General features: G+C 49.7%; 3 protein-coding genes across 4 annotated transcripts; 2 read left to right on the forward strand and 1 right to left on the reverse strand.

Annotated features, from left to right (window-relative positions):
* Positions 1 to 4,208: 4,208 nt before the first annotated feature.
* On the forward strand, positions 4,209 to 99,372 carry LOC144112935 (uncharacterized). The gene is made up of 6 exons (XM_077645772.1): positions 4,209 to 4,849; positions 40,010 to 40,456; positions 55,238 to 55,473; positions 84,893 to 85,214; positions 91,688 to 91,861; positions 96,739 to 99,372. The coding sequence occupies exons 1-6, from the start codon at positions 4,349 to 4,351 to the stop codon at positions 97,015 to 97,017; spliced, it is 1,959 nt and encodes a 652-aa protein (XP_077501898.1). The 5' UTR covers positions 4,209 to 4,348; the 3' UTR covers positions 97,018 to 99,372.
* A 1,720-nt stretch (positions 99,373 to 101,092) lies between these two features.
* On the forward strand, positions 101,093 to 117,332 carry LOC144112936 (TNF receptor-associated factor 5-like). Its single transcript, XM_077645773.1, has 7 exons — positions 101,093 to 101,322; positions 109,066 to 109,158; positions 110,431 to 110,502; positions 110,571 to 110,768; positions 111,821 to 112,054; positions 113,621 to 113,671; positions 116,592 to 117,332. Exons 1-7 carry the CDS (start codon positions 101,296 to 101,298, stop codon positions 116,817 to 116,819), a joined length of 903 nt encoding a protein of 300 aa, XP_077501899.1. The 5' UTR covers positions 101,093 to 101,295; the 3' UTR covers positions 116,820 to 117,332.
* Positions 117,333 to 121,222: 3,890 nt separating this feature from the next.
* On the reverse strand, positions 121,223 to 135,765 carry LOC144112938 (putative caffeoyl-CoA O-methyltransferase 2). Of its 2 annotated transcripts, none has more exons than XM_077645774.1 (7): positions 135,533 to 135,765; positions 132,732 to 132,878; positions 131,092 to 131,197; positions 129,323 to 129,441; positions 126,778 to 126,832; positions 125,090 to 125,223; positions 121,223 to 121,557 (listed from the first exon to the last, which is right to left on the reverse strand). In XM_077645774.1, the coding sequence occupies exons 2-7, from the start codon at positions 132,846 to 132,848 to the stop codon at positions 121,405 to 121,407; spliced, it is 684 nt and encodes a 227-aa protein (XP_077501900.1). In that variant the 5' UTR covers positions 132,849 to 132,878; positions 135,533 to 135,765; the 3' UTR covers positions 121,223 to 121,404. The 2 variants fall into 2 exon arrangements, with proteins under 2 accessions (XP_077501900.1, XP_077501901.1); XM_077645775.1 differs by lacking the exon at positions 135,533 to 135,765 and adding an exon at positions 134,989 to 135,053.
* Between the last annotated feature and the right edge of the window lie 7,591 nt (positions 135,766 to 143,356).

Consider the following 143,356-nt stretch of genomic DNA (forward strand, 5'->3'; position numbering starts at 1 on the left):
CCTGTTTGCTTGCGCGATCGCCAACTAGCCCACCTCTCTGTGTTAACTTAGCGATTGGCCTGAGCCTCGGCTATCGTAACGCTGGATATTGCGATTAATCTCGTCGGACAGTAGCGAACCGCTTTCACGCGTGAACAGCTTTGTATTAGTCTTCCCCTGGTGAAGTGACGTCATTTGCCGCAACCTCAAAATTTCCGTGACGCAACAGCGGCGTGGGATTGGGACATCAGCCACTGTGCTGGCACACCTGATGACATCCAGCATAATAAATAGCGATGTTTTGGACACTTCATTCGCAGGCACAAAGCAGTGTGGGATCGCCATCGTTGTCGCAATCACAGACTGTTGGCGTTTCGTGAGCTTCGTAGTATGTTTCATTATCGATACTGCACCTATAGGAAGTAAGAAACGAAGAACTAAAGGAACACCCTCCGCGTTGGCTTAGTGACTGTGCGTTCAGATGCTGGGCGAAGTTCGAGGGATAGAATCCTGGCCGCGGCGACTGCATTTCGATGGAGACGAAATGCAAAGACGCCCCTGTGCAGTGCTATGTTATTGCACAGGTATAGAATCACAGGTGGTCGAAATTAATCCGCAGTTCTCCCCTGCGGCACCTCTCATAGAGCATCTACAGCTTTGGCACATTAAACCACACATGTCATAAACATAAAGAAACAACTACCTACCAGGTGTCCCAGCTAAAGGTAACCAAGCTTTCGTAAAAATAGTCGTGTGACCTAGTCTGCAGTATATTTAGTTCTCTAAAGTTAATTAATTCGCAAATATTTATTATCTAGCTTTTTAATTACTTCAGAGGCAGACAGTCAGTTCACAATTCTAGATCCTCTTGAAAAAGCGCTGGATGAAATGTTTGCACCAAAGAACCATTTACGCAAAGTAACATTTTTTTTGCCGTCCTTAAAAGATAGCTCACAAAGTACATAAGCTTCTACGTGACAGACCCGCCGCGGTGGCTCAGTGGTTAGGGCGCTCGGCTACTGATCCGGAGTTCCCGGGTTCGAACCCGACCGCGGTGGCTGCGTTTTTATGGAGGCAAAACGCTAAGGCGCCCGTGTGCTGTACGATGTCAGTGCACGTTAAATATCACCAGATGGTCGAAATTATTCCGGAGCCCTCCACTACGCCACCTCTTTCTTTATTTCCTTCTTTCTTTCTTTCTTTCTTTCTTTCTTTCTTTCTTTCTTTCTTTCTTTCTTTCTCTTCTTCCTTCCTTCTCTCAGTCCGTCATTTATCCATTCCCTTACGGCGTGGTTCAGCTGTCCAACGATATATGAGACAGATACTGCGCCATTTCCTTTCCCCAAAAACCAATTATTATTCTACGTGACAGTGGTGCTGCTTCGCGCCACAAGACAAGTCTCAGAGAACAAAATCTGCTTTTGGAAGCACAAGAAACATACACTCGCCAAAGAAAAATATTTAACACATGACGTTTCGAGACCCGTACGGGTCTCTTGTTCACAATGAGGATGGGCGGAATGGGCCGCTACTTATAAGCGGACTTGACTGCACAGTGAGTGGGCGTAGATATCGGGGAGATTCCCTCTCGTCCTGTTGATAGCATTCTTGGTCGTCTGTATGTAAAATGATTCGAGAAGTAATCGTGAAGGTAAAGGTTTCTTCGTGTCCAAGCTTGTGGCGTTTGCTACGACAGTTCTGAAATTTGCAAAGCTTGAGTTGTGTGTAACTGAGCCCCTCGTCTGAGCAAGTTGGCTTTTCAATATTCAAACGCAAATGTCGCCTCTATGGAAACACCTCCAGCCGGAAAATATCTAGTCAACGAGAGCAAACCATTGGTCCCTGCCTTTGCTTCACTAAGGATTCGGGTTAACGCCGTTGGACTCCGCGCTTCTCTTCTTGTAAGCTCACCACATAAGGACTTGACACCTCTGATCACATGATGACTCGAGGAACAGTTCTTTCCCCCGAGGACATTAGCTCCCGCTATCTCAACGGCTCACAACCACGCCGCGGAATGAGACGTGACCAAACTGCGGAAGGTGGTGGACGCGTCTCATTTCACTAGCACCGCTCGCTGCAGCAGTCAAGGGGCGGGAAGTGCGAGAGAATCCGCCACCCGGCCGCTCCAGTGGGCGCCCTGGGGCGGTGTCCGGCCCATTCCTAACACCGCACGATGCCGCTAATTTCGGCGAGCTGCTTCACGTTAGCCTGGACGTCTGGGAGGATATCTTTCCGCCTGTATACCGTTGGACTCGGGCGACAGGTCCCACTGCCCCGGTCCGTTCCCGAGTTCAAGAGCGAAACGCTCCGGTGTAGGGGCAGCAAGCTCGCGCTGTGCACGGCTGTATACTTGTCACGTTTGTCGCCTTATGGAGAAACCATCATCGCGGTTTGCAGCCGGTTTCGGACGCCGGCTTCTCTGCGTATAGCGCAGAGCACGAATAGCGAATGCTTGGCGGGAAATGTTAGCGCACTTTACATTTTCCTGCCTTAGGTTCGTGCATAAGCGTCGGGTTTCAATCTTCGTTGTGTCGTGAGCTGAGGATATAAAGATCGTCGCGCGCGTCAAGGAAAACCTGCCACAGAAGAAATTATTCATGAACCTTGCACTGCAGTGCGCCTTTGCCGTACGCTGCGCTGACTCTTTAGCGGAACGTCGCTGGCGCTGTTTTTGTTTTTGTTGTCTATTTGTGCATGTCTGTTTCTTTGGTCTCGTCCAGAGCGGACATGTATACTGTCCGCTTGTCAAGCAGCCCTCGATGTACAGTTTAACTGCGCTGGCAACACGGCCGCAAAAACCGCGCTGGAGCGGCATCAAAGCAGATGCTCAACGGAAAAGACAGAAAGCCATCAAGAAAAGAGGCTGTCTGATGAAGCCAGACTTTCCGGGTCGGCCACATGCGAGCTTCCCAGGAGAAAGAGCAGCAGGCGGCGTTTGCTTTAGGCACTTGTCCTCGTTACAGGTATCGGCGACGGACGGGGCATGGCGTTTCGGCACAGTCCACCAATATGCCGAGGGCGTTCACAGAGCCTGCTGACTAAGTGCAACTTTATCAACGCCTGTGACAGACAACCTCCGTGAACGGAAGTCTGGCCTTTCCGCTGGGGTTCAGAAATAGTATCTAAGAAAGCACAGCAAGAAAAGGTGCAGGGAGTCAAACTCCGTTTTGCCTGTTCTAGTCAGCGTTGTCCTCTACAGTACACTGACTAGAACGGGCAAAACGGGTTCGAACCCGACCACTGCGTTTTTATGGAGGAAAAACGCTAAGGCGCCCGTGTGCTGTGCGATGTCAGTGCACGTTAAAGATCCCCAGGTGGTAGAAATTATTCCGGAGCCTTCCACTACGGCACCTCTTCCATTCTTCTTTCACTCCCTCTTCTATCCCTTCCCTTGCGGCGTGGTTCAGCTGTCCGCCGATATGAGACAGATACTGCGCCATTTCCTTTCCCCTAAAAAAACAGTTATTTTTCTAGTCAGCTTGCAGGGCTCTATATAAAGCGACAGAAAGATCCTCGCAATCCCCATTCCCCCTCTAACCCCAGTACCAAAGAAAAGATAAATAGTCCCTGACAGGCTGGGTATGCATGCAACTATGGATATAAAGAGGGAGTTGTGTTTTTGGGTTTCATTTTCCTTTATATTCGGAAGTGGGGGGGGGGGGTGATTAAATGGAGTGCTACTTTTCTTGCACTTCACAATCCGGTAGAAATGTGGCTACTCAAAAAGAAATTAAGATGCCATGATTGAGGTTTTTTGGGTTATTTTTCCCAGAAAAAAAATGCCTACTAGCCCGCCTTTTTTTTTTTTTTATCGAACACCATAAAATGCTGTCTATTTCACTCATTGGTTTGTAAATAGCCTCGAAAAGTCAGGTTGCGCGAAGTATCTATTTGCGAGAGAGACCTCAGACTTCATGGAATGCGACACTGCCTCTGCGCAAAGCTATTTGCCAAATAGGATGCTTCTAGAGCATGCATCTGATTGATTGATTGATTGATTGATTGATTGATTGATTGATTGATTGATTGATTGATTGATTGATTTAACACTCCGGCTTGTCTATAAACCTAACATGGTCGACCTGAAGCCGAGTTCGATAAACAAGCACCGTTTTTCCTTTTTATTTTTCAGCCTCAGCAAGCCTCGCCTATCGATTTGGCGTAGGAAATAGGGAGTCGCGAAGTCTCTCCCCTCCCGCGGTCCCAGCCGCCCCGGTCGAGGACTGCCGGGGCGCGGCTACCACTTTCGGCGGCCGCGCCGGCGGCGGGCGGGCCGAACCCCGTTTTCTGGCTCAGTGTGTCAGTAGGCGAGAGAGCGGCGGCTGCTGCCTGACCCTCGTCGGCCAGTGGCGGCTCGGCGGCCACGATGAGCAGCGGCAGGCGCATCCGTCCCGAGCGGCCCGCGGGCGCCCAGCGGCGAAACGTGCAGAAGCTCACCTGGCGGGACTCGCACTGGCTGCAGGGCTTCGCCGGCGACGTGGACGAGCCGCGCGGTGGCCCCTCGGCCAGCCTGAGCGACATGAGCGGCGGCGCGGCCCTGCGTCGCGTGCTGCTCCTCTGCGAGCGGCAGCAGCACCGCGAGGCAGCCGCGCTGCTTTCGCGCCTCGCGCCGGCCGCCTTCCGCGCGCTGCTGGCCGAGCTGCCGGTCGAGCTGCTGCTGGACCAGCTGCCCGGATCGCTGCCGCCGCTCGAGGCCCTGTACGCGCGGGCCGCTTTCCTCGAGGAGCCGGCGCTGCAGGCGCTCAAGCCCGACGCCCTGCTGCTGCAGCTGGTGCGCCTCTTCGCGCTGCAGCACGACGCCGACCGCGAGGGCGCCCCGTGGCTCGGCCCGCCCCCCATGGTGGCCTCGTGCAAGAAGCTGCTCAAGGTGCGTCCCGCTCACGGCCGAGGGGGCTCAGCGCCACGGGCTCTCTGGCGCTGGGCCCCCCGCGACGTCGACGGCTGTAAATGTGTACCGATGCGGGATGCGTCTCGGAAACTAAGCTCCAGCTCGCGCCTGGAGACTAAGGGTCGAGCTCAGAGGTTGCTGTTGTGAACGTCTTCACTGGCACAGAACCGTCCACCTCTAAAAGCATCTCATGCGTCAGAGCGGTTTGCGAACGGCTGGCGTGCGTCTCTTCGGCAACTGTGATATTTTTTGGCACGTGACAGCTAAAATGCCATCCAACCATGCACCGCTCTAAGGCGTCAATAACAGCTTCGAGAATTCGACCCCTGGTTACTAGCGTGAACTGGAGCTTAGTGCCAACAAGTCCATGGGATGGAGTGTTGGCAAAGTAGTGCACTGCCCATGACAGAAAATGCAGAAAATGCAGAAGATGCAGAAAATGACATATTAGTGTCCTTCACCTGGCGCGCTAGTATATGACACGGATTAGTACCCTGTGACTTGAATGTCTCCTGAGTAGCCTTTCTGAGGAATGTCTGCTTATATACTGCAGTGTTCTTTATTGATAAATATTTCTGCCGCCGCATCAGACTTGCTCCTTGCTCTACAAAACTTCACCGTACCCGACAGTATACAGTGTAGCTGGCCTGAACAAGTTTGTTGTTCTTCACTACCTCAGGCTCATCTCACCGAAGGGCGAGTCAGCGTGCAAATTTTGTCCAGTTTACCGAGGATGCCCTGTTATTATACTTGTAAACTAAGTCGTCTTTCCCTAACACTAGTTCTGGCTTTGCGGTTCGCCGGAGTCTTCGATGTCAGAGCTAAGCTTGACAAAAAAGGAATGTGAAAGCTCGGCCGAGTCAGCCGTTCGCGCCTTAATTCGCGTACACACTGACACTACGGCTTATACTAAGCAACGGACCACGTTGTAGACTGCACGAGGTGAGCGCACGCCGATGCTGGTACGAGTCGGGGCTTAAAGAAGGATGGGAGTGTCCATCGAGTAGGGCTTACTTTCCCGCGCGTCGCGCTGCTTCGGCAGTCATTGCGTCGCCGCAGCTCAGTGCACTGGCAGGCTGCTGCGCTTACCGTGACCCGCCTGCCACATACTGAAAAAGAGTTTCCACTCTGTCCGGTTGCGCATGCTCATTCCTGGTCCGAACGCTTCATTGCTCCCTGCGTGCACTGTCCTCCTGGTTCAGTGGTTCCGTAAGGATAAGGGTGCTGTTCCGCCACTTGGAAATTTATATATATATATATATATATATATATATATATATATATATATATATATATATATATATATATATATATATATATATATATATATATATATATATAAATTCGAGCCGCATAACACTGTCCGGAGGCTGTGCTTTTCAATGCGAGTTGCAGTATAGAGACCCGAGGGAAGTCTGTTTCTGAAATCCCAGAGGAAGACAGCAGCCATGGAGGGCCGCGTATATCTCAGAACATTCTGCTGTCTGTCGTGAAAGCTTCTTGTGGCCTGCTCACACATACTGCCTATGCCATTGTTTCTTGCTTACCATGACATTATCCCCATCTTCGCGCAGCTTTATCCTGCACGAGGCGCACTTAGCGCTCTTTCTTGTGGGCGACTCGGACAGTATTCATGATTGTCTCCTCGCGACCACTGCATCAACCTATGCTCGTTATTCCCTGTCGCTCGTCGACGACATCAGGCAATATTTCGCCGCAATAGTATTTTCAGTGTCCCAAGAGCTTTAGTCTTTCGCTTGACGGCCCCACTCCGCAACACAAAACCACGGAAATTTCCACCATGGTTGTGTTAGTAAATTTCTAAACTTCAGCCTATAATTCATAACCGTCCTCCGTGTCGCAGTGAAACGCTTTGCGTTAGGATTAAAAATAAAAATTAGCATCAGTGGAACTTTTGCAATGTCTGAAAGCTTCAACGGAATTAATTGCAACATTAAACCTATATGGTGCTTCAGATTTTGCCTTTTTTATAGCTCATTCACAGGCACTTCACGCATTTAAGCATTTGTATGAAGTTTCGCGTGCACATATGTATGGCCCATTATGTGTTTTGCAGTGGGCTAGACGGTGGTAAAAACGAAACAATAGAATTCGCAACAAAGGATGACTAAGCGCTACAGTTTCGGTGCTGCTCTCGTGAAAATCAATCCGTTTATCGCGCGGACGCTACCGCTGATCCTTATCTCAAGAAAAATAAGCCTCTCCTAAAATGACGTCTCCGCATAGTACTAAAAGCGCGACGCCGCAAAAATGGGTTGGGTTATGGGTTTTGGGGGTTTAACGTTCCAAAGCGACTCAGGCTATGAGGGACGCCGTAGTGGAGGGCTCCGGAAATTTCGACCACCTGGGGTTCTTTAACGTGCACTGAAATCGCACAGTACACGGGCCTCTAGAATTTCGTCTCCATCGAAATTCAGCCGCCACGGCCGGGATCGAGCCCGCGTATTTCGGGTAAGCAGCCGAGCGCCATAACCACTGAGCCACCGCGGCGGGGTGCCGAAAAAATGAAAGCACAAAATTACTGTAATTTATTTTTCGTTACCGTTAATTTCTCCTTGCATTCCCATTGAACTTAACACAAGCCGCCGCAAAAAGCTGAGCTGACGGTCCACGCACGTAACGAACACGACATACGATGGTCAGCGAACAGGAAACGATCATCTCTATTGCTGAGAGTTGATGGGAACAGAAGCGCCGCGCTGCACCTTCTTCATCGTACTGGCTCAAAAGCGAGTATTTTCACGCAGCTGCAACGCGGCCTCAACGTGCCCACTGACGAGCGACGCGAACTAATCCTGAACCTGACGCGCTTCCCCCCCTCCCCTCCCGCAGAGTTTCGTATCGCGGCTTCCAGTGACCAATGTCCTCCGGGCTACCCCCGACGCATCAGCGCTACAGGCGTTAAAGCGCGCAGAGACAAAAGGGAGAGGAGGAGAAGGCGGAGGGAAGGCGCTGGCCGTGGTGCAGCGGCGGCTCCACGCCTCACCGGAGCCGCTTTCGCCGAACGCGCGGCACGTCACACGGGGCGAGCAACGCACGCGCTCGGGTCATTGCGGATGCGCTCCGGTGGTGACCGGAGGTTATTTCTGGCGTCCCGCTGCGCGCCAACGTCGAAGTCGTCATGTGACACCGCCAGCGGACGCGCTTTCGGAAAGGCCGCCTGTGACCTATCAGCTCGGAGCTCGCGTTCCGTTTGTCAAGCCAGGCGAAACTAGCTGTCGGCGCTGTCAACGTTTCTGTTGTGTAAGAGTAGCGGATTGTTTTCAGCCGTTTTGTTGCCAGGGGAGTGCGGCCGAGGCATATTTATTTATTTATTTATTTATTTATTTATTTATTTATTTATTTATTTATTTATTTATTTATTACCTCAAAGACCCCGGATACGGGGCATACCGAGTACACGAACTGCTTTATGCAGTAAAAGGACAATGCGGAAAGAACCATCTTCTGTAATTATCCCGCAGCAGACCTCTGTCGTGGTCACAAATATTTTCGGGGCTATAATGTCATCCGCTGCGGACTAATGTCATGAGCGGTGACAAGCAAGACTGGAATAATGACGGGAGAACCTCAGTGCTGAAGGGATTTGCTTTAAATATCATTCAAGAACTGGGCTCTGCGGGGAAGCCTGTTGCCGAAATCGAAGGAAGAAACATTACATGAGGCTTGCATTACCTTCAAGTAGAAGCGGGTTGATTTTTTTCCTCTGAAATATGCGTAAGACGCAAAAAATTTGCGAGTCACATTCATACGACATCCAATCAGCACCGCTGCCCACCCATGAACCGCTCATTTTCGACTGAGTGGCCCCAAATTCGTGCGGGCATGCGCCGTCTAAACCATGCATTAATGCACAATCGCCCACTGACAGCCCCTCAACAAAGCGTTTGCACTCAAGGATGCTTTCTCAGCAGCTACCGCTTTGACGTTCAGGGCTAAAGAAATAAACTATATGCGAGCTCGTGTCGCAGAAAATCTGGCGTCGACGTCGGCGTCGTTGACTGTGGGCGAAAAATTCACGAAAATTCCCCGGAGAGGCAACCTGGGAGGCAGGTGGGCCACCTAGGACACGTAACCTTGTGGCGTCATCTCAACCTGCACACCGGAGAGTGACCAAACTGTCCACAGTGGCAGGTGGCAGTTAAATTGCTGATTGATCACCAGTGCATGGTTGCCTTGGGAGAGCAACCTGGGTCGCACAAGACCTCATTGCGGAACTCGCGGTTAAGTGGAACGCAAATGGCTCGCTGTGAGCGCTCGTCGGAGTCGTGCGGCACAGATGCCCTCCTCCCTCATCTAGTTCTTCAGGCCCTGACAGAAGACGAGGCCTCGTTGCGCGGGAATCGAACCCGCGGCTGCACAACGCTCGCGGCGCTGACGCGTGCCACTGGCGCGTTCTTTCATCCTCCAGCGGTCGTTAGTGCTCGTGAATACACGGCCGCGTTTGTTTGGCGGTGCTCTGCTCCGGTCGACTCCCGCTCGCGCGCGTGAGCCCGCGGTGGTGCGTTCTCTCGCGCATTAGCGTGCACCGTGACTTCCGGTTGGCCCGCGGCGGGGTACGCAACGACGAGGCAGAGGGGCTTCGGCAGAGACTGGCGCGCGTGGCGACCTCTGGTGGCGGGGTCGAAGCGCGGTCCTTCCCTTGGGCACCCGTTGGTGCAACCTTGCTACCTGCGACTGTTTGCCATGCGTCGCTTGTCGCCGGTAAGGCCGAGGGTCGCGGGTGGAATGCCTGCGCGCCGACCACCCCTGACCCCGCAGGACTTCTGGCTGCGGAGATGTACGCATGCAGCACGTGACGACAGTACGGCGGGCGGTGCCGCGCGATTTGTGGCCTTGTCCACGCTGTAAGTCGCCGTTTTTGTTGTCGTGGTCCTTTTCTTCTTCTCTGATCCTTTTCTCTTTTTCCAATCTTCCTCCAAGCCGCTAGACAGAGAGGACAAAAACAAGAACAAAAAAAGAGGTCCTGTGAGGAGAGGAATGTCCCGCAATGGATGTGCGGAGGAAAAACGAATTTCTTTTTCCCGTAGCGAAGCATGCAGAAACATCTCTTCCCAAGTTGTTAATCCAGCTTCCCCGCATTGCGAAAAAGAGGAGAAATGCGCGCAGTTGACGTGTTTCATTATCCAGCAGACTCAACACGATTCCCCCGATGGCACCAGATGTACCGGGCAAAAGCGCCAGCACGCGTAGTCGTTATTCCTTCCTTGTCTGACTAATTGACAGCGACGTCATTAATTGCGCAAAGCACATCGCGAGAGAACCGATTTATAAATTAGGAAATTGGTTGGTTCCCATCACTTTGAGAAAGTGTGTCACCCCTTTCCACTCAGTACCGCCTTCCAAAGATGCTGCGTCTTCTGATGCATGAACAATGGAGTCCACAAGCGGAAAAATAAATGGGACGAGGTTCTGAACCTAAGTGCACCCAGGCGTGACTTTGCAGAAGCTTAATGTCGTCCTGTGCTTGTGCGGGACTAAAAGCTACAGATGAAAATTGGCGGGCAAAGCTTCCCGTTATTTCGCCACGAAGCGCGTCAGGGCGGTTATTTCACGGCAATGAAATTTGTTTACTTTCTGCTGCATCTGCCGCGCATGCATATACTGCTTAATTAACATAACCACACACAGCAAAACGCTATCACGATTTTTGCGCGCGTGATACTGCAGTCGACCGTTCCGACGTCCGGATTACACCGCGCTCTATGAACAAAGTTGAAATGGTATGCTCGCAAAAAGCAGAGAGGTTTTCCCACACGCATATAAGCGGTGAGTCTGAGGCCGCCGGCCACAAGAGTCGCCAACCACGTGGTTAGAAATAAAACTGTGAGCTTTAAATCAGTGCAGAAGCGGCTGGTGACTTCTGGAGGAAGGAGATGGATACGTTCCCGTAGTGAAAAGCGGCTTTTTTTGGAGTCTATATAGTGCTCAAGACTTCTTTCTTCCTTCTAAAGTCTCTTTCTCAGTTCTCGTCCTTAACTCAATTTTGATATTATTTGCATAAGTCGCTTCCTTTCCGGCGTACTGTGGCCACAGCAGAGATGAAAGGTGACCGCGAGCACAACAGCGATGGCCGCACTCATCTGTCGACCGAGAGCCCTCCGACAAAATATATGCCTGTGTAAGGAAGGCCGCGAAGCCGCAACCCGGCATACTTCCATGCCGCGCTGCGCAGGCAAACAAATGTGCCCCCATTTGGGACCCGGTGATTTCAACATCAGCACAAGCAAGAATGATGCGCTTCCCTGCCCTGTTTTCGCAGGGCGGCCGCAAATATGGCCCCGAAGCGATGCCACGAAAGAAACATTACAGCGCATTCATCAACTAGCGGGTACGCCAAGCAGAACCGGTGTCAAACGCCAAGGCGCGCCCGTAGCAGACGGTGCGGAGACACGCCGGCGCAGTCTTATCGAGTCATGCTTTTTCTCCGTCGTCCGCGTTCGCCACATTCAGAAATGGCTCAAGACCAAGGGCGAGGTAATGCTCCCTGCTAAGAGTTGGCTTTAGCGCGTGCAGCCGTTTATAGAGCCGCTTATATACATACGCCGGTCACTCAGCGGCGGCGGCCCTCGTAATTGGAGCAGCAACTGGCGCGGTGACTGATCGCCGCTGCGCGGGGGGGCTGCGTTGCTTCGTTTCTCGGCCGATGATTAATCGGCGCGCTCAGATCGACCCCATTCGAACGCGCGCTGACACCGGCGCTCTCTGCGAGGCATCACGCGCTTCGGGGCACGCTGCGAGCGGCGCGTCGCATGAGCATTCTCTGTGCGACGGCGTCTATGTATAATACGGGCGCGCCATAGCTCGCACGCGCGGCTCGGGTTCGATGCAGGAAAGTACGCGGACGCGGCAGCGCCAGATATCGATACCGTGCTGTTGCCGCGGCGGGAAAGGCGCGCGAAACAAAGCGGCCCCGAAGCCGCCGCCGCGCCCGCAGTCTCGCGCGCTTCCTCGATTCCGGTGCGGGGCGCCGCGACGGATTTCCTCGTTCCTCTTTGTTTCGCGCCCAGAAGCGGGTCCAAATTTAGTCGCGAGCATTCCGGCGCGCGCATATGGCGCGCTACCGCGCGCAGGTGCGTGCGCGTGATGCCGCGCCGTTACGGCAACTACCATCGCTGCGGCGGCGGGCCCCCCCCCCCCCCCCCCCCCCCCACTACACGCGTTGTCGTCGCGTAATTAAGATCCGATTTGAATGCGAGAAGGGCGCGGCCTGCAGGCTTCTGCAGGGTTGCCGAACGGGGCCGATCGCCTCGCGGCCTACCTCGCCGATAGTTCGCGGTTCAGCTCACTGCGTGGCTGCTTAAGCCGAAACTATAGATCGGTAGTGCAAGCACGAAATAGCCGAGCCTATATATATATGCGACGACTGTATGGTGCTTTCCTTTATGTATATCACTGTAGCACTTTGCATCGCTCCATACGCGTGGCAAATGAACTTCGTGCTTGCAGTGAAGCCTACGCACCGTGTGTTTGGGAATTCTCTCATCCATTGCCAGCGCGGGCAACTCACAGCTGGTGTTAATGTGAAGCATGCGCGCAGTGGGGAGGAATGTGCTGGCCTAAAAAAGAAAACGAAAAAAAAGAACTCGGGTACATTCTATATACAATTTATTGTATGCAGTGTATTTTGTGCGCAGTTTTGTACGCAGCATACCTTGTACACAGTTAATTTTGAACAAACGCAACTTGATCCAGGCGGCGCCTGACTCCGATCAAGTGAGCTTTTTTTTTTTATTCGAGAAGTGTGCCATGAGGCATAAGTTGAAAAAGGAAAGGGGGGAAGGAATGCACGGGATTGAAAGTTAAAAGAAGGAGTGAAAAACCGTTGCGCTGAGGTAGTCGCAGAGGTTGGTAATGAAACGGTTGTCCATTGTCCACTTCACGAAGTCACTTTCGCGGTTCCACCGCAGGCCCACCTCCCTGAGGAGCCGTTTTCTGATAGCAGCCGTCGCTGGGCACTTCCACAACAAGTGCCGCACATCACATATGTCCGGTGCAGCGCCACAGTGAGGGCACCTGTCAGGTAGTGGCAGATCTTTGGCACGCCACCGATGACGGACAGATGGTGTCAGAGCCGCCCCTGCCCGAATCCGGCGCACGGATACCTCCTCCTGCCGAGTAAGACTACGGGGGAGAGGGTGCGAACACGGAGGAATTAGAGCGCGTGTTCGCTGGCGCAGAACTTCGGAATCGGAAACGTGGGACAGGAACGGATCTGGGGGAAGAGGGGAAGGTGGCGGATCGTCTAATGTATGAAGATGAGTCATAGCATCCGCTTGAATGTTATGTGGATCCTGGGCATGGCCGCGAATCCAGTGTATGCGCACAGGACATGGATACTTTGCGCAGAGCACATGAATAGATTGTGAAATCTGGAACGTTCGTCGAACAGCCTTCAGCTGTTTAAGGGCGGCGCGGGAGTCGGTGTAAATGTGAACTGTATTGAATGTTGGAACGAGCGGAAGGGAAGCAATGGCATTGTAAATGGCTTGAAGTTCCAATGCCAGGGGAGTGCACGTATCCGCAGTATACGTCGCGCGAGAGTTGAGATGCGGATGAGATAGACTATACACAGCAGTAACTCCCCTCTCTGCAGAATGAGATGCATCCGTGTATAATATGCACCCTTCAGGCAGATACGCTGCTGATACCGACGGGGAAACAGTGGGGCGATTGTCAGTGAGCTGGCAATAGGACCACGGTGGAAGTGTCTTTAAACGATGAAGTTTGAGAGACTGTTTTCGAGCTCTATTTGCCACCCGTTGGTCGATGATCTCACTGAGTGTATTAAGTTGGGCGAACTCCTGTAGCACAGGTATGGGTGTTAAACGAGGCAGATATGTTATGACGCGCATAGCCTCACGATTGATAGCTTCAAGGGAGTCCCACTGTCTGCGGGTGAGACGTTGAAATTGAGCCTGATATACTATCCGTGGCTGAAGGATAGAGCGCACAAGCTGGCGGGCCGTATGAGCACGTGCGCCACCAGAGCGCATAGCTATGCGACGAATCGATCAAGTGAGCTGCCCGTAGCCACTACCGCCGCCTCGGTAAGCTGCCAGTAAGACAGCGTATACTTTTTCCGCCGAAGGGAACAGCTGTTACTGCTACGGCGTCACATTCAGCTGCCCTGGGACGTCACTCGTCAGTGCTGCTACTTGATGGCTCGCATGTTGCGGGACATGCTGGTCAGGATTACGGTGCTCGTAACTCATAAGCTATGCGTCCTTGTTGCGTGTAGCTCTCATTCTTCTCTTTGTGCATCACAACTCCTCCATATGTATGGGTGCCGTCAGAAGAAAACAGAACGCAGTTCTCTTACCCATGTCCACTGACGCGAGTCGTACTGCGGCTACTTGTATCCGTTTCACGGTCACATTTTTGTGACAGCGTACTGTGGCTTCGAATCTTAAATACGTCTGCCGTCTTTTCATTTCATGGTACGTGGTACATTGATGATCGTGCATACATATATACAAAGTATAGGATGACAAAACATTTGTCTTTTTTTCAGGGGAGGGGAGGGGGGTCAATTGGAGGAGCTTTGTACTCTTTCGTCGCTTACTACTTTGTTTCCCAGTCCTTTCATAGATAGCTTTTTTTTGCAGGTCTATCGTTGCTAGATAGGTGCCAGTGGATTAAAAATTGTGGATTAAACTTCTTTCGCTGTAGGGAACCTAATGAATTATTATTACCAAGAGAAAAACAATGGTAGAGAGGAAAGCAAATTAAAAATTGGAGCACGCTTAAGCTTTGCCTTTAAGAGTGGAACGCGACAGCGTGTTGCAGCACTGCCAGGGAGTCCACGGAACGCCATCGCCCGTCCGGCGCGACGTTAGACAAATCGCTCTGCTACGTACGGTGAAACGGGCGCGCGGAGCGGCAAACCACGTAGAAGCGCTGCCAGGCGCCCTGCCGAAACGCGCGGGACTCAAGTTGCAGTCGTAGTTCGTCGGCACATCGCTCTCGACAAACCCGATGCCACGAACGCCAGCATGGCTTACGCGCCGAACGAACGGGCAGCAAGCCGCAAGCTTCGTGATAAACGCGCTTTAGGATGTGCGCTGCGTTGTTCGCCGCTCACCGCGTGATTCCTGCGTGCCCGCACGGCCCCACTGCGCCCGAACGAGAGATATGTCAGACGTGTCACTTCATTTCCTTAAAACCAATTTTCATTTCATTTTCCTTCCTCTGCAGCGCGGTCCGGGTTGTCCACCGAAATATGTGACAGGCGACCCTTCCTTTCCTTGAGCTGCCCTCGCGCGCTATCTGTTGGGGCAGTGTCGTACATTGCGAGGAGGGGGAGGAGAGAGAGGAGGAGGAGGAGGGATTTTTCGCTCACGGCCAAAGACGCCGACGACACCGGCTTTTCTACGACACGAGCTCCTTGACGCTGTCGCGTTAACATACAGGGATCTGTTCATCTTTCAGCCTTCCGCATTGAACAAGTTCGACGCACGCAGCCCTGCCCATTGAAAGCGGTGTCCCGCAGTCACGCGTCCTCACTTCCGTCAGTGAGTAAAAGCGACCCTCTGAGATAAGGCCGGCCGTAATGAGACAACCCGCCACACGGAGATTACGAACGCTCAAACAAACGACGGGGATAAGCGCAGCGCGTACTCCGCAATGATTCACGCTCACATTCATGCCTTCACAAATGCTGAATAGGGGAGCCCGCGTCGCTCTCAGCTGGAATGCGTAGCCCATCGTGTGGCAGGCCTTATCGCCGAGCCGCGTGCGAGCAATCACCTCCCGTCAGTAGATAACTGATTGCTCTGAAACGATGCCCACGAGTGTGGCGAAAAATAAAAATAAAGCTCACGCGCGCGACAATGCCGCGTGCTCGTCAGTTATAATCTGGTTGTAAGTACTACGTGGCAAGTGGAAATCCCAGCGACACCTCATCGGGACGCCGCTGCATTGGTGGCGAGTCTCCTCACAAAGGGGCACTTTCCACTAACCGTAGTTGGCCTTTGTCGATAGATTCCCGCGTTTTAATGAAAGAGAGGCTAAGTTTCAGCGAACACCGAGCTTCCGTAAGTTAGGAGAGATTAAAAAAATGCAATGCAGGTATCGCCGCCACTGGCCGATTTCACAAGCAAACTGCGATGACGTCGATACATTATTTCGTTGCGAATCTCTGAGGCTGAGCCACATCGCCATTTACTTCTGTCTGTCTGTCTGTCTGTCTGTCTGTCTGTCTGTCTGTCTGTCTGTCTGTCTGTCTGTCTGTCTGTCTGTCTGTCTGTCTGTCTGTCTGTCTGTCTGTCTGTCTGTCTGTCTGTCTGTCTGTCTGTCTGTCGTTGCCAGGAAGAAAGAAAAGGAAAGTGCACAGGCCTGCCCACTGGCTCAAGCCGAGCCACAATCGCTACCACGTGTAGATAGTAGGAGAGTCGAAAGAGGGGATAGAAAGACAGGATAGTAAAGACGCGCTAAAGACAAGGCCGATCCCGGAGGTAGTGCCATACCGGGCCAACCGGTGGCGGGAGTGAAGCATCCTTCGAACTCTCCGCCACATTTCCAAAAATAAGTCCAATTGGACCGGTAACAGCTACTCTACGGGGTCCGGACATTCGCTCCAAACGGTGATCGCAGAGTTCTTTTCTAAGAGGATTCTGGTGTGGGCTAGTTGGTGCATACTTTCTACGACACAGATTGACACAGCGCAACGGAACGAGGACGAGAAGAAACACGAAACACAGGACGGGCGCTGCGGGCGAGACTTCTTTTCATTATTGACGTCACGAGTTTGAAACGAGCGGCAGAAAAAAAAAAAGCCTGCACTTTTAAATCCAATTATTTGAGCAGTAAATACGCCTTTTTCTGCCGAACAAACATCAGCAGAGTCAGAAAGAGCCATGCGGTCGATTTTCACTAAACACAGAAATTGTCTTCACTGTCTCTTGTACAGCACTGTTGTGCAACCCTATACGTTTCTATACGGTCGGTTTTAGCCGGTCAGTATATTGCTGCAGCCAATCTCGGTGTAAAAAGGTTACGCGGCTAAGTGCCAGCAACTGAGAGAAAGTTAGCGATTGCTGCCCATTATACAGACCACAATATCCCTACAGTGCCAATATATATTTCTAGTATGAACAGGTTTCCCCTTGTCACTTGGATTCTTCGAGGCTAGCGCCGCATGGCAACGGCGCTGTCGCATAGTTCCTTTCAACTGACTTCAGTATCGACTGTCGTAAAAGGTACAGAGCTCCTCGACCATTACAATGCGCGTCAACATTGGCGGGGTTGCCTAAATGGTTTGCGTCTCTTCTGACAGCCAAATCTCGCGAAGAGGGTTAAATAGCGAGGGTTTGTTGCCTTTAAAAGATTTATTGCATTCACTGGAAATAAGTACCGGGCAAGCGAGAAAGAGAATGGAAGAGAAAGAAGCCATGGCTGGGAGGCTAATCAGAGTAACTTCCGGTTTATGCCGGGATAAGAAAGAAGCGAATGGAAGCAAGGTGAATTAATTTATAGATAAGCATCACATAGATATTCTGGCGCACTGTATGAAGAAGCCATGCTTGGATAAATATTACTTTTCGTAGCGTCTCTAACGCACGTGTTCTTTCGTGGGCTTAGACTGGTGTTTAACACATTACGTTTACATGGAGCCCGCCCGACGCACGTTGAACGTTTTTCCTTCTCACGACCGTTGCACACAGCCTCCGTGATTAGCACAACAACGGGCTCAGAAAACAGTGACGGACACGGCAATCGCTGCCCCGGAAAGAGACCTGCCCTGCTCGCCGGCCGGCGCACACCTGTTAATCGTCGCTGGAGCGAGCCCTCGCGTGCGCCGCACGGGGTCTGCGGGCTGCCTCCTCCTCGTTCAGTTTGCATTCGCCGTCACGTTCGCTCCCATTGTTATGTTAACTCGGCGAGTCCGCCGCATCCGCCGCCACCGTGCGAAGACAGCCCGCGCATCCCTTGTCGGAGCCGGCGGGTGATTCACTTGAGCGAGCAGTAATCGCAGCGGATTCCTGCGCCCCGTTCATTTAGCCCGTGACAAATGAAGACGGCCGATAAGATCGACCGGTATACTTGTTTCGAAGCGTGAACGAGACCGGCCGGCCGGGACAAAGGCGTCGCCGATCGGCTCGCGTGACTCCAGAACAAGGAGCCCTCTACGCGGCCTGCAGTGGACGAAAACGGCTCCGGGGCATGCTACGTCTGGCCGCACTTCGGTGCGTCCTTGCACGGCTCTCGCCAAGCAGTCGCAGCTCGGCCGTTATCTGCTCTTTGTTTCCAGTCCGTGGAAGGTCTGGACGAAAGATGGGCAGCGAGCGAGTTTCCGTGAACATGGACGGAATCTCCAACCGGTTCAAAAGGGGCCTCGCGCGGAACCATGCACTCTGCGAAGCAGCATTCGAATACGGAGGATTCCCCTCGCCACAGCTCACCACCGCCTTACAGTTAAAACAGGCAGCGGTTCCGTACAGAGGGTATACGACCCGGGGCCAGGATACCATCGCGATTCTATTACATTTCTATTCTTCTTCACCCTTTGTCATTGGTTGAAGCGCCGCCACGCCCACTTTATCGCCACGATCAGCCAGTGGCGCGGTGGACGACAACAATTGAATCGAGTCGAAAAAAAGAATTGTTGCAGTGTTTCGTCCCGGCGTGCCCGTCGTCTCGTCTTCGTCGAAATGTTCGCATTTACTCAGTAATCAAGGCCAGACCTCAGAGCCGGTGATTCGCAGTCCAAAGCCATTGTTCACTGAGCGCACCGATCGCTGCAATTGGAACAGGAAGCAGTCTCTCTCTGGCTTCGCCAGTGTTCCTTTCGCGGGAAGTGACTCAAACGGTTCGTATATATACACGCAACGGAGAACGCCCAGCAGTCGAACAAACGCCCTTACGAATGTGCGATTTTCCTTTCCTTGGCCGATAAGCGACGCAGTTTCGTCATAGAAATAGTGGCCGGGAGTCGTTCTCGCTATTTTTGCGTCCCGTGCACGCGCTCTAAACAGCTGACGACTGCCAGTGAGTCTCAATCCGGAACTCCCGACAAGCGGAGCCCTGTAAACGGACTTTTGTTTACGACCGAACAAGCCACCACACCTCTGCCGCGAATGCGAAGATCGCCTTTGTCTGAACAGGCTCCGCCGCCGTGCAGCCGCCTCTCAATTACTTTTTCACCGCGGTGCATCGAACTATCGCTACACGGTACACGCCCCGAAAGGGCCCCCGGCTGCAGAAGCACGGGACACACTCGCGTGATGCTTATCGTGAGAGCGGCCGTTCTCGCGCCGGTAGCCGACCCCGTTTCTTAACTTTTTTTTTTTTATTTGCCCGTCCCGAGGAAACCCTACGCGCCCGCGGGCGTGCCGATGGTCGTGCAACTCATTAGGCGCTCGCTCGGGGCCGGCCACCAATCGGGCGTGTTTCGGTGGCCCTTTGTCCGAGTGCGGGCCTTATTACAGCAATTTGGTGAGCCGCGGGTGCAAGGTCTCGCTTCGGAAGAGCGGGCCAGGCGTGAAGCCACGGATCGCTGCCCAGCAATTGATTCGCACTTGTCGGGGAGCAGGGCTTACGCACCGGGGGATTACGAGTTCTCAAAGAATCAGTTCGCTCATGTAGTGGCGACGTTAGCGGGTTGCGATCCGTAAAAGCGCTCAGGAGGTGCACAAACGACACGATGTTCGGCGCACGCGGGATACGAGTGGTGTAGATCGCATACTGAATAACGGCCCGTCCTGGATTCTGCGGGTAATCGAGGCGCGCAGCGTGTTCAGTAGCACTCAGACTCGAAATCAGCTATAATGATGAGGTAAAACACGTAAATGCACGCACGCAAAATAAACGAATAATAAATGGCGCTTATCGGAGCCAAAACAGCTAATTACTAAGTTTAGTCGCCCCGCCGCGGTGGCTCAGTGGTTAGGGCGCTCGACTACTGATCCGGAGTTCCCGGGTTCGAACCCGACCGCGGCGGCTGCGTTTTTATGGAGGAAAAACGCCAAGGCGCCCGTGTGCTGTGCGATGTCAGTGCACGTTAAAGATCCCCAGGTGGTCGAAATTATTCCGGAGCCCTCCACTACGCCACCTCTCTCTTCCTTTCTTCTTTCACTCCCTCCTTTACCCTTCCCTTACGGCGCGGTTCAGGTGTCCAACGATATATGAGACAGATACTGCGCCATTTCCTTTCCCCCCCAAAACCAATTATATATATAAGTTTAGTTCCAGTGGATCCGAAACTTACTTCCTGAGACCCGGCGCTTACTTGGCAAGAATATTACATGCGAGTTTTTCTTTTTCTCTGATGTGTACGTGCATTTAAGGTGTACATCCTCTTTTCAGCTTTTTGCTGCTACTGTGTTCGTCTCCTGCATGAAATATTCATTGTTATAATAATTGGTTTTGGGGGAAAAGAAATGACGCGGTATCTGTCTCATATATCGTTGGACACCTGAACCGCGCCGTAAGGGAAGGGATAGAGGAGGGAGTGAAAGAAGAAAAGAAGAAAGAGGTGCCGTAGTGGAGGGCTCCGGAATAATTTCGACCACCTGGGGATCTTTAACGTGCACTGACATCGCACAGCACACGGGTGCCTTAGCGTTTTGCCTCCATAAAAACGCAGCCGCCGCGGTCGGGTTCAAACCCGGGTACTCCGGATCAGTGGCCGAGCGCCCTAACCACTGAGCCACCGCGGCGGGTAAATATTCATTGTTCCGTTTGTATTTTCAACGTATACTTGAGGCTCGTGTCACACTGAGGGCCTGCTCAATTCTGCTTTCCATTTTCGATGCGATGCACAAAGAAATGGAGTAGCCAATATATTCCGCACCTGAAGGCCTCCATATCAAGCCCAGGACGAACTGGTGGGCTAGTTGGTTACACACACCAAATGATGAAGAGAACAAAACTAACATGCGTTCCTTCGCGGATATTTCAATTTAAAGAAAAGGTATATCAAATACCTGGCACACAACTGCATTGGAACGGCATTCTGTAACAGATCTGAACATAAATTTGACCTATATATGGAACCCCAAAATCTCCGAGTAGACCGCATTAGCAGTGTTAGTTCATAAGGCAATTGATCAAAATGGCCTTCGTCCGCAGATGGCCTTCGCCCCCGCGTACTTATTACAAAATCAGAATTGCGAGCTTATCGGTGAAATCTACTAAGACGCGAACGCGCCCCACCCCTGAACAGTAGGAACAGAGGCCTCGCCGCTGTCTCGGCATAGCAGGAGGCGGCGCCGGGCTGTTGCATATTTGTTGTCCTCCCCCCCCCCCCCCCCCTCCACCTTGACAACACAAGAAATGCCACCTCCAATTCCCCAAATAACCAAAAAGTCTCTAAACTTCTACAAGACGATGCGTCCTCATGCATCCATCATTCTGTCTGCGTCCATTCCATTGGCTTTTTCTTGTAACTAGGAGCCGACTCGTCCAGCTAGCTCTCTACTCTACCGTGTCTTTAAATTTGTACCCACTCTTAAGCGGAAACTTTCCGCATATCACATATCGCATAATTAATCAAAGCTAGAGGCATTTTTTTGCCATATTTTACAACTGTGTACCCATTCTGCAAGAAGTTATTATTAGAAATACACGCAGCAACGGCGCTGCGCAGTGGTGGTGGTGGTGGTAGTGGTTTTATTAAAAATAATAGTAAAAAGGAAGGAAAAGATTTTTGCTAGCCCCGGCATCTGCCATCGATACTGAAGCACCTGAGCTGGGGCAGCGGAAATAAAGGATAGCAGGCAGAATGGAGAAATGAAATGAAAGAGGTGAGGAGACAGGAAGAGAGGATAGGGGGAGAAGTAATATGTACAAACTATTTACACAATAAGAAATGTGTCCAGGTTATGCGCGCGATTAGTTCATTTTAGAAGAATTAAAACACACACGCGCACAGCACTGTGTTGGCTACAACTGGAGTGGGGCGTTCAGTTATTAATCGCAGTCACGTTCCCACGTTTCCGAGATTCTGCAAAAAAAAAAAAAACACTGCTTGAACAGGGGTGGTGCCTTATTCTCAATGGCCGCTGAAAAAAAAAAGACGAACAAGCAAATAGCACCAGCCTAATCGCATCGGCTTCTGCGTTTGCCTCTTGCCTTGGTGGACCGATGCCGTGCTCCTGTTTTTCTAATGCCTGAGGAGTCTTCTTCGTAGATTACATTTCCCGGGTGAAAAGATACACATTCGCTACAAGGCTATCAAGACACTTCCAAGGAGCATGACGAACCAACGGATGGCGGGTAAAAATACTTGATCCTTCGCGCATTGAAGTTTGCGTACAAAAATTATCTATAGACAGTCTATGGACTTCGTATAGACTGCCTTGCTATAGATATTTCTTTTTCTCTATTCATAGTAGACTGCCTATAGACAAGTCTACTAAAAGCGCATGACCATAAATGTATAGATTGCCTGTAGACAGTCTATAGGATTTGTATTGCCTATAGACTGTTCTCTAGGGTCTGTCTATAGAGAGCGTATAGACTTTAAACAAAAGTCTATGGACAGTCTATAGACTGTCTAAGGTAATTTTTGCCCCATCTCGGATTTCGTTTTTCTAGCCACTCAGTCCTGGCTGCTTCTAAAATTTCATGTTAGTGCTCTTGACAAAGGAGAGGTGTTAATTAGAAAGAGCGAAGAACGACCTTTCAAACGAGGGCCCACACGCCACGCTATAGCTGCATTCCGAACCCCGCAAGCGCACTTTGGAAACAATGTTCGCAGCTTGTTTTCCAGAGCTTGAATCAGCATGCACACTGGTCACGGACTGTAGATTTATCATTATTTCTCGATTTCTGGAGCACGTATAGAAGCAAGTTTCGATTTAGGTTATTTTTAAGCGCGGGAATTGAAAAAAATTCAATAAGAAACCCCACTTCTTTGGCGAGCAGCGCCGCTTTTGCACGCGTCTCTCTCTCTCTCTCTTTCCTCGCGCAAACGGGGTGCGCCAGCTGTCAGGGCAGCGGCAGACAGCCCTAGCGCTGAAGTGGTGCCGCCTCTCTCCACCAGGGGCATAATCCAGCGCTAGCGTTGCGGACCAAACTCCAGCTTGGGTTACTGACGGCGTCGGAACGTCACCGACCGCTATATACATGCACGCATTGTCGGCCTATCTTCAAAGCTCAACCAGCAATAGAAGGCAAACAAGTGACTCACCGACTGCTGATGAGTTCCTACTGTCGGCCAGAAAAACTAATGCGGAAATCGCTCTCGGGCACCAAAGCTCTCTCTGAGATTAGAATTTCTTCGTAATCTCTGTTCTGAGTCCACTTGGCCTATAGATTCCAGAAACTCCCGCGTGCTTTTCGGGATGTACGGGTCCTTTACCGCAGTTTCTCGTGACGCCGATAAGCGCTCACGCGCTTTTTCATTGACGCCCTCGTTGGTTATCGTGTGCATGTGAGCGCATTCCATACCAAATAATGGACGCTGTTGGAACAAGAGTACGGATAAAGGGCACGTGATGAAAGTAGTCAAAAGTCTATTCTGGCCATCATGAAAGAAGTAAAGCGACAGAGTGCGCTTTGAGTATTCTTGTATATGTAGCCAACAGGCGGCTCTGTCGAACGGCATCGCATAAACACACTCGTCCGTAACGCCGGCTGGTTTCTTTCGGTGCCTTTCAGTACACATAACACTTCACTGAGAGCAACGCGTGCAGTCAGTTTCTCGCGTAGTCTGTGTCAAGGCCCATTTCGCGCTGCTTTCAGTTTTCCTTGAATGTATAGTTGGCTGTAGCGGATTCATAATACAAACCATGTTAAACCGACAGTGGATATATATATATATATATATATATATATATATATATATATATATATATACACTCTCAAGGTTCACTTACTCACTCTCAAGGTTCGCTTACACCCAGTAAACATAAATACCCACGAAAGCAGCAGATTGGACAGCCGTCGCCGTAGCTCAGTTGGTAGGAGCACCGGACGCGATATTCGGAGGTCGTGCGTTCGGATCCCACCGACGGCATGGCTGTTTTTTCTGCTGCTTTATAAGTAATTTTCTTTAAACCGATAAATTGGCACTACAAATTTAAAAAAAAATTACACATTCCCCTATGCACCTTGGTTTCGGTGACTGTTGGCTTCCTTAACATGTGTGTCAAACATGTGTGTCAAACGAGCCCCTCATATATATATATATATATATATATATATATATATATATATATATATATATATATATATATATATATATATATATATATATATATATATATATATATTGTAGGGGTGTGTTTATTCGGTGAACCCAGATGATTCCAGCCGCTCAGGGGAGACTCGCAGCGAAGCGTCAGGCGTGGCGAAAGAGCAAGGCAGCGAACAACTTCTTCGTCCTTGAGAGCGGCAGCACGCGACGCATGTCAGTGGTTATATCGATGAAGATTACCACACTACAGTTTCCCCCCGGGCAGAGAAGGAGCCATCCTGGCGACTCATGGTGCCGAAAGGACAGACGGATCGTAGTAGGGCTTGATTCGGTCCACATGAACTATTTCGCGTCCACGGCGACGCAAGTCCGCAGATGGCGTAACGGGCTCAACTACGTAGTTCACAGGAGATGTTTTTTGAAGCACTCGGTATGGACCGTGATACCGAGCAAGAAGCTTCTTTGACAGGCCGGCGGTTGTGGCAGGAACCCAGAGCCACACCAGGGAGTGGGGCGCATATGAAGGCGCCTCACCAGTGTCACGATGGTGTTTTTGTTGCCATTGATTTTCCTTTGTGAGCGAACGAGCGAGCTGACGGCATTCTTCTGCATACTGGGCGGCGTCCGAGAGTGGCGTCGATTCAGAAACATCAGGGCGGTAGGGAAAAAGCGCGTCCATTGTGCAGGTTGGCTCGCGCCCGTAAAGAAGAAAAAAAGGAGAGAATCCAGTGGTGGTCTGTATCGCAGTGTTGTACGCGTAGGTTACGAAGGGAAGAACGTGGTCCCAGTTGGAATGAGCGTCGTTGACGTACATGGCCAGCATGTCACTCAGAGTACGGTTGAAGCGTTCTGTCAGGCCATTCGTCTGAGGGTGGTAAGAAGTAGCGGTGCGATGAATGATGCGACATTCTTTCAGTAGGGCCTCGAGAGCGTCGCACAAGAAAACGCGTCCGCGGTCACTGAGCAGTTCCTTCGGAGTCCCGTGGCGAAGAATCAAGTTGTTGAGAATGAACAAAGCAACGTCTCTTGCAGAGGCAGAGGGTAACGGTGATGTTTCAGTGTAGCGAGTCAGATGGTCTACTGCCACAATAATCCACCGGTTTCCAGCAGGAGTAGTCGGAAGAGGGCCATAGAGATCTATGCCAACGCGGTCAAACGGACGAGCAGGGCAGGGTAACGGCTGCAACGAAACAGAGGACTTCTGAGGAGTTTTTCGGCGTTGACAAGATTCGCAAGCGCGCACGAAATGTCTTACGAAGCGGTACATTCCACGCCAGTAAAATCGCAGACGTAGGCGTGTGTAGGTTTTCAATACGCCACCGTGAGCACATTGTGGGTCACCATGGTACGCAGCACAAATGTCGGCGCGGAGATGACGCGGGATGACTAGAAGCCACTTCCGTCCATCAAGCAAATAATTGCGGCGATAGAGAAGACCGTCACGAATGGAGAAGTGGTGTGCTTGGCGGACGAGCGCTTTGGAGGAATGACCGGGAGTAGGACTTGAGAGAAAATTCAAAAGTGCATTGATCCAGGGGTCATTCCGCTGCTCGGTAGCCATGTCGATAGTTGTAAGAGTCGACATATCGTAGGCACAGACGTGGTCAGACGAATTATCTCTAGGCAATGGCGAGCGGGAAAGAGCATCCGCGTCCGTATGCTTCAGCCCTGATCGATAAATGACATGAATGTCAAACTCCTGGAGACGAAGAGCCCAGCGAGCAAGGCGACCGGATGGGTCTTTCAGAGAGGCAAGCCAGCACAAAGCGTGGTGATCGGTCACAACGTAAAACGGTCGACCATACACATAAGGACGAAATTTTCCGATAGCCCAAATAATGGCCAAACATTCCCTTTCTGTGACTGAATAATTAGATTCTGCCTTTGTCAATGTTCGGCTGGCGTATGCCACAACATACTCGCTGTAACCAGGCTTACGTTGGGTAAGGACGGCACCAAGCCCAATACCGCTGGCATCAGTGTGGATCTCCGTAGGCGCAGCCGGATCAAAGTGGCGTAGAATGGGCGGCGAAACCAAAAGGCGGCGTAAAGTGTCAAAGGCTTTATCGCAGGCTGGAGTCCAGGCGGAAAGGTCGGAGCTGCCGGCAAGGAGCTGGGTCAGAGGAGCGATGATAGAGGCGAAGTTCAAGATGAAACGTCGAAAGTAGGAGCAGAGGCCGATAAAGCTCCGAAGCTGCTTCAGGGAGGTTGGCTTCGGGAACTCTGCAACTGCGCGAAGTTTGGTGGGGTCGGGAAGAATGCCGTCCTTAGAAACTACGTGGCCTAAAATTGTGAGTTTTCGAGCGGCAAAGTGGCACTTCTTCAAATTCAACTGAAGCCCAGCGCCGGCGAGACACGTGAGGACATCCTTTAGGCGGAGAAGGTGAGAAGAAAAGTCGGCAGAAAAAACTACGATGTCGTCCAGATAACAAAGACAGGTCTGCCACTTGAGTCCACGAAGAACAGTGTCCATCAGGCGCTCGAAAGTAGCCGGGGCATTGCAGAGGCCAAAGGGCATAACGTTGAACTCGTATAATCCATCCGGTGTTATAAAGGCAGTTTTCGAGCGGTCATTATCAGCCATCGGTACCTGCCAGTAGCCGGAGCGCAAATCCAAAGAGGAGAAATACTCGGCTCCCTGTAAACAGTCCAAGGCGTCGTCGATTCGCGGCAAAGGATAGACATCTTTGCGCGTGATTTTGTTAAGCCTACGGTAATCGACGCAAAACCGGATGGAACCATCTTTCTTGGTGACCAAAACAACCGGAGAAGCCCATGGACTGTTAGATGGCTGTATGACGCCCCGGCGAAGCATGTCGTCCACGTTGTCAGCAATGACTTGGCGCTCAGAGGCCGACACGCGATAAGGACGCTGTCGTAAAGGTGCGTTTGTACCAGTGTCGATTGCGTGCGTAACGACAGACGTGCGACCCAGAGCAGTGTGAGGAAGGTCGAAGGCAGAAGTGAAGTTCTGTAGAAGAGCAGCGAGTTGATCGCGTTGTGCGGGTGGGAGATCTGCGTCAATAGCTTGTTGAAGAACATCGGGTGGCGTCGAAGCGGTCGCTGTATCGCAAGAGCTGAGCACATTAACGTCTAATGAAGTAGGCGTTGCAGGAAGAGTATTTACAAGCGCGGGATCAAGTTCTTCAATACGACCGAGACACTCGCCGCGTAGCAGGACGGACGGGCACGAAAATGGATTTGAGACGTACATTGCACTAAGGCCATCTTCGATCTTGAGGACCGCAAATGGAAGCAGGAGGCAGGGATGGCGTGAAGCGGCGTCGGAAGGTGTGAAGAAGACAGTCGAACTAATAACGCTTTCACAGGAGAGTGGAACGAGGGCAGCAGAAAATGGAGGAATGTCTGTGTCACTGGCGACGAGGAGTTTTGCAGGCCGGGTAGGGACGTCACACAAGACGGTATCACAAAGAGGTAAAAAGGAAACTTCCGCGCGGGCGCAGTCAATAACGGCATGATGAGTGGAAAGGAAATCGTAGCCCAGGATGATGTCGTGTGAGCAGCGAGACAGTACAATAAACTCGATGGTGTATAAGACGTCTTCGATGAGAACACGGGCCGTGCACGCCGCTGAGGGATGAATGCGCTGTGATGAGGCGGTGCGAAGCGAAAAGTCGGAAAGTGCGGTGGTCACCTTACGAAGACGACGGCAAAGAGCTTCACTGATGACTGATACGGCAGCGCCCGTGTCGACTAGAGCGAGTACTGCGACGCCGTCGACAAACACTTGAATTACGTTAGTGGGAGAACACCGAGGACTTGAAGAGTTCGAACCAAGCGCAGTTCTTGCCCCGGGAACTGCGACTGTTAGTTTCCCTCAACGGTGCCGGTAGAACGTCGGAGTGGGGACGGGGAACGGCGACGAGGGGAAGGTGATCGGCGAGCTGTGTACGTTTGATTGTCACGAGATACAAATTCGGAACTGGGCGGATTTCTCGGCGAGGGCTGGTCTGTATTGTAGGAGTAATTCCATAGTTCAGGTCGAGAAGGTGGAAGGCGTTGGCGGCAAAGGCGTGCGACATGGCCCGGCAGCCCGCAAGAGTAGCAGATTGGTCGGTTGTCCGCGGTACGCCAAGGGTTCGTAGGGCGTTGGCGTACCCTTGGAATAGGGACATGGAATGCAGACCCAGGCAAAGGCGAAGGAAGGTTGGAAGGAGCGGCCTGGTAGGAAAGAGATGCTGATGGCATGAGCGGCCTGGCCGCAACTTGGGCGTAAGTCAGTGGTGCCGTTACTTGCGCTGGCACGGGGCTGGGCGGCAGCACAGGGCTGGGCGGGAGCATGGAGCTGGGAGGAAGAACGTCAGCGATGTGATCTTGAACGGCACGCCGTATGGTAGGGGCCAAAGACGGAGCCATGTCAGGAACAAGGCGGCCACTATCCTGTAACTGAGGGACCAGCGATAGCTGGCGGGCGACCTCTTCTCGAACGAAGGCTTTGATTTGCTGAAGTAAAGGGCTGTCCTCTGATGGGGTAGAACCGCCCAGCGCAAGTGTAGAGATGGCGTCGTCTCTAACACCGGACCGCCGGGTAGAAGCGCGCTTCTTACGAAGCACGTCGTAGCTCTGGCAAAGCTTGATCACGTCACTCACCGTGGCAGGATTTTTTACCCAGAGCATTTGGCACGCGTCGTCAGAGATGCCTTTCATGATGTTCTCGATCTTATCCGCTTCAGTCATTAGCGGATCGACACGCTTGCATAGGTCCACGATGTCCTCTATATAACTAGTGAACGACTCATCGACTTGCTGAGTGCGCTCACGCAAGCGTTGTTCTGCCCGGAGCTTGCGAACTGCAGGGCGGCCGAACACTTCTGCAAAATTCTTTTTAAATGCAGACCAAGATGGCAGGTCTGCCTCATGGTTGCGAAACCAGAGGTTCGCCACGTCAGTCAGATAAAAGATTACATTGCTTAGCTTGATAGCGTCGTCCCATCTGTTGTAGCTACTGACGCGCTCATATGCCGCCAACCAATCGTCGACGTCCTGGTCGGCTGTGCCACTGAAGAAGCACGGATCACGCTGCCGTAGAGCTCCAGAACACAGCACGGTGGTTGGGAGGGACGACGATGTCGTGGCAGTGTCATCCGGCATGCTGGAAGCAGAGGGTAACGTGCGGCTTCTTAGTTCCAGGGTGGACGGGAACGTACCCAGCAGCACCTGCACCAATTGTAGGGGTGTGTTTATTCGGTGAACCCAGATGATTCCAGCCGCTCAGGGGAGACTCGCAGCGAAGCGTCAGGCGTGGCGAAAGAGCAAGGCAGCGAACAACTTCTTCGTCCTTGAGAGCGGCAGCACGCGACGCATGTCAGTGGTTATATCGATGAAGATTACCACACTACAATATATATATATATATATATATATATATATATATATATATATATATATATACGTGTGTGTGTGTGTGTGTGTGTGTGTGTGTGTGTGTGTGTGTGTGTGTGTGTGTGTGTGTGTGTGTGTGTGTGTGTGTGTGTGTGTGTGTGTGTGTGTGTGTGTGTGTGTGTGTGTGTGTGTGTGTGTGTGTGTGTGTGTGTGTGTGTGTGTGTGTGTGTTGTTTTTGTTTTCATCGAGATGATGGAGGCGGCTGTGGGTAAAAGCGGCTCGGAAATGGCAGCTTCAGGGCCCACAATCCCCTCAGTAGGGCGACAATTAACAGCAAACAACCATATAATCTCTTCGAATTTAGCTAAGCCAAACGTAACAAAATCTGTTTATAAATGTAATGAAATAGCAACAAAGAAAGCAGAACAATCACTACAATAAATACAGTGGGCACAAAGCAGTACAATAAATACAGGGTACAGGTGGCGTTTTTAATAATGTAGCCTATAGAGAAACTGCCGTATTTCTTGTTTCGATATTTTAATCAGGTCAGCCCCGGATTTATGATAGCTGTTTAATAATGTTGGAAGGCTAAAGGATAATATTTCCATTGCATAGTTTGTTCTAGGGTTTGGTACAATCCATTCCTCTAAATTATGACGGGTGGGGTGATCACACGATCATTCCTGCAGAAGGAGAGGAACGAGTGTATTGGTTCCCGTTGTGCTGATAAACAGTTCCGAAGTGGACAGGAATGATGCCTATGCCTCATTTCGTTGGAAGCGTGGGCTGCAGCACCGGAGTTACGTGTCAGTAATGTCGCGATTGCTTACTCGTGCGTAGGCAGCTTGCGTGCTCACCGGGAACTCGCGTAATATCTGAACAGAGCAGAAATATTTGGCGGTCAGTGTTCAAAGCAGGGGCCAGGCCCACCAATGAAGTCCACAGCAGAGCAAAGGTCCGGGGGAGTATGCGGAGAGTGCAGCGGAACTATACTGTCCCTCCGGTCCTGAAGCGTGTTCTGTCCAACTGCACTTTTGACCGGATGCGGGTCTCACAGGTGTTGTTTATGAGCCGAGCGAAATCACGTTACGCACGGGCGTTATCCAATCGTGAAGCGCTCTCAAAGGAATGTGTATGGTTACAACACGCGATCACGCACGCACACACGCAGTCATGAAGAAATGTATGCAGCTCCTTTGTGGGTATATGCAGGCGTGTAATTTTTTTGTACGGCTCACGTGTGCGTATGTGTTGAAGTTGTGCGCTTTTACCGGCCGCGGCCTACGCGTCACGGGTCCGTCGTCGGCGTTTTCCAGCCCACGCGTTACAGTGAGTGCCAGCGAATTCTCTACACACCCCTTAATTTCTTTTTTTACACACGATAGGGAATTTTGTTCAATAGCGCCGGTAAGAGGGCGTCTACTAAATAGAACACATTGTGGTGAAAGAAACCACAATTTCCACACGAAAGAAAATACGGAGAATACGACGACAGGGTGCAGGCTTTATTTAAGCAGAACTGCAGCCCTCGTCCTGTTGCACCAACTGCACAGGTCACTTACGATGATGATGATGATGATGATGATGATGGATTCTTATGGCGCAAAGGCATCTGTGGCCAAAGATCGCCATGGCACAAGGTTTTTTCTTATACTCAAGGTGTCCAAAGACCCGTTTCCCAAGCATTTCACCTTAAGAAGCCGAGCACCAGGCAAGGGGAAGCTTGTACCCATTGTATCACCGGTGGGTACCCGGCGGCACTGGGGATCGAACCCCGCACCTCCCGCATGTGAGGCGGATGCTCAAACCACTAGGGCAGGCACCGCTGCGGTGCCACACAGGTCACTTACTCCAGCTTTCCCCAGTGCGGGCTGCAGAGTCATCGAAGGAATTCAAAAAGACTATTAATCTTGTCTCGTCACACTATTCTTTCTTCAGTAAAAGTCCGGAACGCCTGAGTGTTCTCGAGAAAACCGAAGATGCTGTCGAGTTGAAGCTGAAACTGGTCGAGCCAAACAAACCTCAGTGACTCTCTCATCAGCCATCGTTGGCTGCGCTCTTGAAAGTACTGCAGCCACTGGTACCAGCTTTGGAAAGCATTTACCAAGATTGTGCTGACATTAGCAGTGAAGCTGGTGGACCATTGTTACAGCCAGGTTTAGAAAAAAAAAACAATTGCTGTTATTACACCTGCGGATTGTTTCGTGGGGCTGTTGGCCTCTCTAAACAATGCCAGCCAACTACAACGACAGCGGTGGATGCTTCTCCTGCGATCGAATAAACCACGGAAGCAACTGCAGAGCTTTCTATGGAAGCAGCGCTCAAAGAACTGCGACCGTCACTTAGAAGCTTTTAAGCTTCTTAGAAGCTCCTTGAAAAAAATGGCGCTTTCATTGAGGCATGCAACCTTACACGTCGGTCAAGCAAGTACGAAGACCTGTTTTTCGACAACCTTCGTCAGCCACTTGTCGGCCCCACCAGAACTCGGCGATCTTTCAACGCGTGCCTGTCGCAAAAACAAGAGACGGTAAACTGGAGGGAAGTCCGTTCAGCAGTCGGCTTGTCGTGCGTCGAAGAAAGTGGGAGGAATTTAGATGCGGGTGGAACATTTCGCGACGACCGAAGGAGGGTTTGAGATCCACAGCATTGTTATCTTTGCTTCTCGTTGTTCAGCACTTCGTAGCGCATTTCCCTGGGCGCAAGATGTTAGCGGTCATATTTTATTGCTACCGATCCGCGCAGCCACCGCCGAGCACTCCTTTCCAGCCCTCAGCCGCGTTTTGTCGTCAGAAAGCAACCGCCTTCTCCGTAACAACGTGAATGAGCTGCTGAGCATTACCACTTAAGGCCTGGAACTGCCGAGACGCCACTGAAGTTGACCGACATGTTTTTATCGATTTTGTCGCGAAAGTAGTGGGATGCTGTAGCAAGAAACCCTGGGCGGATGCAAATGTTCGGAATGTGGTTGAGAAAGAACACTATATTTGTGGAGGTTTAGTTTCTTTATTAGTATAGCAAGTACATACAGTGCTCACGTCCTGGTTTGTATTTCTTTTACTAGTTTAGTTGTTGAGTGAATAGCTGGGGTGGGCAAAGCGCCTGAGCTTGTACATATTCGACCATTTGTTGTTTGTATAGCAGCCATAAATTAAAACCTAGATGCGTCAGTGTCGTGGAAATCGTCGTGCTGACATAAAAGCTCCGATATACACCTTCCGCCGGTGTGTACGGTGTTGAGCATGGATTCAGCTTCATGGTGTCTGTGTTTAATTATTCAGCTGATCTGGTATGCCTCGTACACTGCAAGTTCGCGTGTTTCACAGCGCTTTTCCCGCCTGCGTTACGCGAGTGGTGTTGAACAGCTAGTTTTAACGCGACAGCGTTACGAAGCTCGTGGCGCAGAAAAATCGGCGTCGGCGTCGTTGACCGTAAGCGAGAAATACACAAAAAATCTCCACAAAAGTAACTTAGATGGACCACCTAGGACGCGTGACCTTGCTTCGTCATCACAACCTGCCCACCGCGGACTGTGCGCAAACTGATCACCGTGGCAGGTGGCAGTTAAATTAATCATTGGTCGTGGAAGGTTGCTCGGGAAGAGAAGCCCGGGTCTCACAAGACCCACCGATAGCAGTAACTGTCATCGCAGGGCAGTTGCGCACCGCTTAACTGCTGCACCACTGTGCCAGCGGTGGTATCAGGAGCAATCTACGAGTGCAAAGTCGAGAAAGACCAACTGCGCATATATGGGCATTAATTAACCCATTAGTGTTATTGCGTGATACCACGATAGGGCATAAGCTCTGCCTTGCAATTTTTTTTTTATATATAAGGTTCAGTGTTAGTGGTCTCGACTGCCGCGTAGTTTCTGACACGTTTAATGTAGTTCTGGTTCTTTAGCTTTGTCGCTTCATAAATACGACTTTAGTCCTTGTGTTAAGTGAAGTAACTGACAGCAATGTTTGGCGTTGGAGTCATAAACGTTGCTAGCCTAATGCAACACCTCCACGGCAGAAATAAAAATTAAAAATGTGTACCATTTCTCGACCGCCACCTCCTAGAAATTTGGACACCCCCCTAATTTCAATTCTTGGGCAAACCCCTGGCGACTGCCCCCCCCCCCCCCCTCCCCCCACTCACGGTGCTCCGGTCTCGCGAGCTTGATTTCGAATTTCTTACTACAAGGCTCTAATAACAAACCCGGCTTTCACAAACAGAGGAGAATTGAAAGCCACAACAGCGTAAAGAGAAAAAAAAAAGAAACAGAGAAAGGGGTGGCTATATTTTCTTCTTTTTTTTTACCGGTGTTCTACGATGCCAACTGGCTAGCGCAGATTAAAGTTGTCCTCCCACCTTTATAAACAGCGCAAAGGGTTGCCACACAGTGGCGTACCAACACGCAATGCGGCGACCTCCGCATGCTGTCGACTTTGAGGGAATGTACCCGTGCACATCGTTCAAGTACTAACGCTAACCTCCAGCGAGCTCTGGCACGCGCAGCTTCGAGCCCGCATCCGAATTTCCTCGAGACGCGCATCATTACAGGCCATTCCGTTGCTCGCTCCTCGGGCTAATAATAGCTCTGGCGCATGGCTCGGAAGTCCTTATTGGCACTGCGTGCACTGCTATTCGGGCCAAGTGCTCCGCGTTACGCAAAATTGTTCGTCCTCGGTGCACGGGCAGAGTTGGCCATCCCAATTGGCCTTTATCGACGGGCTCATCGCCTGGTCTGGCGTGCGCTCTCGCGGCAGCAGTTTACGGACTGGCTCGCGTGTGTGCAGGCCTCAGTGCTCGTGACTCTTTTATTTGTTCTCGACGTCGTACACGCGTCAGAATTTTGGTCTGCTCCGCTAGACGAACGCTGTTGCTTGCCAACTCCCGCTGAGTCCTCTGCCCGCGACGTGCTGTTCCACAGTGAGCCCGAAGTCGCGCAGTCGGATCGGGCGTGTGTATTTACACACAGGCTGGCGCACACACACGCTGGACAGGTGTGCGCGATCCCGGATTAGCGGGGCGCTGGTCGCGGCGTCTTTAGCGGGTCACACTGGGCTCGTCCTCTTTTTTTCGGGGCCCGCCTTGGCCGCCGCCGGTCACACTGGCTCATTACCCCCCCCCCCCCCCCCCCTCCCCCTAACCTCGGAGAGCGCGAGCATGTGTGCGGACTATCTCCTCGGAGTGTCGTCTTGCCGCGCCGACTGGTTCACCCAGTGAAAAGGGTCGCCTCGTTTCGGTCGCGGAGCAGCACCCGCGGGGATGGCATTGCTCGGTGTGCAGAAGGGTGCGCGCAGTCTGTTGCGTATGTATATTTATACACGGACACGGCTCGCGGCAACTCCTGCGCTCTAGTACGGTGAGGACGGGGGCCGTTCGTTCGCCCTCTGATCTAAATATTTCTTTGTAACCACGGGTTATCGGCGTCCCGCGTGGAGGACTCGTTGAGTGCTAAATGAGGGCTTCGTTCCTCTATTTATTACGCAAGGCACGCTCAGAAATTGCGCTTAGCGAAGACCCAGTTTTGTAACGACCACACTCCTAAGTGCAGCCTTCGGCGTTCAGGAGCTGACGGGATCCTCTAGCGGGAATGATGTCCAGAGCCGCTTGTGCTGTCGAACGCAGCCTCACCTGACAGATTCGTCCCGGAGGTAACGACACAGGCAGTGCGTCTAAGAACGGTATCATAGATACGATGTACACAGTGCCAAAGATAAATTCACCCTCTATGATAAAAAAAAAATCGAGGGCGTGGGTTAACGCAGGGCGAGTGGATCTGTCGCCGAAGTAATGCGCAATGAGTCGGCATTTGGGTGAAAACCCGAGAAACCAGAGTGAGCACCGAAAAGGTTCATTGAGCGCTTTCGTAGGCAATCACTAAATATGAATGAACTACGCTTCGTTCCCTTCAAGCGGCAGTTGGGTGAGATCTATTCGATCACTATCCCTAGTGATTAACTTATAAGACTGGTTGAAGCGACAGTAAACGAAGGAAAAAGAGAAACCCAAGAGCGATGCACCCCACTCTCTCTTGGATTCTGAGTCCCAGAGAGAGAGAGAGTGGTGAATCGCACTGCTGTTAGGTTTTTGTTTTTATTCAAACATGCCCGCAATCTCAGCCGCCAGCCTTCTTTCTCGACTTTGTTGTCATTGAAATGGGGTCCCAGTGGCCGAGATTTCACACCGCACCGTCGCCGGGGAGCTCCAATTTGAATGCCTCCCCCTTTCTTTTTTTCTTCCTGGAGAGTTTAACAATGATCGCTATCGCACAGCGTAAGAACTGCGTGCTCTACAAGTCGGCTACTTAATCTGGTTGCTGTCACGTTTCTGTCTGTACAGACGTGGCGACGATCCAAATTACATTGTGCCAGTACAGAAGAGAAATGTGCACTCGCACACGGAGGCTCTTGCAGGAAGTGGCGGCAGGGAGTGGCTCTCTAAACGGCGTTGAACCCACGAGTTCTTTTTTTTCCCCGGATCTGTGGAAGGATCCGAGAACATACAGCTCGCCTCCCACGTATCTGGCGTCGTGCCATCGGTGCACGTTCCAGATAACGCAGGGGCTATCACCCGTGTACGAAACAAGGGTGGTCGCAAAAATGTTCCGCTCGCGGCTGAAAGTTTCGTGTGCTGCTTCTCCGCTGGACGGAAAACCTGGCCGTTCCCTGCGGATCCCAGTTTCCCTTCCAACGCGTCCGTTCGCGTCTCTCTCTCTTTCTCTCTTGTTCGCAACGCGACGAGCGTCCTGTCTTGTTCGCGAAGGGAGCCGATAAAAGCGGGCTCGCCGCGCAGACGGCGCGATAAAGTCGGCGCGCCGACAGACGGCCGCTCACCGCGAAGTCCGTTACTGCCCGTCTTCTTTGCATCCGTCCCAAACCAGTCTCTGTGAAAAGGGAACAAGACCAGTTGGCGCGCTAAAATTGATCACAGGCGCACGCACTGGCACATACTATACACGAATTGGGTTAGCTGTACCAGTTAAAGGCGGCGGGTTCTGCCAACGTACCTTGTCTCGTCGCATGTGATGGTGGTGAAGAGGGGGGGATTGAGAACTCGCCTTTATATTCGCGGCCAACGCGCTGTGCGCGCAGATTGCGCGGCTATGGGGCGACCAACGAAGCTGGCGCGAAGAGAATACGAAAAGCAGTGGCAAGGGGGGGAGGGGGCTGAGACGGTTATACCGGGGCATGTTCCCTCCCTTTGTTCGCGACTATCGCAGCCGGGTATGTATTCGTTGAAAGTGCGCGCGGTCTTTCCTTTATGATTGTTTTTTTTTTCTCGCAGAAAGTGCGAAGCGCCGGGGCGGCCGAGCCCGTTGGAGATGACCCGCGCTCCTCTTGAGACCATTGTGCCAGCGATGGCCGCGGGCAACGCGTGCGACGCGGCGTTTCGCTCCTGGCTTATCGTATTCGGCTACGTTTAAGCTTTCGCCTCGAGTGTGGCTCGCTACAGTGACCGAACTAGAAGGCGGCTAAAATTAGCGCCACAGAGGCGACACACGGGGTCTCTCGACTGCAGCGTTCAGCCCTTGTCGCTGTGACCCGGCTGCAACGAATTGAGAAACACGTTGGCTCGTTCGTTCAAGAGAAGGCTGCGTAGCGATCGTGCGTGTTTTAGTTGTGCGGCTATTTATGTCGAGATGCGAAATGATTAGCTAACAATCAGTTCCAATTCGTCTATACGAAGAAAAAAAAAAGAAGGAAAAAGTTCTACTGTACGTGGCCTCGGCAGCGAAGTAGTTAGTGCGTAGAGCCGCAGAGCCGCAGCGAATGTGAACTGCAAACTACTTTTTTCTCCCCCGTGGGATCGAAGAGCCACGGGAAGTAGGTCACTTAAGAGACGGCTTAGTTTCTGTTAACGGGGGATGTCACTGCACATGGTGACTTTTGAAGCTATGTCCAGCAGTATGCCAGGAACCGTACTTGAAGCAAGCGCAGGCACCTGTGTGGCCTCTTCGGGGCAGGCAGGCACACAGCGGCCCCGCGATCTCGAATAAGACAGAGGCGAGAACAGTGCTCTCGTTGAGCGGTTCAGGAAAGTAGCCAAAGTAATGTCAAACGTAGAAAAAATTGGCCGATACTTGTATTTTGCCGCTAAATTTGTCGGCGTTGCTAAAAAAGACATTATAAAAGCTCTGCAAATGACTTGCCTCACACTACCACTTACAATATATGGTGCCACAGCGCAAATAGGTAATGTTCACTTTCTGTACAAGATGACCGGAAACCTCAACGTTGGCGAGGCTTTGCCCTGTAGACGCAGTTTCAGTACTGCCACAACAACGATTAACTCCTGCTTCATCTCGTTCCTAGTTCGGTTTCCGTCAAGGCGGCCGTGGTTTGAGAAAATACGCTTTTACTCCGCGTTTGACGTCGGAGGTGGAAGGGTCCCGAAGGCGCCTTTCTGGTGGTGAGGAAAAGGGCACGCACCAGAAGTGTTTTGTTCTTCTTGTAGCTGTAATCATACGAGTGACTATGATATGTAGGGACACACCCTCCGTTTTTATCGAGCCGCCCTTAATCTTCTCGAGTGCTACGCGATCTTACAGCATAGCAATCCGCTATCATGCACCTATTCTCTCGAATCGATCAGCACGTGCTGCGCCGCATATTGAGCCCTATAGTCTGTGAGCAGCGGGCAGTCGGATAGGTTCATGGAATACACTTTGAAATGTCAACCAGTTTTTGAAATTTCGCGCCTGCTTCTATCGAATGCAAACGTCAAAGTAGCTCTCCTGCAGCAATCACAACAGTCGAGATGGTTGCGTTCATCTTATGTTCACCACAAAGGTCAAAATTGATGTACAACTTCCTTGTGTTTTTGTAAGTGGTAAAAAATTCAGATTCTAAATGAGCAAAAAAAATTGTCTGAAAATATAGCCAAAAAGTCGCCAAGGTGCAAACGCAGATTTTTAGCCCCCCCCAGCGCCTTCCGTCGTAAGTGGCCAATTTGGCGCAAAATCGCCACCAACTACAGCCTGATGTGGTGGTGCAGATGATTACGCACCGCCACCATGCACTTGACAGATTTCAGAGAAACTGGCTGAGTAAATCTTAGCACCTTGCTCGAGGTTACTGGCAGGGATCGGTCTCTTTTCCATTTACATCCCCTCTTCCCTAAGCTCCTTGCAGGGTAACCGACCAGAACACTTCGGGCTAACCTTCCCGTCTTTCCTTTATATTTTTACGGACTCTTGCTTGTATTGCCATCTTCTTTCGACCGTGCAAATGGTGGGCACGCGTGGTAACGTGGCGCTGATATGTGTCTATATATCTTAAATGGGAAGTGCGCATGCAGATGGAACGTGAAGGCTTTTGCACGGGCTCACCCACAGTTTGCAGAAAGTGGCTTTTTCTACCTGATTTTCGCTCGCACCCTGTTAATTCCGTATATCATGAGATATACGTATGGCCTTTTTGTAATATGCCGCCGTAAAAACGAGGAGGTGCACCGCGAAAAGCAAGAAATAGGGTGTGGGAAGGATACCTCACCCTTCGCCATATTCTTGACGGCATCTTCAACCCCTGCTGTTTAACACCGCAGAACTTCACCTTGATTCAACAGCGTAGCTTTTGGGAAGAACCAATGCTATCCAACTGCCCGAGGTCAACAGCCAGCAATACGGTATAGCCTAAGCGCCGGCGAATCGCTCCTCCAAACTCTGACTTTCGCAGTGGCGAGGAAGGCAAGCAGATCGCTTGTCTCGCATATAACGCATTGCTGCAGCCGAATAGAGCAGTGCACATATTCTGCTTTGCTTTGGACATATATATTTTATCTTCTTCCATGTTCTACTTTGTACTATCCTATCCTTCGGTCACGTCTACCTGTGGGACCGTATTTTCCAGACTTCAACAGATTTTACTCCTTAATCTTCGCGAAGTTTGGGTTCACCTCGTTACTCGTTTCACAGTACTAGCATCCAGCAGGCACAATGCTAACGCGTGGAGTTGTACGAACCACGCTTCTGGCAAAGGCAACGCCCCCTGTTAATACGCGGTATTTCTGGAATCTAAACTGGGCATTGACGCTGAAGGTGCCAGTCTCGCAAGTCGATACAGACGCAACAAGGTAATGGCGCGAGGTCGCGGAATCTGACCTTAGTCCCAAAGGTCGCATTTCGATGGAGAACCGAAGCACAGAAGCACATGATAAAAAAAGGCATATTTTCACTTAAATTCTGCTTTTATTAGTCTTACGTTACGTTTTTTGAAAATGAATGAATGAATGAATGAATGAATGAATGAATGAATGAATGAATGAATGAATGAATGATTATTTCCTCAAATACACCGGCGCAAGATTTATGCTAAGGAAAAAAAAGGAAAACCTTGTTTTATGGCTCTGAGATGTGACAGACAGACAGAAAAACTTTATTGAGCAAGTGAGTTTTAGACCCAGCTGGGTCCCTGGGCCACTGCGCGGTCCCGCACTGCATCAAGTAGGTCATGCCGGGACATGACGTCGGCAGCCCGAGTCACCGCAGCAAGCTGCGATGTCGGGTCTGCAGACATAAGCAGGACCTCCCAGTCCTCCCAGCTCGAGATGGAGAAGCAGAATTATAATTGGGAAGAGTGTGGCGCAGATAAGCCTCAGCGCAGTTACGTCATTTTCGCTGTGCCCCCCCCCCCCTTTCGCAGGCGGTGCTGAAGGCGGATCCTCGTGCGCGGCAGCAGCTGCGCAGCCGCAAGCAGGCGCTGGACCGCGCGCTGGAGGGCCTCGGCCAGCACGGCCTGGTCACCCCGGCCGGGGGCAGCGCTGCGAGCGCGGGTGAGGCGCCCCTCCTGCACCTGGGCGAGGCGCTGCGCGGCCAGCTCGAGGCGCTGCTGTCCCGCTGCAAGGCCGGCGCGTTGAGGCTCTCCTCGGGCGCCGAGGCACGCGTGTCGCTCAGCCGCGGCCCGGCACCCAGCACAGCTTCGCACCAGCGCCAGCTGAGCCTCCGCCGGGTGCAGGTCCAGGAGCGCCTCATCCGCAACAAGACGCTGCTCGACGCCCTGGAACCGGCCGAGCAGGCGGCCAGGGGCCTCGAGACGCTCCTGGCCGTGCTGCGGAGACGCATACAGTTGGACAAGGACGCCCTCTGTCAGGCACGTACCCGCCCCGCTCTAAATGACAAATGCTGGAGCGATCCTTCACGAAGATTCGTGGGGGTCTTTACGGGCAACGTCCTCCGGATAGAATATCTGCTTGCATGCGCTTGAGGAGGAGAGAAATTAATCGCACAAACAGTAGTTAACTGTCTATAGCGCCTTCAACGTGGCGTCTACTCTAATTCTCGCCTCCTGCATTTTTCCTCAACTTCTGCGTGCGCGGGAACGTCGGCCCATTCGCCAAGACTGCGGCCTTAACCGTTTCCCATGGGAACCCCCGGCTGTCACCACTACCTGAAGCAGCAGCGTAGTACCTCCCCCCACCCCTCCATCATCGCAAAGCCGTATTCAGTAGTAAGTCATTGTCACGTGACAGATGACCCGTAAGAACCGAAGACTATTTTTCGCTTCGCTTGTCAGGTGGTACGCCCTGTGTAGGAGCTTGCAGTTTGGCTTAGATGCTGACGGCGGTGCTGCCGGTTGCGTGACGTAATTGGCCGCTGGACGAATGAAACCAATTGAGTGCTTGCTGTTGAGAGTCGCCCGGCATGGTCAGTAGTATTTTTTTGCTCTTAAAACTGAATTAATTTGTAAACACAAATTAGCTAACTTTTTTAATGATTGATGTCAGAAAGAAAGCGTGAATTCGGGAGTTCTAGATCGTCTTTAAAAACAGCTGGCTGGAATGTTTGCACCAAGGTACAATTTACGTAGCTTTTTTACCGGCTCTAAAAGAAAGTAAAAAAAGTTAGCTGCGGTTCAACTACTGCTAAACCTGGTTAGATGGTGAAAGCTGTGGTGTGTCGGGCAACTGTAGACGCGGCTTGGTGTCTGTAACGTTGAGTGCGTTCCGGACACTGGATTGGCAGCGCGCCCACCCTGCCACCCTGGCAGGTGGCAGTTAATGGTTGATCGCGAGAGGTTAGTCACCCAGTGAACGCTGCGACTTCTTGCTACAGTGCCGCGCGTCTGCCCCAGCGTCGTAAGCGCTAATGAATGCAGTCCACATCTCTCTCCCCACCGCCAAGAAACCTCAAATCGCTATTGAGGCGTCCACTGCCCCGGGAGCCAGTTATGCGCCTTCCTTTCCGCCCCGCCGCGGTGTCTCAGTGGTTAGGGCGCTCGACTACTGATCCGGAGTTCCCGGGTTCGAACCCGACCGCGGCGGCTGCGTTTTTATGGAGGAAAAACGCTAAGGCGCCCGTGTGCTGTGCGATGTCAGTGCACGTTAAAGATCCCCAGGTGGTCGATATTATTCCGGAGCCCTCCACTACGGCACCTCTTTCATCCTTTCTTCTTTCACTCCCTCCTTTACCCTTCCCTTACGGCGCGGTTCAGGTGTCCAACGATATATGAGACAGATACTGCGCCATATCCTTTCCCCCCAAAACCAACCAATTATTATTATTATTATTATTATTATTATTATTATTATTATTATTATTATTATTATTATTATTATTATTACTTCCTTTCCTCAAAATCATCGGAGTCTAGAACGCTGTCAACGCCAACGGCAGTGAACGCAATGAACACCGACGGCCTATATAAACAGAGGCGAGGGCTCGGTTTCCGCAGATGGATGGATGGAAAAAACTTTATTACCGACAAATTTAAAGTTTTCTTGACTCTTACGGGTCTCTGGGCGCCGTGGTCGATCCTTGGTCCAGGATGCCGCACTTGACAGCTCCCATCGTGGTTCGGCGTACGAGAAATCGTTGCTCTTCCTCGTCCTGGCTGGCCAGCAAGTGCTCCCACTGCGTCACACTCGGGTGGTCTATTCTAGGCTCTAGTCTGCCTTAGGGCTGGTCCTTGTGACATGCTCTTGTGTAGGCTTACCCTGGCACCGCGGACATTCGTGTACATATTGTGTAGGGCAAATCTTGTGTAGTTTGTGCAGGTGCGGGTAGGTACCGGTTTGTAGTCTGCGCCCATCTACCGCTTGCTCTTTGGTTAGCCTTTTGTGTGCGGCAGGGTAGCGTTTCCGCTGACCCCTGTAATGATCGAGTATGTCTGAGTACGTGGGGGTAACAGGGTCCAAGGTGCCCGTGGTGCAAAGTGTTGAGTCTGCTCGGTTGACCTACCCTCGAGCTAACTCGTCTGCTGCCACGTTACCCCTTATCCTCTCATGTCCCGGAACCCATACTATACTATGTTTAGTGTTTGCGTCTTCTCGTCGTGTGTAGCATATGATTGGCGATGCTGTCGATCCTGCCTCTTGTGTAATTTCTGCATGCTTGTTTGGAGTCCGTCACTATAGTGAGATTTTTTCCTGTTGCGTTGCCGTGCGATATTGCCAGAGCAATGGCGGCCTCTTCAGCTGCCTCTATGCTTGGGTTGTTTATCGTTGAGCTGGTTATTTCTTTCCCTCCTTCGTCTGTTACAACGGCGATCGTTTTGCGTTGGTATCGGTACTTTGCTGCGTCCGTGTAGACTATGCGGCGGTGGCGGCGGCTGAGTGATGTCATAGCGGTCACGTGGTTCAAGGTCGGTTCAAATCGAATGTGAAAATGTGCAAACTGCCAATCGAATGTGCCCACAGTAACAGTGCGTAGGCTAAACATTGGCGTTGCAGTTGCTATGGCAACGAGCGATACACAAACGCGTGCCCGCAATAGTAAGTGTTTTTTTTATTAAAATAATAATAAAAAGGAAGGAAAATATTTTTGCTAGCCCCGGCATCTGCCATTGATACTGAAGCACCTGAGCTGAGGCAGCGAAAATAAAGGATAGCAGGCAGAATGGAGAAATGAAATGAAAGAGGTGAGGGGACAGGAAGAGATTATATGTGGAGGAGTAATATATACAAACTATTTACACAATAAGAAATTTGTCCAGGTTGTGCGCGTGATTAGTTCATTTTAGACGAATTAAAACACACGTGCACAGCACTGTGTTGGCTACAACTGGAGTGGGGCGTCCAGTTATTAATCGTTCAAGGTACAACTCGCGGAGCGTTTGGTCCCTGCGTGTAACTACCTGACGGAGAACAGACGGGAAGTCAAGCCCGTGTGTTCGAGGAATGCACAGAGGCACACCGAAGTTCACTCAGGAGTGCGCGCATTGCCCTGCGACTACAATAGCGTCTTGATGGAGTCTGGTAGTATGCCCTGCGCCCTATAGGCCGCGAGCATATCGCGACGAGCATCGGCGAACGCGGCACAGTGAAGGAGCAGGTGTTCTAGTGTTTCCACTGCACCGCATCAGTCACACACATCACTCGCCGCGATTCCGTGACGCTCCCGTCGTTCCCCGGGCCACACGCAGCCAATGCGCGCGCGGAGGATCATTACACGTTGCGACCGCGTAAGTGCGCGACAGCCGGTGATGCTGTCGATGCGCTCAAACCCTGATATGCGTGTGTCGGGGTGCTGCTTTCGGAGATGGTCGTGGATGGCCGCACGCACGTCCTCCAGCGCAAGGGGCAGATCGCTGGCAGGTAGTTGATGTGCGGCGGTCGCGAGGTCGTCAGCTTCGTTTCCGGCGATGCCGCAGTGACCGGGCACCCACTGTGCACGCACGGCACATCCTCTCTGCGCGAGGCGCTCGATGCGCTAGCGAATTTCCCGCACTAGTGGGGTACCACGGCCGTTGGATTGCAGGCGGCTGAGGGCGGCGCGAGAGTCGCACAGCAGAGCACTCCTGGGCGGCGGAGGGCCGAGGGTGAGCAGGAGGTCCAGCCTGAGCTGGATCCCAATCAACTCTGCCGTGGTGGAGGAGCCCAGGAAGGTTGCGTGTTGCTCGCTGTGCAGTCGCAGGGCGGGGATGGTAGCCGCCGCTTCAAGGCAGCAGCTGTCGCGGGCCACTGAGCCGTCGGTGTACACGAGGAGATGGTCCTAGAGCTCCTCGTGTATGACGGCTTTGGCCAGCTGCTGCACAGCACAGAGGGGTGTGCTCTGCTTTCCCGCGATGCCGACGATCTCTCGCTGTACCTCCGAGGCAGCAGGCAGGGCGCGCAGGAGCCGTAGAGGGGTGGGCCTTGAGACAATTGCTCATACTCGAGCAGCGCCGCGCCCATTCGTGAGCGCGTGTACGAGCGCATACGTTGCAGCAGCGAGCCGCCGTCCGGTATGCGGTGAAGCCGGTAGATGTGATTCAGTGCCCTGCGCGCTGCTTGGAGCTGAAGTGGCCACGCTCCTGCCTCGGCCAACGTTGCGGCGCACTGCGAGTTTTTGGGCAGGTCTAGGCACACGCGCAGGGACTTGCGGTGCTGGAGCTCGAGTTTCTTCCAGCACGGCTTGCGCACCGTGACGAGCGGCAGCGCATAGAGCACCGCCCCCAAAGCTGCGGCGTTGTATAGCGTCAGCGCGGCTTGCTGGGAGATGCCCTGGCCTCGAGCGGTGAGTTTGTGCACGGCGGCGGTGATCCTCTTCATCTGCAGACAGGCTTTGGTCGCCGCGGGGCGGAAGGAAAGGCACCAGTCGATGTCCAGGCCAAGGTACTGCACCGATTTACGCCAAGTAATCGGAGTCCCGTCCAGTGACAGTGGCGCAAAGTGCGCGCGCGAGCACGAAACGCAGGCCAGAGCCACTGATTTGTCCGCGCTCAGCGACAGACCACGGCCGCGCAAGCTGGCATCGATTGCGGTCAGAGCTCCCTGAAGGCACCCCAGCACGCGGAGCACCTCGCCCAGTGGTTCCCGGCACCACAGTGCTATGTCGTCTGCATATATGGACATGTACACATGGTGTCGGCCGCTCGTGGGGAGGGAGGCCGGCACCACCGACATGGCCACATTAAACAGAAATGGTGATAGGACAGAGCCCTGCGGCACGCCCATGTCCACCGGGCGAGGCTTGCAGAGCTTACCCCCTACTCGTACGCGCATGGTGCGCCCGCTCAGGAAGCCATGAACGTATCGCAAAAGGCGCCCGCTCACACCGGATCCCTCAAGGACCGCGAGAATTGGTGCGCGGTGAACGTTGTCAAAAGCGACCGAGACATCCAGTAGTAGCAGCAGCGCAACCTGGCCTGCCGCCCTGGCATGCTCCAGCGCTGTAACGACGTCCGATATTGAATCAGCCGTGAATCGCATCCCACGCAAACCCGTCTGCCGCTCGTCAAACAGCCCGCTCGTTCAGACGCTGCAACGCCGAATGCTCCATGAGCTTACCTGCCGCCGATGTTAATGTCACTGGCCGGTATCCGCTCAGCTCCGTAGGTGCGCGCCCTGCCTTTCGGATGAAACAAACGACCGCGGTTCGCCAATCCTCCGGTAGGTCCCCGCGTTCCCACACCAGGTTGATCTGCTGCAGGAGGATCTGTCGTTGCTGCGCATCCAGGTTTCGCAGCATCTGGTATGTCACCCCGTCCGGTCCGAGCGCCGAGCGGCGGCGGCAGCGCTGCAGCGCATTGTTCAGTTCCGCCGCGGTGAACGGCGCATCACATGGACCTTCCGAGGCGACGAGAGAGGGACTGGAGTCGCTTCTGGGGCTCTGAGGAGCAGCTATGTTAGCTGCGTTTTGTGGGTCTGGGCGGCGCGAACCGGTCGGTAAACCGCACTGCCAACTCTTCAAAGCTGAGCCCGCTGGATATTGCGAGGGCGGCCAGTGGTTGACGGTTTGCCTGTGGTTGGGTGATGCTCCGCAGGGTGTCAAACAGCCTCCGCGAGCTGACATCTTCCTCCATCCTTTGGCATAGTGAAGCACACTGCCGGCGGTATAGCTTGTTGGCGTGGCGGCGCGCTGCTGCGTCCAAGCGGTTGTAGACAGTCCAGTCGGCGGCTCTGTCAGTCCGTCGCGCCCGTCGCTCTGCGCGATCTCTCTTATCGCGCAGATTGAGCAGCTTCATGTCAGGTGTGGGCTGCCCCGCCCTTACCTCTGCTCGTTGGGTGGCTGCGCGAGCGCTTCGGACTAGACTTGAAAAGAAATCTGCGCCAGTGGCCGCCGCCTCGTCGACCGCCCGCATGAACGCACTCCAGTTGGTAATGGAGTATGCACGTTTGGGGCGCGCCTCCAATGCAGTGGGTTCGATTAGGATGGAGTAATGATCTGAGCCCCAGAGAGATGGTGATCGGCGCCATGTCGCCTCGATGCCTCTGGATGCGAAGTCAACGTCGATGCAGGAGCCGGTTGTTCCGCGTCGTCGAAAGGTGGGCTCGCCGGTGTTCAAGGTGGTGAGTCCTAGCTGCGTTGCTGCGTTGTGCAGGTCGTCTCCACGCGCGGAGTGGCGCGCACTGCCCCACGCACTATGGTGGGCGTTAAAATCACCACAGATGATTTGGCATGGGGCACAGCACGAAGACACAGCACGAAAACACAGCCCGTTCCACGCGACAGCTGGACGCACATAAACACTGGCCACCGACGTGTAAACACCACCGACGCGCACTGTCACCACCACGCACTCCTGGGCATCGGATGTCGCCGCCGCCGAGCCGACGAGGGTGTGCTGGACGTCCTGCCACACATATATCGCGCACCTTGATTTCCCGGGGCGATGAGATGTGACACCACAGGGCATTACGGCACAAGTGGGTTCCGCGCACTTGTTGGCTGAGTGATAGCCAATGTAGCCAGGTAGCCGCATCTGGGGCTCCCCGTCATGTGAACGTACGTACGTCTCCTGCAGCGCGATAACTTACGGCGAATCCTGTGCGATGCGAACTCGCATTTCGGCGTACCGCGCCGCAAGTGAGCGCACGTTCCACTGCAGGATGGATGGTATGCGGGAGGGAGTCCGGCGGCTAGCCATCATGCTGGCTTATCTGTGCGGGAGCACCCGCTGCTTCTAAGCAAGCCCGGTGTCCATCGGTGCCCTCCGGGATAAGTGCGCTGAGGGCGCGCAACGCCAGCTTTAGGCGCGCGATCTCCGCGTCCCGTGCGTCAGGGGGCTGGCCATGAGAAAGCCACGCTGCACGGGCCGCGCTGCACGGGACGCCGGGCAACCGGATCGCCGCTGCCGGCGCGGCCGTTGCTTCGGTTGCTGCTGCTGCTGGGGTGCTCCCCTGATGGCCTGCGCATAAGAAAGCGCGCGTGGCGCCTGCTGATGCTGCTGGGCTGGGGCCGCTGTTTCAGCCTGGACGACGGCTCGGACAACCCGCCTGGACATCGGTGCCATGGATGTGCAAAAAAGTGGCCACGTGATGCTCTCGCTGCCAGTGTGGGCACGCTGGGTCCATGGCCTCGTGCCGCCCCCGCAGTTAATGCAGCGGGGCTTGCTCGCGCAGGTACCAGGCTCGTACGGCCCGACGCAGCGCGTGCATCGGGCAGGAGCACGACACACCTCAGTGGCATGCCCCAGGCTGGCGCACTTGGCACACTGGAGCGGCCGGGGACGGCAGGGGCGGACCGCGAGCCTGCGCTTGAATATGGTGATGAACGCCGGGGGTGTCGGCGCCGCAAAACGGAGAGCGAGTGTGCTGCCCGACAGCGACGCCGAGACCATCGGCACCGTTTACTCCGCTGCCGCTAGCAGCTCCACCGCCGTCCTGCGCCCGTCCACACCGAAGACCAGGCCGGAGCTTTGGTTCCGAGGAGGAGGCTCCCTGGCGCAGACCGGCACGCCGCGGATGACGGCTGTGGCTAGCAGGGCCTGGAGAGCATCGCTGCTCCCCGCGTCCACTGCCACCACATTCCGCCGCATGTTTACCCGGACGGCGAAGACGCCCGGATGGGGTCCGATCTCCTCGGCCAACTCCCAGCCCTGTTCCCTGGTGAAGGCGGTGTCCCGGTTCGCCGGCTGAAGCAGCACCGTCCCGACCAGGCTGGACGGGACCTCCACGGCAGCCGCGGCTCGCTCCAGGGCAGCTCTCCAACGCCGCTGCGCCTTGGTAGTGATAATGCGCCACGGGACCAGGCTGGCCCCAGCATCAGCATCGCCGCTGTCTGCAGCGTATTGCTGCGGCGCGCCGCGGAGTTGGGCGCGCTCGCTGCCAGCAGACGAGGCCCCAGCCGCAGCCTGGTCTCGTGCGGCGGGATTTGGCGAGGTCTCATCCGGTTTTCATCCGGACGCCGTCGCCCCAGCAGCAACAACAGCAGCACCAGCAGCAGGCTGGAGGTGGGCTCCATGGGGTTCGTGCTGGGCAGGCCCTGCTCCTTCGAGTGTGGAGGGAGAGGGAACAGTGACGGTGAGGAGCTTCGAGCTTCCCGCTTGGCCACCGCGATGTCCCTGTTGGTTTCCGCGTCCCTGTCCTGCTCGGACCCCGTTGAGCTTCGCCGTTTCCGGAGAACGGACTCGTCCATTGGGGTGCACATGCTCTCCTCGGCTGCAGGCGTCTGCGGTGAGCCCGCAGCAGCAGCATCATCAGGGGGAGAGGGCATCACAGCCGGTTCCCCAGGAGTAGCTATGGCGGCGGGAGGCGCAGGGGTGGCCAGAAATGGCGGGGAGGGAGCCGCCATGGAGTCCTGCGTCTGGTGAGCGAGCGCCATGGCGTCCCTCAAGGCTAGAACGCGTGGGTCCGCCGACGACACGTCCAATGTCCCGAAGACGGACTCGAGGTTCTCCGAGGTGGTGATGAGCGCCACCGTCAGCCGCCTCACCGTGTCCCGCAGATCAGCGATCTCGGCCTGCATCCGCCGAATGGTGCTGGACGACCTTTCTCTGGATGGCACTCGTCTCCGTGATCGTGAGCGTGAGCGGCCTGCCCTGCGTTGCTCATCATCACCGCCGAACGCAGGCTGTCGCCCATTCACGGTATCCGTGGCCTCCATGGGGAGACCCCGCAGCGCCGCGAAGCCTTAGTCCCAGCGTCCGAAGGAGCGGAGAGCTAAAAAATATTAATATGGATTAGCCCAGCTAATCCAGGATATACAAAGCGAAAAGCGAAATTGAGGTCTCCAGTGAGCCACGGAGCCGGTTTTGCGCCTTTCATTTCGAGAAAATGAACGGAGTTTGCAAAGTTGTCAACGCCAATGAACTCTATGAACGCCGTCGGCTCACTTGTTTTGTTTGGTTTTTGATCCTTTTGCCGCCGTTTAGCAAGGCGTGCCTCTCCTGATTCTGGCGTTTCAGCCGCTTGTCTAGCCTTGCACTTTTCATATCTTCGCTGCTTTTGAGCCAACTCCCACGCTACCACTTCTGGGTCTTCTTCTCCTCCTTCCATGGCTAAAGGTCAGACGACGGAGGCAGCGCGCGGCGGCGACGACGGCTGCGGCAGCAGCGGCCACCTGCGCTCCGCGTGACATCACTCGGTTTCACGGTCAGACGACGGAGTCAGCGCACGGCGGCTACCTGCGATCCGCGTGACGTCATTCGGTTTCGCGCATGCGCAGCTGTGGAAAATCTGTAGTGTGGCTCACGCGAAGCCCGGTGTTGACGAGCCTAGTGAAGCTTTTCGCTTCAAAAACACGTCCGCTCGCTTCGAGCGCCCCCCGAAGAATCCGCGTGCCCGTTCAAAATTGTTTTTTTTAAGGAAAGGAAATGGCTCGGTATCTGTCTCGCATCACGGCGGACACCTGAACAGCACCGTAAGGGAAGTGATAAAGGAGGGAGTGAAAGAAGAAAGGGAGAAATAGCTGCGTTTTTATGGAGGCAAAACGCTAAGGCGCCCGTGTGCTGTGCGATGTCAGTGCACGTTAAAGATCCACAGGTGGTCGAATTTATCCCGGAGCCCTCCACTACGGCACCTCTTTCGTGCTTTCTTCTTTCACTCCCACGTTTATCTCTTCCCTTACGGCGCGGTTCAGGTGTCCAATGATATACGAGACAGATACTGCGCCATTTCCTTTCCCCAAAAACAATTATTATTATTATTATTAACACATTTATTAATTTCGCAATTATTTTGCATTTTTGTCCCTATGCTTAAACTGCAGTATGAACGCTTTCTAAGTATGCTAGGAGTACTATTCTGAACATTCTTGCAAATGCATAAAAAAAGCATTTTCTGTCCGCTTAGTATATTTATTATACATTAAAAATATACGCCCCGCCGCGGTGGCTCAGTGGTTAGGGCGCTCGACTACTGATCCGGAGTTCCCGGGTTCGAACCCGACCGCGGCGGCTGCGTTTTTATGGAGGAAAAACGCTAAGGCGCCCGTGTGCTGTGCGATGTCAGTACACGTTAAAGATCCCCAGGTGGTCGAAAATATTCCGGAGCCCTCCACTACGGCACCTCTTCTTCCTTTCTTCTTTCACTCCCTCCTTTATCCCTTCCCTTACGGCGCGGTTCAGGTGTCCAACGATATATGAGACAGATACCGCGCCATTTCCTTTCCCCAAAAACCAATTATTATTATTAAAAATATACTAAAACACACAATGAATACATTAATGATATACTAAAAGTACATATTAAATACATTAAAAATATACTGAAAATATGCTAAAATATGCATTAAATACATTTAAAGTATACTAAAATTATATATTAAATACATTCCATTAGAAATATACAGTTTATACACTACAAATACATTCACTTCGGCTCGGCTTACGAAAGGTGGGCTAGTTGGATTCACTGGAAAAACACTGATCAGTGTTGTAAACAGCATAAGTAATGACTGAACTGATTATAAGCATCAGGAGACAGACCATCCCGGATAAAGCGCGTTGTCATCAAGAAGTTTGTGCCAATGCAAGGTCACGTGACGGGACCGGAACGTGCAAGATGTCGCCACGCAGGAAATGCCGACGGAAAGTGCCGTCTGCAAACACGAACTCCTCCGACAAGCCTAATACTTGGCTTGGCTTATATATATCCCTCGTGAGGGGACACATTATCTTGCCCTGAGAGGCGCTTTTCGCGCAAAGGCGGTGAGCCCCCAAATTGTCGCACAAGCGTCGGAGTGGCCGCGTTCGAATCTTCGATCTATCTAGAACCGAACTGTTAGTCGTAACTTGCGTCAAGCATTGGTCAGGAGTCGAACTGTCAACAAAAAAAAACACGAGCGTCTATGGGAGCTGGTCAGCCCTGCCAGTCGGGGTCCTTTTAGGTGGCATGCTCGGGCCCGGAGGTGCGCATGGCGCCCTTGCCGGTACAATGCTTTCACGCTGTCAGGACGTAATTTAAATAAGTGGTGATTGCCTTTCTGCTGGAAGTTAACATAAAGGAATGGACGAAAAGGGAGAGTTTTCACTGTTCCCGGAAGCGTGATTTCGAGAACTAGGTTGCTCCAAGGCAGCTTGAAGTGTGCTGCAAATATGCTGACGCGGGCAACCCATTTGTTAAAGTTGAAGTATACTACGCACGAATTAATTTCGTATTTACGAAAGTACAGTTTAAATGCATTGCCAACATGTCATTTCTTTTTTAAAATTTTTTAATTGGTTTTTGGGGAAAGGAAATGGCGCAGTATCTGTCTCATATATCGCTGGACACCTGAACCGCGCCGTAAGGGAAGGGACAAGGGAGGGAATGAAAGAAGAAGGGAAGAAGGAGGTGCCGTAGTGGAGGGCTCCGGAATAATTTCGACCACCTGGAGATCTTTAACGTGCACTGACATCGCACAGCACACGGGCGCCTTAGCGTTTTTCCTCCATAAAAACGCAGCCGCCGCGGTCGGGTTCGAACCCGGGAACTCCGTATCAGTAGTCGAGCGCCCTAACCACGAGCCACCGCGGCGGGTCCAACAAGTCATTTCCCGAAATGCTATTTCGAGAGCTAACTGTTCAACGGCAGCTTGAAGTGTGCTGCAAATACGTTTACGCGGACAGCTCATTCGCTAGAATTGAAGTATGCTTTGGGGGAATTAATGCCGTATTTGCGAAAGTACACTTTCAATACATTGCAGACATGCAAAGGCCATTTCCCGCAACGCGATTGGGAGCACTAGATTGTTCTACGGCAGCTAAAAGTGTGCTTCAAATGTGTTTAAAAGGACTGCCCGTTTGTTAGAACTGAAGCATACTTGCGACGAATTAATTTCATATTCACGAAAGTACACTTTTAGTACATTAACAAGATGCTAAAACCGCAAACATATTTTTTCACGTGCTTGAAACGTGCTCGAAACACGCTTTAAGTGACGTGTACTTCGAGTGCATTAATTTCATATTTACGGAAATACACTTTTAATATATTGACAACATGCTAAATTATATATAATAATTGGTTTTTGGGGGGGAAGAAAATGGCGCAGTATCTGTCTCATATATCGTTGGACACCTGAACCGCGCCGTAAGGGAAGGGATAAAGGAGGGAGTGAAAGAAGAAAGGAAGAGAGAGGTGCCGTAGTGGAGGGCTCCGGAATAATTTCGACCACCTGGGGATCTTTAACAAATCGCAGTCATATTTTTTCACGTATTTGAAACGTGCTCGAAACATGCTTTAAGCGACGTGCACTTCGAATGCATTAATTTCGTATTTACGGAAATATACATTTAAAATATTGACAACATGCTACAAGGGAACGGAGGGTTTCAGGGCACCTGTAAAGAGAAAGAGATAAGTGCACCGCTGCAGTCCTCACCTTAAGAATGTCTTTCGAAACTGGCGGCGGCGTCCCCAAAACTTCCCTGACGGAAAAACGCTGCATGATTAGCCGACGCACGAGAGTTCATCAGTCCTGATAGCAAACAGCACTGTTCGCTCGGTTCACGAGCACTGCCAAATCTACCACCTACACCGTTCGATCACGTTGCTGCATGCCACTAACGGTAATACAGGACGTACTGCGTCCGCCGCTATGAACGAGGATGGCGCTGGTGAGCACTCTCAAGGTTAGGTTACACTAGACATAAATGCCCCAGAAAGCAGAATAATGGACAGCCATCATCACCGTAGCTCAGTTGGTATGAGCACCGGATGCGAAATTTGCATTTCGTGGGTTCGGATCCCCCCGGCGGCATGTGGTTGATTTTTCTTCTGTTTTCTAAGCAACTATCTCTAAAATTATTACGTAATTATTCTCCGACTAAAAACACCGCAAATTAGAAACAAAAACCATCCCCTGTGCTCCTAGGTTTCGGTGACTCTTGGCTTTCGTCATTCATGTCATAACGTGCCCCTTTTTCATTCCCTTGTCGGCTTAATGAGGACGGTAGACGAACAAAACAAAGAGAACAGCGCTGGCACATCTCGAACCACTTTTAAAGGGACACTGAAGTAGATAGAAGGTGGCCTAGTATCTCATGTAATAATCACAAAGAAACTACTCCCGCCAAAAACGGAGCTTTCATAAGCTAGTAAAGATTTAAAAAAATGTCAGTCGATTTGGGTAATTAGGTCAAAAGCGGATATGTGCCCTAGAATGATGCGTTTCAGTGCTGCACCGTTCTTTCATCCGAAAGTGGAAGGAGGACATAGCAGCACCTGTCATAGGACCTGCCTTGAGCCACTGCGCCACTGTTCACCTGCCCACCGGCAACACCTTGGCAAGGAAGCCACCCGGTAGGCAGGTGAGCAGTGGCGCAGTGGCACAAGTCAGGTGCTATGGGAGGTGTTGCCATCGGTGGAACTTCGGTTGCTTGGGTTGTGTTGCTTTTCCCGAGCAGCGTCTCATGATGAAATGAGCTTCCGCCTGACACGGTGGGCAAGTGAGCAGCCTGCCACAAAACCGGCTTCAATCGAGCAAAAAGCGTGCGTCGACACTGGAATGAAATACAAACCGTGATTCATATCCAAGCAGGACTCCTGCTGGCCTGGAAACTTTCGACTAAGACAGACGAGCAAAGCCATGACGGAAAACAGAATGGATCGCACGGTTAACAAAGTCTGTATCTGTTGAATTTCATTACGCCCACAGTCCCTTGTCGATGTACGAACAGATTAGAAGTGGAACCCTCATAGAGGTCGTATTTAGGCGGTTAAAAGTAAATTACAAAAATAGTGACTCTGTCCGCACCGCATTCATAAAACGTGCTTACAGCCAATTTTAATGGCGAATGGAAATACCTCAGAGCGGACAATTGCACATCGGAAGGTTGAACATAAAATAATCGGGAGTGAGTTATTACAGCGACCCACAGCCCGGGGAGAGGGTCAGGGGAGAGTCCGCTGATCTCCCCTGGGTCACGCGGCTGGGCGGGGTGAGGTGAAAGACAAAGAATTGTGATGATGGAAGTGGGCTATGGGAATTAGGTTGAGATTGGTTTAGCTGATTTAATTCTTCTAAAATGAAATAATCGCGCGCATAACCTGGACACATTTCTTATTGTGTAAATAGTTTGTACATATTACTTCTCCCCCTATCCTCTCTTCCTGTCCCCTCACCTCTTTCATTTCATTTCTCCATTCTGCCTGCTGTCCTTTATTTCCGCTGCCCCAGCTCAGGTGCTTCAGTATCGATGGCAGATGCCGGGGCTAGCAAAAATCTTTTCCTTCCTTTTTGCTATTATTTTTAATAAAACCACTACCACCACCAACAGCGCGGGGTTTAGGAATTGACCCAAATAGATTAAAAGCTCATTTTCAGGGCTCCGTAGAGAGCAAGCACATACGCTGCACGCACTTCGCGCAAGGTGCCCCACATTTGCATGCCTGGATTAAGAATAGGCCACGACCAATAAACACAGCTTGTGACAGTGGAAAAACAGTAACTACGGGGAATGAGTTGGGCGCAGTGGGGTAGATAACAACACCATGAGGCTTTATTTGTATACTGTACCACTGCGAAAAACGCGCACCTCAGGCAGGTTATAGGAAATGCTAAAGAAAATGGTTCCTTACCACTGACACCCTTTCGTCAACCTTGCCTGTTTTCATTTTGCGTTAGGGAAACGTAAAGAAAACAAAATCTGAGCTCCAGAGGGCTGGGAGTGAGAGCGCTCGCAGCCGGAGCCTTTCTGTTCAAGCGAAATCGAGCCGCACAGCCTGCAACCGAGGCTGTCGACATGTGGTTGGGGGCGCGTTGTGCCCCGTGGCGATCTATGCTGAACCGCTGCGGCGCGCTCTTGCAGTTCACGCAGCTGCGCAAGGAGATCGCCGAGGATTTGGACGAGGCAGCTGTGGTGGCGCCCGTGCTACTGCGCTACTCGGCCGGCTGCCAGCGCGTGCTCGAGCTCATGCGCGACGTTGCCGAGGCGGACGACGAGGACGACTCGGACCTGTCGGCGGGATACCACTCGGACTCGGACCAGTCTGGCGCTGCCATGCAGCGCGCAGGCCAGGTCTGCAAAGCCTCCTCCAACTACAGGTCAGCCACCCACAAAACGTAATGCACGGTGCTCAATTACTGCTTGCAAAAATGCCGAGCATTCTTTCACCACTGGACTGCCAGGGCTAAAATGCTACTCGGGGGCCGGAATTTATGGCTGGTTTGTTGTCATACTAGGATTGTCATTTTAGTTTAGCGAACTACTAGATGAAGAATTAGTTGTATGCCCTCAATAACCTGAGCGCTTAGTCAATGAACCCTCTTCTTATTCTGCCCCCGACAACCGTCGCCGGTACTAAACGCCGGTGACGGAACGGTGACGTATTCCAATCGGCAATCCGCACCAAGCTTTCCTGCTCCGCAAAACGGAAGACAGTCTTTCAATGAGTGATTTGGATTCAGATCCTGAGTTTTGATCGGGCGGTGACGGATATTGTGCTCCTTCGCGGATTCGGAGAGCTGCTCCGGATAGCCGTTTAGAATACGCCATAAGCAGTGGGGTTGAAATACGGGGATAAATGCTTTTAACTACGTAACCGCTACTGACCGTTCACCGCCGATTCCGCTCCGTGATCGCGAGCGCTGCCTAGCGCACGCTGAGCACGGCGGGCCGAGCTCTAAGGGAACCCATGCTGACACAAGCAAGGCATTTATTGCTACAGCAACCAAATGCGCTAAGGAGTCGAGGTCACCCAACTTGCCAGCAAGGTTACCAGCGAATGTTCGCCCACTCTAGGGCATTGGAAAAAACTACTGGGGCCGACGGGACGAGGTGGCGGTAAATGTTCCCCCAACGCCTCGCCTGGCCGGCGGAGAGCGGAGCGCTGCGCCGAAACGTCTGCATGCGACGAGTTCCTGGGTTCCCGAGGCTGTCTCCCGCGTCCTCAGTAATCACGCCGTCTGTGTCGTTAGTGTTGCTGCGACGCAGGCGCCTTCCTTTGTTAGTTAGGGTAACTAGAAAGGTGGACACCGCGGGGAAAAAGGTGACTCCCCAAAAAGCTTCTTTCTACATGGAGTCGTTCGCCACGTCCATCATATAGTGTTCGTCACATAAAATTGTAGTTTAGTGGTTTATTCAAAACGAAATAACATCGGAATGATAAGATTTTGCGAGCCGCGACATCTGCAATCGAAACAGAGCGCCTGATCTGCGGCTAAGGTTCATATTATGGTTCGCCAGGAAACCTATTTACCATGAGCTACACTGAAAGAGAAGCGGCCGGATCTCGACCAAGCAGATGGGATTCCGATTTCATGCTGGCATGTCGTGTATTTTTTTTTCCTTCTAAAGTGTCAGTCTAGTTCACACGACTATAGGGTCTGTAAGCGACATGGTTTATAGCGGAGAAGGAAGTGAGGTTATGATTAAAGGAAAGGAGCAGAAAGAAAGCGATGAATAATAATAATAATTGATTTTTGGGGAAAGGAAATGACGCAGTATCTGTCTCATATATCGTTTGGCACCTGAACCGCGCCGTAAGGGAAGGGATAAATGAGGGAGTGAAAGAAGAAACGAAGAGGTGCCGTAGTGGAGGGCTCCGGAATGATTTCGACCACCTGGGGTTCTTTAACGTGCACTGACATCGCACAGCACACGGGCGCCTTAGCGTTTTGCCTCCATAAAAACGCAGCCGCCGCGGTCGGGTTCGAACCCGGGAACTCCGGATGAGATGAAGAAAAGGAAATAAGCGTAAAGTGGGTGAGTGCAACCAACTTGTGCACAGAACCGTACTGGGGGTTGCAACTCAGCATGCTCCTGTACATTCGAATGCGCCCGTGCGCTGTGTAATGTTCCTGCACGTTAAAAAAACCGCAGGTGGCCGAGATTAACGTGGAAGCCTCCACGGCGGCACTTCTTTCTCTCTTTCCACTTTCTCTCCCACTTTCCTCTCTTCCCTTGCGGCGCTGCTGAGGTGTCCACCGAAAAGGGAGACAGTTGCTTCGCCTTTCCTTTCTTCAAAGCAAATTTTCCATGATTCTATGTTTTTTTACCCGCCGCGGTGGCTCAGTGGTTAGGGCGCTCGGCTATACTGGTCCGGAGTTCCCGGGTTCGAACCCGACCGCGGCGGCTGCGTTTTTACGGAGGCGAAACGCTAAGGCGCCCGTGTGCTGTGCGATACGTCAGTGCACGTTAAAGATCCCCGGGTGGTCGAAATTATTCCGGAGCCCTCCACTACGGAACCTCTGTCTTCCTTTCTTCTTTCACTCCCTCCTTTATACTTTCCCTTACGGCGCGGCTGAGGTGTCCAACGATATATGAGACAGATACTGCGCCATTTCCTTTCCCCCAAAACCAATTATTATTATTATCATGTTTTTAACCTGAGGGGCTTGTTGTGTTGGGCATCGTTCATTGCCACGGGGTCACAATGTGCAGCCTAAAATGTTCATTCTATTGCATTCTTTTTCTGCAAATAAAAAATCTACCGCAGTATGTGCGCAGGAAGAGTACCGCCAAGAGCCTATTTTTATTCGAGTAGACATAGACGGAAGCTTAAGGGAAAACTTTTAACAAAACTCGTACAGTTGTGCATGTCCCCTCTCGATAAGTGCTGGGAGCTCATGGGGGCTGATGAATTCTATAGCAGTCGACCTGAATGCTTGATCCCTCTAAGGTGTTTGCACATTGCTCCAGCGAAAAATCTCGCAGTTTTCGTAAATACGTTCCTTATATCAAGAGAATTGACTTCACACCATCTGAGGAAGCTCCCGAAGCTCATGCGCCGTCTGACTTGGTGGCAGTAAGAAAATGTCCTTCAGTCATTCCGACAGCTGGACTGGGCTCCGAGGCTAGGCCTAGGGCCACCGGTGACGCGCTGGCAGAGGTGGCTTCGCCGGCGTCGGTCCCTGCTCCCGGTCCATCAGCGGCAGCGCACATCCCTCCTCCAAATGCACCTCAGCCCGTGAGCGATCTGCCCTCTGGGCGGAACTCGGCAATGGCTGCCCAGCCTCCACTGCTGTATGGGGCTTCAACCGTGCAGCGTGAGGAGGAGAGCTCTCCAATGGACCTGTCTTCAGCACCTCCATCCGTGCCACCGGCTTCCCACAGTTCTCAAAAGCGCCCATCAGGGGACACTGCGCAGGATTCGTCTTCTGCCAAATGCAGCTCACGAGGCAAGCGTTCCTGCCCAGCGTATGCCAACCAGGTGGCTGTGCCGACATCGGCATCGGTATCGTATAAAGTGGCCATTAAAGCTCTGGCAGCCAAAAGCCTGACAGACATTCCGAACAGGATTCTTCAGGCAAACCTGGACAAGTGTCTTGGGACCAAAGGGTTTCGTGGCTTCACGTCTAGAACGAGATCTGATACCATCGCTGTGTGGCTCCCGACTTTGGCTGCTGTCAAGCGTCTGCAAACGCTCAAGTGCATATCGATTACGAGCGAGATCTCGGTGCCGGTCCAGGTGTACATCGTAGAAGGTTCGGACCTACAACACTGTGTTGTTTACAACGTCGACGTTGCCGAAGACTAGACGACCCTCCAGCCTGAGTTGTACTGTCCAACCCACCGTGTCATCCAAGCGTGGTATATGGGAAAGGGGCGCTCGTGCATCGTCACACTGCAAGGCCCACCAACTCTTCCAGAACGACTCTACTACTATGGCTGTATTATGCGACCTCGCCCTTACAAACCGAGTGCTGTTTATTGCTACAGCTGTTTCAGACCTGGCCACATGCGCCGATCATGCCCTTTTACAACGCAAGATGAGGCTCGGCCACAAGGCACACCGTCTTACAGGTGCGGGCTTTGCAATACTGACGACCACGAGATCCCCTCTCAATTTGCCCAACAAAACAGAAAGCAACTGAGAAAGTTCGGCGTAGGATCCGTAAGCAAGTGCCTCCGAATGAAAACAGAGCCCCGATACAGACATCCAACAGCTTTGCGGCTATCCAGTGGGATGAAGACGACTGGCCGGAGCTTTCTGAGCCCAATCCACCTGCAGCTCCTGCCCAACAGTCGTACGGCGATAAAGTGCGCAAGGATCGCCGTCGCCTTCAAGCGACACAAAAGCACAGTATACTGGAACCTTTGCGTGAGCACATGGCAGCAGTTGACGACCAAAGTGCACGACTTTTAGCCGAGGTCTCTAAGCTACGGCAACGCCGTGAACTGCTTGCTCGCCGCAGACAACCAGCGGAATCCCTCTCCACGCCAATCAACACTGCAGCGCCTTCGACTACGTCCAGCCCTCATGCGTTTTTTGCAGACTCTACCATGTCTTCTGCAGCACTACAGGAAGGGTAACCAGAGGGCCGACAGTCTAGCTCGCGAGCTCACATACCGAGCGGGACAGTCAATGGACCCGAATACCACTATGACGGTGGAACCAACGTACGCGGAAATACTAAACCATCACAGAGGCAAAATGATAATATATCCACCACCCCACCCATCTTTGACACAGCATGAGGCAGTCGGCTGGCGAAGGCTGCAGACAGGAACATTCTCAAATCTACACATCCTACATAAAATGTTTCCCAGTCAATACAGGGACACATGCCCATGGTGTGGGGCCATCCCAACACTATATCACATCACATGGGAGTGCAGAAATAACTTCTCTTTCCACAAAGAAGAAAAACCCAGTGCGGAACAGTGGGAGGGCCTGCTCACCAGCGTCGTGCTCACAGTCCAAAAAGGATTGGTGCACTTCGCTCTCAGTGGCCAGGCTCAGCGGCGCTCTGGAATAGTGGCGCCGACCACTCAAGACGACGGAGACTTCAGTAAAACATGAAGACCTTTGTTAGCCGCTGAAAGCTGTAAATAGAACAATAAAGTTTTTTCCATTCCATCCCAACTCAACAACATCCCTCCTCCGATTTATAGTAAACCAGTTGTCTAACCTGACATCAGTTCTATTACAACGCTTAATAATAATAATAATAATGATAATAATTGGTTTTGGGGGAAAGGAAATGGCGCAGTATCTGTCTCATATATCGTTGGACACCTGAACCACAACGCTTAGAGGCCTAATCGAAAATGGCGAGTACACGTTGTTGTGGTGTGCTCCAATGCAACTGCAGAGGCCTCTCCACAAAGCTGGGAGAGCTCAAATCTCGACTTCGCATGAACAAGCTCCAGGTTTGGGCCCTGCTACTGCAGGAGACCAATGCCTTGCCATCCATTCCGGGCTTTAATGTATACGTCTCCTTCAATGAACGACCATCGTGTGCACACTGCTGCCCTCCGGAAAAGGCGGTGGTGTACGTTGATGCGCGTTTTCCTCAAGTTCGCCTCTCTCTCGAAAACTGGTGCACCTCATATCAAGAGGTAGTCGCAGTGGCTGTGAAGCTTCACAAGGCAACTGTTGTGGTCGTGTCATACTATGTAAGACCCGCCGGTGGATATCCCTCCCGCATTAATCTGAGACTGTTATTAACTCTACGACGACAGCACCCAGGGTGGCCTGTTTTAGTCGGTGGTGACTTTAACGCCCCTCATCCGGACTGGTGGTACCCCACTTCGAGCCCCCGTGGTAGGCGTGTACGGGACGCATTCGCGGATCCGCTGTTTGTTTTGCTCAACCATCCAGATTCAGCAACGCGGACTGTGCGCCATGCTCGCAGTCCAACTAATGCTCCGGACCTTACGTGTTGGTCAGGACCCGGGACTCCCTCGTGGCACCTGGAGCCAGACTGCTGGGGTAGGGACCACCATCCTATCATCGTCGGTCTCCATCCATCAAGGGCCCGCCGATTACGCCGTAGGTGTTCTGTGGTCAATTGGGACACGTTTCGCACCACCGTCGAAGATCTCTCTCTGCAGTCATCTACACTACTTGTGGACTGCATACAAACTGCGCTGAATAAAGCTACTTCACCTGGACGGACGTGAATCGCCCGGCGCCGGATGTGGGTCTGCTTAACCTGTGGGCTGCTCGCCGACAAGCGGAGATGGCAGCTTCCCGAGATGCGACTTCTGCGCAAGCACGGACAAGGCTGAATTACCTTACTGCCAAGGCTCGCAGATATGAACGCGATCTCTCGCGACGGCAGTGGCATGCGTGGTGTGAGCAGTTCTCGACAAATTCATCGAATGCTGCTCTCTGGCGTACGTTTCGCGCAATAAAACATGGTTCCCGTCGTCCTGACGCAGCGACCACAGCACGCTTCGCAACTAACTTAGCTCCGGATGATTTCGCCAAGGCAGCGCGGAAGTTTTTCCCCAAGTATGATGTGTTGCCCCCAAGGGTCATAGGAGCCCCCTTGGCTGCCATTCCAGCATATGTAGATAAGCTCCCATCTACAGCCGACGCCGAGGGAATTGCAAGCCCACTTTCAATGCCCGAGTTGATTGCAGCAATAGACGAGGCCCGTCGGAAGACTGCGCCGGGTCCGGACTCCATTCCGTACGAGGTTTACAAGAACTTACGTTCCGCTGTACTGCCTCAACTCCTCGCCACCATTAACAAGGTATGGATAGAAGGCGTCGTACCAGAAACCCGGAAATCGGCTATTGTGATCCCCATACCAAAGCCGGGAAAGCCGCCGACAGACCTCGGAAATTTCCGGCCTATGTCGCTTACGCCAACATTATGCAAGCTTATCGAAAAACTTCTTGCCACACAACTGTCGTGGTGGCTTGAGAACCATGGTTTCTACCATCCGGCCCAAATTGGCTTTCGTACGTTCATAGGTACAGAAGATGGATTGGCTTTGTTGGCGTCAGCAGTTCTGGCCTCAACTCGCAGCCACAATGTACGTACTGTACTGGCCATGGACGTTGAAAAGGCGTTCGGTAATATCAGTCATGCTGCCATCCTGGAATCGCTTGGCATGCTGCATTTACCCGTTAGAGTGCGCAATTTTGTTAAATCCTTCCTGAAGGCCGACACTTTCCATACGCCTCACTGGTGAGGCCGTAGGATCATTTGTGCCTCTTAGCGGCGTTCCCCAGGGATCGGTGTTATCGCCACCATTATTTAATATTGATTCATCCCCCTTGCTTGGCGCTTGTATGATGTCTCCGAGATTAAGTTCTTACTGTATGCTGATGACATAACGGTGTGGAGCACTCACAACGACCTGATGACTCAAGCAGCAGGCCTACAATCAGCCATAGATATTACGTCGACTTTTGCTTCTTCAATTGGTCTGCAGCTTTCAGGGAGCAAAACCACGTCCGTGTCAGTCGCCAACCGCTGGCGGTGCCGTAAACTCGCTACAACGCCTATTCGTCTCCATCTATCCGGAACTCCAATTCAAGAAAGTTCGACCGTAAAAATCTTGGGCTTGACAATACACGAGCCAGCAACAGGTACTGCTTGGCTTTCTCTGGCTAAAAAGCAATTCAAGCGTTGGTTCTGATTAAACGCATTGCTCCTAAAACAGGCGGAGCCCGCTCTCATGTTGCACGACAGTTGGTGCGTCCGGTTGTGCAACCGCGCCTCGTTTACCAAGCCCAATTCCAGCATTTGACGAGGGCTCAGTGGTATCGTCTAGAAGCTGTTAATCGAGAGGCAGTGAAGGTCATCACTTCCCTTCCCCGCATTACCCCGATCGTGGCGCTCCAAGAACAAGCGCAGCTGAATACACTAGATGAGCTGGTGCCGAAACGACGCGATGCTCGCCGCCTAAACTCAAACCTTACACACACAACGTGTGCACTCAGGGCATATGCTTCATCGCACTCCATTCTACAGCCGCCCCCGCCAGTTCTTCCTCCCTGGCGTTTTATGCAGCTAAGCGACTACAAACCAACTGATCAACGTCGGCCATCATCTACCCGCGCGGCATCGTCGTCTCGCGACCGAATTACAGAGCAAGACGCCAATCTGCCTTCCTCCTTCTGTTCGGAGATGCTTGCGGTTCAAGAGGCATTTTGCTCTGTGGCTGCCGTTCCCATGTTACCTACGGCCCGCATTGTCATTCGCACCGACGCCCTTCACATCACACGCCTACTACGATGCGTCAGTCGCACCTCAGAATTCTGCCACGACATCCATCGCAGCGGTGGCCAAGTGGTTGAGCATCCGCCTCGTATGCGGGAGGTGCGGGGTTCGATCCCCAGTGCCGCCGGGTACCCACCGGTGATACAATGGGTACAAGCTTTCCCCTGGTCTGGTGCTCGCCTTATTTAGGGTGAAATGCTTGGGAAATGGGTCTCTGACCCCACCTTGAGAAAAAGAAAAAATACCTTGTGACATGGCGCTCTTTGGCCATAGCTGCCCTTGCGCCATAAAAATCCATAATCATCATCATCATCATCATCACCATCGTCTAGCGGCACGCATCCCGCAGCAAATCCATATTGAGTGGGTCCCGCCTGACCTCCTGAGCGCACAAAGCAGTGCAGATTCTGCGACCCGCCTTTCGACCCCAACCTCGTCTTTGCCTCGAGTCCTCACTCTGGATGACACCACCCTCCTTTTAACAAGAAAGGAACACCTCCGGCGCCGCACACGTGCTCTAATCCCCCCGTGTGTGGTAACCCTCCCCCGTGGTCTTACCCGTGCAGAGGAGGTTGCGCTTCGGAGGATACGGGTCGGGGTTGCCCTAACTCCACCTGTGACACGCAAGTGGCCGCACCTGGCGGCGGTGGGTCTCTCAACGGACAATACGGATTCCTATATTGCCTGGACACAGGGTCCATATCATCGTTCACTGCTTGATTTCATTAGATCAGCCCACCTTTTTTCATTTATTTAAGCATCTTACTCATCTCCCATTTCATAACCTTTATGCCCTAAGGCAATAAACATCGCTTGAAAAAAAAGAATGCCATAGCAGCCGCGTTGTTCCGGTCTGTTTGAACGAAAAGTACCTCTTTAATTGCTAGTATCTGTGTGCACCGTGAGCGGTGCCTGGTGCGTTCCACTGTGTGTTCCGGCCGCCGGCTTGCGTTTGTGGTCGGTGATCGATCTCTGGTCGTGATCTTTTTTCGAGTGTCCTTCGGCTGGCGGGCGCCTCAACATGGTGAGCTAGCCACCTACAAAGGTTTTTGCCTTTGATGTCGTTGTCCCTGAGGGGGCTAGTCGGGAAGATGTCGTCGATGCGAAAGCCTCCGTAGTTGGATTGGAAGAAGTTTACTGTGTCCAGCACGTCAGTGGACGCAATTACCAAGTAACCTGAAGAGTGAAGCCGCCATGGCTGCAATCGTTGATGCGTCCTGCCTCACCATCGGCAAGGAACGCGTCGCCATCGTTCCCCAGAGCCCACAGGTGACTCAGGTGACTCTTCTTTTTCTGCCCGTCCGCGTACCAAGTGATTCCCTTGCCAAGGCTCTTTTCCCTTATGGCAAGGTGCTGCACATAGGTAGCGGCATCATGGGGTCGCGCCCCACTGTCACCACCGAGACGCGGTACGTCCGAATTGAAATGAAGCCCGAGTCGCCCGTGCCTAACTACATCAAGGTCGCTGGCCACCGCGTGACGTGTGACTACAAAGGCATGCAGCGTGTTTGTCGGCGTTGTCTGTCGACTGCACACTTCAGAGCACAGTGCACGTCTCCGTTCTGCGCCGGCTGCGGGGTCTTTGGACAGCAAGGCCAAGGTTGTGTGCTGCCGTGTCGACGTTGTCGTGATCCACACGCTACCGTGGCATGCGCGATCAAGCCCTCGTACTCTGAGGCTGCGGCCCGACCTGCACCTCCGCCGGCCGCACAGGCAGGCGATGAAGCCATCAAGGAGCCCCGGCGTTTCCGACATGGACGCTGTTTCGGGTGGTTCCTCTGCGTCTCAGTGTCTGTGCGGAAGAACCAGTGCCTGCGGCTAAGGCGTCCAGTGATGCACCTAGCAAGCCGACAGTAAATGTGCCTGCTCTGTCACCCTCAGTCTCTGCAAGTGTACCTGCCGCTACTGAGGCCGAGCCCATTGTGCCCCTGCAAGTCTGTGATGCTGAGGGCAAGCCGCTCTCGGAGCCCGCGCGGCAGCCCGCAGCCAGCGTTGCAGCTTTGAGCAATAACGCCAACATATCTGAGACGGATGGTGACGAGGGCAGCTTGTCGTCCTCTTATTCAGTCAACCTCGTCATTGACGAGACTGTCATCGTGCCTGAGTAGGAGCGGAGGCCGCCGTCGGCATCTCCTTCGTCATCGAGGTTTCGTGTCGTCACAGATATTTCGCCTGGGCAGGAGCCAAGGCCATCTCCTGACGCGGAACCTGTGCAGTCGCCGTCCTCTTCTACATCGAGGATTAGCACCAGCTCTCCTAGTACCCTGTCTTCGAATTTGGAGATGGTCGTTTTGAGTTCGAGCTTGAAGCGTCCACATGCGTCGACTACGGACTGGGACATTACTGCTGGTCGGCCAAGGAGGCCTCGTTGCTCCTCTGGTGCGATCCTACGAAAAAAAAATGAGGTGGTTTGGCGTAGTTCGCGGCGCGCTTCGTATTGCCTAAACATCACGACTCTAAGTTTTATTTTTCATTTCCAAAATGACTACTCTTAATATCATTACTCTTAACGTGCAGGGGTTCCGCAATGTTATGAAGCAGGCCGAGGCGGTCGCTTTCGCTCGTTCATCGGGCTGCGATATCCTCTGCCTGCAAGAAACCAATTCTTTTCGCCTCAGTGACGTGTTGCAATTTAAGCGTAAGTTTGGCATCGATTCTTTCTTTTCGTACGCCAGCACGCGTTCTAGCGGCGTTGGCGTTCTTGTTTTGAACCGCATCCTTCTGCGAGACCTACCTACGATGCCCTTGGACACGTGCTGGCGTTCGACTGCACGTTTAACGCACTTCGCCTGATAATTATTTGCATCCGTGCACCAGGGCATTCTAATTTGGTAAACTAATTCTTTGAAGATCTAGATGTGTTTTTTTTTCTTGGAGGATGTAACTTTGTGATGTTGGGCGATTTCAACTGCGTGCTCGGTACGGTCGCTTATGTGCAGGGCCCCGGTAGGGTATAGGCCAGGCTGGAATGCGCTCGAGTTGCGCCGCCTAGTCAACCAGTTTATGCTCACAGACGTTATGAGCTCCTGTATGGCGGTGCTTTGTGTGGACTTGGCGACGCGGATTATCATCGAGCAGGTTAGACAGGGCGTATGTACCGACGGGCCCTTCGAGGACAGTGTGTGCTGCTTACGTAATGATGCTGCCATCCTCGCCGGTATACATGTCAGACCATCACCCCTTTCTTCTGTCACTCGGAATTCCGGCGCCTGAAGTGTCTCCTCACAGATCATGGAGCTTGGATGTGCGCATCCTTCACGACGCCAGAACGAAAGAAGGACTAACTCGGGCTTTGCGCTTTTCGGTTGTTGGGGCCGTGCCTGGTGACTGGGACCGTCTGAAGGAGCAGTGGCGTCACCATTGCGCCGATTCTGGTCGAGCCCTTAGGGTTCGCGCCTAAGCTGAGGTGCGTGTAGTGACGGCGAAGCTGCGTATAGCTCAGCGCGCCCCGTCGCCATCGTCCCTAATCTGCGTATGGAAAGAGGAGCTTTCGGAGCGTCTCCAGCATCTTTTACTATCATCCTCTTTGACAGCGGCGGCATGGCGTTGTCGACGCAGTCCAACTGCTCATCCTGAGGTGCTTCGGTTTGCGCGCCAGAAGCTGTTGTGCCCTCAAGGTGCCCCTGCTTTTACATCTTCCGCCAGGGCTGTGGCCCAGCCAGTTGGCAGCAATTTCAGTGCGTTTTTCGTCCATTTCCGGGATATTGCTCAGTCGCTCCTTCTGTTTGATCGCGATCACGTTTCCGCACACCCATTTTTTTGCAGGCTTGCTGCATGTTGCGGCTCAACTTCATGATGACCTTATGGCTCTGCCAACACCAGGTGAAATTAAGTAGGCGTTAGATTCCATGAAACGAGGCTCAGCGCCTGTGCCAGATGGTCTTCCTGTGGACTTCTCTTTACAATTCTGGCATATTGTAGACCCCATTTTCTCGCAAGTATTAAAACTCTGTTTCACTCGGCATGTCTTTCCCGATTCATTTAAAAGAGGCCGATTTGTCCTGATTCCTAAAAAGTCTCCTTTCTTGACATGTCCGACAGATTGGCGCCCTATCACCCGACTAAATTCAGATTACGAAGTATTAGCAAAGTTATTAGTTCTCCGTCTACGGTCTCTTCTACCGTCCCTTATTTCCTGCCACCAGGTCTGCTCCATCCCGGGTCGTGAGATACATTGTTTATCTTCCGTAACGCGAGATATCCTAGAGTATACTATACGGCGGCGCGCACAGGGTCTTCTTGTTTCCCTCGATCAAGAGAAGGCGTTCGACTTTTTAGAGCATAAGTATATTTACGGTACACTGGGTGTTTTTGGTTTCCCACCCTTTTCGTGTTTCTCATTAAAGAGATGTACAGGAACATTCTAAGCACTCTGTTCCTCGATGTCTGGGAAAGTACCGCATTTTATGTTGGCCGCGGCGTCCGTCAAGGTTGTCCGCTCTCCCACCTTTTGTTTGTCTTCGCATTACAGCCTTCCCTCCTGGCAGTCAATCACCACTCTCTTATTAGAGGTCTGGCGTTGCCAGGCTGTGAGACAGTACGCGTCACTGCTTATGCAGATGACATCACACTCTACTTAGCTGATGAACGCAGCCTGCACGAAGGTTTAAACTTTTTCGTGAGTACGCCTCCTTGTCGGGGGCTGCTCTTAATTATTCGAAAAGTCATTACTTTTTTGTGGGGTCTCCTCAGAGACGTATTACATGTGCGATAGTTTTGCAGTGGTGTCCGCAGATGCACATTTTAGGCGTGACCTACGACTGTACTTTAATACGGGATGGTATGTGGTATTCGGTCGCAGAGAGCATTACGGCTCGTGTGCGGAGGGCCCAGACATTTGACCTGCCTCTGCTTGAGAGGCGCTACCTGGTTCAGTCGGTCGTGCTGGGTGCCCTCTGGTACCTTTGCCACATTGTTAAACTACCCCTGCGCGTCATAAGGCGGGTGCAGGTTACAGTTTCTTCTTTTTGGGTCAGGCGGAACCTAGTTTGTGGCTTGTGCTGTTCTTGGACAACCAAGGGAGAGAGTTGGTTTTGCCTTAACGTTGTCCGTCACGTCCTCGCTGTTAGCTTTGAAGTGCATTTTGTGTATCCTGCTGGGGGACGCGTCTCTGGCGCGAACCCTAGCGCGGTACTTTTTGGGCCCTTTGCGCTTTTTGAATCCCTCTGCCCCTGTTAATCATGGACCTCAATCAGAGCAGCCTACCGCTTTCTATGCTTTATGTCAGGGGCCTTTTTCAGACATGTAAGCGCAGTAGCACCTGATGTCAACAACGTTGCAGACCGTGAGGTGGACATTATGGGCTCGCTGTTGTTGCGTGTTGTGCCGCCTGCTCGCCGCTCACCGATGCGCCGCGTTCAATGGGCGAGCATAGCGTCGACGCCTCTTCCGTACCATCTAAGCGACTTTGGAAACTTTGTTGGGCAGTGCTGGCTACTCGTGATCGGCTAGAGTTGTGGGGTGTGTTACGCTCCAGTACCTGTTGCCCGCTTCCGGAATCTAATCGCCACGCCACAGTCACCTGCGTGGTAGCGCGTGTCTTTTGACGCGCGGTTCATGCGGGATTCCGTGGGCAGGGCGTTTCGAGCTTTGTCTCCCGCCGCCGCTTCCCCAGCGGCCGTTTTGCTCGCCTGTTAATTGTTGCGAGTATTTTTAGTTTATAGCGCAAGCGATGCACCGCGGTCGCTGCTGGCTTTCGACGCCGCGCAGTGTGGCCAATACTTGGCCGTCTCCGAAGGAAGCTGATCAGTTTCTTGTCGGAGGATATCTTTTTCTTGGGAGAAGAAGAGTTCCTCCGGCAGTGGTCGTGCCCATTCATTTCTGTTAACAACGATCGTCTTGTTCTGGTCTTTAGACCAAACTGGCGCTAAGGTCTCTTTTTTTTCTGTGTCAGATTATTGCGGTTTCACTGTTCTGTGAATAGGCATGCTATCCCGTCTTAAATCACTCACAAGCAATTCCTCTTAGTTGCTCAAAGATGCTTATGGTACCTCTTTAATTGGCTCGCCTTACATGCTTAGCGTCATGTCTACTTGTGAGTGTCAATGTATCCGGTAACCTTGGCATGTGTACATATGTAAATAATTTTTTTCTTCCAATCAGCCCTTAAAGGGTTCCCTCTACACCTGGTAGGCCTCTTTCCTGTGATCTGAATTGGAGAGATTCTGAGCCCAAAAATGTATTAGGGTGAGGAGTCTGTTTTCTCTGAAAATGGTGCTTTGCAATATTCGTCGTAATGGTGCTACCATGCAACGAATGAAAACTAAGCTATAAAAAGAGCAAAGGGGCGGAAATTTTCTCCCTCTCCTTGACCAAGCTAGGAGCAAGCAGTCACAATTTCTAGGCCCTTTTTTCACATGCGTTTTCGCCGCAAAGCGTGACCGTGTTGACCTGGCGCGTAGCTATGGCAACGCTGGCTGCTGGGCCAGTTGGTCCTCCATGATTTCGATGAACCAGAGCAAAGGACACAACAGACTAGACAAAAGTAGGACGATCGCGCTGCAACTCCCGCCAGTTGACGTCACTCTGAGGCGCACGTGTCACGTGGCCGTCACTCTGCCGTCTGCTCTAGAGCAACGAGCCGCAGCGAGCACTGCAGCGCGGGCGGTACTGCGAACGTCAACAACTGGATACTGCTGCGCGCTACGCGCCTAAGACACGCGATATTTGAAACGCGCCGGTGAAGGCCAAAATTTTATGAGCCACAACATTGAAGGTAATCGCATTTGCATCATTCTAAAAAGTGATACGGCCATCACTAATGGCGAGCTACAAATCTGTAATTGCAACCAGACGCCTAAGTGTAACAGTTAGAAAGTTCAAAGTTCTAAAGTTAAGAGTTGGCCTTTAGGTACAGCATCCACCTCGCAATGAGGAGGTGCTGTGTCTTCTAAATTGTGTACAAGCTTTCCCCCGGCCAGGCGCTCGGATTTTCTTCCCCGTGAAATACTTAGGAAAAGGTTTTTGGACCAAACCGTTCCAAATTACTGGCGATTTCGAACACACAGCCAAGCCGTTTCGAAATCATGTGTAAAAATATAGGAACGTCTAGCAGTATCGCGCTCCAATTTCACCGGGCGTCCGATATATCAAACTGCGCGCCGCGTCCCTGCAAGTGGAGCTTCTCCTAACGGCACTCTTCGATCCCTTTTCGCGCGCGAAGACTGGCCCGGCCTTGGACACCTGCTGGCAACGCTTGCTCTATGAAACCGTGCGACGAGGGGAACGTGGGGTGTGCTTGTGGGTGGCCTTCGACCTCCTTGCTTATTTTTTTCTCGCCTCATCGTGTCACGCGGTGAAGGCAACCTAATTAACTAAAGCTTGCCGGTGGCCACGCCTGGAATGCCTACTCGCTTCGCTGCCGCAGGCGTTGCAGGAAACCAACTGTACCTTAATTTGACTGAACGCTTATTCTATTTATAGTGCACTGGTAACAGGATTAGGCATTTCATGATAGGTTTGGTTTATGGGGTTTTATCGTACCAAAGCGACTCAGGCCATGAGAGACGCCGTAGTGAAGGGCTCCGGAAATTTCGACCACCTGGTGTTCTTTAACGTGCACTGACATCGCACAGTACACGGGCCTCTAGAATTTCACCTCCATCGAAATTCGACCGCCGCGGCCGGGATCGAACCCGCGTCTTTTGGGCCAGCAGCCGAGCGCCGTAACCACTCAGCCACCGCGGCGGCATTTCATGATAGGTATAGTGGCTAGTTCTGAAGAACCGTCCGCTGCTGCTTGAGTGCGAAGCAGGTAAGGCCTTAGCAACGGTTAGCGAGCGGCGCGCTGCCGGCACGCGGCTGCAAGAGGTCTCTAGCGTTAGTGCAATGAATATTTGCTTCTCGGTTACAGATGAGCTTATCTGTTTCATTTTTATATATCAAACTATTGATATATCGAACTTTTTCGCGATCCCCTTGGAGTTCAATATTTACTCTAATTTCAGTATTTACTCTATTTTAACGCGCTCCTTCTCCCGCCAATATTGATCCTGTAAACAAATTTAAAACAACGCCAAGAACAGCCCCATTCGACGCGTTCAGATCTCTTCTTGACGAGCAAATCAATGATAAGCTTGCTGTGTCGACCTGACTGTGACGTCAGGCATGACGACAGCGGCGCTGAAGCCGCTACATATGTCTACCTGAACAAGCCAGTGAAAGGACGTGTGCTCTCTCGCTCTTCGGCCAGTGGTCGATTAGTGGATCACACGCATTCACGCCGAACAGTGAATGAGTGAATGCTTATTATCCCAGTGCAATACAGGAAGTGGGCCTCAGACGAAAACCTACGGGAGTAGCTTGAGAGGTGCCTGAGGCCCAGGAAAGTAAGTAGCACTTGGAGGGGACGCTTGAGTTCCGCCTGAAGGGTGTGACGCAATAGCGTTAATGAGTCAATGCCCATACATGCGGAATTAGTCGTTCTCCACTTCACATTCATAGATCTCTGGGAGTCCTCACACCACACCTGGCGCAGTGGTGCTGCGGTTAAGCGGTACGCCACTGCCTTGCGATCATACCTCGGCAAAATCATCAGTACTTAATCAGGCTCGTTCATAAAAGTTTGCTCAAACTACGGGCTCACTAAAACTCACACTCACAGAGGCTCGTCTTCACTTCAGCTCATGAACTCAGCTCAGCTCAGCTCAGCTTCAGCTCAGCTCACAATTCACTTTTGCTCAATCAGACACAAGAGTCATACGGGGCCAACAAATCATAACGACTCACTTCAATTCACGGCTCATCTGGGCTCACTCAATCATTTGGATTCACAACTGATTTGGGTTCACTCAATCATTTCGACTCACGACTCATTTGGGGTCACTCATCTCGACTCAACACTCGGGCTTACTCATTTCGACTCACGACCAATATGAGCATGGGAATTTTGTGCTGCGTAATATAGGCTCGATGCGTGTAAAAGACGCAAGACAAGGGACCCAGCCTTCCGCTCAGAGACACGGTGAAACTCGGTCAAAGCTTGCGACACATCCCCATGCGGCTCACTACCGCACCTGCGTAGACTAACGGGACAAAACGCCGTCTTCCTCGTTTCCAGGGGAATCTCTTCTTCGGTCGTTTACAGACACCGAGAAGCCGTCTATGCCGAAGGGCATAATTGCGCATTAAAAAAAAAAAGAAAGCCGTCTCGCCCTCAAGTGTTCTTGGTCGCGGCAGTAAATCTCCCCTCCCCTTTCAGCAACAAACGAGGAGGGAAAAAAAACTAAGCGCATGCCGACGTCGCGAATACACAGATGATCTGAACCTGAGCCCGGATTCACGACTCAGAACATGATCTGAATATGAGTCCGGACTCACTCACTATTCTGATCATGATCTAAAATATGAGCCTGAGTGTGCCGCAGTGAGTTGACCCATTAGTAAGTCCGCCTACCGATGCATCAAACATCACGTCAGAGCGGAGCACGTGCACTTATGACGTGCGCGCAATGGCAGGTGTGGCAATGTGCGGAGGGTCCCATCACCAGAGATGGGCAAATGCCCTCATTTTTGCTTTTCCCCCCACCCTCACTTTTCAATCGATGGCCCTCCCTTACCCTCCTCCTTATTTTGAAAATTTATGCCCCCTCCCTCACTCTCATCATCACTTCGTAAAATTTGTTTGCCATCCCTCGCCATCGCCCTTATTTTGAAAAGTTATGCCGCCCTCCTTCACTCTCATCCTCACTTCGTAAAATTTGTTGGCCCTCCCTCGCCCTTATTTTGAAAAGTTATGCCGTCCTCCTTCATTCTCATCCTCACTTCGTAAAATTTGTTGGCCCTCCCTCGCCATCGCCCTTATTTTGAAAAGTTATGCCGCCCTCCTTCACTCTCATCCTCACTTCGTAAAATTTGTTGGCCCTCCCTCGCCCTCGCCCTTATTTTGAAAAGTTATGCTGCCCTCCTTCACTCTCATCCTCACTTCGTAAAATTTGTTCGCCCTCCCTCGCCCTCGCCCTTATTTTGAAAAGTTATGCCGCCCTCCCTCACTCTCATCCTCACTTCGTAAAATTTGTTTGCCCTCCCTCGCCCTCGCCCTTATTTTGAAAAGTTATGCCGCCCTCCTTCACTCTCATCCTCACTTCGTAAAATTTGTTGGCCCTCCCTCGCCCTCGCCCTTATTTTGAAAAGTTATGCCGCCCTCCTTCACTCTCATCCTCACTTCGTAAAATTTGTTGGCCCTCCCTCGCCCTCGCCCTTATTTTGAAAAGTTATGCCGCCCTCCTTCACTCTCATCCTCACTTCGTAAAATTTGTTGGCCCTCCCTCGCCCTCGCCCTTATTTTGAAAAGTTATGCCGCCCTCCTTCACTCTCATCCTCACTTCGTAAAATTTGTTGGCCCTCCCTCGCCCTCGCCCTTATTTTGAAAAGTTATGCCGCCCTCCTTCACTCTCATCCTCACTTCGTAAAATTTGTTGGCCCTCCCTCGCCCTCGCCCTTATTTTGAAAAGTTATGCCGCCCTCCTTCACTCTCATCCTCACATCGTAAAATTTGTTGGCCCTCCCTCGCCCTCGCCCTTATTTTGAAAAGTTATGCCGCCCTCCTTCACTCTCATCCTCACTTCGTAAAATTTGTTGGCCCTCCCTCGCCCTCGCCCTTATTTTGAAAAGTTATGCCGCCCTCCTTCACTCTCATCCTCACTTCGTAAAATTTGTTGGCCCTCCCTCGCCCTCGCCCTTATTTTGAAAAGTTATGCCGCCCTCCTTCACTCTCATCCTCACTTCGTAAAATTTGTTTGCCCTCCCTCGCCCTCGCCCTTATTTTGAAAAGTTATGCCGCCCTCCTTCACTCTCATCCTCACTTCGTAAAATTTGTTGGCCCTCCCTCGCCCTCGCCCTTATTTTGAAAAGTTATGCCGCCCTCCTTCACTCTCATCCTCACTTCGTAAAATTTGTTGGCCCTCCCTCGCCCTCGCCCTTATTTTGAAAAGTTATGCCGCCCTCCTTCACTCTCATCCTCACTTCGTAAAATTTGTTGGCCCTCCCTCGCCCTCGCCCTTATTTTGAAAAGTTATGCCGCCCTCCTTCACTCTCATCCTCACTTCGTAAAATTTGTTGGCCCTCCCTCGCCCTCGCCCTTATTTTGAAAAGTTATGCCGCCCTCCTTCACTCTCATCCTCACATCGTAAAATTTGTTGGCCCTCCCTTGCCCTCGCCCTTATTTTGAAAAGTTATGCCGCCCTCCTTCACTCTCATCCTCACTTCGTAAAATTTGTTTGCCCTCCCTCGCCCTCGCCCTTATTTTGAAAAGTTATGCCGCCCTCCTTCACTCTCATCCTCACTTCGTAAAATTTGTTTGCCCTCCCTCGCCCTCGCCCTTATTTTGAAAAGTTATGCCGCCCTCCTTCACTCTCATCCTCACTTCGTAAAATTTGTTTGCCCTCCCTCGCCCTCGCCCTTATTTTGAAAAGTTATGCCGCCCTCCTTCACTCTCATCCTCACTTCGTAAAATTTGTTTGCCCTCCCTCGCCCTCGCCCTTATTTTGAAAAGTTATGCCGCCCTCCTTCACTCTCATCCTCACTTCGTAAAATTTGTTGGCCCTCCCTCACCCTCGCCCTTATTTTGAAAAGTTATGCCGCCCTCCTTCACTCTCATCCTCACTTCGTAAAATTTGTTCGCCCTCCCTCGCCCTCGCCCTTATTTTGAAAAGTTATGCCGCCCTCCTTCACTCTCATCCTCACTTCGTAAAATTTGTTGGCCCTCCCTCGCCCTCGCCCTTATTTTGAAAAGTTATGCCGCCCTCCTTCACTCTCATCCTCACTTCGTAAAATTTGTTGGCCCTCCCTCGCTCTCGCCCTTATTTTGAAAAGTTATGCCGCCCTCCTTCATTCCCATCCTCACTTCGTAATATTTGTTGGTCCTCCCTCGCCCTCGCCCTTATTTTGAAAAGTTATGCCGCCCTTCCTCACTCTCATCCTCACTTCGTAAAATTTGTTGGCCCTCCCTCGCCCTTATTTTGAAAAGTTATGCCGCCCTCCCTCACTCTCATCCTCACTTCGTAAAATTTGTTTGCCCTCCCTCGCCATCGCCCTTATTTTGAAAAGTTATGCCGCCCTCCTTCACTCTCATCCTCACTTCGTAAAATTTGTTCGCCCTCCCTCGCCCTCGCCCTTATTTTGAAAAGTTATGCTGCCCTCCTTCATTCTCATCCTCACTTCGTAAAATTTGTTGGCCCTCCCTCGCCCTCGCCCTTATTTTGAAAAGTTATGCCGCCCTCCTTCACTCTCATCCTAACTTCGTAAAATTTGTTGGCCCTCCCTCGCCCTTATTTTGAAAAGTTATGCCGCCCTCCTTCATTCTCATCCTCACTTCGTAATATTTGTTGGCCCTCCCTCGCCTCGCCCTTATTTTGAAAAGTTATGTTGCCCTCCTTCATTCTCATCCTCACTTCGTAAAATTTGTTGGCCCTCCCTCGCCCTCGCCCTTATTTTGAAAAGTTATGCCGCCCTCCTTCACTCTCATTCTCACTTCGTAAAATTTGTTGGCCCTCCCTCGCCCTTATTTTGAAAAGTTATGCCGCCCTCCTTCATTCTCATCCTCACTTCGTAAAATTTGTTGTCCCTCGCCCTCGCCCTTATTTTGAAAAGTTATGCCGCCCTCCCTCACTCTCATCCTCATTTCGTAAAATTTGTTGGCCCTCCCTCGCTCTCGCCCTTATTTTGAAAAGTTATGCCGCCCTCCTTCACTCTCCACCTCACTTCGTAAAATTTGTTGGCCCTCCCTCGCTCTCGCCCTTATTTTGAAAAGTTATGCCGCCATCCTTCACTCTCATCCTCACTTCGTAAAATTTGTTGGCCCTCCCTCGCTCTCGCCCTTATTTTGAAAAGTTATGCCGCCCTCCTTCACTCTCATCCTCACTTCGTAAAATTTGTTGGCCCTCCCTCGCTCTCGCCCTTATTTTGAAAAGTTATGCCGCCCTCCCTCACTCTCATCCTCATTTCGTAAAATTTGTTGGCCCTCCCTCGCTCTCGCCCTTATTTTGAAAAGTTATGCCGCCCTCCTTCACTCTCATCCTCACTTCGTAAAATTTGTTGGCCCTCCCTCGCTCTCGCCCTTATTTTGAAAAGTTATGCCGCCCTCCTTCATTCTCATCCTCATTTCGTAAAATTTGTTGGCCCTCCCTCGCTCTCGCCCTTATTTTGAAACGTTATGCCGCCCTCCCTCACTCTCATCCTCATTTCGTAAAATTTGTCGGCCCTCCCTCGCTCTCGCCTTTATTTTGAAAAGTTATGCCGCCCTCCTTCACTCTCATCCTCACTTCGTAAAATTTGTTGGCCCTCCCTCGCTCTCGCCCTTATTTTGAAAAGTTATGCCGCCCTCCTTCACTCTCATCCTCACTTCGTAAAATTTGTTGGCCCTCCCTCGCTCTCGCCCTTATTTTGAAAGTTATGCCGCCCTCCTTCACTCTCATCCTCACTTCGTAAAATTTGTTGGCCCTCCCTCGCTCTCGCCCTTATTTTGAAAAGTTATGCCGCCCTCCTTCACTCTCATCCTCACTTCGTAAAATTTGTTGGCCCTCCCTCGCTCTCGCCCTTATTTTGAAAGTTATGCCGCCCTCCTTCACTCTCATCCTCACTTCGTAAAATTTGTTGGCCCTCCCTCGCTCTCGCCCTTATTTTGAAAAGTTATGCCGCCCTCCCTCACTCTCATCCTCACTTCGTAATATTTGTTGGTCCTCCCTCGCCCTCGCCCTTATTTTGAAAAGTTATGCCGCCCTCCTTCATTCTCATCCTCACTTCGTAAAATTTGTTGGCCCTCCCTCGCCCTCGCCCTTATTTTGAAAAGTTATGCCGCCCTCCTTCATTCTCATCCTCACTTCGTAAAATTTGTTGGCCCTCCCTCGCCCTCGCCCTTATTTTGAAAAGTTATGCCACCCTCCTTCATTCTCATCCTCACTTCGTAAAATTTGTTGGCCCTCCCTCGCCCTCGCCCTTATTTTGAAAAGTTATGCCGCCCTGCTTCATTCTCATCCTCACTTCGTAGCATTTGTTGGCCCTCCCTCGCCCTCGCCCTTATTTTGAAAAGTTATGCCGCCCTCCTTCATTCTCATCCTCACTTCGTAAAATTTGTTGGCCCTCCCTCGCCCTCGCCCTTATTTTGAAAAGTTATGCCGCCCTCCTTCATTCTCATCCTCACTTCGTAACATTTGTTGGCCCTCCCTCGCCCTTATTTTGAAAAGTTATGCCGCCCTCCTTCATTCTCATCCCCACTTCGTAAAATTTGTTGGCCCTCCCTCGCCCTCGCCCTTATTTTGAAAAGTTATGCCGCCCTCCTTCATTCTCATCCTCACTTCGTAACATTTGTTGGCCCTCCCTCGCCCTCGCCCTTATTTTGAAAAGTTATGCCGCCCTCCTTCATTCTCATCCTCACTTCGTAAAATTTGTTGGCCCTCCCTCGCCCTCGCCCTTATTTTGAAAAGTTATGCCGCCCTCCTTCATTCTCATCCTCACTTCGTAACATTTGTTGGCCCTCCCTCGCCCTCGCCCTTATTTTGAAAAGTTATGCCGCCCTCCTTCATTCTCATCCTCACTTCGTAACATTTGTTGGCCCTCCCTCGCCCTCGCCCTTATTTTGAAAAGTTATGCCGCCCTCCTTCATTCTCATCCCCACTTCGTAAAATTTGTTGGCCCTCCCTCGCCCTCGCCCTTATTTTGAAAAGTTATGCCGCCCTCCTTCATTCTCATCCTCACTTCGTAACATTTGTTGGCCCTCCCTCGCCCTCGCCCTTATTTTGAAAAGTTATGCCGCCCTCCTTCATTCTCATCCCCACTTCGTAAAATTTGTTGGCCCTCCCTCGCCCTCGCCCTTATTTTGAAAAGTTATGCCGCCCTCTTTCATTCTCATCCTCACTTCGTAACATTTGTTGGCCCTCCCTCGCCCTCGCCCTTATTTTGAAAAGTTATGCCGCCCTCCTTCATTCTCATCCCCACTTCGTAAAATTTGTTGGCCCTCCCTCGCCCTCGCCCTTATTTTGAAAAGTTATGCCGCCCTCCTTCATTCTCATCCTCACTTCGTAACATTTGTTGGCCCTCCCTCGCCCTCGCCCTTATTTTGAAAAGTTATGCCGCCCTCCTTCATTCTCATCCCCACTTCGTAAAATTTGTTGGCCCTCCCTCGCCCTCGCCCTTATTTTGAAAAGTTATGCCGCCCTCCTTCATTCTCATCCTCACTTCGTAACATTTGTTGGCCCTCCCTCGCCCTCGCCCTTATTTTGAAAAGTTATGCCGCCCTCCTTCATTCTCATCCCCACTTCGTAAAATTTGTTGGCCCTCCCTCGCCCTCGCCCTTATTTTGAAAAGTTATGCCGCCCTCCTTCATTCTCATCCTCACTTCGTAACATTTGTTGGCCCTCCCTCGCCCTCGCCCTTATTTTGAAAAGTTATGCCGCCCTCCTTCATTCTCATCCCCACTTCGTAACATTTGTTGGCCCTCCCTCGCCCTCGCCCTTATTTTGAAAAGTTATGCCGCCCTCCTTCATTCTCATCCTCACTTCGTAACATTTGTTGGCCCTCCCTCGCCCTCGCCCTTATTTTGAAAAGTTATGCCGCCCTCCTTCATTCTCATCCCCACTTCGTAAAATTTGTTGGCCCTCCCTCGCCCTCGCCCTTATTTTGAAAAGTTATGCCGCCCTCCTTCATTCTCATCCTCACTTCGTAACATTTGTTGGCCCTCCCTCGCCCTCGCCCTTATTTTGAAAAGTTATGCCGCCCTCCTTCATTCTCATCCCCACTTCGTAAAATTTGTTGGCCCTCCCTCGCCCTCGCCCTTATTTTGAAAAGTTATGCCGCCCTCCTTCATTCTCATCCTCACTTCGTAACATTTGTTGGCCCTCCCTCGCCCTCACCCTTATTTTGAAAAGTTATGCCGCCCTCCTTCATTCTCATCCCCACTTCGTAAAATTTGTTGGCCCTCCCTCGCCCTCGCCCTTATTTTGAAAAGTTATGCCGCCCTCCTTCATTCTCATCCTCACTTCGTAACATTTGTTGGCCCTCCCTCGCCCTCGCCCTTATTTTGAAAAGTTATGCCGCCCTCCTTCATTCTCATCCCCACTTCGTAAAATTTGTTGGCCCTCCCTCGCCCTCGCCCTTATTTTGAAAAGTTATGCCGCCCTCCTTCATTCTCATCCTCACTTCGTAACATTTGCTGGCCCTCCCTCGCCCTCGCCCTTATTTTGAAAAGTTATGCCGCCCTCCTTCATTCTCATCCCCACTTCGTAAAATTTGTTGGCCCTCCCTCGCCCTCGCCCTTATTTTGAAAAGTTATGCCGCCCTCCTTCATTCTCATCCTCACTTCGTAACATTTGTTGGCCCTCCCTCGCCCTCGCCCTTATTTTGAAAAGTTATGCCGCCCTCCTTCATTCTCATCCCCACTTCGTAAAATTTGTTGGCCCTCCCTCGCCCTCGCCCTTATTTTGAAAAGTTATGCCGCCCTCCTTCATTCTCATCCTCACTTCGTAACATTTGTTGGCCCTCCCTCGCCCTCGCCCTTATTTTGAAAAGTTATGCCGCCCTCCCTCACTCTCATCCTCACTTCGTAAAATTTGTAGGCCCTCCCTCGCCCTCTCCATCACATTGTCAACCCTCCCTCACCCTGACTAACAGTCGTTTTAAAACTCGCGTTATTTTCTGTAGTCGGCACTTCTGGCGATATTACTGAGTAACAAACACAAAAGACAAGCCCTCAAGGCACTGTTCGACAGGTGCTAGATGCTTATGTTGCGTGTGTGCGTGTACGTGCTTCTGTGTTGCATGAGCTAATACGTGAGACAAAAGCGGGGAAGTTACGAGTTGAGCCCCAAAATATCACTCTGGCATGTGATGCGTGCATCCATTTGCGCTGCTGCACTTATAACATTTAATTGTTATCTTATACACTGCTAAAATGAGTCAGCGCGTTGTTGTGTCTGTGTACAAAAACTCATGTACGCCAAGAATATCCAGAAAACAATGCAGTAGCCTTTACCTTTACCATGATAATTACAATAAGTGCTGAGTGTCTGATGACGCTTCCACGCGAATGGATGGAGGATCATGAAGACCACGCTTTCAAACTACAGCGTGACAGACTCGCAGTTAACACGCGTGAACGCGGGTACGTGACGAAGACAACAGCACTGCAAGCACAGCTAGAGAGTTTGGCAGTTCATACAGGCCGGATGTTAAGATTCCTCCCAACTGATTGTTCATCTGAGGAAAGTGTATGAACCGACCGAATTTAACTCGGAGTGGCACTCCCTCTTGGTGATGTGCTCAGCCTTACTTCCCATCTAGCGCTTTTTGCTGTCGTATTTTTTTTTTCGATGTGTTTCGTGGCGTTCCCTAAAAGCTCTGTAAATAATTTAGTTCATATAAATATATTATAGTTTCAATGTAATAAATACCATGGCTAAAAAAGCTGTGGTGATTACGAAGTGGTTTGAAGCAGCGGCCAGCTGAACTGATTTTGTAGCGCCGCCATGGGTTCGGATCCTGCTCAACCGGATACGAAGTTTTTATTTCTTTAGTGTCTTCCCCCAGTTCGATGCCGGCTTGCCGCTGCAGTGAGGCTCTTATGCTGGCGCTTAAAACAGAACATTATTCAGGCCACTTGAAAATCAAACGGGTCGCTAAAATGCAGCATTTGGGCTGAATAATGATTAATCACTAACTCCCCGAGTCTGGTGCGAACGGTTCCTGGGGTTGCAATTTTAGCGCTTTAGCGCTTCCACTCTGCCGAAAAGCGATTGTCTGTCTGTCCGAAGCCTGCTTCTAGCAAGTTGGCCACCTTGATCACGTGACGTCGTGACGTCATCACAAGCCATTCACCGGATTGTGAGCAAACTACCCACCGCGGCAGTTCAATTAATGATTAGTCACGAGAGATGCCTCAAGAAATACATGGGTCTCACAAGCCACACCAATGGCACCACCTGCCATCACAGGGCAGTGGCGCGTAGCTTATGCGCTGCACCTCTGCACCAGGAGCGGAATCAGGACTCCCAGTGATCTGTGAATGTCTAGAATGGCCAATTCTACCGCATTACAAGTCTAAAATGATGCAGTATCATGCAAGCTTACACCATATGATACATCAGCAAAAGTAAGCCAGTTCATGTCAAGCTAAAGCATAGAAAGGGAAGATAAACCATGCAAAATCAGGGCTAATGGTGCTAGCGCGCAATAATTCGGGGTTAACCGCAAGCTAAACCGCCCGTGATTTTTTTGCTCGAATCTAAGATGGCAGCCATTAAAATTTGTTGTGCCCTCTCATCCCTTTACCCCCCCCCCTCCCCCCGAAAGGGAGAAAGCGAACTAGAAAATTGACAAGCAAATATCTGGACAGCAGTAAGGGGCAAATCAGCAATTATCAGTTAAGAAAAAGGTTAAAGAAGCAGAGAGAGCTCTGTGGAAAACAGGGATGCCGACGAAATCGGACTGGGAACATAGAGGATCATTAAGCAGGAAATTGCCAAAGAAAATATCTATGATAATTGTAGGGGAAGCTCTTTGTTGTTTGAGGCCAGGACGGGAGTTTTGCGTACTAAGACATATAGAGTCAGGTACCACGAGATAGACACGTTGTGCGTTGCGTGCGGAGAGGAGGAAACGGCTGAACACTTGATACTTTTCTGTAAAGGGCTTCACCCTACAGTGGAAAGCAGCGGGGCTGATTTATCCAAGGTATTGAGGTTTAAGGATAGTGAAGGGAAATTAGATTTTAAGCGGGTAGAAGTAACCAAGCGAAGGTTATCTGATTGGTGGCTAAAATGAAGACAAGAGTAAAATTTCACAAGTCATGGCTAGGTGGCTTGAACCACCGCCCGATTTAAAGGGTTCGGCCTTATCCATCCATCCATCCATCCATCCATCCATCCATCCATCCATCCATCCATCCATCCATCCATCCATCCGTCCGTCCGTCCGTCCGTCCGTCCGTCCGTCCATCCGTCCATCCATCCATCCATCCATCCATCCATCCATCCATCCATCCATCCATCCATCCATCCATCCATCCATCCATCCATCCATCCATCCGAGCATGGTGGCAATCCACCCCGTTTCAAAGGGTATTACATTCCGTTTCTCGAGACGAGCGGCGCGTTCTCCGCTTTGTTCATTTAGTAAACCAAACTGCTAACGCTCGTTACTTCAACGTCTTCCAGACGGTGGCGGCCTTTTTTAAGCACCTCGTACAATGCAAGGTGGAGCGAGCGATGATTCAAACAAAGGTGGTTATGCTGCTGCTTTATTTCCATGGTAAGACTACAGTGCTTGGCTTTGGCCACCACATTGCGGCACAGCTTTCCTATACTGCAATTCTTGCGAAAATAGAAAATATATAGAGAAGGTACGACTGTACTGAACTATTCGCAGTGTGAATGAAAAAATTCTAAACCAATGCAGCCAACAGGCTTTGATTTAACAGTGGAATTTCGTAGAAGCATATTTTTTTTGTGTGTTGCAGCCAGTTATTTGAAACCTCACAGAGCTGAAATCGGACTTCGTTCCGGGAAATAAGGCTTAGAACTTGGGAATTCATCAGCCTTACTAGGTATATTTTTTACATGTTTTACTACACTACACTCTGATGGCATCTGACAGACTCGGGGCTGATGCTGAAAATGATGACTGCAATACTGCGGTTCCCGTTGGACTGGCGGCCAACAACACGGCCCGGCCAATGTCCCCTTGTTAGCGCACTATACAGAGTGCTTCACCCAAGACTTTGCGCAATTTTTAAAGATAGGCTTTTTGAATTATAAGAGCGCTTTTTTGAGCATAGCATTGTCAGCGGTGTAGTACATCGTGGCGACGGGAAAAGCGTGCGGCTCCCCGCGTTTCGTGTTCGCCTCGTGCACCTCCAGGCTACAGAAACTACATCTTTCTCGCGAACCTTCACCTTAAGAATTAGCGCTTTAAAACGTGAATTCATAACGGGCTGCACGGACAAAATACGTTAGCCAGGAGTGCAGTTCGGGCCACCATCCTCGCCCTCACGTGCATCTTGTCCTCCATCACTGTCACCTCATCAGGTTTTCCCTCCTTCGCCCTCACCTCACCATGTCTTTCCTCCCTCACCCTCGTCCTCACGTATTTTCATCCGCCCATCCTTCCTCACCCTCACCTCACCGAGTGAAATCCTCATGAGGTGAGGGTGAGGACGCCCTCATGAGGGCTCGCCCTCGTGAGGATGCCCATCACCAAAATATTGTGCGGCTGCATAGTTTCGGTTTCTCTTTTCTGCGTTTTGCTTCAGACAGCGGCAATAGTGGCCCGGCCGAACATCGACAAGCCAGTGAATACAGTTTTTTTTGTTCCTTTTCTCATCAGAAGGTGGCTGGCCGTTCCTGCATCGACGCGTTTCTCTCGTTTCTGTCCCCGTGGTTCTTCCATTCTTTGCGTGCACCGAAACTACATCTAAATTTCGTACTCGGCACACGCTGTTCACAGCTTGTGCACGCGACGACGTCGTTTGTGGGGAGGCTCCACTCCTGCCTCGTCGCACCGTGAAGGAGACCGCGGAGGTCCTTAACATTTTGGAGCAGTTCTGTTGACGTTCTCGACAGTAGCCGTGTTCACATGAATGCGACCACTGGCGCATCACATCACATTACAAACATTTTCTAGCGTATGGCATTTATGTAACAGGGGTTAGTAATGCTCTAGGAAAGTGCGTCGCATGATAGCGCCAGGCGGGGGCGAATTGAGACGAGTAAGTCGACTTTCGCAGTGCAAGTAAAAGCGATCGGATCGTATTAGGAACTATGGGAAGGAAATTCGCTGCGGATGGCAGTAGGACGTGCAAACGCAATGTTGCATTTAAAATCGGGAGTACGACACTACTGCAGTCGACGAGCCAGGCAGCAAGGGCAGAAATGAACGGAAACCGGTTGCGCCGGAATCGCTGCTTTGCCTTCGATATTCTGCCATCGCGCCAGACGTAATGCACTGCATGTAAACGCTGGTGCATTGCATTATCCATCGTGCGCTAAGAAATGCGACGAGTTACAGTCGCATTCTGTCGATTTCATCTAAACGCGGCTAGTGTGCTCGCTGCAAATCACCTGGCGGAACTGCGAAAAATCGTCGTTGTGGCGCTGTTTTCACCTCAAAAGCAGGCGTCTACTGCCTTACCATGCCAAGCGAACGGTTTCTGGCAGCTCTATTTTCTTCTTTTTTTCGGGGGGGGGGGGGGGCATTCGTTAATCAAGACCATCAGATAATTCAGACATTTTTCCCGGTCCCTTAAAACTATGTTATCGTTGATACTAACCAGTGGTAAATTGTTTTTCTTTTGGTATGTTGTGACGCCTTGCTGACATGTTCCAAATAACTTTTTGCGTATAATATGGTATGTAGCTAATTAATCCCTCTACAATAATACCTAATGAGGGCTGTAGGTAATTCTCATAAACAATAAATCCGGGCCATTATATTCACTTTCTTTTTCGACAAGTAAGCAATCAACGTGTGACGACGTCCAGTGCAGCACCGCACAGAAGCGGTGACCAAGGGATAGCACCTGCAGTGTGCTCGTGGCGGGCAAAGAGCAATCACTGAAATGCCTTTCGTGCTCGCAGCTCCAGCTCGAGCGCTGTGGGGACCGATGTGCCATCGTCGGAGGCCGAGGAGCTTGCCACGGCTCGCCAGACCATCTCGGCGCTGCAGCAGCGTCAGCGCGAGCTCCAGGACCGGCTGGCCAGCCAGGCGCAGCGGATGGTGGGGCGCAGCTCCCGTTTCGAAAGCACGGCGCAGGGCGACCAGAGGCCCTCGGCGCTGGTGCGGCGTTACGGGAGCCTGTACGCGCAGGCGCGAGTGGACACGCTGGACGCGCTGGACGCCATCCCCCAGCTGCGGGATGCCGACGAGCTCAAGAGCAAGCTGCTCTTCTCCGTCGTCGTGGTCAGTACACGTCCGTGTGGGTGAGGGCCACCAGCGTCCTTTCGTAACGGAAGAGGGGAAAAAATCACGCGGCTCTGCGTTTTGTGGCCCCTAATTACTGCTAGGGGCTCATTCTTGTGCACGACTGTATACCTCCGCAGGATGTGAGGGTTCCAATCTGGACCAACAACGTATTTAATTAGTACCCTGGTTACCGTCAAATCCTAAGCGCATATTAAATATCTTGTACTTGCACTCAAGCCTTAATTTATAATTAGTGAGATCAAAACATTGATGGTCGTATCGTTACTACTGGTTAGTGTACTTCACGCAAATGAATGAAAGTTCACAGCGACGACTTCGGGGTATCTTACGAAGGCAGCAATTCATCATATGGGCGGGAACTCTACGGCAGCCGGCACCGAAAGTCTGAATGGTGCTTCTTCGTGAAGGCCTTTTTTTCTCAGTGCCTTTTGTGGCACAGGAAGGCTGCCGTGATTTAGTTCTCAGTGAAGGAATGAGAAAGGCTTGTGGTGTCCATGCGCCATGTTTTTTTTTTTTCTCGTGATCCAGGCGCGTACTTCTGGCTGCGTATACGCGATAGTAAAAACTGCCTGTCAACCGCAGCGGTGGTCTAGTGGTTTGAGCATCCGCCTCGCATGCGGGAGGTGCGGGGTTCGAACCCCAATGCCGCCAGGTACCCACCGGTAATACGATGGGTACAAGCTTTCCCCTGCCTGGTGCTCGGTTTCTTTGGGGTCAAATGCTTGGGAAATGGGTCTCTGACCCCACCTTGCTCAACGAAAAACTACCTTTTTCCATGGCGCTCTTTGGCCAAAGCTGGCCTTGCGCCATAAAAATTCATCATCATCATCATCATCATCAAAAACTGCCTATCTCTTTGGCATCACAATTAAATACTGAGTATATATGGAGTTCCCGTAAGCGAAACTGTGCAATTGGCATTAGCGAGAAAAGTACAAGCTTTCTAAGCATATAAAACGACGAATATGTGTATCGAAAATGGAGCTCCCGTACCAACCCATGTATTGCTGTTGTTCCCAGTTGGGGAGTGCCGCGTACCCACTGTGAGACATTGACCAAGAATTGGGCTGTGTCGTCCTAATGCTGAAACAGGTCTTATATGAGAACATTTTTAACAGTGTAAGGTCTCATTAAAGTAAACTGTGAATGTTTTCTATCGAAGCTGTGTTCTTCGTCCACGTAATCTTCTCCCAAGCTGCCTGGATATCACTGCATTCTAGGTTCTTCATCACTCTTAATGCCCACCTGAAAACATTGTATTCTGCCGAGGATACACGTACCGGACATCAGGAACGTGCTAAAGGATGCTCATATAAATGCTTCGCACTTAAAAACCAAAGTATCTAGGTGAACGCTTTACGTCTTCTAATTTCAGGCAGGCTTGCAAGATGCGGACAGGGAAACTGGGTATACCTCGTACGGCTGCTGTTAAGAGATTCCGAATATGGTAGAGCGGAGAGAGTTGTCGACAGTAGTGTACGGAGTGATCGAATGCTCAACGGCAATGACAGCAGTTGCAGCTGTCATTGTGGCAGGTCAAACACGTTCGGGGAATCCGTAACACTCTAACAACACGTGGGGGTTTGCCCTGCGAATGTTCCCTTGTACAGGCTGTCCGTACTGCGCATAGAACAAGAATATGAAGCATCGACCACACGGAAGCCTCCCACGGGTTTCCCCAGAGAAAGCAAGAAATAACAGAACTTGGAGGATGACATGCGCAGTCAGCCTGTTTTCAACGCGCGAGGAGTGAGGTCTCCAAGCTCTGCAAGTCTCCGTCGCTGAATACTGGGAGGGAAAGCGGTGCGTTCTCTCACAACGAATCACTTGAGGGTTTATATATATATATATATACGCATGACATTTGATGTTATTATTTTGCATGAAAACGCAACTAGCGAAAGCTTCGCAAATGGAAATCACTGGGCCATGTTTGCGAAGGTGAGGTAACATAGCAACAGGCACCATTAGAGTTCTTACAATAACGTGCGGGCGTGAACCAAGCAATGGCCAAATGCAAATGTCAATCGCGTTTATTGTACTGTGACATGGAGTTCACAAGCCATTAATAATCTTGATGCAGACTGCAGGTCACTGGCCAAAGTCAAAAGATGAAAAGACGAAGATAGTGAACAAGGGAGCCGTAGTGCTCCCGAAACGTCTTTTCATCTTTTGACTTTGGCCAGTGACCAGCAATCTGCATCACCATGATTCCTGACCAGACTGTATGCCGTCAAACCCTCGACTAAATTAATAATCTACATGGTTGTGAAGCTATTCTGCGTGTAAGCCGTGGAAGAAATTTTCTGCAGGTGAATCGTTTCTATGCACTGTCACATCTTTTTTTTTTTAAAAAACACACACAGTTTCTGAAATTTCTGGCGTGCCGCGCGCCGGCGAGTTCGGGAGTTCACCTTGAATGGAGGAGGGAGGGTGCCTACGCGATAAAAAACGCTTGCCACTACATTTTCCCCACATCCTGTTCACTAGCGTCATCTGTCGAGAGCTATCCCAATCTAAGTACCGGCAGGCACTTGCGTGGCGAGGCGGGAACGACGAATGACTCTGCTGCGCGCCAGTTTTAATGGCCACTTTAAAGAGCCCATGGGGAACACTGAAATTTATTTTGGCAAGTAAGCGCTCGCAGTGAACACCTTTGCTAAATCGGGAACTTGGAAAGAAAGCCTAAATGACATGCAAATCAAGATTAGTTCTTTTTTTTTTCCGCGAGCTGGAAAATATGAATGTCAGCAAATACACGACATGAGCTAGCGGTCATGAGTCGTGTGCGATTGAAGCGCATGCGGTTACATTTATATTCTGTCCCCGAACAGGGAGCATGGCCAGGGAGCCCAAGTGACACGCAAATCAATATGTGCTGTCTCTCTGGCTAGCTGGAAAATACGGAGATAGCCACTAAATGCCCGGCACGCCAATATGAGGCGCCTTTATTTCTTTGTTTTGTTGAGGTGGCGGGGTTGTAATGAGGGAATTAAAGTTGCAGTAACTGTCTCACTCACGGTGGGCACCGGAATTACGCCGTGAGCGAATAGGTGAAGGAAGGGGTGGAAAAAGGCAGAGAGAAAGAGTAGAGGTAATGATGGGTTCCAGATTAATTGCGACCGCCTGGGTTAATTTAACATGCCCTCACATCACACTCACTGAAAGCGTGCAAACGTAATGAAATTGAGAAGGGCAGCAATGAGACTAAAAAAAAAAGCAAGGTGTATTTTAAGTAAATTCTAGTTAATGAGGAAGTGAAGAACAAAATGTTGGCCATGTTAAGCTCTGGTTTAGCTTAATGTTAAATTCCAGCGAGAGCTGTCGCTCATCGTAGATCTATAAGGCAATATACAGTGTGCTTCATCTTAAACTTTCCATAATTTTTTAAAAATAGGCTTTTTGAGTTAGAAGAGCGATTTTTTCGACATAGCATTGTCAGCGGTGGAGTACACCTGAATACAGCTGAGACGTGCTATCTGCAGGCTGCTTAACTAATATTGAATAGTTAACTTCGTAACTTTTGCTGTTAGACTCCTTAGATATTGAGAGCACGTAGCCCACCTTAAGTAATATCTATATCAGTTTTTAGAATTTTGAAAACATGGTTACCCTCGGCGTTGCGGCTCAACAAATTTTGGCTACATCGCGCCAAAATGCATGCGCTTTCGCGAAGCTTGCAGGCAAAGCAACCTCTACAGTGCACGAAACTCGTCGTAATAGCCCAAATTTGTTGGGTCACAGAATCGAGGGTAACCGCGTTTTCGAAATTCCAAAAACCGACATGGATATTGCTTGCGGTGTGGTACACGCCTCTCAGTAATTAAGGAGCGTAGCAGTAGTTAAAACGTTAACCATTTAGTGTTAGTTAATTCAAAGCGCTAGCTAATAACGCACTGCGGGTTATAGAGTTCAGCTTGGAAAATACATTACGGGTTAAATTTCCTTTGGTAACTTTGGCAACTGTAGTCAACGTCTTGTTTGCTCGAAATGGCTTCTTGATATACAAGCTGATGCGGCTTAACGGTGATCGCTTCAGGCTTAACCTACCCGAACTGAACTGCTCTGATGCGGTTCATTTTCGCAAAAGGCTGGAAGGACTACATTAGGTTAGTAGGCGAAGGGTTCGTCTATCGTGCACCGTAATTTTGATGTCATACTAAGCGACTGTCACGCCTGGAAAAATTTATTGGTCCGTTTTGGCCAGAACGAACGCGATTACGTTCAAAAAACGGGAGACTGTACGATATCGTAACGTATGCCAGGAGAAGGCGCTCTGTAGCCTGCAAGATACTTATGTACGAAAGAAAGGCGGGGCAGTCCGACCTGCCACCTTGCCGCTGTGAAGGTGCGTTTATACTCCGATGTTCTATAGCGTCCGGGAGCGCGTCGGTTGGAGTCGGACATGCCAGGTTGGCGACGCCGCGCTAGGCGCAGATTCGACCACCTGCTGTCCAGTCGCTTAGACGCGGCGCAGCGCCTGCGACTGAAGAAGCGCAGGCGCAGAGCACCCCGCGCGCCATTTGTTGTGAAATTCACGATCCTAAACGCCGACAACCAAAGCGTGGACCGGTTCGGAACCTCGCGAGCCTAGTTCCATTGCGTTTCAAGTAAAATGTGTAAGCTGTTTGATTCAGTGGAGCCCACTAGAGCTTTGTGAGCGACAAAATCCTGTTCTCAGCAACCGTGTACGTCAGAACGGTTCTAGGAAATGAAAGTGAACATTGGCTGTTGGGGAAAGGAAATGGCGCAGTATCTGTCTCACATCTCGGCGGACACCTGAACCGCGCCGTAAGGGAAGGGATAAAGGAGGGAGTGAAAGAAGAAAGGAAGAATGAGGTGCCGTAGTGGAGGGCTCCCGAATAATTTCGACCACCTGGGGATCTTTAACGTGCACCGACATCGCACAGCACACGGGCGCCTTTGCGTTTCGCCTCCATCGAAACGCGGCCGCCGCGGTCGGGTTCGAACCTGGGTACTCCAGATCAGTAGCCGAGCGCCCTAACCACTGAGCCACCGCGGCAGTTTTTTCTAGGAAGCAGTTAGTACTTTGCATTGCGCTCTTTCTCCGTTTTCGCAGCGGTACAGTTGCCTAATATTTTTATTTCTTTTTTGTCATGAAGTGTAGATACCAGGGATGGGGCTATTTATTCCGGGGCCCCTGTAACGGGACCCTTGTCTCGAAGTTTTACAATCGATGGGTACGAATGCGCTTCAATGGCGAGCACTAATGAGTCAGCAGGCAATGATTAAAGTACTTGCTTGCGCCAAACTTCATTTTATTTACCGAACGAAGGCGATCCACTTGTTCCTACGCTATCTCTAGCCAACCGTACAGGTATCGCAGCCATGACCTCGAAGTCGTTGTTTCCACTCCACAGCAAACAGATTGTGGGACGGAGTATAGACTGCTAGGCCAATTGGTAGACGGCTGAAACTTGCTACGCCTGAACTCCCCTACTACACGAAGTGGTTTTCCTTTATGCATTAGGTACCTTCTCCTAGCGCATCCTTAACGGAGCTTCCTTAGAGGCCCATGCAATATTCGGGGCTGCGATCTGCGCTTGTAAGTACTACCGAGAGCAAAAGTGTTGCATAGCATCGCAGCTTAGAATAGACTTCATTCCGCGCCACTTTCCGCCAGAACCTCCCGCCGAGACAGGCGACGATTTGACCACGTCGCAGATTATCCATTTTGATCCGTACCGCTTCGTGGCAGAGCCGAAAGGCGTTCCAAGAGCAGCGAGCGACGCAGCAGCGCGTGGTATACACTGTTTTTACTCCCAGATGTAGCGCAAAAGTGGAGAGACCACACGAACTTTCAGAACTGCGTACCAGCGCTTTCTGACCATGCAGCGCCTGTTTTCAAGATATGCATAGGGCGCCCGACCAAACATGTTAGCCTGTCTGCCCCCACACTTCTGCCAGGGATGCCTTTGCATACGCAGAAAAATCGCAATCACCGCAATTCGCGTGGTCTCTCTACTTTTGCTCACGGATATACATGGGCGCTGCTCTGTTATATAGGTGGTCTTAAACCAGCATCGGCCATGTGGGCTTCCACTGAAACCCAAGTATCACAGTGCTAGCTGTAAGTGGAAAGTTGGGCCGTTTCATGACGTTCTGCGTCCGCCCAGGTGCACAAGCGCAGAGCGCGGGCACAGGAGGGGTATAGTGTATATATGCGTCCACCTGTGCACCTGAGTGGGCGCACGAGCACAATGAGCGGACACGAGACAGGGTCATGTCTAATCGTGCAATGTATATCATGCATCAAAAATCATTTGCAACATCCGGGACGTTGTGTCCCCCGCCCTTTTTTTTCTAATATATTGCGTCTTTGTCGCCGGCTCGTGTTCGCACCATTCATGTCGCAGTTCCTCGTTGGCGGACTCAGTCCGGACGCCAATCGGGACGCAGATGAGAGTAACGCCTCTCTCCCCTCGCAGCTCGGCTTCCGGTCCGTGCAGAACACCGTGAGCGACATGAAAGCCCAGGTGCGGCGTGCACTCCAGATCCCGGCGCAGCTCAACAGCGACCCGCGTGTGATCGAGCTCGATGCCAGCGTGGACGACTACCTGCGCGCCAACCCGGACGCCTGCGACGTGTCCCGCAATGTGGAGGTACGCCCGACGTAGGGGAGAGCGCTGCGCGCCCCAAACCCGAATGGCGAGAGTCACGATGTCGTTTCGGAACCTGTGTTCGATGCGCTGCCAATGAAGTGTGCGGTTAAATTTCTGGTCCGTGTGGGCCCTGTCGGAAGGAGCTGATACACGTGCGTTGTTTCTAACCTAAAACGCACGGGGGAATCAATCAGTGGCACTGGAAACATGATGATAAGCGTAATTTGTTTTATACCTCCGACAAAAACAGGTGTTTTTCTTCTCTCTCCCCCATTCCCCTCTTCAAATCTTCCATTCCTTCCCTCACGGTGTGGTTTATCTTTCTATTTTGAGTGGAGCCACGACCTCATTCCTTTTATCAAAAACACCCATTCGCTCCTCGACAGAACCGACACCGGACGCCACAAAGTGGCATTAGGATCTAAGCAGTTCAAATTTGTCCCTCTGACTTTGTTTCAGTTTTTTCGTGTTTCTTTTTTTTTTTTTTGCTCACTGGGAAACCTTGAACGAAATACATGTCGTGATTTCACGCAGCTATGAGTGTGACACGGCTGTCCTGGCGACTGCGAAAAGTGCTTTGCTCGAAAAGTGAGGTGTTTCCTGGCTCGACCGTCTTGCATAGCGATGCAGCAACTTCTCTCGTGAGCAGGGGCACCTATGATAGCTTTTACTTCATGGCCTCAAACTTGCACTGAAGTTTAACATATATAGAGACAAAAGCGGCCACTACGAGAGGCACCAGCATGGATTAGGAGTAATCAAGTTATGCTAGGTGATGTTTTTTAGTACAGAGATTACTGCGTTCTGACTGACACAGGCAGGGACATTTTATTTTTCATCCTTTTTTACAATCCCACAATAATTCTTTGTCGTATGGAAAATAAGCCCGTTATTAGTGGGGCGGCCTGGGACACATTTTTTCTTTTTTCCTTTTCTAGTCCCAATATAATCTATGTCCTATGGAAAAGGGCACAGGCAGGGGCCCTTTTTTCTTAAAAATTTTCTTAGTCCCAAAATAATTTTTGTCGTATTTGGAAAAGAGTGCGATAGAGTTGAAAAACGGTTGAACACAATTGTGTAGTGCAGCTGTTCATTTTTAGCGCGCTAGTACTTACAGTGGCCATTCCCCGCATTTATCCGCTGTGTGTTTGTCTGTTTGTCTGAAGCCTGTTTTGTGGCACGATGCCCCACCTGCCCACCGGGTGAGGGGGAGGGTGAGGCAATCCGTGAACTCTGGATCTGAACATTGGAGCCGAAGTGAAAACCGAACAGCTAGCGCACTTATAATTCGCATTTGGCCTAACTACGCAAATCGAGAATCACTTTTTTTTTCTTGCGGGAAAAGTTATTTGGACAAAAGTTCTGCGCTTAATGGTCATGGCGCTCGGCCGCTGGCCCGAAAGACGCGGGTTCGATCCCGGCCGCGGCGGTCGAATTTCGATAGAGGCGAAATTCCAGAGGCCCGAGTACTGTACGATGTCAGTGCACGTTCAAGAACCCCAGGTGGTCGAAATTTCCGGAGCCCTTCACTACGGTGTCCCTCATAGCCTGAATCGCTTTGGGACGTTAAACCCCCATAAACCAAACCAAACAAAAAGTCATTAGTCGAGTACCGCCAACTGCTGTGCGTGTATGCATGAATCCAATCTTTCAATAGAAAGCTGTGCTCCCCAGCTGCCACGTCATCTTGATGCGGTCACTCAAGGCGGCGTACGAAGCCTTCCCTTAGAATTACGCAGCAGCTTCGTGACCTGCAGGAAAGTGTCGAAAGACCCGGTCTGAGCTATACACGCATTCTCGCAATTGTTTGGCACTCAGGTGGAAGCTGCAGCTAACGTCATCAAATTTCCAGCAGGATTCCTGAATAGTGTCGCACCTCGCGACATGATAAAGAGAGTATATTGCTGCAGTCCGATACTCTATCGGCCGCCATGGGCGCAGAAAAAATAGCGGTGTGCGTATGTAACACAGGTCATAACACTAGGAAAAAAGGAAATTACATTTTGACTACAAGCGCACAAATAAATGCAAAGTAAAACGGGTTGAAAACACGCGCAAATTAATGTTGCAGTTATTTCAAAACTATGCTGCTTTCACTATGACGGACGCAAAAAAAAAAAAATTGAAGCCGCCGCGGTGGCTGACTGGTCATGGCGCTCGGCCGCTGACCTGAAAGATGCGGGTTCGATCCCGGCCGCGGCGGTCGAATTTCGATAGAGGCGAAATTCTAGAGGCCCGTGTACTGTGAGATGTCAGTGCTCGTTAAAGAACCCCAGGTAGTCGAAATTTCCGGAGTCATTCACTACAGCGTCTCTCATAGCCTGAGTCGCTTTGGGACGTTAAACCCCCATCAACCATCAACCAACCAATAAATTTGAAGGGGCAATGACGTAATATGACTAGAGTTTCAGCGACAGTTGCATGTGTAATGGGAATGTGGGAGAAAGCACGTCTCAAGATAATGTCATTGGGGATTCAGCTGGTAGTTTATTTAACTTACTTGGGTACAGCTGCAGGCTGGCTGGCTGGTAATTCAGGCTTTCTGAAACTGCGCAAAACAGGCGAAAGGATACTTTAACGATGACGGTCAAATGGGTCACATGATGCACTGACCACGTTAGCGATTACAATATGTCATGTGACCTTGATGTTTTGATGTCACATCATACGCACACCTACCATCAGATCTCGCGGGTTTGGCTGGGGTGGGGGGGCGCTGCTATTGTTCCTTTCACATATATGGGGCCCAGAAGCCAGTCAAGTTCATCAGAGCTTTTTCTTTTGAATTCCTCCTCCTTATTTTCCCCGCGAAATAAAGATGGATCAATTGATCGATTTATTTATTTATTTATTGATTGACTGACTGACTGATTGATTGATTGATTGATTGATTGATTGATTGATTGATTGATTGATTGATTGATTGATTGATTGATTGATTGATTGATTGATTGATTGATTGTCATTGTGAAAAGTCGAGGTTTCGTTCGTCTTTTTAAATTCGATGTCCTGCTTTAACTTTAGTGGTCTGGAACTCTCAGAGATTAAGGAGTTTTATAGTATATCGGACTTAGCGGGATTGCGCGCTTAGCGGAAAAGTGGGTCCAGAGTGAGCATGCGCAGAACGCTAAGCTAGCGTTGCGGCTTTTGAAAGTTAGAGTGAATACATGACGGCATGTTACCAAGCGAGAGCCGCTCGCTTCAGGCGAATAAACAGTCGTTGCTGTTCTGGTCGGCACGTTTACCGGCAAATACTGGTGTTGTTGCCTTTCGCTGTGACTGGCCTTTATTCAATGACAAAGTCGACCGCAAAGTGCAAGCCCAGCTGTTGAGATGCAGTGCCGATTCTGGCGTGCCCAGGCCTTATGGGGCCTCCTGCTGCGTTGCAACCATCTGCAACTGCTCGGAACGCTGCAGAAATAGGTTTCGAGCTTTGTAACAGCATTTTGTGCATTCCGATAATTTAACAGCGTTAAATTATTTATTAGCGTTACTGCGTTCATTGGATGTAAAAAACCTGATATACAGGGTGTTTCACCAAATATTTCACACAATTCTTAAAGATAGGCTTTCTGAGTAGAACGAGCGCTTTTTTCGACATAGCATTGTCAGCGGTGTAGTCCATCAGAATACAGCTCAGACGTGCTAACGTTCAGGATTGTTGACTAATATTGAGTAGTTATCTTTTTAACGAATATAGTTAGGCTCTTTAGTCACTGAGAGGCGTGTATCCCACCGTATGTAATATCCATATCAATTTTTAGAATTTCGAAAACGCGGTTACCTCCGGCGCTGTGGTCCAACAAATTTTGGATATTTCGACGAGTTACGTGCACTGGAGAGCTTGCTTCGCCTGCAAGCTTCTCGCAAGCGCATCTGTTTTGGCGCGATGTAGCCAGAAATTATTGGGCCATAGCTCTGAGAGTAACCGCGTTTTCGAAATTCTAAAAACTGATGTGGATACCATTTACGGCGGGCCTCTCTGTAATTAAGGAGCCCAACAGCATTAGTTAAAAAGTTAACTATTCAGTATTAGTCAACCAGCCGGCTAGTTAGCATGTCGTAGCTGAATTCTACTGTAGTACACCACTCACAATGCTAAGCAGGAAAAAAACTAACAGGACGGTTACGACATCCATAATAATAATAGTAAGAAGAAGAATTGGTTTTTGGGGAAAGGAAATGGCGCAGTATCTGTCTCATATATCGTTGGACACCTGAACCGCGCCGTAAGGAAAGGGATCAAGGAGGGAGTGAAAGAAAGGAAGAATAGGTGCCGTAGTGGAGGGCTCCGGAATAATTTCGACCACCTGGGGATCTTTAACGTGCACTGACATCGCACAGCACACGGGCGCCTTAGCGTTTTTCCTCCATAAAAACGCAGCCGCCGCGGTCGGGTTCGAACCCGGGAACTCCGGATCAGTAGTCGAGCGCCCTAACCACTGAGCCACCGCGGCGGGGACATCATCCATCCGCGACATCCATCCGGATGTCATTACCGCACCCACCGTTTACGCCGACGGCGACGAGACAGCCAGGCTTGGGCGCCTAGTTAACAGCTATCGCTTTAAAAAGCGCTCTTTAACTCAAAATGCGTACTTTTAAAAATTGTAAATAGTCCTAGGTGAAGCACCCTGTATAATATTTTTCCAAAATAGTGCCATTGGAAGCCTTTTTAAAAACGCCTTTCACTTTCGTGCAATGTAGACCACGTTTAACGTTTTCGGAACGCTATATATACTGAAACTCTCTGTGGGGATAAGTTGCTAGCGGCACGCTAAAGTAATTTCCCTTCGGTTTAAAACTCGGCTTTCGCGACTGTGTGCAGTGAATGTAGCAACGCTGACGCTCCCCCCTCTCTCTCCCGGTGTGCGCAGGAGGTGTGCGCGCAGATCTGGGCCACGCTGTACGACTACCCGTGCCTCAAGGGCTGCGCGGGACTGACGCGCTACGTGTGCGACTGCGTGCGGCTCGCCTGGGCGCTCAGCATACACGGCTTCGTGCTCGAGTTCGAGACGCGTGCCTTCCGGCGGGAGCTGCACGTGCGCTTCCACACGTCCGACCACCGCTCGGAGCGCATCCGCACCTACCTGTGGCCGGCGCTGCTGCAGGCGCCCAGGGGCCCCTGCGTCCACAAGGGGGTCGTCATCACCTGAACACGCGAGGACCCTTCCGAGAATGGCATATGTAGCGCAGAAAAAAAAAAGAGGATAAGTGTGGACTGTTCAGTAAGCCACCGCTTTAACGGGCCGTCCTGACGGGCGCGACGCTCAGCTTTCGCCTGCCGTCAAGGTTTCACGAATATGATGCAGACGTAATCAGCGCCTTCAAAGGCGCTGCAGTGGCGGGCAACGAATCCGAAGAAAGGAAGGGCTCTGGCGAACATCAAGGTATAGCGTCAGAAAAGCGAACGGAACAGCAAGCGACGGCTTGCTCTCAGCTTTGTGATTCTAATTCCCAGAGTCGCGCTATTAGTGGTGCCACCTAGACAACTTGATGAGGCTTCAAGTACACTGGGTTTTGGCCGGCGACGCTTTCACGAACCACCACCATGGCTGATGCACAGCGTGTGTGAGGATATGAACACGTTAGCGTGACGCGATCTTTAACGTCAGTACACGTGCGCGCAAGGTAGTGAAATTCTCGTCTTGCGTGCTAGGTCAACCTGAGGCGTCTAGATTTGGAATTTTGCTCTGAGGAGGTGGGGGGCCACTTTCCTTTAGCGTATATTTTGAACTGAAATCTCGTGATTCCAGAAGCATGTGCGTCAAAACTTGGATTGGCTTGTCCACCCAAGCCCTCCATGTTCCATGTGTAACACTTCGTGGAAGGTTATTTCTGCGATACAGACGGCTTGTTTTCCGCGCGAGACCCTCGCTAGAGCCGCTCTGACGAAGGCGGTAAAGAAGCCTGCTCGCCAAATATGAACGAAACTTCGGGTTAAACTACACTAAGGTAAATTCCGCTCAATTAGGCTTGCAGTAAACAAAGGATGTTGTTAGCGAGCCTTGCGAGTCGCAGTTATCTAGCATGACATACCGAATACGCACCCAATACTCAAAGCTAGGCAGCATGGCTGGTTTGCTATACTATTAAATTTAACTGGAATGTTCGCTCGCAAACCACATACCAGCAACTCTGTGGCAATTATCCGGTGAGGGATCTCCATGAGAGTCGAAAGAGCTGTCACATAGCGACTTCCATGGAGCTGAAGCACCCGGCTATTCGAGGCAGTGAATATAAAAATTCTGTTTCGGATTCGCTTGTGCTGGTACTTCAATTATGTGGCTTTCAGCCTCGATGCCAAGGTCAGCTGTTCGCCTGCACCACCCGGAGTCATTAGGAGCGCTCGGGGCTCTGTCACCTCGAAAGCTGTCCCCGAAACGTCGTCCGAGCGGATTTGGAATGGTACCACCAAACTTCGATGAACGCGCCAATTCCACCTGACGTTAGCCACACCTTCAGCGCGCAAACTGAACAAGTTCCGTCTGTCGGTCCCAGCCATCGAGAGCTGAGAGAGCGACCGACAGAAATGAGATGCTTGTGGCGTTCCTCATTAAGATCGCGAAATTGGCAATCAGGATAGTAGTGGACGGGGCATGAAAAAGAAAGCTAGGCTAAGTAGGAGACATATTTTTGCTTAATTTGGTTCTCCTAGCACGTTCCAGTTTCTATGAAGTCGAGGGCTAGTTCTGCAAGAGCCGCTGTCTTGAATGTGTTTCGTGACATCACCAGCTCTGCACGCGATGTGTCAACTCACTGAGTGATCCCTGATGTGTAATGCCTTCATTGAAACATTGATTTTTTCTTCCCTCTTTTTGCCAACGAGACGAGATTGTACATACACGAATGTGAAGCTGCTTTACACATGTAGCAGACGCAGCGTTCATCTCGGTGTCCACATGCACTCTATGTGCATGTTAAGCTTTGTTGCGATTGTGCAAGCTGTGTGAGGTAGTGCCCTCTTTTGACGCGTATTGGAATTTATCAGCCCGTAATACTTGAAGACATTTTTGAGGAATGCTCTAGTTCTCTACAGCGACGCCGGGAATAAAAACGTCCTTTTCACGATTAATTTCCTCCGTTTCCAGTACAGGTGCCGAAAGCGTGAAGCACTGATGTGTCGATGCTCACACCAGTGTTTTACTCTGTGACACCAGTGCTGCACTCAGAAAGATAAACTCCCAATAGAGCAGAGCCTCTACCTCCAGGAGCCTTGTAACAGTCGAGCAGCTGCGCTCAGCGACATGACGAGCATTACTACTTAATTTACGCGTCTATTGTGAATGCCAGAATCTCGACTACCTGTGCATCGCAAACACAGCTTCTTACTAAACTAAATGATCCGCGATAATTGTTTCCCCATGCAAGCAAAAACTCCCGGCCGGACCTGAGATGAACGCTGCAGCTGCAAGAAGGAAGACGCCTTTCTCTGGACCATATTTATTCTCACCAGACTGCATGAATCCCTGTGCCAAAATGTTGAATAAAATACTCTGTATGCTTCGACGACTGCGCCTCTCTTTCACAGAGCCTGACGCGTTCGGGCTGGCGTGCCTCTAAAAACGGCGCGTAGCCGTTATCTCCCTTATCGGAGGCCACGACATGGGGCCGCGAGCAAGGGCGGTTTCTCTGCACTCGCAGGATTGCCACAAGATTTTTTTTTTCTGCTGCGAAGAATAGTTGCCGCTATTATATGGCGATACATTCAAGTCTCGATAGCTTTTCAGTCCGATGTTTACGCAGTGAACAAAATTCGTAGGGGTGCCCAGCTGTGCACACGAGTGTCGCACTCTCACTGGCGCCCTCTCGACATGCGGCCGCTATCGCTCGATAAGGGCTAACGCGCCCCTGCGGCCGAATGCTTCCGGCGCTAGACTTTCGCAACAAGAAAAAGGTAAGTCGCGCGGCGTGGCACCTTCTGGCCGCAAGTGTATCATCGATCTGTGTACCACTGGCCGAGAGAGGTGAGGGATAATTCGCTCCGATAGTGCGCTTCTTGCACACGGAACGCTCGACCCGGGTTCGCTGGCTCACCAGAAGACGCGATCGCCAGGGGCCGAGCGGTGACGCGTTCCGCTGCCCGCTGCCGGTCGGCGACTGGCATCGGCCGCGAGCCGCAGTCGTACGAGAAAGAGGGCAGCTGCAAACCGTCGCTTGGAACGATAGCCGTCCTCGGCAATGCTCGCACCAATAAGGGCTGGTCTGGTTCGCCGCAAGCTCGCTGCCTTCGGGCCGCTGGTAGGCCTCTTCGCCTTCCAGCCGCGGCGCTCGCTGTCAGAACAACGCGCTCGCACGCTTCGATTGATGATTCGCCCCGTGGGCCTCCATAGTGGGAGCCGGCAGCGGCCCGCAAACTAATTGAATTGGTAGGTGTGGAGCGCGTCAACCTGCAAACGAGTTTACGGCAATGCGCGCAGGACAATAACTAAATGTGCAACTTGCGAAAATACAGCGGGGCATCCATAGCGTGCACTTATCTCTGCCGCTTATGCAACTGCGAAGTCGTAAAGCACGGCGGAGCTGAAGGCAGCCTTTGTGCCTTTATTTCCTGCTCTAAGAATTTCTATCACAACCGGCCGAAGTACTTGCACTTTCCGCCGTTTTCACCGCCTTGACTTCCTCCCGCGCGCTCGCTTCTTGCCGACGTAGCGGCAATTCTTACATGGGCTCAAAGCCGGTAATAGAGCTGCACGCGTCATAGCTTCTCGTGCTTAACGGCCTGGCATTGCTGCTTTGCTTGAAGCTTCATCTGCATGGTTATCTCTTCGTCAGAGCACAGAATTATAGCGACCGACAATAAACGTGACTGCCTATAAGATATATTTGTCTCTCTTCTGCTCAGCCTCCGCGGTGATGTCAGAGATAAACGGTTTTAGGGGTAGAAACCGATATCGGGTCGAATGAAATCAGAATATGTCGTTCTCTAACGTACTCATGTGGCACATTTATCAGCACCGGGATGAAATTAGGTTCGTATATGGGCTGGGAGGCCAATGCCATCCCCCCCCCCCCTTTTTTTTTACTGTAGAACGAGGGTATAAAGCGCGCATCAAATGCGTTATCCTCTAGTTTCGCTTTAGTGGCGACTGCATGAGCACGGTGGCGACGGAGCAGTGTCAGTTTCGAACTTCATGCCTTGCTCTTTGTAGAGTCTCCTGTTTACTATGGCTAAACGCCAGTCGTCGACGGCCATGGTATAACGTGAGCATGCATCTCAATCGTTTACAGGAGAGACTCTCGAGTCTTGGTATGTCGACCTGCGCGGGCCTTGCGATTCGGGTATGTCCGGAAACGTAGCGAGGCAACACGCCTGATTCGGGAGGCGGCGTTCAGCATGAAGATACGCGGAGCCGTCGACGAGAGCTGACAAGATTTTCAGCAACGTTGCTGACACGGCCGTGTTTGCGGAGAACCCCCTCAAACCCTCTGGCATGGAAGGCGACCCAGCTGAAACCAACGTTCGTATGCATACTCTACAGCGGTGTGAACACCTGCAAAATTGCGTATCCTCATCATTTCTTTTTTGTTTTCAACTCAAGCTTGCCTAAACAAACGACCTAACGTTATTGCGACAATTCAGTAGGTGAGACAGGAAAACTCCCATAAACACAATATTGCGCTAAAATATCGGTAGAGCAAAGCGTCCCAACTTGCAACTAAGTAATGCAGCGGGTGAGTTATCGGAAGGAAAGCTGAGAGCATCCGCGGCTTTTTGTCAAGAACGAGAAGCCTCTGTGGTTCCTAACTATGACCATCTCGAACATTGTTTTCCAGTTTGTTTTCAAGTGCAAATCACGTCATCGAGCGCATGAACAGTAATTTGCCAAATGGGCAGCACCTGGCCACTTTGCGTTTTGACAGAGCAGTTCTCGCGGTAAACTAGTTAGTGAAATCTTTATTGTGGATGCCAGATTCTGTGTGCGAAACTATTTTTCTCCTTATGACTGTGAGCTGAAAATAACTTCTTAAATAATTTACTTGAAATAATTTTTACGCGTCACATGCCTTTTAAACGTAGAAGAGCAAGAGTTGGTTGTAAGTTTGAAGTGCAGTTGCATTTTCCGTCTCGTTGTTTCATATTGTTCAGTCCCCCCCATGCAATCTTAGTTTCATTACTTGTCTAGCTGATGACGAAGCTACGCATAGCGAACTGTTAGCAAAAGTTCGTTATTCGTAGGTTCGGCTATACCGAACTTTCGAACATACTGAACGAATTTTCGACGCGTCTTGAAGTTACTTAAGAGCAGACTCTACAGTAAAATAAATGAGATCATTGCAATTCAACCTAGTTTTTTATCTAATTTTTATATTCGCCTAATGGCGAAGAAAAAAGGCGGTTTTAAGGGATGATTGTAGCTCCCATTTCACTGGTATGCATTGCATCGAGGTTTCACCACCAGGCTCGTACGCGGTGTGCTATCGGACGTGCGACACAGGCTTTACCTTCCTTCTTGTTTTTATCGTAAACTGCCCGTCTGCTGCATATTGCCCTTTAGACTGCCCATCACCACTACATTTGCCTTCAAATATTAATCGTTCACAGTTGCATCTTTGGGAGTCAAAATCAGCTTTGTTCAAATAGGGGCAATCACAAGTCACCTAATGTAAGAGTTTAATTAGCGTTCAGTCGAACCGGACGCCTAATCACAGTGCGCTGATACAGAGCGTCATATTAGCCGTATATTATATCTCGTGGGCACCTTTCCAATGAAAGATGGCAGGAACGTCACTCAGCCGGGTACGCAGACACAAACTTCGCAGCGCCGTTCAACTGCAGGCTCAACTCAGGGCAATCATTATAAACAAAAGCTGAGACTGCCGCTGGCTATGCACTTTCGTATTTTGATGTCTGGCGCGTAAGCACTGTAGATGGGGCCAGGTTGCTCCTGCAGATCGGAGCTAATCTAGTGAATGCGATCAATTTTAGAACCTTATGCTTGCTATATAATGTTTACGGAACAGCGCATAAAAGGACACGGACGCAGAAAGAACACTACGACAAAAGCGCTGTCGTCGTGTCGCTAGCGTCGCCGTGTTCTTTTGTGCGTTGCTTCATAAAATATGAATTACCTACAAGCCCGATTCTCCGTCTTAGCGAAATTCATTACTAGCATATAAGACGTCCAGCCAAGGTCTCTAGCCGAGTCACGCTGAGTTGGCTTCCAGGGCAGGTCAAAGCGACAAGAATTCAACGTTGCCATATAGCGTGCGACCATGTTCCTTTATTTCTTTTTATTCTCCAATTAGTCCGTACTGACGTGTGTCTAGTTTACTTGTAAGCAAGAAACGAATTCAACAACACACCTAGCATGGAATCATCGCATTCTACGAATACTAATTATGCGTCAGAGAAACAGTTGAATTGGTGTAATGGTCGCAATAAATTTGTTGATTAAAAAAGGTTTAATGGAGTTTCTTATCATTATTATCAACGTTTCGAATTGTAATAATCAATATTTTTCGATTGCCACCCTCATCTCGGCTACCAATTTCATTTTGCCAGCTGTACACTCAGCATAGTTTTCATCGTGGTTGCTTTTCCTTACTTGCATTATTTTCAGTTATAACTAGGGGTGTGCGATTATATGAAATTTCGAAAACGAATGCAATATGTTTGCTATTACGTTCATCTTTAATTCGAGAAATTGATATTGTAGAATTTTCGATTATTCGAAAACTTCCTAATGTTCGGCAGCAATCGAGTAGCGCGCCGACTTTCATAAGTCCGACCGTGGCAGAAGCTTAAAATGTGACCAAATTATCTGAAAATCGACTTTAAAGTGTCAGTAAAACAGCACAGAAGCGTCACCTTCGCTTCCTTCTCTGTCATTTGTCGCGTGGACTGGTTACATTCGGACGTTGAGAGGATTGAATCTCACGCGAAATTCCGCAAGTGGGCTTTCCCACGTATAACTTGGGATAATACGGCCGACTGTCCGAATCGAACAATCAGAACGCGAAAGCGCGTGATTTTTTCTTTTTTTGTTTGATTTTTTCATAACGAGTTACATACCTAACGCCCACACCCATGGCACTCATTCTATCGCTTTCACAACTGTTCTAGCGTGAGCTCTGCCACGTCGTTTTGGTCAACAACGGGAAAGCCCATTTGCGAAATTTTGCATGCGCCTCCCAAAGGGGGGCAAGCGATCGTGCAAAAGTGCCGCCTATTACACAGTGCACTGTAACCCGCGCACGTCTGGAGTGCGCGTAACGGCAGGCGTGACGGCGATATGAAGGACCCTGTCACTAGCCCTTCGGCCCTGGCGACATCGACACCACAGCACAAATATTCCGCTGGCGCCTCAGTAACAGAGGAAAACGCTATTAATTTTTGCTGGGATAGTTCCTCTGGGATGTTGCTACATCGGCATCACTATCTACTGTGGTGTGCGGCCTAAGGAAGAAGCAGCAGCAGCACATTAGGCATGGCTCAATAAGCCGAGCTATTGCACATTTGTAAATTTATATCTCACTAACCATTCCTTCCCTTAGCTAAAATTAATACGTTTGGAATACACGACATGATATTTATATTGTGTTTTAAACGTATTCTTTATTCATGAATGTGCTAAAAATATGCAGGAAAATAGGTTCCTGAAATTTCATGTACGGTATTCCAAATGTATTCTTAACATTTGTCGAAAATACCTCACCTAAAGCATGCTTAGAGCACGTTTCTAATGCGTGAAAAAAATGTATATGCTGTTCTGGCATCTTTTCAATGTATTAAAAGTGTATTTTCATAAATACGAAATTAATTCGTCCAAAGTATACTTCAATTCTAACAAATGAGAAGTCCTCGTAAACATATTTGCAGCACACTTCAAGCTACCGTCGAACAATTTAGTGCTCAAAATCGCGTTTCGCGGAATCGCATTTTAATGTTGGCAATGTATTGGTTTGGTTTAGGGGGGTTTAACGTCCCGAAGCAACTCAGACTATGAGGGACGCCGTAGTGAAGGACTCCAGAAATTTCGACCACCTAGGGTTCTTTTACGTGCACTGTCATCGCACAGTACACGGGCCTCTAGAATTTCGCCTCATCGAAATTCGACCGCCGCGGCCGGGATCGAACCGCGTCTTTCGGGCCAGCAGTCGAGCGCCATAACCACTCAGCCATTGCGGCGGCTGTTGGCAGTGTATTGAAAGTGTATTTTCGTAAATACGAAATTAATTCGCCTAAAGTATACTTCAATTCTAACAAATGAGCAGTCCTTGTAAACATATTTTCAGCACACTTCAAGCTGCCGTAGAACAATTTAGTGCTCGAAATCGCGTTTCGCGGAATCGCATTTGAATGTTGGCAATGTATTGAAAGTGTATTTTCGTAAATACGAAATTAATTCGTCTAAAATATACTTCAATTCTACCAAATGAGCAGTCCTTGTAAACATATTTTCAGAACACTCCAAGCTGCCGCGGAACAATCTAGAGCTCGAAATCACGTTTCAGGGAACAGTCAAAACTCTTCCTTTTCTGTCGTCCTTTCGTTCATCGTAACTTCTAGCAGGAAGACAACCACAACTTAATTACATTAGGTGCAGATAACGAGACACCATTAGACAGGCAAGAGCGTCTCGGGCCCCTCCGGGGCCTAACATGCCAGCAAAAAGGGACCCCGACCCGCAATGCCGATCGGCTGCCATAGACGCCCATGCATCAGTTGGTTGACACCTCTACTCCTCAGTCCTGACCGATGCCTGACGCAAACTGCGACTAGCAGTTCGGTTATAGATCGACCCCAGATTCGAACGCCACCAGTCCTGCACATGTGCGACAATTTGGAGGCCCACAGTCTTTGCGTCAGAAATGCCTCACCGGGCAAAATAATGCGTCATGTATCGGGGAGTATATATAAGGCAAACCGAGTATTACGTTTGTCGGAACACTTTCTGTCGGCGTTGGTGGTGTGGAGACGATGTATTTCCGGATTATATGGCATCACGTGACCTTGCAGTGTCATAGACCTCCTGATTGATGACAATGCCGCGTTTTCACGCGGATGAGGCACCGTATGCTTATCGCGTTGAAATGATCATCAACGAAACCTTTATGTCGGCGGGTCAGTGATTAGTCCTCACGTTGAACAACTTTAATCCGCCTCCTCTGGTAAAGCCGACTAGTAGCCCTTTATTAAGCAAAACTGAATATATTTTAATGTAATGAAATGTATTTGATGTATATTTTAGTGCATTTTTAATGTGTAATATATATATATATATATATATATATATATATATATATATATATATATATATATATATATATATATATATATATATATATATATATATATATATATATATATATATATAATGAAACAGCATACATTTATATTTCTGTGCACGTCATGTATTTTTTGTATGTTGCTAGGTTTGTTTATTTCGGTTGAAAAGAACATACACTACTTTGTAAAAAATAAGGACACCAACATTCCCCTACTTATCGTTATCTGACTTTTTTTTCGCACTGAACAGATATTCAATATTGGATTCGATTTTAGAAGGCGTTTTTTCTTCATATTCGTGTTTGATTTGTATTCAAAAATTTCAATGTTCGCACAATCCTAGTTTAACTCACACTGTTCTATAGTGAATACACTTGTATTGTTTTGCTAATTGAGCAAAAACTCTAGCCACCGCGGCAGCTCAGTGGTTACGGTGCTCGACTGTTCACCCAAAAGACGCAGGTTCGATCCCGGCTGTCTTGATCGCATTTGCGATGGAGGCGAAATGCTAGAGGCCCGCGTGCTGTGCCATGTCAGTGCGCGTTAAAGAACCCCACGTGGCTGAAGCTACCGGGAACCCTGCACTACGGTGCCCTTCGTCGCTTGAGTCGCTTTGTGGTGTTAAACCGCATACAACCAACCCAAACAGGAACTCTGAAATTGTTCGCCGATATTTTAGTGAAAGGACTCGTATCATGTCACTCTCAACAGCAAGCTGGGGCTGAATGCTGCACCAACAAACCAGCGTCTCGTAAGCGCTTTTACCTCACTTCGAAGCTGTATGCTGGGTAATAGTTTTATCTAGAGATGCCTTCATAGCGTCAGTATGGGCTTGTGTCGTGACGAACCCAGTGCGCTCACCTTCCTGATAATACCCCACTTCGAGCGCTGGTGAACTTGACCTTTAGGACATACGGGCAATGAGGGGCCAGTCCAGGCATAGCGACAGTTATGAGTGGGATGCTAAAGATAACTGGCTGATAAACAATTTTAGTACGTGGTAGTGAGTCATTGGACGGGAGTTTGTCTTTCTGTGTCTGTTTCCAGGTGACCATGTGATACATAATGCTTTCCTGGGGATTGTATGGGCGGGTGTGCTTACGCCACTTTGCCGCCCAACTCAGTTGAGCCAGCAAGCACTTGCACTAGTTTAATGTTTGCTTTAACCTACCCGCAGAACAATTCCTGCCGACTTGACTCACCAGGCAGGTCGACTCAATTTTTATAGATTTCTCGAAAGCTTTCGGCCGTGTCGTAAACAGAAAAATAATTGAGAAGATTAAGTTAATTAATGTCGGTTATCGGCGTATATTTCCTGGATATTGGCATATCTTTCGAACCACGCGCAGTCTGTTGAGGTAAACAATGACTATATATATATATATATATATATATATATATATATATATGATGTTTTAGCTTGCATTGGACCTGGCGTGAAGGTTGTGGAGTTTTTAAATTTCAGGGAGAATATATATATATATATATATATATATATATATATATATATATATATATATATATATATATATATATATATATATATATATATATATATATATATATATATATATATATATATATATATATATATATATATATATATGTGTGTGTGTGTGTGTGTGTGTGTGTGTGTGTGTGTGTGTGTGTGTGTGTGTGTGTGTGTGTGTGTGTGTGTGTGTGTGTGTGTGTGTGTGTGTGTGTGTGTGTGTGTGTGTGTGTGTGTGTTTTCTTACAGTTTGCGTCTGCGTTGGCGCATATCTCATGTGCAAAAACAAAACTTTTGTGTAGTGCTCTTCATATTTGTGTTAAAAATCCTGAAAGTATAATTTTCAACGCTTTGTATAAACACGGAATGCATTGCTGCATGATGCCGTGACCACTCCGCCGACGTGTTCCTCTATAAGATTGAAATGCTATTTCAAAGGAGGCACTTAGATGTTGCTCTTTGTTCTTTTTCTTTCTCGCAAAGCACGATTGAGTTTTTTTTTGTAATCTTCACTGCTGCTCCTTTGCCGAACTTCAGCCTTTTCCTTCATATTATAAAAAAGATAGGTGAGCTCTCCAATAACCACTCCTATGGGAGACGCTGTACTGGTCTACGGTATGAATAAATAAATAAATAAATAAAAAAATAATTAAATAAATAAATAAATAAATATTCATATAGGAAAAATGAAAACTGCAAACCAGGCAGGCCGGTAGCCTTGAACAGTGTGAAGCTTTCTGGAAAGTAAAGCGAGTTCTGGCTACTCCATTTTCTGAACTGGTAACGCGAGAAGAATTAACTGCAATTCGAAGAACGCCAGACGACAAGCAATCTGCCACTGAAAAATTTGCTTTGTTGCATTAACGACCTTGTTTATGAACCAATTCTCTTAGCGCGCTATCCGCTAGAGCTTCCACACAGCCGCTTAGCCGTTGTCTGTGCGGTCACTCTGCGACCTTGAATAGCTGGGTGGCTGGGTTCCACCCGCTTGGGTGGCAGATGGACCATCTCGGCTACGTTACCTTGTGACGTCATCAAAACCTGGCCTCCGGATTGTGAGCAAACTGCCCTGCGTGGCAGGTGGCAGTTTAATTAACGATTGGTAGTACGAGGTTGCTCGGGAAGAGTAACCTGGGTCTCACAAGCCCCACCGGTGGCAGCACCTGCCATCGAAGTTCAGTGGTGCATCGCTTAAGAGCTGTACCACTGCGCCAGGACTGCTATGAGGACTCCCAGTGATTTATGAATGTAAAGAAAATGATGACCAATTCTGCACATATGGGCACTAACTCTTTAACGCTATAGCGTCATACCCTTAAGGCGGAACTCGTGTCCCCTCCACTTTTAGCGCGCTAGCACGAAGGACCTCACTCTGCGATTTCGTCGATCTTTGTCTGACCTTGAAAACCGAATTGCTAGCGCACCTACTCCCATTTCGCCTAACCATGCTATACTGTCCGTCATTATTTCTTTCGCTTTCAGCTGATGGACTCCCCCGTCCAGGTCGTGCACCGGCACCAGTGCTCCCCAGGCCGACGAACGTGCAGGCTCTCCGTACTGGGCTGTACGTACGAGGTAAAAGTTGCGGAGAAAGTTATTGTTTCCGTGTTTTACCCTTCTCTTTCTTTCACTTGCGTTTTTTAACGAAACCATAAGTACGTGCCTTTAGATTATGCTCAACTCTACGACTTGTTAGAGGAATGGACGCAGTAATGTATACCCCGGGAGGCTGACCCGTCAAAGTTCAGCATGCACTCAATCACCTCAGAGGAATACAGCGCAGCACTAATGAAGGCGCCAGAGTACATCTGCCAAGATAATCTGGCGCATGCGAGAGCATATGCTCGCAGATAATGCAGGGATTAATTCAATCATGCATGGTGAACGTAAGAATGAGTGCAGGGTACCTGTGAACGGTACAAATAGTCCTTTAATTTTCCTTTTAATTATATACTTGTTTGGCGACACAATATACATCGCGTGACGGCTGATACATCTGTGTTCAGTGGTGTAAAATAGACAAAAAAAAACACGATTAATACGCCAACAGGACCTAAATACATAGAAAAATAATGCTATTGCTACGGGAAGCGGTGACTTGGAATTTTTAAGCTTTTTACTTAAAAATTCCAGCCTACCTCTAACGAGAAATTGCAAGGCTGCCTCTTACAAGTAAGTTGCAAGAGTCAAGTAGTTGAATGATTTGAATGGACTAATTCAATTAGTCAATAAAGGCATAAATTATGTCACTCTAAAATTACTGCACCTGAAGTGCGAACGCTTAGAGGGTTTGGCTTTTGCTGTGTGGCCACTGCAATTAGTCGTAGCTCCGAGCTTACACGCTACGTTAAATTTGAAGTCTGCTTTTGTCTCCGAAAATAAAAATAACTGGCCATTTGATCCTGTTCACCGCAATATATCGTGTCTGTGGGTCTAGGTCAAAATGTGAAGGACTCTCTGACAAGCTTCAAGGCTGGAACGACCTATGAAGTGGCAGCGGATAAGGAACTAATAATAAGAAATAATAATACGAAAGCTCGCATGCTGGCACTCGAGGGAAAAGTTTGTTTCAGCGCTTTCCATACCCGTTTGAATACACTTTTCTTACAAGTGGAAATATCACTGCTAAAGAAACGTCTTGCGAAGTGTGTTTATCCAGCCATTCATTGATTTGATTCGCGCAAGTGTTTGAAATGCTGTTCCAGCCTTGTCGGATTTTATTCGTTCATCCTTCAACAAACCCAGGCCTGATATGTGGCCTCGCCAAAAGCAGTAGACGCTTGAGAGGCCGCTCCAGGAGTCGTCATCGTTTCTGGTGATGAATTTCGCGTGCTGCTTGTTGCCCAGGGCACGCAGGAAGACCTCGAACGCCACGAAACGCTGGAGAGCCACATGAACTTCATTCTCACCTACACGGAAGTGCGTACGATACAACTTCACTGTACGAGTTCTGTTGGTCTCTGTGCTAAAGCGAGCCCACATTACAGAAAGCCAATGGTTCCATGGAGACTCTCCGCCAAGCGCTGACCGAAAGCACTCAGCAAAACCTGGAACTGCAGAGCAGTTTGAACGCCATCAAAGAGCAAATGACCGACATGTTGAGGGAGCAGCAGAATCTCCAGGAGCAGCTCTTAATACTGACATCGCGGGTGCACGATGGCCAGGAGCAATGTCAACGGATGGCGGTAAGTGTCCGGAAACGGAGCAAATTGGAAGAACTGTAAACTGGGCCGAAGAGCGAGAATTCATTTTCAATTATTCAAAGTGGTAGGATATTTGGAGGGTGGCAAGCATTCAGTGATGGTTGGAAGTAGCAGGTGAAACTTTGTAGCGCGAAATAATGAATGCGTTGGGACGGCTGATCCAGATTGGGCGTTATTTTGCACTGGACCTTGTTGTCTTGTTTTTGTTGTTGTTTCTGGTGTACTTCGTCTCTTGTGCTACCAAGTAGGCCCAGTCACAAGTTCGCTGCATTCTACTCCTTTATCTTCTAGTCGCTCTTTACTTCAGGTGCTTTGGCATCCGTTTTTCTTGGCAGCAGCTGCTTATGATATAGCAGACTCCAGACAAAAGACAACAGGCAGAAACCACCCGAAAAACTTTCAGGCAACAAGTAAACCTAGACAAGAGCTAAAATGAAAGCTTGCCACGGCGGCGGTGTTTTGGAAGACGTATATAACCACGATAAGTGCAATCGTGTTTTTCTGTGTCTCTTGTGTACTACATGCATCCGCCTTTCAAGATTTACATATTTGATAACCATGTGCTATTTCGACACAGTTTTCTGTTACAATGTATGTTATCGTAAATGACAGATCTGAGTGGTATTTCTGTCTTTGTCACTCTTGATCAGCATCGATTATATGATTTTTTTCTTTTGTTATCAGTGTGTGTGCATGCGCGTTTTTTACATGTACTATATATAGCCTGTCACTGCTCGAGGGGCGTACGGGGCTTTTGTCAAGCTGTGAAACTTGCAGCTTTTTCTCCGCCGCCCTTTTTCACCACCTGTACGCTTTGTTGGTGAAATAAATGCTCATTGATTGATTGATATGAAACAGGGCCTTGCTCCGCATACGCGCCTGAGTCTATGCTGACATAGTTTCTCTAGGGGAAACAATGTAAGCGTACGCAGGTCGCCTCTTCAAAGCGCTTCGCGCCTATGATTGTCCAATTTCAATGGTACAATAGCACGGGGCTGAGCAACCGATGGTGACGCGAGCATGCACTCTGGCAGGAAGGCGTAGACTCGAGGCTGGAGGAGATGCTGTCACGGTCCTGGTCGCAAGGCAAATTCGTGTGGTACATCAAGCCCTACAGCGTCCTGCGGAGGCAGCAGGAGAACGGGGAGATCGCGCGGGTCGTTAGCGCGCCCTTCTACACTGGCGTCCCCGGCTACAAGCTGCGCCTGATGGCCGACCTCAATGGCTACGGCGAGGGCCGCGGGAGCCACCTGTCACTGTTCCTGCAGGTGGGCATTTTCACTGGTCTTTGCCGCTGTGAAAGCGCAAACTATGCCGTGACTGCAGTGGTGCCTTCGGTGGGACGCCCAAAACTGCTAGTTGTCGCCATCGTCTTCCAAAGTCCTTCAGCATCGTTAAAATATTTTCTGTCCTGTCGTATTCTCCCAAGCCAGCGGTAATAGGTGGCCACAGACTGGAAGGTTTCTGCAGGAAAACAATAAAATACTGTAGAGCAGGTACCAGATACAAGATGCGGATAGTACAAGGCGAACCTTTCGCGAACACTGCTGAGCGACCCCCGTTCCTCTTTTCTACAGCCTCTCGATTCGTGACGCGTCGAAGGTCAACTACATATACTTGGACTGCTGAAAACTAAGTATACGTGCTTTCTCCGCTTGCTGCACGCAGTGATTCTGTAATACCGGACAGTATTTTCGTATATGTCTTGAGTGACATCCAACAGCTCCAGTTCGCTCATAAGCTTCTGTTCTTTTAACTCGTTTTGAAAGCATGAAAAGTGCAGCATGATCAATACATGTAGGGAAAATCTCACTCAGGAATGACGCTTCAGCAATGAAGCCGAACAAATAATAATTGTTTGTTTTTTTCGGGAAAGGAAATGGCGCAGTATCTGTCTCATATATCGTTGGACACTTGAACCGCGCCGTAAGGGAAGGGATAAAGGAGGGAGTGAAAGAACAAAGGAAGAGATAGGTGCCGTAGTGGAGGGCTCCGGAATAATTTCGACCACCTGGGGATCTTTAACGTGCACTGACATCGCACAGCACACGGGCGCCTTAGCGTTTTGCCTCCATCTCCATAAAAACGCAGCCGCCGCGGTCGGGTTTGAAGCCGCGAACTCCGGATCAGTAGCCGAGCGCCCTAAACATTGAGCCACCGCGGCGGGTAAACCAAACAATACATTACGTAGTAGAACACGCAGCGGTTCAGCTGCCGGCGTCTGTATACAAGCGAAAGGTTCACCTTCGAAACAAGCAACCATCGACCTTCGCGCAAAATAACCATCGGCAGTATGCGATGCTCCACGTACTTGTGCAGTGTATCGGGTGTAGAAACGCCATCCTGTTTACTGGCCAGTGCAGTTTCTTATTCAGTCGCACAGGAGTATAGCTTTGGTTCAAAACGCATGCACAATTATCGCGTGACTTGCAAATACTCCGACTTAAAATTGTGCACATTTTATTCTCAACTTCGGCACTGTGTACGAAATGCTCGCCATTCTTGGCCCGTCTATACGAGCATTCGCGCACCAACTATCATCGGAGAAGTACCCGATTTGGACTGGTATTTCGGCGCGTCCATTCAAAGCTTCCGAAAGACTGTTAATTCGACCTTCGTGCATGAAGTTTTTGTGTAGTGTAACACGCCAGCCAACTCCATCTTTTATTCGAAATCAAACGTCACCTCCATAAAAAAAAAACCATCAATTATACCTGAGAATTAAGAGACAACTTGTGCTGCCACTTCTGATTTCTCTCGCAAGGGGGAGATTCTCGTTGTTGTGTCATCGTTGAGCTGGGTGTTTTCCTTGCTGCTCTTCTCTCCTGCTGCAGGTAATGCAGGGCAAATTCGACTGCGTACTGGACTGGCCATGCAAATACGAGGTAAGAATGGCGCCAAAATTCTCAAAACGCAACAGCAAAATGAGAATTCTCGTAGCACGAGCCGCTCGATGTCCCCCTCTATAAGGCGGCATTACTTCAGTCGCAGCTTGCAGGAAACACTGAACTGTACGTCTGTCGCATCGGGGGCTGAAGACGTAGCGAAAAACTTGGCGCACCTCCACTTTTGTGTGTGTGCGTCATATTCCTACATCTACGTACATCTCAAACAGACAATTCTTCAAATAATCAGTGCCTCCCTAGCGGAAAAACTGTGGTAGGCCATAGGTTGGCACGAGCAATCTGACCGAATAAAACTCCTCGTGCCGAGCTCGACCGCGTAGCATGGCTCAAGCGTGGGGATTTACATTGACCTTAGACCGGCCATTTATCAATAAACGACAGTAAAACGGGGAGTTGGGCTAGATCGTATATCTTTGAATACAGAAACACAGCTGCGACAAGGGCAGAAGAAGGAAGGGCAAGCGCTACTAACGACTATAGTAAAAGACGTGAATAATATACACTCTCAGTCTTCAACCAGGAGCGCATGCATTTCCTCGAAAAAGATACAGAATGCATTACTGATGGGAATTCAGATACATAATTTCATAGTCGAGGATAAAAAATTCAGGGGTGGGGGTGCGGAGGCACTTTTCTCACTGACACCTGAAGGCAAAAGCAGCTAACAATGCTGTCTAATGCAAGCGTAATTTGAAGTGTCCAGTAGTTTCCTATTTTTCGGACAAGCAGCTGGGAGGTTAAGGAGCCATTACGTCTGCAATGGATGGAGAGTGGTGGCAACATTCACTGCGTGTCGACGCCTGCCACTATCTTCTCATGTTCACTAAATGTGTGGAAAGTTTTGGCCATTGTACGCCAGATATCCGTTGTGCTTCCTTTACGCGAGGCCATATGAATTTGTATTGTAACTTCGCCTTTGTGGCTTAATAACATGCATCGAAACCATGCACCTTGGTCACATGTGGTGCTGTGCTGAAACAGCGCTACGGCCGAGCTCCACTGCTCACCTTTGCGGTCCATGAATTTTAGTGGCGCCAGAGTCTGTCAGTTTCTGTGCAGGGAGAAAATGTCACGAGAGAGCATGACATCTGTTATCATTCCTCCACTGCCATGTCTTCCCTTTTTACTGGCAGACGGCTTCCTGTCGAGGATAAATATGCTCGTGCAAAGACACAAAGAGTGGAATAAAGCACGTGGCAGAGGAGTCAAGCTGTTTGTTGAAAAAATGCTGCCACTGCCACTTTACGTAATTCTTTTAAAAAATATTTACGAGTTGTAAGTCAAACGGTGACAGAAAATAAGGGAATAATTTACTTCATGTTCTCTACATGCTTGACGTTGAAGTATACTTAACCCTGTAATACCCAGACAATGAAAACGTTAGATAAAAATGACAAGCATTGAGCATTCCATCAGTCCTGGCCCTTGCATCACAGAAAATGAAGAAGGGCTGCAATTTGTTTGAGTAAAAAGGGCCACTGTATAATTAAAACCTACCAAACTAGGATTAACTCTAAACGTCTTAAAGCGATATAACTGCGCACAAAAACTGAGGTCCATAGTTGAACTCTGTTGCAAACTTCAAGGCAATTCCATCATCGGCTGAGATAGGATCACGTAGATGACGCAGTTAATATTCTGGCTTGCCTGCCGGCAAGCTTAGACTTGGCACTGAGCGAGAAAGGGAGAGATAGAAAGTACTTCACTGCGGCGCATCGATAAGTGTCGAGGATGCCCTGCGCCAGTCACCAAGGCCGACTGGTCCGAGGCTAAGCAGGCCCGCCACATTGGGGGAGAGAGGTGTTGATAATGGGGAGATCTAATGGGCAACGGTGCAGGTAAAACGGAATGTTCCAGATTACCATAGGGTTCGGAGCAATTGGGTGGCATGCAGGGGAGGGACAGAAACGGCAGAGAGGCAGCGGTGAGGTGTGTATTGATGTGCATGAGGCCAAGAACGCGTTGCTCGGGAATGATGAAAGTTCTCACAGGAAAGAGAGGGTAGAAGACGATTCTCCAACGTTGCCGTAGTGTTGATTTATTTCGGGCTTGTAATGGGGAGCAGTGTCCCACGTATAAGGCGTTGAGTGATGTGTTACACTCTATCTTCTGCGCCTCAGGGAACTTACACTTTGTTTTTGGAAACGTTAGGAAATGTGGTTTACATAATACTGTGAGGATTTCATATGACAGTTGTTTTGCGTCAAAAAAAGAACAAGTTATAAAATTTAGTGCAGTCCATATTGTACGTGATTCCAGGGCCGGTCGACACTTTCTTAGAGGCCATGAAACTTCTGCGCAACGCAAAGCGGGAGCTGGGCGACTGGAGGTCGCAGCCTTCTTTAGGAGACAGATCAGTATTGTTCGGCATGCACAAATTCTCAGAGATGATCGATTTCTTGCCGTGCAGAACACGCCCAGAAGCTGTACGAAATTAAGCGTAGAAATCTTGTTTAATTACACCCATTCTGAACAAAAATAAACAAATAATCTCCACTGCCTGTGGCTGTAATCCGCTCTGCGCTTAACAGCATTCAACTAACGCTGCCTGTATGACAGTCCTTACACAAGCACACTCCCTTCATGTACGAGAATTCTTTCTTGGTAAAACGGCAGCTTCCTGCTCTAAAGTCGATGCTGGCGCCTCCGTCCCTATGCGAAACCATCAAGAAAGCTTCATTACCAGTAAAGCCACCAAATGACGCTGATGAAGAGCAGGGCATTACAAGGTCGGCAGGTCTTTATGACATTCCCCCTAGGTATGTCCCATCCGTCATGTTGCTTTCTACAGCGTCAGCCCCACGTCCTGAGCGCGTCTTTTGACAGCTCCCCCGCAGCACCGCGCTTCCCAGCAGGTCCCGCTTGCGAGCTGCGCCTAATGTTCGCGTCTCTACCGCAGCACGTGTTGCGCGTGGTGGACCAGACGGGGCGAGGCCTGCACGTGGACCGGCAGCAGTCGTTCCGCAGCATCCCGTCCCGGAGCAAGCACCTGATGGGGCGGCCCGTGCACGAGTGCAACGTGCCCATCGGCTTCCACACCATGGCGCCGCTCTCCGAGCTGCACAACGAGCGCTCAGGCTTCGTCCGCAACGACACGCTGGTCATTGTCTACCGCTGCCGGATCTGAACGGCGCCGTGCGCGCCCATCGAACAAGGTCGCTGTCACGCAACGGCGTCTATAGGGCGCTGAAAGCGACAAGTGGACGCATCATCCGCCTGCTCCGAGTTCGTGCACAGACGGCATGGATTTTTGGGCGTAGCCATTGGGTGGTGACTCTTACCGTCCACGAAGTGCGGACAAGGCGCGGAGCCCTTGCCGGCTACCCCTCTTCTGTGCGCTAAAACTTGCTGGTGCAGTGAGTGCATTCGCGAGACTGGATTCTCTACCTTGAATATTAATGGACGTGAACGGGAAACAAAGACAGACGGACGTCACGAGAGCCTCCCTTCTTGCGTGTCGTTTGCTAGCGCCATTGTCTGGCGTAATAATGGAGCGACCAGACTGACTTCACGCCGTGAATTCTCTGCAAGTACAGAAGCGATCACTTTCTTCTGTCGCCGGCATTGTTCTCCTCGGCTTGTGTGTGGGCTTGTGATGTATTAAAGTTTGATAATATAAATGCTCATTATTTTGGAAAAAGAGCCAAGCCGGAGAGAAAAACCATGGTCGAATGTTGCAAGCAATAAATAACGGCGACTCTTGTGCAATGCGAACAGCATCCAGCATTGCTGCCGACCCGCACGATAGCAGGAACCTTAACTGCTCGGCCTCTGGGCTAAAAGAAAAGGGCTCTATCAATCCGCAATGATCGAAACAAAAAGTTATTTTTGTGTTCGCAATGCAGAGTGTCCTATAGCGTAGTGTTTGATGCATCGTGTCACTGTCTCCAAGTAACATGAAAGTTTGTATGACTCGCAAACGCAAGTCACGCGGTGAATATGTACGTTGTGTTTAGCTGGAGAGATCGACGCATGTTGGGTTGCAATGTCACGTTGAGGTCAGATACAAATGCAACATAAGCGCAAGCTTCGCTGTTATCCGCTCAGTAATCACGTCTGAAAAATATCCTTGTTTCGTTTGGTTAGCATGGACAAATCTTCTACTGTGAGTTTCAGTAGGATTGCCGGACGCCCTTCTGCCCGAGAAGGCAGATTTCGTTACGACAGCCTTTGCTTATACAGCTGCTTAATGCTGCGTATTCAGATTTCTCTATGCAGTCATGCCTTAACGTGAGCTTGCTTTCTCTTACTCCTTAAGTGATCAGCCGCGCAGCAGATGAATCCGGCTAACGCACACATGGGAATTTTATTATAGAAGAAACACTGTGATGCCAGTGACAGCGAAACTGGGAAATAAAAGAGTTTTTCTTTGTTTTCTTGTTGGCGTGCCTAGAAAAAAACACTGCCGCATTCCAGAAAGCGTCTCGGCGCACCTCTTCGTAGCTCCTAAGAGCATCACAATGGGATTGTTTCTTTTAATTTTACGCACAATTATGCTCGAACCTCGGATTCAGTGAGAATGAAAAGCTATATGTCACCGGCACTGGCGGAAGCACAATTTATAATGCTCTGCGACAGGCTATGGACGGTGCAGAAAATGGTCCTAAAAAATGGCCAATGATTACGGCGCCCAGCGTAATACGTAATGCCAGAAACAGCCGTTAGGCTGCGCTATACGTGTGGTGCCCTATCGAACAGTATTTCTGCACACTACAGGCAGCCCGGTGTAAGCACTGGCCAATTTTTTGCAAGTAGTGTATCTCAAAGCCATGCGGTCTAACGGCGCACACAGACGCAAAGCAGTTTTGTTATGCAGAGAATGCCTCTCGAATGAATCGTTTGAGGGAGATGTGGAATCTGTTTTTACCTGCTGCATGCTTCCGTATACAGCGAACAGATACGTTGGCTGCGCTAGGACGTCCAACCCATGTATGCACACTACACTAACACAGGCTTCTGTGAGACCAGCAGTAACGTTGCGCTGAAGCGTTTAACCAAAATGTTAAAAAAACACGACCAACTCATTCAAAGTTTACAAAGTAAAACAATCTACTTATTCTTCAACGTTTTGTTTTCAGCTGCTGCAGTCTTCCTTTTCGAATCGTGTTCTCTCTCTTTTTCCCTCTCTCCACCGTGTGGCGCCATGCTCCAGCTGTCGATAGAATTCCTCTTTGTCATGCAAGAAAGAAACAATTAGGAGGGACTCGTACGTAACCTTTTTATAACCAGAAACATCCAAAGTGAGGGCTTAGCCATGCCAGTTGGCTGCCAGTAAGGCAGCCGAACGCCCAGCATTTCGGGTCGGTAATTACTACGGAAAACCTTTCCCAGCCTGGTCAGCCAAGATACGATGGCTAGAAGGGCAAGTGTGCCATAAAATTTCTCAATATTATCTAGGTAGAAAGATGGCGCCACCACCTATGGCAATTTCTTAAAGAGCGCTTCATCCACCGCGGCACAGCCGGGAAGATTAGGTACTTTATTTGGCTTGGCTGGCTTTGAGCCGAAAACGTGGATTCTGCCTCGGAATTGGTAGCTGGGCCGCGATGCTGTCGTCTGTGCGCAGAATAAATTATCTCAGTTGTGCGTTTTAACCTCATAATTAAATTTAACGCGCGTGAAAGTTCGGTGTTGAAAACTTGCACAGGATTTCTTCGAGGTCTGTAGAGAAAATAGTATTGTTATGGTTGAATCCACACTTCATGCCCAACAATAGCCAAGCCAAATACGAAACTTCTTCTTCCCAGCGTTCCTGCGCATCTCCATAATGAATGAATGCAGCGCCGCCAGCTTTCCCTCTAGGTAATCCAGTCATCGACCGATTTTTCGGACTCGGCTGGACGCGAGAGTCGGTCCGAATAATTGAACCGTTCGAAAAATCCGCGAACGTACAAAAAATCACTCTTTTGCGAAAAACCGGCTCGTAAAATCGCGAACTGCGCCATTTTCCGCCTTTCGCTCGCAAGCTTTAATATTAGATCGCAATTCAGCCCTAGTCATGCCTTCATGACAGCTACCGCCTCACGTCACTGATACCAGACTGTGCGACGCAGCCGCACGAACGTCGTCTGTGGTGCTGCTGCTGTCCCGCGGTTGCGCGGCCCGCTGCTCGCACGCTCTGCTTTGTACGCCACCTCGATGACAACGACGATTATTTTCATTTGATTTGATTTATTTCCACAAACAAGGAGCGACAATGTCGTGGCGGAAACAAGAGAAAAAAGCTGCCCAGAGGCAGCCTGACTGGCCCCAAGTTCCATTACAATGGCTGCAGCAGGGCGGAGAGAAAGATCGCGAACAAGAACTAAAATCACAAGAAAAATTCAAAGAATAACCTATGCAACAATTACAAAAATTTTTTTGCCGAATGCATGAAAAAAAGTACAGCAGCACACAGGCTTGAGTTCAAGAACACTTCATACAAATTTCTAGCAGGACAAGTGAGCACATCGATATCACATTGGTTAAGATCGCTTAGTAATTTTGGCAACCGGTGGCATAACATTCGTTGGCCATAATTAGTTCGTAAGTGAGGAACGCACCAAGCCTGTGTAGCTCGAGTTGTGTAGGGGTCTCCGCGATTTGTGATACTAGCGAGAGAGCTAAGAATTCCAAGGTTATTTTTTGCATCTTTTCGGCAAGTTGAAACCAGGCGGTGATTCATTAAGGCAGGCAATGTTAGCGTTCTAAGCTCACGTAAGAGAGGAGCTGAATGAAAGTCAAGAGGCTTATTGCATATGACGCAACGAACTTTCTTCTGGAGGACAAGCAACTTATGAATGTTTGTGTAAGGGAAGGGGGGAAGGGAGGTGAGAGTGAAAGAAGAAAGGAAGAAAGTGGTGCCGCAGTGGAGGGCTCCGGAATAATTTCGATCACCTGGGTATATTTAATGTGCACTGACATCGCACAGCACACGGGCGCCTTTGCGTTTCGCCTCCATCGAAACGCGGTCGCCGCTGCCGGGTTCGAACCCGGGAGCTCAGTAGCCGAACGCACTAACCACTGAGCCATCGCGGTGGGTCACCTGCAAAAAACTGCGCTTTCGCACGATATTTCGTGCTCAGCAACGCTAAACCACCAGCCATTTTTTTTTCTCAGCCCACACCATGACCCTGTTTCATCCGTGCTGCTGAACGCCCCTATTAGCACTGCAATAATGAATCAGAAGCCGGACACAGGCCCTCTATGCTATGGCCAAAGCCCAACCCTGGCCTGCAACCAGGCCTTGGCTTTCTGGCGGGCCCGAGCCCGTGTAGTGCTCTAGTATCTACATTAGGCGGCAGTGTGAGACACCGTTCTGAGTGTGGAGGCTCTCTCAACACAGATCAGTGGCAGACTGAACAATAGCTATTATGCCCTCCATCTGCACGGTGACAAAAAGCCCGTTGACGTGCGCAGGTGCGGCCAAGGTCACCTACGACTCTAACGAAACAATGGCTACAACGAATAAATTGCGGGGCCTCTTCAGCTTCCTTTTAAAGAGGTTCAACTGTGGCATCTTCGTCGCTGAAGGAAACAGAACTCACTAGATGCAATTAAGACTATTCGCGCCACCAGTGGAAGTTTTATTCGAGCCGTGGAAGACATGGCAGTAGCCTGCCCGGCACCGCGCAGAAAGCGGCCGGTTATCAGCTCCACAGCATGGTGGGATGTAAAGAAAGGAGCCCACGTTGAAGCTTTCGAAGGGCAAGTCGTGCCATTGACTGGGGCGGTCACAGCTTGAGGACAATGTTGACGCCGTCGCCGAATGGCAGCATGCTCAACTGCACGCGCTCGTCCCTCTTCAGCTTGGCGTTGAGAGTGCGCATCAACAGAGCCTCCGGATCGGTCGCCTGGTCGTCGAACACTCGGCCTCCCCGCAGGGTCTGCGTGCGATAGAACAAGCCGCAGTTAGGGTGGCTTCAGCGCTGAACGGGCAGTCGGAGAACCACGTGGCGTTTTTCGATTGCTCGTTCCATTGAAATCGCAATGCCTGTAGGCTAAAGGGCTTTAAAAAAAGGGGCAGGAGACGAAGCACGTGTTTACAGAAGTACGAGAAGGCTGCAGCGGGATGCAACACTTTCTATCAGTGTGTTTTTCAGCGACACTACAAACGCGCTAGACAAAACTGTCAGTACAGTGTACAGCACAACCTGATTTCACCACTTGTCTCAAGCAAAACCATTACACAGAAGCTATGCCAGGAAAAAAGGCTGCCGGTCTCATTAGGCACAGATAAAAACGTGAGGGGACACACTCAACACTGGGGTCCTTTATGCGTATCACTGTTCTTGCTTTCACCGTCACATATCGCTTAACCTGCCCTTAAGAGTACAATCCGATAGCCTTAGAGATCCCTCCCGCGCAAGTACTCCTTGCTAGGTGCTGCCTACATGCCCGTATATGTGGCATTGGTCATTCTCTACTTCAGCTTCATAGGTCGCGGGGAGTACTCATACCCCCTCCTGGCGCAGTGGTGCAGCGGTTAAGCGATGGGCCAATGCCCCGGCAGGTGGCTGTCTCAAGCACGGTCAGCGGGGTGGGGCTTGTGTGACCCAGGTTGCGCTTCCCGAGCAACTTCTCGTGACCTGTCATTAATTGAACTGCCGCCTTCCACGGTGGGAAGTCGCTCACAATCCGATGAGCATGTTGCAGCTTGCCACAGTGGGCAAGTTGTGGTGACTTCATAAGGTCACGTGACCTAGGTGGCAGTACGTGGCTTATCTGCTCTTCCAATCATAACGCCGGCCATGACGACACCGGCGATATCGGGAAATCAAATTCTCTACGGCGGCGGGACCGACAACGTCAACACCAGAAATATTGAACAATGCTAAACTGTCAACTAGCGCCATGTTTTTATCTTTATTTTCCCAGTCACTCTCCTCAGGAGGGCATTCCTTGTAGGTGAAGTCTGCGCAGAATTGTTACATTCTTGAAAAGTGGTAACATGAACTCTGGATGTCAGAAGCACTGGCCTATTTCAACCCATACAAAAATGTCCTATGGCCGGCTATAGAACTTTGGCCCAAATAGCTATAGACCTTTCCTATTTCTGTCTATAGCTGTCTATACAGGGTGATATAATTTTCTATAGAGAGCTTAAGACAATTGTATGGTTCCAAAGCTATAGATTTAGTGGCATAGATTTTTCAATAGCTGGCAATAAGCACCTCTATGGGTGCTTATAGACGTTCATAAAAGGCCATAGACGGACAAAGCATTTTCCATAAACGACCATAGGACTTTTTTGTATGGGAATTACTATATATATATATATATATATATATATATATATATATATATATATATATATATATATATATATATATATATATATATATATATATATATATATATATATATATAGCGTGTCTTCGAAATCATGGAGCCCGCGTGCTCTTTTGAATGTCGTTAACCACGCCGAATGAAAGAAAACTATAAAATCATCCTTCTCAACATGGGTCCCGGAAGGAGGTACGACCTAACTTGCGAAACTCAACTTGTATCGCCCGTTCGTGGCATCACGCCAGGCAATTCTCGTTCCTGCAGTGTCGTGTCGCTCCGCGGCCTGCGTGATTAATGCAGTCAGGCTCCACTGACACCCATGTCATTTGGATGCGTTTGCATATTAATGCGACGTCATCAGATGTCCCGTTCACGAGAAAAGCCGGAGTCCGTCCGTAGGTGTCATTAATAAGTAGGTGGCTCCCCCTGCGCAACTGATTGTGGGCAACCTGCCCACCTTTGCAGGTTGCAGTGAAATTAATTCAAATAAATTCAGTCCAATTTCCGCCTGCCCACCGTGTCACTGCGCATCAGCTTAATGGTCGAGAGGAAGACGGCAAAAAGGAGCCTTATACGGGAGTTCGGAAAGAGCAACCTGCGTCTTACAAGCCCTACAGGCGGCTATGTGTGAGACAGCCACCTGCCGGGGCCGTGGCGCATCGCTTAATCCCTGTACCACTGCGCCAGGGATGGTATGAGGACTCCCCGCGATCTATGAATCTACGAAAGAGAAGTACTTGCGCGGGAGGGATCTCTAAGGCTACCGAATTGTACTCTTATGGGTAAATTAAGCGTCGGCCAAGATACCGCAAAGATAGTCGAACTTCACTTAGGCAACGTGCCAATCGCATAGGACGCACACGCTGTGGTTTTTTTTTAATAAACTATGACACGTCTCCAACCAAAAACGCTGGCCGCAGCACCCAGTCACCCCTGAAGACGGAGCCGAGGCGGCATCGAAACGTTGGGTTTTCGAAAATAAAAAAAAAGTTTTGGTTCGAGACGTGTCATAGTTTAATATAAGTTATCAAGCCCAACCAGACAGGCAATTCTGTCGAAATGTTCAATTTTCGTCTCTGGTTTGTTCATGAGTTAATGTCAGCTGTGTGCCAACAGGAACAGCGCATATGAAGTGCGTTAGTTTTTAATGACAGCCAATAATGATTCCATGTATTTGCGAAGGATGCCTGCGTGAACCCTGAGAAGTAACGGCACTGGCAACAGAGCTGGTACGAAAGAGAAATACAGGGTCACGTGATTGTGAACACCTTCTGCAGGAGTCCAAGTGATAGGCCTTATGAGCACCTCATGCCTGCAACAACGCGTCCACACTGGCGGATAGTTCGCGCCATTGTACCCTTCATTGCTTGGCGTTTTAGCGTGGAGCGCATCATTTCTTGCGTGCACCGCACCGTTAACGTTTCCAATCTTAGTATGAGGGTTTAAAGGCCTTACCACAGAATCACGATAGCCTCCAACGCAATAGTACCGCAGCAGTGAACAAACTGCGCGGCCGCTCGTTCACTTTTGTCTCTTCACTGCACTGGGTACCAATGGTGCAGTGAAGCTTACGACCAGGGACGTAAACAGGCGATAAGCAGTTTCAGATCTGTGTTTTGCTTTTCTGGGTCGGCTCACAGATACTTTATTACTGACTGTAAATGCTACAGAATAAAAATGAAGATGTTTCGGATGTTATTGGAAGCTAAGTCGTCCTTCTTTTTATCCCCAATTTTCGCGCTCTCTGCTGAAGCAGTTTTGAAAGTGGTCTACGCGCACCCATTTGGAGCTAAATGACTTCATGAGGAGGTCGACAAAAAATAACAGAATAAAAAAGATAACACCATTATTTAATTACCGTTGTTATTTTGGATAACGTAACGTCAAAAAGCGGAAGCATGTGGCTACGAGGCAATCAGGAGCATGTTGAGTTTAAGTTAAAATATTTTCCTCCCTCTGGTGAATCGCCCCGAAAGAAAGGACAAAACAAAATCCTTTGTGTGAGCGTCGTGTTTGTGTAAGAGTTCTCTCTTACATAAGCTGCTATGAGGGGGATGGGGGAGGGATCATATGCAGTAAAGGTGCAAGACTTATTTTTCTCTCACGCGTAAAGTCTAGAAGTGCACTCACGTTATCAAAGGCAATGACTCCGTTCGGCTTAACAAGCCGCAGGCAGCGTTCGTAGTAGTCATCGTATCCTTCCTTGTCGGCATCGATGTAGGCGAAATCGTAGCTCTCAGACTCTCCGTCCGCGATCAGAGCATCTACGGACACAACAACAGAGAAACGTCGAGCCTAAGCTCGTAAACTCTGGGCTTCTCACGAAGCAACAAGCTAGCTCGTGTGGTATTCGCTCCTGCCATTCGCCTAGCGCCCCTCTGTGTAAAGATTATAGCCAGAATTTCGTTTCTTTATAGATATTTTTCTTACCAACACATGCCCCGTCGTTGTTGCCCACTGTCACGTCTCCCCTTCGAGGGCTTGTTCTCTTCGGAAGCCATCGTTTTTAGCAACGTGCGAACGCACGGTGAAGACACGTTACGTCGACCTTATCCAAAATTTTGAAACTGAGATACCTGTGCATACCCGCCGCGGTGGCTCAGTGGTTAGGGCGCTCGGCTACTGATCCGGAGTTCCCGGGTTCGAACCCGACCGCGGCGGCTGCGTTTTTATGGAGGCAAAACGCTAAGGCGCCCGTGTGCTGTGCGATGTCAGTGCACGTTAGAGATCCCCTGGTGGTCGAAATTATTCCGGAGCCCTCCACTACGACACCTCTCTCTTCCTTTGTTCTTTCACTCCCTCCTTTATCCCTTCCCTTACGGCGCGGTTCAGGTGTCCAACAATATATGAGACAGATATTGCGCCATTTCCTTTCCCCGAAAAACCAATTATTATTATTACCTGTGCATCATCAACTGGCCGACAAAACAGCCTGCTGAAATGTCGCACTGGTAATTTTATTCTGACCCGCCGTGGTGGCTCAGTGGTTAGGGCGCTCGACTACTGATCCGGAGTTCCCGGGTTCGAACCCGACCGCGGCGGCTGCGTTTTTATGGAGGAAAAACGCTAAGGCGCCCGTGTGCTGTGCGATGTCAGTGCACGTTAGAGATCCCCTGGTGGTCGAAATTATTCCGGAGCCCTCCACTACGGCACCTCTCTCTTCCTTTGTTCTTTCACTCCCTCCTTTATCCCTTCCCTTACGGCGCGGTTCAGGTGTCCAACGATATATGAGACAGATATTGCGCCATTTCCTTTCCCCGAAAAGCCAATTATTATTATTACCTGTGCATCATCAACTAGCCGACAAAACAGCCTGCTGAAATGTCGCACTGGTGATTTTATTCTGACCCGCCGTGGTGGCTCAGTGGTTAGGGCGCTCGACTACTGATCCGGAGTTCCCGGGTTCGAACCCGACCGCGGCGGCTGCGTTTTTATGGAGGAAAAGCGCTAAGGCGCCCGTGTGCTGTGCGATGTCAGTGCACGTTAAAGATCCCCAGGTGTTCGAAATTATTCCGGAGCCCTCCACTACGGCATATCTTCTTCCCTTCTTTCATTCCCTCCCTTGTCCCTTCCCTTACGGCGCGGTTCAGGTGTCCAACGATATATGAGACAAATACTGCGCCATTTCCTTTCCCAAAAACCAATTATTATTATATTTTATTCTGCGATGATGTGCAATTCAAACCGGGCGCCGACAATACAGACATGCTAAAACCTAGTCTGGACGGCCGACATGGAATTAAAGGGGAGCAGTATATTTCTGCTTAATTTCCGCATTTCCAATTTCACAAAGGTGCGCTTATGCTCTGAAGTCTCACCTAGGGATTCGATGGCCTTGCCGATGCGAATGTCGATCTTTTGTTCAACGCCAGCCTAAGAGAGGAACGGGAAGAAGAAGAAAAAAAAAAGGACCGTATTTCATCTTTTATCTAACTGTTAAAGCGATCAGAGCAGGCCATGTGTACGCGCAGCACAGGCTGGGATTGCGTCGGTCAGAACACGCACACATACTGCGCATACGGGACTCCCTTGGCAGACCTCGCATTTGCGCATTTCCTGCTCATGATCCAGGTTGAAGGAACAGTCCACATGCCTCCTCGCGTAGCCACGTTCTTTGTTCACATTATTCAATTATTTTTTTATTTCATACTGCAGATCATGTTACCGATCCAAGCAGAACAAATACGTATGTAGATTTTAGAGATACAAGGGCAACAAGTAGAAAGAACAACTAAAGAAAGAAGGCATGCAGAATGACTATGCACTGACATTCATCGCATCGGTGACCTCCACTCGCTGATGGTACGTGGGAAAACAGAAAATTTAAACGTGTCAGTTCTAGCAAAGTACGGGGTAAGTGAACCGGGATGATAGTGACGTGTGATTAGTGTAGCTAAAAATGACAAGCAGGGTTCTTTTCATATTGTTTCAGAAGTGTATACCGACTGTTCTACCTAACATGTTCAATTTTTAACGTGATAGCGTTAAGGCTTCCATTGCGCAGAAAATCCGGCGTCGACCTCAGCGCTGTGAGCCCAAAATCCCCGGAAAAGCGACCTAGCTCACGTGACCTTGTGGCGTCATCACAACCTGTCCACCGTATTGTGAGAAAAATGACCACCGTGACAGGTGGCTGCTAAATCAATGACTGGTCGCGAGAAGTTGCCCAGGAGGAGAAACCTGGGTCACAGAAGCCCCACCGATAGCAGCACCTGCCATCGCAGGGCCATCGCTTAACAGCTGCACCACTGCGCCAGGAGCGGCATGAGGACTCCCAGGGATCTACGAAAGCTAAAGTCGAAAATGACGAGTTCCGCATATATGTTCATTAACCCATTAACGCCCCCGCGTCATACCCTTAAGGCGGGGCTTAAGTGTCTCCTCCAATTTTTTAAAATAAGGTTTTGTGAGGCAGAAGACACCTTCTTCGGCATAGCATATTCAGCGGTGTAAAGCATCAGAATACAGCTGAGACTTGCCAACTAGTAGGCTGTAGGCTAATATTGAACAGTTAGCGCTTTACATATTATTGTTAGCCTCTTTATTTATTTATTTATTTATTTATTTATTTATTTATTTATTTATTGCATTTATTGAAAGGTTTGTAGCCCACCGTATGTAATATCCATGTCATTTTTTTAGAATTTCGAAAACTCAGTTACCCTCGTCTCTGTGGTCCAACAAATCTCGGCTATTTCGACAAGTTACGTGCACTGGAGGAATTGCTTCGCCTGCAAGCTTCTCGAAAGCGCATGTATTTTGGCGCGATGTAGACAAAATTTGTTGGGCCACAGCTCCGAGGGTAACCGCGTTTTCGTCATTCTAAAAACTGATGTGGATATTACATGCGATGGGTTACACGACTCTCAATAAATAAGAAATCTAGCAATAATATGTAAAAAGTTAACTATTCAGTATTGCTTAACCAGCCTACTAGTTAGCATATGTCTTATCTGCATGCTGATGCAATAAAACGCTATGCCAAAAAAAGGCGCTCTTCTAACTCAAGACGTCTATATTTTTTTCTCTTTAAATTGCAGGACGTCGTAGGTGAAATACCCGATATATTGTTATCTGCTGTGAGGTTCACAAAAATTACTCAAGAGCGTTTCGTGTTTGTCCCGCCCGTTCCTCGTTGCTTTTGCCAGCAAATACGGACATTTGCTTACCTCAAATATTTCATAAGAACGGTTGGACTGATTTCTTATTTCTATTTAAAAATTAACCTTGCGGTCCAACTTGCTTTATGCAACAATATGAAATATATTCATTGCTTAGTACCTGTGAAGGTGGGGCTGTGCAGGTGGGGCCGATGGGGCTTGTGAGACCCAGGTTGCTCTTCTCGAGCAACCTCTCGCGGCCGCTCATTGTTGCAACTTGCACCTGCCACGGTGAGCAGTTTGTGGTGATGTCACAAGGTCACGCGGCCTAGGTGGGTCACTTGCCCCTAGGTTGCTCCTCTGGGGATTTTTTGTAGATTTTTCGCTCACGGCCGACGACGCCAGCTTTTCTGCGACACGTGGTCCTTAACGCCATCTCGGTAATTTTGCTTTTTAGCCGATTTTAGGCGAAAATTGGAATCAAGCTAATTTGTTGGCCCTGGCGAAACAAGCATGAACCAATGGCTTGATCAGAATTGCCGAGCACACCTGTCATTACTCGGCTACACGCCTTGGTGATCGCCACTAGCAACCCACTCGGCCGCCTATCAGTCAAGGGGCGCAGTGACGCAAGCTTTGTGAAGCTGGGCTCGCGCTGTTGTTTTTGTCATATTTTATTCATTATCCCCTCAGTAACCTTTTAACGTACACGTATAAGGCACCGGTACGCAACAGAGAGAGGCAGGAGGCATGTCGAACGCACCTCCGTCCAGAAGGGCCTCCCGAAGTCGGCGGTCTCTCGGTTGATGTCGAGGCCCCGCACGGTGCCGTCAGGAGGAAGCGCCAGGGCTGCCGATAACGCGCTGCAGCCCGTGAACACGCCTGCGCAACCAACAGCCGGGGCGAATGCAAGTTTCAACCTTTCGTGAAGCAAGCCGCGTTGTCGGTTTCCACCTGGTGGGTCCGGTCGCGGATTGGCAACCACATTCAAGGCTAGAGAGGTAACGTGGAATAGAGCCACAGCCTGGACGTCATGGCGTGGATACTGGCGGGAAGGTGAGCAGCGTCTATGGGTAGAAGGTCATATTGCACTATGCATTTCTTGAGTTTTCTTTAAAAAGAAAAACTGGGAGCCAATACGGGTCTCCCTCAGAAATTCCTTCGCTTAGATCATGCCCCCCCCCCCCTCCCCCACACCCACTTTCTGTTTCATTCGCTCCTGAATAGGGTGACAAGGCGTTTCATTCCTAGCTCGTGCATATGAAGGCGGCGAACTCTGCGCGCAACGCCAATATAATCTACGGGCGCTGTAAGGCTGTGTCCACAGAAAATCAGGGTCTGCGATGAAGTTGGCGTGAGCGATGCTTAAATGAGACTGCATCCGTTCTGTCGAAGGCTTGCTCGAGGAGATCGTAGCAGGCTGGGGAAAGTTATTACGAAACAGAGCATGAAAAGCGGCCTGACTGTGGGTGCGTTTGTACAGGTGGTTGCTCCCTCCGAAAGAGGCCCCCTTGGGCCCTGAGAATGCCCGGAGGGCTATGCAGACGACGCCAACTATATAACCCCATTTTTAAAGCGAAAGCCTTTCTTGGCTCATGAGTGGCGTGGACGGAAGTTGCAGACGGAATCTGTGGACGGAAGTTGTGCGCACGAACTCTCAATAATAAGTTGTGTGGTAAATGAAACAAAAATGTAAACGTTGATTAAGCAACAGTTCTTAAGCAGCATATACGTAATTAAATAAAAAAACATAAATAAAAAATATGAAAACGTAAAATAAATTAATAAAAAATTAAAAATTTAAAAAAAAATGACGGGAGAAAGAGGACAGGGAAAGGATTTCGCATTTGCGCTCATAAGCAGACGTAAGCGCAATCCTGCAATTTTTGAGGAGCGAGCTAAGAACAGCTACGGCTGTCAAACATTTACAGCGTTAGCTGTTCTTAGCTCTTTCCTCAGCCTTCCTCCGTTCGAGTCGGCGTTTGTAAACCCACTTACAGGCACCCCACCCCTCGGAAGAATACCAGCCCAGCACCTCTCGCATACGGGGCGGATGCGCTAACCACTGCTACCGCTGCGGTGGCCCAGTAGTTATATAGCGTATCCATTCTAATACATCAACTCTAATATGTCCCCATTCTTCGTGATCACAAGCCAGCTAAGGTTGGATCATTCGCGTTACAAACTCGTAACCGTCGCGTGGTTTTTTTCTCTCTAATTCCCACTGATTGTGCAGTACCGACCTCTCGCTTCTTCAGACTTGAGCGTGCAAGTGAAACGGTGTTGAGTGTGAGGAGGACGATGGAGTGGTGCATCAGGACTGCGTACATATGAGGCCAACAGAGGAAGGCATAGAGCACAAGTGGTAACTGTAAGCCCTATGGTCGTGACATACCATCCAGCCGATAAAGCATCCGCACAGGAGCAGAAAAGACAATCAAAATGGCTACCCCCCGGGTAACCGTGCCCCTCACGACGTAGCGACACCGTCGACTCAGCCGCGGCGACGATGGTCCCGTCACGTGTGCTTACCCACTTCCAGGTACTTCTTAGCACGCATGGCCTTCAGCAGGATTTGGTAGAGCTGCAGCTGCGGGGGCTTGGTGTACATGCGTCCGTGGGGCAGCTTGGTCGTCTCCTTCTCGGTCCACGAAATAGTGCGCGTGCCAGCACAAGAGACGGGGGCGGGTGGGGACAAAAAGAAAATAAACCACTTGTGATTTCCCGTAAACCTATTTTAGCTGAATACTAGAGAATTGTAGAGTCGGGCTACATAGGTGGTGACACATAAGTAAAAATTTTTGGGCAGATAGTCACAGGACGGACAGAGAAGCACACGTCCCGAGCGTGAATTTTTATCTATACAGTTGAACCTCGTTATAACGAAGCTGAAGGGGCCTGGTGATTACTTCGTCATAGCCGTAGCTTCGTTATAGCCCGCGGTTACAGAGCTTCCATTCCATTCCTTCGTTGTATCCAATATTTCGTTACAAACCGTTTCGTTATAGCGAGGTTCGACTCTGTACATTTATTTGATCTTCCTCCCAGAAAGAGAACCGCGTATGCAATTCTCTCCCTTTCATCCCACGTAAGAGATTAGTCTGTAAAATAATACGTGCGCTTTATCAAAAGATGACAGCGCAAGCGGCTTGACAGGAACTTGTTCAATGAAGCAGAGCAAGTAACAGAGAGCGATAAAGCAAAGTGCACACGGGAGCGCGAAGCGCAGAGGTTTAAAACTACAGAGCAAGAAGTGCCTAATTCCTTCCTAGTGCCCAGCATAGTCTAGGCTTGCCATCATCATCATCATCATCATCATCATCATCATCATCATCATCATCATCATCATCCTCATCATCATCATCATCTAGGGTTGGGCGAATAGTACTTTTCAAAACTGAGTCGACCACGTACGCGTAGTGCAGCTAAAAACCGTATCGAATACGAATAGAATATGTTTATGAATATTCACCGTTTGTGCGAATATTTGTAAGAAACAAATAATCGTATGAAATAGCGAAGTGCTAGCGGCGGCGCTGCGTTACGATGCTGTAACTATGCAACACTTATTTCCACAGGAGGATACGCAGCACTATGTCAATACGACCGTCATATCATACATGTAGGAAAATTCTTGGTTTAAAAGCAGAGCAGCGACCTAAAGATGCAAATTCAGAATTAAAAATTAGTATTGCTTAGAAGTAAATAGAATATGTATTTAAATAGGGAGAATTTTTTAGATAGTACCTTTAAGTCTGACAGATTATTTGGAGAAATATTAAAACGAAAACTACCGCGCATGGCGGCCCCCGCCACCACTGCGTTTTCAAAGATGACTTTTCTAACATCCATCCGTTCATCCATTGGTGAATCAGTTTCGGTTAGCTTCGAAGCAAGTAAGAAATGAGAAACTCAGAAGAGTTGTGAGTGAGACGTCGAGCATGAGCCCTGGAATTTTGTTCTCCGACATGTCAGGATGAATGAGTAACGCTCGCTGTCAGCTTTCATCTTAGTCCGCAGGCCACAGCCTATTCCACATCTGTTCACGCGATAAGCGCGCGTTTTGATACGCTTTCGTTGCGGTTTAGTGCTTTTAAACCTCAATGCATAGCCGTTTCTTGGTCGCCTCGTTCAGTGAGCCACGGAATTGAGGCGCAGGTGTCAGTACTTACGGCAATGAGTTTCTGCAGCACGGGATGCAGGACGCAGTGCTCGCGGGCGTAGGCTTCCGCCTCCGGCGTTGTAATCTTGCCCTTTTCCCTCCCAGGACGGGACGGTGCGTTGTCCATCGCGCTGTCACTTGGTGCTCTCTAACGCGCCTGAAGGCATGCATGAAAACCGGGGCGCACAGCAGATGGTACATAGTGCAGAGACAAGATATGCGACAAATACGGCGCTAGGTACATGGCAAAGAAGGCGGGCTGTTTATCGTAGTGACCCAGGTAGCAACAAACGTTAGAAAAATGGTATAAAATTGTGGTCTAAGTTGTAAAAACGTCATTACGTTGGAGCGTTACACTATTGTTAAACATTAAAAAAATCACGTTATGTTATGCTATGCTATGTTGTGTTATGTTTGTTGTGTTATGTTTGTTGTGTTGTGTTATGTTATGAACATTGGTTTCACATTCAAACTAAACATTACGTTAGCGCTATATACTAAGTATTATAATTTTTTTTTCGCTGGCCCACACACGTTTTATTACCGAAGCAGAGCCCGCACCCTGTACTTATCATTTAATTGATGCAGTGCATTACTGTGAGAAGGGCGCCCCAGGTAATAAACTTCTAGCTGCAAGTCATATAGGAAAAGAAAAAAAACACGACCAGATTCGCTATCCAATTGCACGAACACGACATGACGTGTAACACGTTCGAATGCAGGTGCACCTGCATTCTATCTTGTTACGCGATCCCGCGGGACAGGAGCGAGAGCGCACAACGACACTGAATTTGAATCTTGTCTTAATCAGGAAGGAAGCAACTTGTGTCTGAAGCTCTCAGGGCATGCTTGAAAAACAGAGCACAAACCAGCCGGCGTGTGCCCCTCGGAAAGTGGCAAGAGAGTGTCATAGAGGGCAGTGGCATTACGGGACAATTATCGACGGTTATGACATTAAACTCCAAAATGCTTTCTCTCGTCTAAAACAAAAAGAGCCTCGATAAAAATCGCTGAGCTTAATTACAGTCATATCAGCCATTTATTGAGCCGCATTTTATTTTTTTGCTTGGACCACCTCAGTATAGAATTTAAGGCTGAATATGCGGTAGATCGCACTTTTCTCAGCATTGGAACTTTTTCATTAATTTATTCTGTTCTATTCGAGCTCAGGCATCTTTACCAATTAATGCATATCTCAGACATCCTGTGAAACCTTTTATATTGATCACAAATGTCGCGTACGTTTTCTGAAGAAATTGTAAAAACGGTGCTTTTTTTTTTTGCTAAAGTATAAAACAAATTTTCTGCCTGCAGTTTACTCTTGGCTTATACTAAAGTTCAATGCTTCTACATTGTTCAGGAAATGGTTAGAGCGTGGAGAAATAAAAAAATGTAAATTTTTAATGAGACGTTGTTTGCAACTAGTCCGGAAAATTCGAAGGGGTGTCACATGACTAGAAAATTGTTTTCCAAAAAATAATGAGAGAAATTACTTTCCACAGTGCGATAAACAGCCATAAATTTTCTGGAAGAAATCGGGGAGGGTCGAGCGCAAAGTGTGGTTCATATGTCGTGGAATGACCCAAAAACAGTCCCTCGGAGCTGGAAATAAATCACGCACGAAGCGGAAGGGGTGAGGGAGCAAGGGAATGCTCCAGTAACCTTCTGCAGTTCCGGACACGAAACACTTCCTGGTGAGGTGAAGTAGATTAGCCTAATTCAGTGCCCAAATTACGAAGGCATGAAACAAAGAATTATTACCCCTACATAACGCTATCTCTAAGCGTAGACAGCTGGGCTAGTTGGTGGTTTGTAACACTGACTCATCTTTCCGGTGCAAAAAACAAAACAAAAAGATAAACAGAGCGAGAGTAGACATCACGCACGCTGGACTTCAACTCAGTTGAAACCCAGCATCCGTGGCGCCTACTTTGCCTCTGTCAGTGTCTTTTTTTTTTTGCGCTGGAAAGATGAATCATAGTGTTTCGCTACCTACTGTGTCCACATGTTTTTCAAAACCAATGTCGTAATTTTGTTAGCGCCGCTCAATTTTGAGAAATCAGTGTGTCGCCAATTAGCAACAATTCGCATTTGGCCCGTTATGTGCAGCTAGTCTGAGTTGTGTGAAAGACCAAATCGAGGGCCTCGAACCAACTCGAAGGGATTTTTTAAATCTAATAAACGTCTTCCTATTTTTTCCCCCAACATTTCCCAGAAAATGAGAGGCGAGGAACTGAGCGCCGGCTGGAAGCCTCGCACATTCTCACCTCCTTTTTCGTGTCACAGCTTGCTCGTGGTGACTCCAAAAATTTCGATCGCAAAGCGTTGGCTACTGCGAACATACTGACATCAAACTGTCTGCGAGCTCCATGCAGTAATAGCACGCGGCGTGCAAATGGTATGCCGCGAATTCGCGTCACTGGGAAACAAAGGGTTAGAGTAAGGTGCTGGGCTAGCAGTTCCTTTTTTTTTTTCATTTTCTTGTGTGCAGCGGACGAGGGACATGCGCTTCTTCATTGTGCTTGCTCATAGTCTGACAGCGCTGCACACCACTAAAATGACCGCAACAGATCCGTGACTCTTAGATTCTATCGCAGTTATACCAGTCCGCTGGCAGATTGCTCAGCCCTGCGATAACGGGCCGTGGCGGCGCCTCAGCCATAGACGATGGACGAAATGAAATACTGGTATAGGATAGTAAAAGTCTTGTATAGTAAAAGGCGAGCGTTAAGGCGCGGCGCGCGTACCTTCGTGGCTCACCTCCGGTAACTACGCGTTCCACTTCGTAAAGAAGGGAGGTAAGAAACTCACGTGCAGCTCGTGCAAGCAGTCTGGCGTCCGCCTATCCAAGTAGAGCCCTGCGAAAGGGACACGAGCACCTACCGGCGCGCTCGGGGCCACTCGACAAAGCCGACAGATACGCCAGATACGCTGCAGCAGCCAACGCCAGTCGCGCCGTAGAAGCGCCCGGGCCCTTCGGCGAAAGCCGCGCGCTGACGCGAATAGGCGGCGCTCCTGCGTTCGCAGGGATTGCGCTGGGACTCGCAAGGACGGCTGAACGCGGAAGGAGTTGCGGACGGCGCCGCAGCTGCGCACTCAGTGGCCACACGCCACGTATGCGTTGTGCCATGGTCACAGGTCCATGGGTCCTTTCCGTGCTCTCCCTCTCTCACCCGCGTCCTCTTTCCTCAATCAGCGGTGCCGAACGGGAGTCGCTTGCTCGCGCTCAACTCGCACATTGTGCTGTTTTGCTTGTGTTCAATCCGCGTAGCTTTTTCCGACGGCAGATGTCATGCTGCGCATTGTGTCTCGCTCGCGGCGCGTCACGTACCACGAGCCCGCGCTCTCAGCGGAAGAGTCTCTGCAGGGTCATTCCATGGCGGTTACGGTGATAGTTTTTATAAATTCCAAAAATACAAATTCAACATCACTGCGGAAGGAATGCGAAAGCACTGACGCCTCCTCGCTCAACTTCGCCTCTCTTTGCTTCACTTGTTCATTCTCTCCTCGCATTTACTCAGATTAAGCGCTGTAATTATGTCGCAATGAAATTTTCTCGAACGGACTTCTCGTGTAAATGCCTCATTTTCCCCATAATTATTCACCGATCGTTTACTCATCGATATTTTATCGATACCTTATCGATACATTTGGTTACGTATTGATCACTTATCCCTTATCGATCGACCCTTATCGAGCTGTCACTTATCGATTAATTAAGGAGGGGTATATAAAGAGGAAGAGAGGGACCATCCGCAATCTAGAGGTGGAAGATTACGCAACTACGTTCGCCTGAGTGTTCAATCATAGTTCGGAGGTACCCTGCGGCTCACCGTCATAGGGAGCAGCTGCGGTGGGATTCCTGACTTCCCTGTTGTCGAAGCAAGCAGCTAGGGGTTGGAGTTTTCTTTTGAGTTTTTTTTTTTGAAAATTCGGTGGACTTTTTTTCGGTGTTTACTTCAGAACGCACTGTTCTGTTGTTTTCGGCGGATATTATTTCCTAAGGATGAAATGCTGGTTTTTTTTTCGGTTATATAAGGTGGTATTCCTGAGTGGAATTACGCAACTACGCAACTACGCCGCATGAAATCGCTAATGCTATCATGAAGTCGAAAGATGGCTGCTCAAGTGGCTTTGATGACATCACAGTTCGTCCAGTGAAAGCTGTGTCAGATATTTTGTGCTTTCGCACATATATGATCTTATTCTTAGAGACATGTTGTTTCCCGACAAGATGAAAATCGCCCGCGTCTGCGCATTCCATAAAGGCGCCGATCGAGCAGTTCTTGGAAACTGCAGACCTATATCCGTGTTACCCGTGTTTTTGAAAAAATAGCAGACCAAGTAATAAACTCTAGGCTTATTTGTTTTTTGATTAATAAAATATTCATAACCGAGCATCAATACGGGTTTCAGAAAGGCAAGTCAGTTGAGTCTGCCTTGCTCAGTATTAAGGAAAAAAAATTGCAAACACAGAAAACAGACTTTACACAGTTGGAATATTCTTAGATTTCAAGCCTGGCTTTTGATTCTATAAAACATGATATTCTTTTCTCAAGACTAGATCGATATGGTATTCGGGGTATTACACTCGACTTGATGAAAAGTTATCTGCAGAATCGCTTTCAATTTGTAGGCCTCGGGAACAATAAATCGAGTCTAGAAATCATCAGATGTGGTGTCCCACAAGGTTCGATCTTAGGGCCAATCCTATTCTTAGTCTATATAAATGATCTTGTAAATATACCTGGAACATTGGACATTATCTTATACGCAGATGATACGAATGTCTTCTTTAAAGGAAGTAGCATAACCAGCCTAATAACTAAAGCAAATACATAGCTGCAAGGACTGTCGTCCTGGCTCTGTTGCAATCAGCTGAACTTGAACATTTAAAAAAAAAAACTACATTCTTTCTCGTGCAAAAAAATAACAGATTTGCTGATGTCTCAATCCATGCTGTTTTTCAAGGGAAACCGCTGAAACGCGTGAGCGTGCACAAGTTTCTGGGATGATATTTTGACGAATATTTGATCTGGACTCGACACGTAACGCAGTTAAGTATAGAGATTTCTAAAGTGCCGCCGCGGTGGCTGAGTGGTTACGACGCTCGGCTGCTGGCACGAAAGACGCGGGTTCAATCCCGGCCGCGGCGGTCGAATTTCGATGGAGGCGAAATTCTAGAGGCCCGTGTACTGTGCGACGTCAGTGCACGTTAAAGAGCCCCAGGTGGTCGAAATTTCCGGAGCCCTTCACTACGGCGTCCCTCATAGCCTGAGTCGCTTTGGGACGTTAAACCCTATAAACCAAACCAAACCAGAGATTTCTAAAATCACTGGCATGTTGAATCAACTGAAGTTCATACCTACCTGGTTTAAACGCCAATTGTACCGCGCGTTAATTCACTTTCGTCTATACTATTTCATATTAGTATGGGAAACTACAACGAGAACCAATCTTGAAAGACTACACGTGGTACCAAAGAAGGCTGTAAGCATAATCGCAAATAAACAACGATATGAACACACCGCACCTATTTTTCAGAAATATAAGATATTGACAGTTTTCAGCATGTTTCGGTTCAGCCTCGCTATGCTGGTGTATCACGGAGTCAAATCTGTTGGTTCAACATTTCTTAAATCCTATAGACGCCAGAATTATGCTTTTAATATACGTGAAGGCAAATATGTCAAAAACAGAGCTTGAACATCGTACGCAGCGCAGCTAGTTGGCCATAAAATTTCCGAACTGCTTAATACTTACCCTCAGCTAGTCGACGCCCTACCCGAGTCATATTCATCATCTGGGTTCAAGAAACGGGTGAAACATTTCCTTCTCAGTGTATAGTATGTATAGGAAATAAATTTGTCTCGCTGTGTGTAGTGCGTACCTACGCTGTGCCTTCATATTTAAAATCATGCTACCCATAGTTCCCGCCAAAATTATGATCTTCATAGTGTTATTGGATTAGTGTTATTCTTCGTAGTGTTATTGTAGTGTTGTTGAAATTGTAATTGTAAGGTTATTGCATGCATTTTCTGTGCAGATCCCTTGTGCGCATGCTTATATTTTGGTCGTTTTGCTTTCGTTAGTGCGTGTACATCGTTTAATATTGTACTTAGTGCAACACAACCTTTCTGCTTTTGTTTATTTTTATGTTTTCTTGCTTCTTCTCCCCATCAGTGCAGTGTTACTTTTAATCGTCGCGCCGTTGTCTGAGGCACTGTGTGCAATAACGGTTCTGAGGCCTCGTCACGCGTTTGAATACGCCTTTTGTCTCGGCTATCCAGACAGGAAAAATAAATATGTACATGCATATACACTGTACCGGTTTCTGTCAAAAATGAATGAATGAATGAATGAATGAATGAATGAATGAATGGTCAAAAGTCACTTAGAGAACGTCACTCGGATAATTAACTCACAAATGGTCCTTAGTTACTGTTAAAGACCTCGACGCTGTGCTTTCAGAAGGAATTACTGTCGCCAATGAAGAAAAAAACTGGAGATTGGAAATGATGGAACCGTTAGACAAAGTGCGAGTGGAAGTTTATTTTTCAAAGGTGCCTTGCCATGTTATCACTGCGTTGTTAAGCGAAAAAGGGCGGGAATCACGTGATCTTCTTGCTGACGACGGTGATGGAACTGCCGCTTAATCGTCAAGATAGCCAGAAGACACTTTTCCGTAACGCTTATGCATGGTTTCGGGTGTCGATATACATGCAGTGAAGGAACCGAGTAACTGCCCTGAGCAGGCGATGACAGTGAACAGTGCTACGCTAGCAGACGACGTTTGGTGACGAGGGAGGTGTAACCAACGGGGCCTCCTAGTCTCCAGATACTTGCAAGGTAGCCGAGCAATAGCTGAAAACGCACAACGGCGCTGCTTAATCCAACGGTGCATCGTCTCCGCTACTGGCGCACTTTGTTCATTTTTCCTTATTTTATCTATGAAGTATATAGGAGTGTCACTCCTAGGCAATATCCAGCTAGCTGCGGCGTGCATGTCAAGGATAGTGACCTTCTTCTGTTAAAACCGTATTTCTAAGATTGAATCCGGTGTGTTTTTATCGTTTCTTTTTTAGGTTTAAACAGAAAACTCAAACTCGTACGTATAGGCATAGCAGACGAGTAAGTGTAGTATAATTGTCTGGCGTGGCTGTGCACAGCATAAAGCAGTCGAGACATCACGGCCAAAGTATACTATAGAACGTTAACAGAAAGTACTAGACATCACTAGAGATAAACTTCATTTTTTTTTAAATCGCAGAGCTTCACTATATCTTGAATTGTAGTCTCCGGAGATATTTTGCCCAATAAAAATGCTTTCACCTAATGAGCGTTTCTTTTAATTCCGAAAGTGGTGCAAAGCTGGGGATAAACAAAATCAGGGGGATACTGACATTTGAGCTAGTTGGTACAGCATCTTAGAAAAAAAACAGCGTAAAACACGACGGACGTAGAAAGAACAGTCACCACAAGCGCTGACTCGCAACTGATTGTTTATTCACCAAACACAGAATAAGTGCACACTCACAAAGCAACAAAGAAGAATAAATCAATGAGGCGCGTCTAGATATGAAAACTCCCTTTGATGCAGGACAGCTGTTGGGTCACTAACACTTGTGTGCTCGTTCTTATCGATATTATAGACCTCTGACACCTCCCTTGTTAACTTATGAAGATGCCAAAACAGAATTGCGGTTTGGTCAAGAAAAGCTCGCACCCACGGAATTCACTACAGAGCTTCTCTAGATTTGAAGAAGGCGTTTTTTTTCAACCTGCTCCTGCAACCGTACATTTAAGCATCGCCCAGTTTGACCGTTATACCAACTACCACGGGAGAGAGGAATTTTGTAGACCATCGATTTTTCACAAGTGACGCACTGTTCACATGGTTCGCTGCCCATCCCCTGTAGCCCTGCCACGCACATCACTACCAGAGCGTGTGCCGACCATAGCCGAGATTCTTTCAGCTTTTTTCGGGGTCGAGAATAGCACATTGATGCCGAACCTATTACCGACATTTTTAGTTGATGAGAGAAGCCATGAACATACGGAAGAACCACTACTTTTTGCTTTTTCTTTCCCCATTCAGCAATCGTGGGTGATAGCCTCTTGGTATCTAACTTTCTTACGCACCTTATTGCAGGCGAGGGATAAGACGTTCGACAATCTGCCAACTTGTTCGCGGAAACTGCCATTCATTGAGTCAACACATGACATGTGCAAATATGATCCCAGGCAAGCCACAGCAATGCCACATTTCACAATTTTAGAATGTCCTGACTGAAAATTTAAAAGCGGCTTCACAGACCTCAGGGAATGCTTCCAACACACATGATCCTGCTGAAAATGGAATTGAATATCTATAGGAACTGCAAACAGTCATCGGTGGGCGTCTCGAAGGTGAAAGCAAGTCGAAATCCCCTTTCTTTAAAAATTTTGGTTACATCCACAACATGCTTGGTAAAACCAGGCCTGTCTACGATTACCAGATACTCGTCAACGTACCTGCAATTATTTTTTGAAAGGCCGATCAAGTTTTTATCAATGTACTTATCAACCCCAGAAAGAAATGTATCGCTAAGTACTGGAGCCACTTTTGAACTATAATTCACTCGCCAGTTTTTTGAAGAAACAGGCAGCCATCCCATTCAACAAAGGTAGAAGCAAGATAAAAAGATAGCAGCTCCAAAAAAGAAGCAACCGAAATACCGCAGGCATTAACAAACCGTTCTTCATCATTATCATCTGTGATGCAGTCACTAACAAATTTCAACACGGGATCATGCTGGAGAAAGTAGAAAAGGTCATTGATGTCAATGCCGAACGGGCAGACTGATCCAGGGTTCTGGTGTCTAAGGTAATTCACAACAGGCAAATAATTTGGTGCTCGAAATGGGCCTTCTAAAGCGAGGCCTCATAAGTCCTTTTGCAAGTAGCCCGACACAACATACTGTCATATGGTTATTTTGTGAGCAGGTACTTATTGTACGTTTTTTGAATGAACGATTAGTTGCGAGTCAGCACTTGTGTCTGTTCTTTCTACATTCGTAGTCTTTTGCGCTGTTTTTTACAAGATAATTAGAGGCGATGAGCTGTAGCCGGATAAAACTCAAGTGGCTAATGTTCCGGTTAACCGGCTTGCACTCGCGAGCGTGTACCTGCGTGGCAGGTGCAAGGCCGCTGACACCGCCGCTATGGCCATAGGTCAGTGCTATCGGTTTTTCAAGGGCCTTTTTTGAAGGGCATATGCCGCTTCGTTGTTGAATTGAATCTCACTATAGCACTAACTTTTCAATGATGGCTCCTGGGCGTCGCATTCATATTGCTCGCGAGGCTGTTGTACGCATCTGACGCTAGCACAGTGGAAGCAGCAGCTGACGCAGTTTGCAACAGCTCACAGAGGAAATGTTTCGGCATCTTCCTCACCGGTTGGAAAGGTGTATAGACGGTGTCTTTTTTTTTGTAGGCTATTAATGTTACCAGGTACTAAAGGTATTTCAGAGAAATTTAAAAGAAAATTGAATTAATTGGTTTTTGGGGAAAGGAAATGGCGCAGTATCTGTCTCATAAATCTTTGGACACCTGAACCGCACCGTAAGGGAAGGAATAAAGGAGGGAGTGAAAGAAAGGAAGAATAGGTGCCGTAGTGGAGGGCTCCGGAATAATTTCGACCACCTGGGGATCTTTAACGTGCACTGACATCGCACAGCACACGGGCGCCTTAGCGTTTTTCCTCCATAAAAACGCAGCCGCCGCGGTCGGGTTCGAACCCGGGAACTGCGGATCAGTAGTCGAGCGCCCTAACCACTGAGCCACCGCGGCGGGGCAGAAAATTGAAGGCGAGGGTTTTCTTTTTTAATGTGAATCCAATTGGGCCATATTTTGCAGTTTGCGAATTCCAGCAGATTTCAACAAGCCACTAGAAGCACGGATTCTCTCTGACCGCAGTAGAAAGGAATGATAAACACCGAGGAAAAGTTACAGCGTCGAGTTCCAATTCCTTATTGTCCTAGTATTGTCCTGAAGACTGCGCTTCTTGGAACGCATAACTTTTTTACGATGTTTTAGATTTTTTGCAGCGAAATAGCAAGACCCAAAGAAGTTCTGTACACCGTATCACGCAGAAAAGTTTGCATATAATTACTGAAAAAAAAGGTAAAGATTTCACAATTTTTTTGTTTCGTTCTGCTCAGACCAAACTTGTATATTTACGAAATCGGAAAAGCGACATTTTCAACTTCTTGTGAGATAAGGTTATAAAAAAAAAACTACAGCGTTTCTTGCAAAGCCGAGGTTCGTTTGCTTGTGTTGATACATTTGCCCATCACATATAAAAGTTTTATTGAAAATAAAAAAATTGCCATGGAACCTCGATTACCATCCTTATCTGAACACACCCATTTAAAATTGCTGAAGCCACACGCAGAAGATGTCTGTCATTTCTGGGTCGACAAAAATCGACACATATTCGTTGTAATTTTCTCCCTCAGGAGCAGAGTTCACATAGCCCGCAGGATTATCCTCTCAATCTAAGAAAACTGAGAATTCCAGAGGAAGGCCGCTACAGCCATCGGTAGCAGGGTTAATACCAATTAAAAAAGAAATGGGGAAGGGTAAAGACCACCG

This window comes from Amblyomma americanum, chromosome 1 (assembly GCF_052857255.1).
Source record: "Amblyomma americanum isolate KBUSLIRL-KWMA chromosome 1, ASM5285725v1, whole genome shotgun sequence".
Taxonomy (NCBI): domain Eukaryota; kingdom Metazoa; phylum Arthropoda; class Arachnida; order Ixodida; family Ixodidae; genus Amblyomma; species Amblyomma americanum.

Excerpts from the sequence above, each read along its gene's own strand:
- LOC144112935 (XM_077645772.1), top strand. The coding sequence starts at position 4,349 with ATGAGCAGCGGCAGGCGCATCCGTCCCGAGCGGCCCGCGGGCGCCCAG. Across the intron at positions 55,474-84,892 it reads AAAGCCTCCTCCAACTACAG|CTCCAGCTCGAGCGCTGTGG; the intron begins GTCAGCCACCCA and ends TCGTGCTCGCAG. Across the intron at positions 85,215-91,687 it reads TGCTCTTCTCCGTCGTCGTG|CTCGGCTTCCGGTCCGTGCA; the intron begins GTCAGTACACGT and ends CTCCCCTCGCAG.
- LOC144112936 (XM_077645773.1), top strand. The coding sequence starts at position 101,296 with ATGGAAGGCGACCCAGCTGAAACCAAC. Across the intron at positions 109,159-110,430 it reads TACTGGGCTGTACGTACGAG|GGCACGCAGGAAGACCTCGA; the intron begins GTAAAAGTTGCG and ends CTTGTTGCCCAG. Across the intron at positions 112,055-113,620 it reads ACCTGTCACTGTTCCTGCAG|GTAATGCAGGGCAAATTCGA; the intron begins GTGGGCATTTTC and ends CTCCTGCTGCAG.
- LOC144112938 (XM_077645774.1), bottom strand. The coding sequence starts at position 132,848 with ATGGACAACGCACCGTCCCGTCCTGGGAGGGAAAAGGGCAAGATTACA. Across the intron at positions 131,198-132,731 it reads TGCTGCAGAAACTCATTGCC|GAGACGACCAAGCTGCCCCA; the intron begins GTAAGTACTGAC and ends TGGACCGAGAAG. Across the intron at positions 125,224-126,777 it reads CAAGGCCATCGAATCCCTAG|ATGCTCTGATCGCGGACGGA; the intron begins GTGAGACTTCAG and ends TTGTGTCCGTAG.